At 45.0% G+C, this 113,378-nt stretch overlaps 3 protein-coding genes across 4 annotated transcripts in view; 1 reads left to right on the top strand and 2 right to left on the bottom strand.

The window, feature by feature from the left end:
- LOC121271330 (dnaJ homolog subfamily B member 1-like) overlaps positions 1-4,301 on the bottom strand; it is a 25,872-nt gene extending 21,571 nt beyond the window's left edge. The window contains exon 1 of one of the 2 annotated variants that reach the window (XM_041177269.1): positions 4,193-4,301. The gene's annotated coding sequence lies outside the window, so the exon portion shown is untranslated. The remainder of the gene's footprint in view (positions 1-4,192) is intronic. The other variant, XM_041177268.1, reaches the window with a different exon arrangement.
- Positions 4,302-18,032: 13,731 nt separating this feature from the next.
- On the top strand, positions 18,033-25,356 carry c30h19orf67 (chromosome 30 C19orf67 homolog). Its single transcript, XM_041176923.1, has 6 exons — positions 18,033-18,463; positions 19,407-19,551; positions 20,884-20,984; positions 22,000-22,188; positions 23,411-23,566; positions 25,125-25,356. Exons 1-6 carry the CDS (start codon positions 18,033-18,035, stop codon positions 25,354-25,356), a joined length of 1,254 nt encoding a protein of 417 aa, XP_041032857.1.
- Positions 25,357-30,597: 5,241 nt separating this feature from the next.
- On the bottom strand, positions 30,598-56,220 carry LOC121271162 (AP2-interacting clathrin-endocytosis protein-like). Its single transcript, XM_041176922.1, has 5 exons — positions 55,734-56,220; positions 46,319-46,397; positions 39,663-39,835; positions 33,013-35,283; positions 30,598-31,037 (listed from the first exon to the last, which is right to left on the bottom strand). The coding sequence occupies exons 1-5, from the start codon at positions 56,218-56,220 to the stop codon at positions 30,598-30,600; spliced, it is 3,450 nt and encodes a 1,149-aa protein (XP_041032856.1).
- Positions 56,221-113,378: the final 57,158 nt, after the last annotated feature.

Raw genomic sequence — 113,378 nt, 5'->3', positions numbered from 1 at the left:
ACCCCCCTCCTTTCCCCAGGATACACTGTATACCACCCCCCCTCCTTTCCCCAGGATACACTGTATACCATCCCCCTCCTTTCCCCAGGATACACTGTATTATGACCCCCCCATCCCCCCAGGATACACTGTATTATACCCCACTCCCCCCAGGATACTACTGTATTATACCCCCCTCCCCCCAGGATACACTGTATTTATACCCCCCCTCCCCCCCAGGATACACTGTATTATACCCCCCTCCCCCCAGGATACACTGTATTATACCCCCCTCCTCCCCCAGGATACACTGTATTATACCCCCCCTCCCCCCAGGATACACTGTATTATACCCCCCCTCCCCCCAGGATACACTGTATTATACCCCCCTCCCCCCAGGATACACTGTATTATACCCCCCCTCCCCCCAGGATACACTGTATTATACCCCCCTCCTCCCCCCAGATACACTGTATTATACCCCCCCTCCCCCCAGGATACACTGTATTATACCCCCCCTCCTCCCCCCAGGATACACTGTATTTACCCCCCCTCCCCCCAGGATACACTGTATTATACCCCCCTCCCCCCAGGATACACTGTATTATACCCCCCTCCTCCCCCCAGGATACACTGTATTATACCACCCTCCCCCCAGGATACACTGTATTATACCCCCCCCTCCCCCCAGGATACACTGTATTATACCCCCCACCCCCCAGGATACACTGTATTATACCACCCTCCCCCCAGGATACACTGTATTATACCACCCCTCCTCCCCCAGGATACACTGTATTATACCCCCCCTCCTCCCCCAGGATACACTGTATTATACCCCCCCTCCTCCCCCAGGATACACTGTATTATACCACCCCCTCCCCCCAGGATACACTGTATTATACCCCCCCTCCTCCCCCAGGATACACTGTATTATACCCCCCCTCCTCCCCCAGGATACACTGTATTATACCCCCCCTCCTCCCCCCAGGATACACTGTATTATACCCCCCCTCCCCCCAGGATACACTGTTATTATACCCCCCCTCCTCCCCCAGGATACACTGTATTATACCCCCCTCCCCCCCAGGATACACTGTATTAATACCCCCCCCTCCCCCCAGGATACACTGATTATACCCCCCCCCTCCCCCCCAGGATACACTGTATTATACCCCCCCTCCCCCCAGGATACACTGTATATACCCCCCCCTCCCCCCAGGATACACTGTATTATACCCCCCCTCCCCCCAGGGATACACTGTATTATAATACCCCCCTCCCCCCAGGATACACTGTATTATATACCACCCCTCCTCCCCCAGGATACCACTGGTATTATACCACCCCCATCTCCCCCCAGGATACACTGTATTATACCCCCCCTCCCCCCAGGATACACTGTATTATACCCCCCTCCCCCCAGGATACACTGTATTATACCCCCCCTCCCCCCAGGATACACTGTATTATACCCCCCTCCTCCCCCAGGATACACTGTATTATACCCCCCTCCTCCCCCCAGGATACACTGTATTATACCCCCCTCCCCCCAGGATACACTGTATTATACCCCCCTCTCCCCCAGGATACACTGTATTATACCCCCCTCCTCCCCAGGATACACTGTATTATACCCCCCCTCCCCCCAGGATACACTGTATTATACCCCCCCTCCTCCCCCAGGATACACTGTATTATACCCCCCTCCTCCCCCAGGATACACTGTATTATACCCCCCTCCTCCCCCAGGATACACTGTATTATACCCCCCCCCCCGCCCAGGATACACTGTATTATTCCCCCCACTCCCCCCCAGGACACACTGTATTATTCCCCCCCCTCTCCCGCCCCAGGATACACTGTATTATTCCCCCCACTCCCCCCCAGGATACACTGTATTATACCCCCCCTCCTCCCCCCAGGATACACTGTATTATACCCCCCTCCTCCCCCCAGGATACACTGTATTATACCCCCCCTCCCCCCAGGATACACTGTATTATACCCCCCCTCCTCCCCCAGGATACACTGTATTATACCCCCCCTCCCCCCAGGATACACTGTATTATACCCCCCTCCCCCCAGGATACACTGTATTATACCCCCCCCTCCCCCAGGATACACTGTATTATACCCCCCCTCCTCCCCCAGGATACACTGTATTATACCCCCCTCCTCCCCCAGGATACACTGTATTATACCCCCCTCCCCCCAGGATACACTGTATTATACCCCCCTCCCCCCAGGATACACTGTATTATAACCCCCCTCCCCCCAGGATACACTGTATTATACCCCCCTCCCCCCCAGGATACACTGTATTATACACCCCCCCTCCCCCCAGGATACACTGTATTATACCCCCCCTCCCCCCCAGGATACACTGTATTATACCACCCCCTCCTCCCCCCAGGATACACTGTATTATACCCCCCCTCCCCCCAGGATACACTGTATTATACCCCCCTCCTCCCCCCAGGATACACTGTATTATACCCCCCCTCCCCCCAGGATACACTGTATTATACCCCCCTCCCCCCAGGATACACTGTATTATACCCCCCCTCCTCCCCCAGGATACACTGTATTATACCCCCCTCCTCCCCAGGATACACTGTATTATACCCCCCTCCTCCCCCCAGGATACACTGTATTATACCCCCCTCCCCCCAGGATACACTGTATTATACCCCCCCTCCTCCCCCCAGGATACACTGTATTATACCCCCCTCCTCCCCTAGGATACACTGTATTATACCCCCCCTCCCCCCAGGATACACTGTATTATTTCCCCCCCTCCCCCCAGGATACACTGTATTATACCACCCCCCCTCCCCCCAGGATACACTGTATTATACCCCCCTCCCCCCAGGATACACTGTATTATACCCCCCCTCCCCCCAGGATACACTGTATTATACCCCCCCTCCTCCCCCCAGGATACACTGTATTATACCCCCCCTCCTCCCCCAGGATACACTGTATTATACCCCCCTCCCCCCAGGATACACTGTATTATACCCCCCCTCCTCCCCCCAGGATACACTGTATTATACCCCCCCTCCTCCCCCCAGGATACACTGTATTATACCCCCCTCCCCCCAGGATACACTGTATTATACCCCCCCTCCTCCCCCCAGGATACACTGTATTATACCCCCCCTCCTCCCCCAGGATACACTGTATTATACCCCCCTCCCCCCAGGATACACTGTATTATACGCCCCCTCCTCCCCCCAGGATACACTGTATTATACCCCCCCTCCTCCCCCAGGATACACTGTATTATACCCCCCTCCCCCCAGGATACACTGTATTATACCCCCCCTCCTCCCCCCAGGATACACTGTATTATACCACCCCTCCTACCCCAGGATACACTGTATTATACCCCCCCCTCCTCCCCCAGGATACACTGTATTATACCCCCCCTCCCCCCAGGATACACTGTATTATACCCCCCCTCCTCCCCCCAGGATACACTGTATTATACCACCCCTCCTCCCCCAGGATACACTGTATTATACCCCCCCCTCCTCCCCCAGGATACACTGTATTATACCCCCCTCCTCCCCCCAGGATACACTGTATTATACCACCCCTCCTCCCCCCAGGATACACTGTATTATACCCCCCCTCCTCCCCCCAGGATACACTGTATTATACCCCCCCTCCCCCCAGGATACACTGTATTATACCACCCCTCCTCCCCCCAGGATACACTGTATTATACCCCCCTCCTCCCCCAGGATACACTGTATTATACCCCCCCCTCCTCCCCCAGGATACACTGTATTATACCCCCCCTCCTCCCCCCAGGATACACTGTATTATACCACCCCTCCTCCCCCAGGATACACTGTATTATACCCCCCTCCCCCCAGGATACACTGTATTATACCCCCCCCCCTCCCCCCAGGATACACTGTATTATACCCCCCCTCCCCCCAGGATACACTGTATTATACCCCCCCTCCTCCCCCAGGATACACTGTATTATACCCCCCCTCCTCCCCCCAGGATACACTGTATTATACCCCCCTCCCCCCAGGATACACTGTATTATACCCCCCCCCCTCCCCCAGGATACACTGTATTATACCCCCCTCCCCCCAGGATACACTGTATTATACCCCCCCCTCCGCGGATACCCTGTATCCACCTCCCCCCCCCCCCCAATCTGCCCAGAAGCGGCTGCAGGATCACTCACCAGGCCCACCGCCCTCACCGTCTCTCCGCAACACTTTCAACAAATTGCTCGAACTTTCAGGAACATTCCATCCCTCGTCACTTCCCCTTCTCGCCAAACCCCTCCCCCTCCACCTCCTCCCCACCCCCCCCCCCCCCCCCCCGGAGGGGGCGGGACTTCAATGTCACATCCCAGTCACCTAGCAACGCATCCAGCCGCCTTGGGGATGTCCGGAATGAGGAACCGGAGCACAAGGTGTAGCAAGAGCCAAGTGTCCCAGTCTTGGTCAGGTCACACAGCTCGAGTACTGTGTGCAGGTCCTGGGCACCACACCCTGGGATGTGGGGTCTGTGGAGGGAGTGTACGAGAGAGAGGAGAGAGGCTGCCTTGTATAGGATTTATCCAAGTGCTTTGCAGCCTATGAATTCTTTTTTGCACTGCAGTCATTGCTGGAGTGCAGATTTGCCTGAGTGCAGATTTACCCAAATGCAGATTTACCTGAATGCAGATTTACCTGAATGCAGATTTACCTGAGTGCAGATTTACCTGAGTGCAGATTTACCTGAGTGCAGATTTGCCTGAGTGCAGATTTACCCAAATGCAGATTTACCTGAATGCAGATTTACCTGAGTGCAGATTTGCCTGAGTGCAGATTTACCCAAATGCAGATTTACCTGAATGCAGATTTACCTGAGTGCAGATTTACCTGAGTGCAGATTTACCTGAGTGCAGATTTACCTGAGTGCAGATTTACCCAAATGCAGATTTACCTGAATGCAGATTTACCTGAATGCAGATTTACCTGAGTGCAGATTTACCTGAATGCAGATTTACCTGAGTGCAGATTTACCTGAATGCAGATTTACCTGAGTGCAGATTTACCCAAATGCAGATTTACCTGAGTGCAGATTTACCTGAGTGCAGATTTGCCTGAATGCAGATTTACCTGAGTGCAGATTTACCTGAATGCAGATTTACCCAAATGCAGATTTACCTGAGTGCAGATTTACCCAAATGCAGATTTACCTGAGTGCAGATTTACCCAAATGCAGATTTACCTGAGTGCGGATTTACCTGAGTGCAGATTTACCTGAGTGCAGATTTACCCAAATGCAGATTTACCTGAGTGCAGATTTACCCAAATGCAGATTTACCTGAGTGCAGATTTACCTGAGTGCAGATTTGCCTGAATGCAGATTTACCTGAGTGCAGATTTACCTGAATGCAGATTTACCCAAATGCAGATTTACCTGAGTGCAGATTTACCCAAATGCAGATTTACCTGAGTGCAGATTTACCCAAATGCAGATTTACCTGAGTGCGGATTTACCTGAGTGCAGATTTACCTGAGTGCAGATTTACCTGAGTGCAGATTTACCTGAGTGCAGATTTACCCAAATGCAGATTTACCTGAGTGCAGATTTACCTGAGTGCAGATTTACCTGAATGCAGATTTACCCAAATGCGGATTTACCTGAGTGCGGATTTATCTGAGTGCAGATTTACCTGAGTGCAGATTTACCTGAGTGCAGATTTACCTGAATGCAGATTTACCTGCGTGCAGATTTACCCAAATGCAGATTTACCTGAATGCAGATTTACCTGAGTGCAGATTTACCCAAATGCAGATTTACCTGAGTGCAGATTTACCCAAATGCAGATTTACCTGAGTGCAGATTTACCTGAATGCAGATTTACCTGAGTGCAGATTTACCCGAATGCAGATTTACCTAAATGCAGATTTACCTGAATGCAGATTTACCTGAGTGCAGATTTACCCGAATGCTGATTTACCCGAATGCAGATTTACCTGAGTGCAGATTTTCCTGAATGCAGATTTACCCGAATGCAGATTTACCTGAATAATATTCCAAGCATTAAATTACACAGAGAGATCACACAAGCTGGGGTTGTATTCCCTGGAATTTAGAAGGGTGGGGTGGGGTGGTGGTGGGGGTGGGGGTGTTGGTGATGTGATCAAAGCTTTCATGACATTAAGAGCAATGGATAGGGTATTACAGATAAAAACAAAAAAACTGCGGATGCTGGAAATCCGAAACAAAAACAGAATTGCCTGGAAAAACTCAGCGGGTCCAGCAGCATCGGCGGAGGAGAAAAGAGTTGACGTTTCGAGTCCTCATGACCCTTCAACAGGTTCTGTTGAAGGGTCATGAGGACTCGAAATGTCAACTCTATTACAGATGAACTGTTCCTACTGGGTGAAAGGTTCAGAAGGCATAGTTTTTTTTTAAAACGATGAAAAGCTGACCTTTTTGAATTAATAGTTAATTAACAAAGCAGGGTAGAAAGTTTGGAACTCAATTCCGCAGTTGGTAATTGATGCTAGGTCAATTGTTAATTTTAAATCTGAAATGGATAGGATTTTGTTAACCAAATATATTAAGGAATACGGGGCAAAGGTGGGTGTGTAGACTTAGGTCGCAGATCAGCCATGATCTCATTGAATGCAGAACAGGCTCAACGGGCTGAATGGCCTCTTCCTGTTCCTAAGTATTGTTGCTGGTGTCCTTCATGCACTTCAGCTGCTGCGGTACTCACTAGTCATACAAGGCAACAGGGCTTTACCAGTGGATACTCCATGCTCCCTCTCCACACAGGGTCATATGGGCACGGACATAGCCAGAGAGGAGGGCTGGCAGTCGGGACCAGTGACCCCCCTGGTCTGCATGATACCTGAATCCGTTGGTGGCCACCTTGGTCAGGCACTCATCTGAAGAGGGGCATTTTCATAAGCGTGTTCAAAATTACCAAGGAATTTTCTGGAGTAAATCAGTTTGTTTATATATTCATTCACGGGATGTGCGTGTCGCTGGCTGGGCCAGCATTTACTCCACATCCCGAATTGCCCTTGAGAAGGTGGTGGGTGAGCTGCCTTCTTGAGCCGCTGCAGTCCATGTGGTGTAGGTACACCCACAGTGCTGTTAGGAAAAGAGTTCCAGGATTTTAACCCAGTGACAGTGAAGGAACGGCAATATATTTCCAAGTCAGGATGGTGAGTGGCTTGGAGGGGATGGTGTTTCCATGCATCTGTTGCCTTTGTCCTTGTAGATGGTAGAGGTGGCGGGTTGGGGAGGTGCTGTCAAAGGAGCCTTGGTGAGTTGCTGCAGTGCATCTTGTAGATGGTACACACACTGCTGCTACTGTGTGTCGGTGGTAGAGGGAGTGAATCATGATTGGCAAAATTAGGTGAAACTGTTTCCACTGGCAGGAGGGTTGGTAACCAGAGGACAAGATTTAAGGTAATTGGCAAAAGAACTAAAGGACAGATGAGTAGATTTTTTAGCACAGCAGTTGTTGTGATCTGGAATGCACTGCCCGAAAGGGTGGTGAAAACAGTTTCAACAGTAACTTACAAAAGATAATTTGATAAATACTTTAAAAAAGAGCAAGTTGCAGAGATATGAGCAAAAGGTAGGGATGTGGGAATAATTAGATTGTTACTGTGCCGGCTCTTTGAAAACACTATGGGCTGAATGGCCTCCAGTTCTGTACAATTGCATGATTTCATTACCAATAACTTAGAGCTGGTTTCAACTGGATGGGGAAATGCTGGAGATACTGCAGCAGGTCTATCAATAAGATGAAATATAAAGACAGAACTTTCTGGAAATACAAAATGGTCAGCATCTAAAAGGACAACCTTTTGGGTAGCGTCCTTTCAAATCTGCTTCTCCCACCAGCTGCACCCACCACGCCCCCACCCGCCCCCCACCGCTCCCCCCCAACTCCTATTGTCAGTTTGTATTTTTATTTCATCATCCCCATCAAGCCCATAATCTGCACCCTTTTCTCATGTAGCATAAATTGTTGCTCCCTTTGAAATTGGGTATTCTTGTGTTTGTCCTGATGAGTACAAGGCGAAAAGCTTTGACAGCATGTCTCTTTTTTCAGTAATACTCAAACTCTGTACTACAAGTGACTCTTTGTTTATTTATTTTTAAATACTTGACTATAGGGTGTCCCTCTATACTGCATGGGAGACTGATACCGAAGGCAAGAGCCCATGGGATCCAAGGCAATTTGGCAAATTGGATCCAGAATTGGCTGAGTGGCAGGAAGCAGAGGGTGATAGCCAAGGGTGTTTTTGTGACTGGATGCCTGTTTCCAGTGGGGTCCCACAGGGATCGGTGTTGGGTCCCTTGCTGTTTGTGGTATATATAAACGATTTAGTCTTGAATGTAGGAGGGTTGATCAGTAAGTTTGTGGATGACACGAAAATTGGTGGGGTGGTAAATAGTGAGGAGGATGGCCTTAGATTACAGGAGGATATAGACGGGCTGTTCAGATGGGCTGATCAATGGCAAATGGAATTTAATCTGGATAAGTGTGAGGTGATGCACTTGGGCAGGACAAACAAGGCACAGGAATACATGATGAATGGTAGGACCCTGGGAAGTACTAAGGATCAGAGAGACCTTGGTGTGCATGTCCACCGGTCCCTTAAGGTAGCAGGATAAGGTGGTTAAGAAGGCATATGGAATACTTGCCTTTATTAGCTGAGACATAGAATATAAGAGCAGGGAGGTTATGCTGGAACTGTATAAAACGCTGGTTAGGCCACAGCTAGAGTGTTGTGTGCAGTTCTGGAATCCACATTATAGGAAGGATGTGATTGCACTAGAGAGAGTGCAGAGGAGATTTACCAGGATGTTTCCTGGGCTGGAGAGTTTTAGTTATGAGGAGAGATTGGATAGACTGGGGTTATTTTCCTTGGAGCAGAGGAGATTGAAAGGGGACATGATTGAGATGTATAAAATTATGAGGGGCATAGATAGGGTAGACAGGAAGAAACTTTTCCCCTTGGTGGAGGGATCAATAACCAGGGGGCATTGATTTAAGGTAAGGGGCAGGAGGTTTAGAGGGGGTGTGAGGTAGAATTTTTTCAGCCAGAGGGTGGTGGAATCTGGAACTCACTGCCTGAAAGGATGGTAGAGGCAGAAACCCTCATAACATTTAAGAAGTATTTGGATGTGCACTTGTGATGCCATGGCATACAAGGTTATGGGCTTAGTGCTGGAAAATGGGATTAGAATAGTTAGGTACTTGTTTGACTGGTGTAGACTTGATGGGCTGAGAGGCCTTTTTCTGTGCTGTAGACCTCTATGACTCTATGCTCACAGGTAGTTTGTGATCTGGAATGCACACGAGATATAGAGCCACATTGTAGTTTGACCCATTAGGCTCATCCCTATTAATAAGCAAATTCAGATAATTGTGCCTACTGAGGTTAGTCTTCAGACATTTATAAAACTTATAAATATCAGGGTCAAGTCAATAATTGACTTCCTTTATTTCAAAGATTTCCCTTCCTCTGTAGCACAAGGTGAAACTTGGAAGTGTGATATTTGCTGGGCGATGTCTGGAATCTAATGGATGCTTCACACACCCATGTGCACATACCATCCACACACAGCTAAAATCTTATTGTCAGGTTGAAATGCTAAAAGTTAGCTAAAAGCAACCAGACAGACAATTGCAGAGCATTGGGTTATGGAGCGTATACCATGAGACATATTTTATGAGCATTTTAAGTGAGGTTACATTTTATTCCGAGGAAGAGAAAAAACTACCAAAGATTGATGGTGAAATCAGAAGTTAAGTTGCATGGGCATGTAAGGACTATACTAAGCAGCAAAGAACTTGAACAGGGAACCTGTTATTCAAGAAACACTGCAGCAATCTGGTCGAGGTTTAGACTTGTATCATGCTGATTTAGAAAAAAAGTCCTCTTAAAAAGATACTCTAGAATCGTTTTCTACTGTAGTACATTTGACATTCTTAGAAAATGAATGTTTCACATGGGGATTGCACCTAGTGTCCTGGCAAATATTCAGCACCACCAAAACACTTTAACTGGTCATCTAAAACAAAAACAGAAAATGCTGGAAAAAATCAGCAGGTCTGACAGCATCTGTGGAGAGAGAAAAACAAAGTTGATGTCTCTGAAGAAGGGTCACGTGGACTCAAAACATTTACTTTGTTTTTCTCTCTCCACAGACGCTGTCAGACCTGCTGAGTTTCTCCTTTACTGTTTTTGTTTCAGATTTCCAGCATCCGCAGTGCTTTGCTTTTAACTGGCCATTTATCCCTGTGCTGTTTTTGGGATCTTGCTGCCTAATTTTGACTGTCATGTGACAAAAGTGGTTCACTGCCTGTGAAGCCCTTTGGGATGTTCTGAGGGCAGGAGTGGTGCTATTAAAATGTAAGTCTTTTTTCTGTCTCCCTCCATTTAAGGTGAACGGCAAAAGAACGAATGGTGACATGAGGAAAAACTATTTTTACCGGCAGCAAATGGTCAAGATCTGGAATGCACTGCCTGAAATTGCAGTGGAGGCTGGGTCAATCCTGGCTTTCAAAAGGGAATTGGATAACTACCTGAAGAGAGAGGAATTCTGAGGGCTACCGCGGGAGAAGGCAGGGGAGCGGGACTAGCTGAACTGATATCTTACAGAGAACCAGCATGGACCTGTTGGGCTGCATAGCCTCCCCTATGCTGTAACCATCCTATAATTCTGTGTTCCTATTCATACTAATCTCAAATAGAGAACTCTCACTTTGAAATTTAAAGGCGACATTCATCAAAATAAGAACTACCTTAATGTCACTGCTAAAGTTGCCTTACAGTGTCAGAAAACTACAACTATAGACCAAGGAACTAAACTTATGATGAGGAGAAACTTTTTCACTCAGGGTGGTGAACCTGTGGAATTCTTCACCACACAGGGCTGTAGAGGCCAAGTCACTGAATATATTTAAGAAGGAAATAGATAGATTTCTAGACTCTAAAGGTGTCAAGGAGTATAGGGAGAGAGCAGGATTACGGCATTGAGATAGACAATCAGCCATGCTCATAGAGTGGTAGAGCAGGATCGAAGGGCCAAAAGACCTACTCCAGCTCCTATTTCCTATGTTTCTATAAGTGAGAATGTGGCTGGAACAAGACAGGCCTGGTGTTACCAACATTCCAACACATAATTTCTCAGAGTGTGGATCTTTCGAAGAAGACTAGATGACATTAATGAAACTAAATTCGCACAGCAATGTACAAGTACAAGGTTTAATATTCCATTCACAGCTTCATTTTGAACTGTAAGGGACGTACCCAGATTGCCATAGTTTTTAGCTCGACAGTAAAGCAGGAAAGGGTGTTCACAGGACAGGTCACATGGAATTTACCGGCCCAATTGGTCTATACCAGTATTAATTGTCATGTGTGTTATAATGATATAAAGGCACCAATCACACATTGTGTGTTCATTTATTGAGAATAGGCACCTGGGAACGTGACAGAGGCATAAAGCATGAAGACACGTGAGCAGCAGAGCTGTCTGTGCTGCGCTCTGCTTAAGAGCAAAAGTGAAACTAAAACTGGATCATATGACACACTTCCTTTCTAGTGATGCCATGCTCCTATACATTAAAGGCATATTACAACATTAATATTCCACAAGAGCCTCCTCCCATCCCTCTTCATCTCAAACCGTCTTTAGATCAATCTTTAAGAATTTAAAACTTCCTTTTTTCACATTTATTATGCAATCCAATAAATTTCAAGGGCTGAGGGAAGGGACTTTGACTTGAAAAGTTAATTCTATATTTCTCTCCTCAGCTGCTTCCAGACCTGCTGAGTATAAGCATTTTCTGCTTTTATTTCAAACTTAAAGGCTATCTGTTATGGTATTTGTATGTGGGTCAAGCGAGTGTACTCATATTCAGACAGTGCAGGGAATACCCTGTGGATGCAATAAATAGCAATTCACAATGTGGGAATATACCCAAGTGCCCAGATTTGGGACAGGGGCACATCCGTGAGGCAAGTTTGGCATATTGCACATCCATCCCACAAACAAGACAAATTGAATTCTGCGCTGGATGCTAAAATTGAGTCATCTATAAGTACAATTATGCATTTATTTTATAAATCACTACCCTCCTACTAATATAGAGAGTTCTGCAATAGTTGCTGCCAGGAAGATTAACACCACCCAATTTTATTAATCACAGTCAGCATTTTTCTGCATCCTCTGTCCTGCAGTGATCCAATATACAGCCTGTCTTCTTTAAACTTCATGTGGCTCTGGGAGAGTTTGCTTCCATCTTTTCTGTATTTCTGGAAATGTTGTTGAAAACTTGATGTTGTCCCATTTACTCAGTTCTTGTTCAACAACTGAAAGTGATGGTCTTGATCTTTGTGTTCAAATCTCTCCATGGCCTCACCCCTACCTACCTCTCTAACCTCCCCCAGCCCCACAACTCTCCAAGATCTCTGCGCTCCTCCAAGTCTGACCTCTTGCACATTCCAACGTTGTTCCAATATTTCTGTCAACTGGCTAAGCATTAAATACTGGAATTCCCAACTCCCTCCCTAAACACCTCAGTCTCTACCTCTAAGATTCTCCTTAAAAGCTACTTCACTGACAAAGATTTTTGTCACCTGTCCGAACATCTTTTTAAATGGCTCGGTGCCAAATTGTGTTTGATAATGGTACTGTGAAGTGTTTTGGGGTGTTTTATTACATTAAGGTGCTCTATAAATAAAAGTTGACCTGGCAGTGCATGCTACGTCTATTTGCACACATGCTCTGGTGCCTGTTGGTGTCCCCATCAAGCCACCTTGAATGTACCACTTCAACCATGAAATTCTGGTTTTGAGGAATTTTAAAAATAAATATTGTCCAATCTCATCACATCCTAACCTAATCCAAACAAAATTCCCATCCAATTATCACTGTCCCATATCAAAACCTTGGACACAATCCCAACTCAGCCTAATTCACAAATCCCAATCCTAAATCCAATCTCATTCCCAATGTAATATATAATCCCAATCATAAATCCAATCCCTTTTCCAAAGTAATATAAAATCTCGATCCTAAACTCAATCACATTCCCAATCTAGTGATACAAAATCCTAACCCTAAACCCAATCTCATTCCCAATTTAATATAAAATCCCAATCCTAAATCCAATATCATTTCCAATTTAATATATTATCCCAATCCTAATCCCAATCTCATTCTCAATTTAAAATGAAATCCCAATCCTAAACCCAATCTCATTCCCAATGTATTGGTATAAAATCCACTCCTAAACCCAATCTCATTCCCAATGTATTGGTATAAAATCCACTCCTAAAACCAATCTCATTCCCAATGTATTGGTATAAAATCCACTCCTAAAACCAATCTCATTCCCAAAGTATTGGTATAAAATCCACTCCTAAAACCAATCTCATTCCCAATGTATTGGTATAAAATCCACTCCTAAAACCAATCTCATTCCCAATGTATTGGTATAAAATCCACTCCTAAAACCAATCTCATTCCCAAAGTATCGGTATAAAATCCACTCCTAAAACCAAACTCATTCCCAATGTATTGGTATAAAATCCACTCCTAAAACCAAACTCATTCCCAATGTATTGGTATAAAATCCACTCCTAAAACCAATCTCATTCCCAAAGTATTGGTATAAAATCCACTCCTAAAACCAATCTCATTCCCAATGTATTGGTATAAAATCCACTCCTAAAACCAATCTCATTCCCAAAGTATTGGTATAAAATCCACTCCTAAAACCAATCTCATTCCCAATGTATTGGTATAAAATCCACTCCCAAAACCAATCTCATTCCCAAAGTATCGGTATAAAATCCACTCCTAAACCCAATCTCATTCCCAAAGTATCGGTATAAAATCCACTCCTAAACCCAATCTCATTCCCAAAGTATTGGTATAAAATCCACTCCTAAACCCAATCTCATTCCCAAAGAATTGGTATAAAATCCACTCCTAAACCCAATCTCATTCCCAAAGTATTGGTATAAAATCCACTCCTAAACCCAATCTCATTCCCAAAGTATTGGTATAAAATCCACTCCTAAACCCAATCTCATTCCCAAAGTATTGGTATAAAATCCACTCCTAAACCCAATCTCATTCCCAAAGTATTGGTATAAAATCCCAATCTTAAAGCCAAGCACATTCCTAATGTAACAATTCAAAATTCCAGGCTCTGCTGTCTCTTCCTGTCTTTGAGGGGGAGGGGGACAGTTCTGCTGCGAGCGCGTGCACCGTTCCCCTGGTAACGCGCGCCTTTTCTGAATTGAAACCTCTTTGAGGCGCGTGTCCGCCATGCTGCGCGGGAGCGCGGCCGGTGTTGATATTTGAACAGAAGCCGCAAGGAGGAGCCTGGAGTCCACACTGCAGCAGGTTAGAACCATACTGAGCAAAATAAACTTTAGATAGACTTGAAGATTGAAGAAAAAGATTGCTTTTGCAGAAATTCAAAATATTAATCTTTCCTCTATCTAATAAAAGTTACAATCATCTAGACGTTTCTGTTATAAATTGTTGCTATTTAAGATGTTTTCTGCTTTTTTAACTTCTGGACGCCACAATAGAAAGGTTACCTTTTTTTTGTTAGTTGTTTCCTCATGTAATGTTTTCTAAGTACTGATGCTTTTTCAATGATATTTTTAATGGAAATAAAGAGCTTTTTGCTGCAAAGAAGATAAATTACAGAGTAATTTGCTAATCTGCTCATTTGAAATTTAGAAAAAACGTACATAGAAAATGTTGAAAATTGGATGAATCTTTCACACGGGTTCTGAGTTCTGCTTAAGGTTCTGTGTCTAAAATAACCATTTATGTTTTCCCTTTCAGATTCTGTTTGGCGTTTGGTTTATTTCTGTTTTTTACTTTGCAAGTAACTTTTTTAATTTCAGAGAACAGATTTTCCCCTAAAATTTAGGCTGCTCCTAAATTTACTTCCTTTTTTTTAACTATTTGTCCGGTAAATTGATGCTATGTTTCTCTAAATGATCCCCTCGCCTCATTTGGAATTAAGATGCCAGACACTGTTACCTGGTAAGTGCTTCGAGCTGATTTGTTGAAAACACATTACACTCCAAATTATTCAAATACAGTATCCTAAATAACTGGCTTCATATCCCTTCAAATCAGCTGGAGTGACTGGCAGGCTGACAGGGAAACTGGGCCAAATGGATGTGTACAGGTGTAAGTAAGTAGGTAATTAGCTATAGTCCACAATGAAGGGACCCATAGGCATCTCTCACCATTCAAGAGAGACAATTGGTTTTATAGAGATAAAAACAAAAAAAACTGCGGATGCTGGAAATCCAAAACAAAAACAGAATTACCTGGAAAAACTCAACAGGTCTGGCAGCATCGGCGGAGAAGAAAAGAGTTGACATTTCGAGTCCTCATGACCCTTCGACCGAACTGACTTGAGTGGCATCACTCCACAAGTGTGGAGGAAGGTGAGGAAGCTGGCTTCCATGAACAATCACAGCTGGCACAGAGATTGAACCTCTGTCATTTGCATCATTCTGCACCACACTGTAGTCAAGTAGGCTAACCAACTAGTTCTGTGGAAGGGTCATGAGGACTCGAAACGTCAATTCTTCTCCGCCGATGCTGCCAGATCTGCTGAGTTTTTTCAGGTAATTCTGTTCTTGTTTAGGCTAACCAATCCCTAGTCTATTGCGTGCTAAACCCCACCCGCACCCCCTACTTTGCCTTGGAATATTCCAGCTTGTCTTCCTAACATGGAATTATTGCTGACGGTTTGTGAATTAAATCCCTGTCCATTTATTCAAGAATCTTAGGCATACTTTGTTCTTGCTCCTTCTTACCTTTAGCCCGCGCTGGGTAATTAACTTTGAACATATTGGAGCAGATTTTAGGTGTTGCATATTTTCCCCCGTGTTCTAGTACAAAGCCATAGAGATCAAATTCCAGTCTGCTTTGAGTTAGCCAATCTCTGTTAAAGGTCTACAATGGTTTGGGTTCTGCCAGGGCCACTCAGCTCCTGACCTCATTACAGCCCTGGTTCAAACAAAGACAGAGCTGAGCTCCCGAGGTGAGGTGAGAGTGACTGCTCTTGACATCAAGGCTACGTTTGACCGAGTGTGACATCAAGGATCCCTAGCAAAACTGGAGTCAATGGGAATCAGGGGGAAAACTCTCCACTGGTTGGAGTCATACCTAGCACAAAGGAAGATGGTTGTGGTTGTTGGAGGTCTGTCATCTCAGCTCCTGGACATCACCGCAGGAGTTCCTCAGGGTAGTGTCCTCGGCCCAACCATCTTCAGCTGCTTCATAAATGACCTTCCTTCCATCATAAGGTCAGAAGTGGGGATGTTCGCTGATGATTGCACGATGTTCAGCACCATTCACGACCCAGATACCGAAGCAGTCCATGTCCAAATGCAGCAAGACCTGGATAATATCCAGGCTTAGGCTGAGAAGTGGCAAGTAACATTCACACCACACAAGTGTCAGACAATAACCATCTCCAACAAGACAGAATCCAACCATCACCCCTTGATGTTCAATGGCATTCCCATCCATGAATCCCCTACTATCAGCATCCTGGGGGTTACCATTGACCAGAAATTGAATTGGACTAGCCATATAAATACTGTGACTACAAGAGCAGGTCAGAGGCTAGGAATTGTGTGACAAGTAACCCACCTCCTGACTCCCCAAAGTCTATCCGCCATCTACAAGGCACAGGTCAGGACTGTGATGGAATACTCTCCACTTACCTGGATGAGTGCAGCTCCCACAACACTCTTGAAGCTTGACACCATCCAGGACAAAGCAGCCCACTTGATTGGCACCATATCCACAAACATTCACTCCCTCCACCACCGACACACAGTATCAGCAGTGTGTACCATCTACAAGATGCACTGCAGGAATTCACCAAGGCTCCTTTGACAGCACCTTCCAAACCCATGACCACTACCATCTAGAAGGACAAGGGCAGCAGATAGATGGGAACACCACCACCTGGAAGTTCCCCTCCAAGTCACTCACCATCCTTACTTGGAAATATAGTGCCGTTCCTTCACTGTCGCTTGGTCAGAATCCTGGAACTCCCTTCCTAACAGCACTGTGGGTGTACCTACACCATATGGACTGCAGCGGTTCAAGAAGGAAGCTCACCACCAGCTTCTCAAGGGCAATTAGAGATCAGCAACAAACGCTGGCCCAGCCAGCGAAGCCCAAATCCCATTAATGAATTTTTAAAAATTGACATTGGTTCGGTAGGCTAGGGAAAGATAACATTGGTCAGCTTTCCCTGTGTTGAGTTGTATTGAGTGACTGGTTGCTTAAGCGTGTTTGAACCCAGAATGATGTCCCACATAGCCCACTGAATTGTACATCACAGAAAGAAGCAATTCGGCCAATTATGCCTGTGTTGGCTCCTTGAAAGAGCTTTCCAATTAGTCCCACTCCTCCTGCTCTTTCCCCATAACACTGCCAATTTTTCACTTTCCAGTCTTTATCCAATTTAGTTTTGAACTTTATAACCATTCTTTCAGTTGCATCACAACATTCTGGATCACACAATCCCCTGGGTAAAAAAAAAACTCCCTTCTGGTTCTTTTGCCAATTATCTTTTGACCCAATACTCAAATACCCTGCTCACATTCACTAACTCCATGTTAGAAATAGTCACTAAGGTAAAGTATTCGAGGACTGCAGACACTGAGAATCTCTGTATGTGCCTTTGTAATAGTAAAGGGAAATATAATGGTTGGGAGATACTTCCAAAATTCGTATTTATAACATTTATTAATGTCAACTTGTTCCTACCACCCCCACTTCCTGATGCCTTTATAGAATTCCGTAGCAGAGGGAGTAAGCAGGAGAACCAGTTTCCATTCCTATACTCTATTTGTCTGCTCGAATGTCTGGTAAGGCAGCTTGGCTGACAATACTATGCGAACCTGGGTAGGATTTGTTGCACAGGAACACAGGCCAACCAAGGAATCATTGGCGTTAATCGTTTCTTCATTACTTACAGAATGGAGGAAAATGTTGCCAATGGACATGATGTCGTGATATATAAGAGGAGAGATAAGCCAAAATGCTCCTGCTCAATGGAGGTGGTCAATACAGAACCTAAAGGGTCCCACTGGACAGAGACTGAACTGCACCAGTTAATGGGGCAGCCCACTCAAGAAAAACAGAGGAAGGACAACCAGGTCTTCATCCCTGCCTCGGCCTATCCCAGCTCTTCAACAATGCAGGCTTCACAGGCCTCTGCTGCCCTAGTCCCTAACAATAATACATTCCTGCCACTGCATCATGGGAAGGAGGAACAGCCACATAGGCCAGAGGATGAGGTGCCTCAGTACGATGTCACGCTAATGGAAGAGAAGCTTCAACCAATAGAACAGCAGCTTCAATACCTTCTGAAGAAAGCAGAGGAGTTCCAGACACACCTTGTCTACAGGTATTGGCTTAGCTCACTTCTATTCTTACTCTTTCTCACGGAGATGAAGTTTCATTCTATTCTTTTTTCCTTGTCATGTTTTGTCCAATTCTTCAGCTAGCTGGCGTTATCTTTCTGAACCTGAGGCCTTGACCAATGGATTTTTTTTTGCCTCTTGAAAATTTACATGGCTGTGGAGGCAGGTGTAGTTTATGGCCGGAACCATGATAGCCTAAATTTCATGCCAAAATCATGGCCATTTTGGAGGTGCTCATAGTTATTAATGAGTAAACCATGCAGCAACCTTTGGTGAGGGAGAGAGGCATCGGCTGAATTGTGAATCACCACACATTGCTGGGCGATTTGTGTCAGTTCACCATTACCCTTGCAAAAATGACAGCTCACCCTCAACCTCCCCATGAGCTTCCCAAAGTTGCTGCATTTGCACATTAATTACCCATTAAACTCAACAGAGGAAGTTAGGACAGGAACTTAACAGCCTAAGTAACTTTCTAGAAAGATTTGCCATTCAACCTCTCCTGCCCAGAAAAGGAACAGTTTAAAATGTGAAGCTTCATTCTTAGATGTGGTAAATTGTTGTTAAGGATTTTTAAAATACTTTCTTACTTTTCCTTCTGTCTGTTTACCCCTTCCCTCTCAATCAATCTCCCTTTCCGTCTCTTTATTTCTCTCTCTGTACCTGAGTTGTGTCTAATTGACTCGATTTTCTCCTCCCTCATTCCCCTCTTTCTTGCTCTCTCCTTAAATCTCATAGGTTAAGGAAATGGACTCTTGGGCCCATTATTCAGAGCCAATGGGTTTGATAGTGAAGAGCCAGGCTTAAAGGCTAACTAATAGGGCACACTGTGAGATGCCCCTCTCCAGCAAAATGATTGTAATGGCAATAAGCAAATTCTTTGGTGTCTGTTACTTGACAGTCTTCAGTCTGCTTCCTTCCCTGCAGTAGAGACCGAATCCACAATGAAGAGTTTGCCAGGGCCGTGCCAATCTTTGTGAAAACGTGCCAGCCGTACTTTGCCTACCTGGAATCCACAGCACGCAGCATCCATTCTGACCGGAAACCTCTCCCTGAGTATATCCAGAAACGGGTAATGCTTTAGGAATAAGATTGAAGCACATTTGACAAAGGTTCCAGAGCTGGTCCTGCCCACTTGGGGAAGTTTGAACAGCACAACCGAATCCAGGCCAACACTCCCAGTGCCAGTGCTGAGGGAGTGCTGTACTGCCGGAGGTGCCATCTCTCGGATGAATCGTTAAACCGTTATGCCCTCTTAGATTGGCATAAAAGTTCCCATGGCACTATTTTGAAGAATAGCAGGGAAGTTCTTCACAGTGTCCTGGTCAATATTTATCCCTCAACCAACATCAGATTATCTGGTCACTATCATTTGGTGCTTGTGGGAGCTTGCTGTGCGCGAATTGGCTGCTGCATTTCCTGCAGTACAACAGTAACGGCACTTTAAAAGTACTTCACTGGCTGTACTGCACTTTGGGAAGTCCTGAGGTCATGAAAGATGCTATATAAATGCATGGTCTTTCTCTTGGTACTTCCAGGATTCAGTTTCCAGTCGGCTCTCTGGGGCAGCATTAAGGTGCTATATTGTACCTGCAAACTAGAGAGATCCTCATTACTATACAGTGGCTCCTGCCAGAAGCCTGTTTGTGTATGCTCATGTTGGGTGAAGAGAACAATTGTATTTATATAGCTGTTGTAACGCGTTAAAATGTCTGAGACATTTCACAGGAACATTATTAAAACAAAGTTTGACATCAGGCCAAAGATTAGGGCAGATAGCCAAAAGCTTGGTCAAAGGGATAGGTTTTAAGAAGGAGAGAGAGGTGGAGAGGTTTTAGTGGTGGGGGGGAGGAATTCCAGAGCAGAGGATCCAGGCAGCTGAAGGCACAGCCACCAATAATGGAGTAATGAAGATTGGGGATGTTCAAGAGGCCAGAATTGGAGGAGGGGAGATTTCTCGGAGGGTTATGGGGCCAGAGGAGGTTACAGAGATAAGGAGTGGTGAATCCATGGGGTGGGAATTCACAAACAAGAATTTTAAAAATAAGTATTTTTAAAAACAAAGTTCAGGTAAAATGAAAACCTGTTGAAGTCCTGCATCAGGGGTTGGCCGACTGATGGGGACCTGTGGATGATTCCGTGACACCTTTCCCTTCTCCATTTGCGCTTTTACCTGTGAGGTTGCAGGGGAAGCCATTCCTTCACTGACCTGTGCCCTATTTTGTCAGTATTTCTGCTCATCAAGCAGATTGACATAGACTTTGACACAAACCAGGCAAAGACGAATCCTGATGTAGGTTTATTTCTGGTGCTTTTTGTGCTGTTGGCTGTCTCCCCCCCTCCCTATATGTATTGTTGTTTTTGTTTTCTCTCTGTCCACCTGATCTGTACTATTATTTCCCAGCTTTTGCAGTTCTCCCAGCATCTGGCCTCGAACCTGGAACAGCTGGTACTCATGTACGCATCCTTCGGTTTCATCTCCCTGGAGGAGACAGACCCCTGCAGGTAATGGGGACCCTGGCCCATTGCCATCACTGTCTTACTGGGAAACCAAATCACAATCCAGCAAAATATCCGGCTGTGTCAAATCAATCATTTCAAACTGCCGACTATCTCAAGGAGACCAGATTGTCCGGTTTGATCCTGATCTAATCCCCTACTGATCTGGACTGCCTAGTCTGGTAGTGAGCCACTCATATTGAGATGGTCCCAGGCTCTTAGCCTGTGTGGAGCTGGTTGATCTCAGCTGGGGAAGCCATGTGTTTGGCTTCAGTACTTCCTAAGGCTGCAAAGAGAAAACAATCAAATTCTACGGGAAATAAATATCTAATGAGGGTAATGATCGGGCCCCTGGAGCAACCTGTAGTCTCGACTCAAAGATACAGCAAAACCATTTGAACCAGGCCACACAGCAGCTGCCTGGATGTCCGTGGAAGTATTTATCCAAGTTCCTTTCGAGCTTTACAATTGAATCCACTTCCACTCCCCTTTCAGGCAGCTCATTCCAGATCACAAGTCACTGCATTAAAAAAAATCCTCATCTCCCCTCTGGTAATTTTGCCAATTTACCTTAAACCTTTGTCGTCCAGTTAGCAATTTCTCCTGTCACAGGAACCGTTTCTCCTTAATTACCCTATCAAACCCCTTTGTGATTTTGGAATACCTCGACTAAATTTCTCTTTTGAGCTGCTCTGCTCTGAGTAGAACCACCTCAACCTCTGTGGTCTCTCCCAGTAACTGAAGTTCCTCGTCCCTGCTACCATTCCAACCAATTGCGCCACCGCCCCCCCACCCCCACCAACACCCAGGCTTGGACACCCTTCCTGATGTGTAGGGTCCAGAATTGGACTCAACCTTTGACAATATGGATTGGGTAGGGACTATATGAGCTGCAGTTTCTTTCTGGAGGGGAAGCGGGAGAGATGTAAAACTATAAATCAAAGGGTTCTAATCATTTCCCACAACCTCCCTGTACTCCTACCTTTCTCCTTTTTTTAAAAAAACAACTCGGGCGTTCCAGTATCTGCTACTTCTACAGAGGAGAATTCCGCCTCGGACACTGGTTTCGCGTTTCCACCTTCCGATACTGTATGCCTGTACCTTACACAGCAGCAAAGGAACCAGCCCTGCTGTTCAAGAAAATCCGGTGGAATGTGGATATCAGTGAAGGAACATCGTTTGGGGATGCAACAGAGCCATGTACAGAATAGTAAGTACAGATATACAGGGTAAAACGGCAATACGAGAATGGTTCCAGGGGTGAAGGACTTCAGTTAATGTGGATGGATAGGAGAAGCTGGGATTGTTCTCTTTAGGGAAGACTGAGAGGAGATTTGCTAGAGGTTCAAAACTAATGAGGGGTCTACACAGAGCAGATAGAGAAACTGTTCCCATTGGTGAAAGGGACACATTGGCAAAAGAACCAAGGGCAACATGAGGAAAATCTTGCTTTTTAAACACAGAGAAGGTTCACTAAATTAATCCCTGGGATGGAGGGATTGTCCAATGATTAAATAGACTGGGCCTTTATTCTCCAGTTTAGATGAATGAGAGGTGATCTCATTCAAACCTACAATATTCTTACAGAGCTCAACAGGGTGGACGCAGGAAAATGTTTCCCTTGGCTGGGGGGGTGGGGGCTGTGTGGGAGGGGTGTGGGGGGGGTGGTTCTAGAATCAGGGGACACAGAATAAGGGGCAGACCATTTAGGACTGAGATGAGGAGGACTTTCTTCACTCAGAGGGTGATGAATCTTTGGAATTCTCTGCCCCAGAGCACTGTGGATGTTCAGTCATTGAGAATGTTCAAGCCAGAGATTTATAGATTTCTCCATATTAAAAACATCAAGGGATAGCAGTGTTAAAGTAGATCAGCCATGATCTCATTGAATGTCTGAGTGGGCTCAGAGGGCTGAAAGGCCTACTCCTGCTCCTATTTATGTCCTTATGAATGGTCAGGATCTGGAATGCACTGCCTGGGTGCGGTGGGGACAGATTCAACCATGGCTTTCAAAAAGGTAGTGGAAAAACACCTGAAGAGAAAAAAATTGCAGCATTGAACCGATCTTACAGGGGCATGGACACAATGGGCTGAATGGCCCCCTTCTGTGCTGTAACCATTGTATAATTGTGGGGAAAGTGCAGGGGAGTGGGATTAGGTGAGTTGGTTTTGCAGAGAGGCAGCAGAGACACAATGGGCTGAATGATCCGCTTCTGTGAATCTATTCTACGGTAGCCAAAATACCTCCCCATGCTATAAGATTATAACCATGCTATTTTATATGATGATGTATAGATTTATGTAGTTTACCTGTTCTGTGTATTGCTGGTTGACTTATATCAGGTGTATTGCCAATGTCAGTTGCATTTTCTACATGGATTCCTCTATCACTCAGACTTGCTTTTTCACTGTCCTGTTATGTTATCATGCAGTTACTTCCTGTGCTTCAAGGAGGCGAATCAAGTAATGGACAACAGTCAGCCTGGCCCCAAAAGTACACCTTCTGCTGCCAAAAGCAGACGCCTCTGGTCAATCGGTCGCTGGATTCAAGTAGAACCATCTCCAGGGGAGCCAGATCTTCTTTGCTGGTAATTGCTGCCTTTAAGCTCTATACTCTATAGGATTATATAGAATGTACAGCACAGACACAGGCCATTTGGTTCATCAGATCCAGTGTTTATGCTCCACCCATCCCCTCCCACTCTACTTCATCTCAGCCAATCAATGTGTCCTTTCTCCTCCCTTGTGAAATTGCTCTTTTCAGCAGGGCTGCAGTGGACAGCGATCAGGAATAGGAATATCAGCCTCTTCATCTCCCTTACTTAGATCAGTTGCAGAATTCCTGCTTCTAGCCTGCTCTTAACCTGCCAACCTTACCCGGGAGCTTCTGAATTTTTAGGTATATAACCACTGCTGTGATTGGGACACTTAACCATGTCAAAGGTGGTTATTATTATATTATATAAGTTGTTGCTGCTTCAGGGCAGGAAGAGATTTTCTCTACACTCTTTGCCACAACATAGTAGAGCTACAACCAGAACACGTTGGATTGTGCTGCACTTGTACTCAACCATCAGTTAGGTTGGTGAAATGAGAGTTCCAACAACAAAATATTTATAACTGTCATTGTCCAGTCCCCTTTCTGCAAAAGAAAAACTCTTCAATAGTTTCTGAGGATAGGATATCAGCTCCCAGTGGGAGGATAAGGCACTTTGCATATGCTGTCATACCAATGGAAATATGATCGTACTCTGTGGAGTAATGGATCCCTATTGGATGAGGATGAGAGAGAAGTAGAGGGCCTGGAAACAACTCCAAAACAAACCCATATAATCTCAGCTGTGTGCACCTTCCCATCATTAAAACCATAAATCATTTCTACAGACACTGCATGGCTTTTATTCCACTTGAATGGCACTAATGCACGAGATAAATCAGCAGAACGAAAGAGATATAATAGGGCAAGTGAAGGAAATAATAAGTGTTGCACCACACCACTGCAGTTTAGCACAGGACATCCACAGCCCTGTTCTCCCAAAAAAAGTTAAGCCCAGCCAGGTATTTAATGTGAACTGCCATGTAGAACTGGATTGTCTTTTAGGGCTGCTGTTTGTGCTGAGGGTGTGAGGAGATAAAGAAAGAATTCAGAACAGGAGCAGTGGCAGGCAAGCATTGCTCAGAATTACAAACGGTGACTTAATTCACTAATCTCACAAAGCGGGAACTGTTCAACTTCCGACTACACTTCAGTTCCACGCTGGCTGCCCAAGAGGTGCGGGGAAGAGCAGGTCGGAAGACCTCGTGGGTTTGCTTCTGGACCTGAACATCTGTTCTGAACACCCTCTTTCTCCTGATTCTCACCGGTACCCAGGTAGTCCTGGAGAGGGTGCATGCAGTGGCTGCTGAGACTATCCATGACCAGTAGGCAATGAAGGGACTGGAGCATGTATGCCAGATACAGAAAACGATTTTAAGTTAGAAAAAAAAAAACACATTGTCTCTGAACAGGTTTATTGGTTTCTTTTTATTTTAATTAAAAACACTGGCTCTGGTGCAGTAACTGTAAAAAACATGGGATAGTTCACAGGAAATGGTTTCTGACAGAACCCCTGCATGTTCTCTACATCACCCATGTGTGTGTTTTAGGTTTCTATACAAGCAGCCTCGTGGTGATTATGAGCTCCTCATCACCATTGGGTTCGAGGAGCCCTCTCAGATTGCTGCTACAGATCTCCTGGTGGACATTCTCCTGCGTCAGAGATCAGCTGACCTCTCAGGGACGTTCCAGTCCAAATCAAAACCCTTCTCTTACCTGGACGTCCAGAGTCACCCAGACCTCCCAGTGTCATCCTGCCAGGTGGTTTCAGCTGGGCTTTAATTCAGAGGCCTTTACAATTTGACCCGTTCTTGTATAACTAATTTTCTTAGCACCAGCCATCAACTCATTTGGGGAAGAAAAAGAAATGCAGAATACGCTTTCAGCTTGATACACTCTTCTACCAGCTTCCCAAGATGGAGCAGAAAGTTGAACTGTTACACTTTTGTCACAAGAATTAAAATTATTATGACTAGTTTATAAAGTAGAGAAATTTATTCTACTTGGGAGGGAGGGGTATGTATTGGGCTTTTAAACATATACCTATTATAGTCCAGGGCAGAGTAGCTCTTTCAGATGCTAATGACTGACTAAGCAAAGGGTATTGCTAGTGATGTGTGTATTGTAGTGATAGTGAAGAATCTCAAAAACTCAATTTATTAGATATGCTGCTGCATCATAATGCTTTCAGCTGTGGCAAGTCTTCAGTTTGTTGAGGTGTAAATATTCTCCAATAATAGCTTATCCTTTCTGACAATTTTTCAAAAATGTTAAGTATTTAACAGACTTTTCCCAGGTCTGGTCTGTTCATGGAAGTAGCCCAGGCCATAGTATAAAAGACACACTTGCATATACATCACAAGTTAACAAATTTCCATAGAGAAATGGATGCTACACGTATTAAATGGGTTGATCTTTACCTCCTGTTTTGAAAATATAAAGTGTAAATTCACTGCCATGGGAATAATTTGACTCAACACATTCTCTTTGACTTTTTATTGTCAGTACACCTTCACAAAAATCATGCAAAGGAATGCCCATGGTCATTTGTAGAGGAGGATAAAAACATGAACAGTGTGACTGTACAAGTCAATCAGGTTGTTACAACTAAACAGCTTAAAATTTCTTTTAAAAACCTACTCACTTTCTGGGCTTCAGCTTTAACTGCTAACCCACTATCTTTCAATGTATTTCATCCTAATCAACCTTTTGACAAGTGTACATATGGATTCTGGATTTAAAAAAAAATCAAACTTTTGTCTCTACTCAAAACACTTTCCACAATGCTGAAAAAGGTATGCTGGTTAGAAAAAAAATAGCATTACACTTCTAGCGCCAACATGCTTAAAAAAAAGGAATGACAGAAGTAACTGGTTCATCTACCAACTTGTAGTGAAGATTAGTATCTCACTATGACAACTCCTCGAGTAGAGAACCAAAACTACTGGCCTCTAGGTTGTTCAGCTCCGAGACATTAACCTAGATTATAGAAGGGGCTCCCAATCCAGGCGGTTGATTAATCCCCAGAATATGGGAGGAGCAATTGTTGCTTTCAAGGCAGAGATGCACTTTCTGGACTCTCAGCAGGAGATGTGGCAAGGGCATTCTTACTAATTTGTTAATGCAGGGTAATTGGAATGAGGGGGAGAGAGAGAGAGAGAGAGAGAGAGAGAGGAAAGCAGGAAGTTGAACTGGGTTGCAAGTTACGGGCTGGTGCAAGTTTAATGGTAGACACAGACAGGCACTTCATAGTGCAAAACTTGATGATTTTTTGTTTTAAAAAAAAATCAAAGGCCAATTGAGAGATTTGGGCATCAATTGCTTGGCAGCACTTACTGCCTACCTGCCACGATGAATAAAAAAAAAACTGTCTTGCACTATGCGACAAATACAAGAATGCCAAATTTCAAACCATCACTACAAATTGGTGGAGGCATTGTTCTTCCCATGGTAGAGTCAACTTGTCAATCAGCACCCTTTTCTTCTGTAGTAGGAATTATTTGAAATTCGTGTGTTTGTCCTCGAGTGCAAGACAAAAAGCTTCAGCAACATCCTTTCAGCAATATTTAATGGTTGAACAGATATAAAAGGGAATCTTGGTATTTGATTTCAGCCATTATTGGTACCTGCTGCAGGAAAAATATACTTATTAAAGGGCAGGTGTCCAGGACTCTGTTAACAGCTTTTCTCCATGGAGAGAATTATAACCCTCATATTTAAGCATGCAATACCCAAGCTCTCCTGTGTTTGACAGGCAAGGCACAGAATAACATACAGAAACAAATGCAATTCTCACTTCAATTCTCATCCACCTGATTATTATGGAAGCATACTAAAAGTTTGGATTCTTCTACGTTATCCAAGAGTTTGATAGTGCACTAGCAGGCCAGCTTAGCCTAAAAGTGAAAAAAAGGCTATGAAATCCAGCATTCATTTGCAAACATATTTGAAAATGTTTTCTAAATCACTCATGCAAACACATTATTTCAGATTTAAAACTTGATAAGCTGGCACATCGAGTTTGACATTTTCAATGACCCCAAAGTCTGCTTGGCAACAATGTTGTAGCTTGCAACAATTCCATTAGATGCATCTAGCTACTTCGGTTCTCAAATAGGCAACTGGACTCTAGGTGTTTTAAAAAAAGCGTTTGAAATTGTTCAAATGAAAAAGAGAAAAATTCAGCAGTCAGAGCAAGTTAAATTCAGAACTAACCAACTGTATCTACTGTAAACAAATCTATTTCCAGAATCAAGTTAAAAAAAAGTTAAACATTTGGACACAGCCTTAATCTTAAGATAAAAGCAAAAAACTGCGGATGCTGGAAATCCAAAACAAAAATAAAAATACCTGGAAAAACTCAGCATGTCCAACAGCATCTGTGGAGAGGACAGTTAATGTTTCGAGTCCGTATGACTCTTCAACAGAACTAAGGAAAAATAGAAAAGAGGTGAAATATAAGCTGCTTTAAGGGGTTGGGCGGGGGGGGGGGGGGGGGGGGGGGGGGTGAGGTGGGGGAGGTAGCGCTTGATAGAGGGCCAGTGATAGGCGGAGATAGCCAAAAGACAGAGGTGTTGAAGGTGGTGATATTATCTAAGGAATGTGCTAATAGGTGACATTAAGGGTAGAAAGCAGGACAAGCAAGATACAGATAGCCCTAGTGGGGGTGGGGGGGGGGGGGGGGGGGGGGGGGGGGGGAGATCGAAATAGGCTAAAAGGCAGAGATAAAACAATGGATGGAAATAGGTGGGAAAAGAAAAATCTATATAAATTATTGGGAAAAGGTGGGGGATCGGAAAGGGAGTAGGAATGGAGAGAGTTCATGATCTAAAATTGTTGAATCAATATTCAGTCCAGAAGGCTGTAAACTAGGCACTTTCCTTAGATAATATCACCACCTTCAACATCTGTCTTTTTGTCTATGACATCTTTTGGTTATCTCCACCTATCACTGACCCTCTATCCAGCTATACCTGTCCCAACCCCCTTAAACCAGCTTATATTTCACCTCTTTTCTATTTTTCCTTAGTTCTGTTGAAGAGTCATACGGACTCGAAATATTAACTGTGTTCCTCTCCACAGATACTGCCAGACCTGCAGAGATTTTCCAGGTATTTTTATTACAGCCTTAAATCTTGATGTGCTTTACAGCAAAATCCAAAGATTTCTGTACAACCTTTCCACACGTCTGGTGAAGTTTACATTTCAGATGTGATCTTTTACACTACTTCACAGAACATTGAAACATACACCAAAAAAACTGTGCAGTTTAAGATGTCACAGCGATACTTGGTCAAGAATAGTGTGCCATCTTTCAGGCAACCATAAAATCATGTAACCAGCGTACACCAGTCCAGTACTGAGTGCTGTATGAAAATTGAGATTACCTAAGTGTATACTGAAATCCACTGCCATATTAAAAAGCATTCCACTTCATGAGCATGTCTTACCAGTAAACAATGTAAAAGCATTTGGCAAATCATTCTCTGGATATGGACATTGGTATGGGCTAACATTCACTTGCCCATCCCTAGTTACCTTCAATGGTGAAGCAGTGGACCGCCTTGAAATTTAGTTAAGTTGGGAATGTGCACTTACATAACTCAAGTTTTAAAAGAATGTTAATCTGCTGATAAAAACTTTACAGATGGAGGACTTTAAGAATGCACTCTGCACTCCAAATCGAGTGTTAAAAGTAGACTAATACTGGTTAGATTGGAGTCCCAGCTTGGGTTTAGTTTGAATACAGTAATAGTCACCAATGGACTTGCATGATGCATTTGAGTCCATGTCCAGTCTACAGTTGCCTGTTCAGTATGGACCATCCAACACTTTGCAATCTTCAGCTTTAAATTGTAATAGTTGCCAAATGCAGGTGAGACACATTCTGCTGCAGTTTACTGTGTCCAGATGATCCTATAACTAAGCAGCTGGAGATTAAATCAAAGGATAGCAGCAATTTGAACAGTCTAGGGAAAAAAAGGAATTATCCTGAAATATTCATTTACTTGCAAATAAAAGGCTGCTTTGTAAAAAGCATTCCCTGCATATATTTGTATAACTCACTACAAAAAGGACACTTCAGCTTAACTTGTACCTCCAGTGGTATCCTCAAAAAAGTGTACACTGACTTATACCTCTAGACAAATATCCTTCATTTGAGGAAGCCTCATTTAGAGTCTGTCAAGTCTTCCAAAACGTTCCAGTGTAAAAGACTAAGACTTTGAAGCTTGGAGCTAAAGTAGATGCAATTCCATCACTGCTCCCCTTTAAAACACCTTCTAGTTTTCAGTTAGTAACAATTCCACTGAGAATAGGATACATTTATATTCAAGCAACCTGGGCAAGCTAAGTTGTACAGCCAAAAGCCCAAGACAATAGCTAGATGATCCTAAATATTGAAAACCATGTACGTACGTAGGATTTGATGCCCATTGGTCAACTTAAACCTTGTTCAAATCACCTGTCCAGAGTTCTCTGTAAAAACATTAATGGCATTCAAAATGATTCACACCCCCTACTCAATGTAGGACCAACAGCTCAGAGTTGGGACATTGAAGTTATAGGGGGACCCCCTTTAAAATCTGTTCCTAGGTGACCTCTGGCCAGCTAGACTGGTACAAGTGTAGATCATTTCAAATTTCAGGGAATGTACAGAGTTCTTGTCAGATTATAGCCAAGCTACTCGAATGTATTGAATACAAACTGATTAAAATCAGACTTTAAATGCAATACTGCATTAAGGCTAGCTCCAGCTCCCATCAGAATAGTGACACATTTGCTGCTTATCTAGTCATCTTGGGTTCTGGAAGGTGAACTTAGGACAACATATGGGAGGGGAACAGGGTATCTTCACAGCTCAGTCTCTGAAGGCTCATTGACCAGTTTGCAGGTCTGTGCAACAAACCCACCAGGAAGTATGCAATCACATCTGGGACTTCAATATTAAAATTGGCCAGCTGGTGTCCTTTGAGGCAAGAGTGCACAAGCCAGGGAGAGAGTGTGTGCATGCACATGTGTGCATTAATGGTGAGTCTCTAACTCCACCACTGTCCACTCCCCTGGGGAAGAGGAGACATCTTCAGGAGAAAAGCTGGTTACAGATGTGACACTGGCTGTGGAGTCATCAAGTGGCGATATAAGATCTGTCCATTTGCTCAGCTCTGCTTTGTCAACCATTACCTTGCTTTGTAATTTGACTCCATCTCCAGAAAGCAGCAACGTCTGGTTGATCAACTGCTGTACAACTTCCACTGGCTCAATCTGCAGTGTCAAGACCTTCTCGCTGGGATCTTCAATGAGTTCAAGACATTTGTGAAGCTCCTCTTTTTCAACATCTTCCAACCTAGTCTCCTCTGCTGTTTCAACTTCATAGATGGTTGAAAGGATAGGAGGTAGCAGCGGAGTCATCCATGGCACACAAGCATGAGTCTGTAGTGTTTTATCACCCTCACTCAGGAGGCCTGCAACAGTTGACAGCACTTGAAGATTTGGAAAAAAAAGTTTAAGCAGCAAAACCCTTTTTTGCATGCAAATCTACAACTTAAGACAAGAGATAGAATTGTTTGCACAGAGTAAAAAAGTGAACATGGAGATTGAGCACAAGCATGTCTCTAACAAACTAGATGATTTGCATTTCCTGCACAACAGACTATTGGCTGATTAATTGATCCCAGTGTGAATACACCTAAATTATACAAGGACAAAAGGGGCAGTGATTGAAGCTTTGGATAAGAGTTTTATCCAGTCTCTCTTCCTGTGCAATTGTTAAATTGGCAGACAAACAGCAAACATAATTAAAATAGGAAGACCAAAGTATTCACATGTCTTCACAGGTCAGTCATGTGCAAATTCTTTGCAGGCCACACTTAAAGCTTCAAAGGTTCCATTAATTCACATAACATATTATCTTTGTTTAGTACGTATGCAGCCAACAAGACAAGTGATTATAGTCCCAGGCAGACAACATTGAAATGGGACAAGCTACAAACACAAATAGAAGAGAGCTGCCTGGTTTGAATAGCCAGAGCTGATATTTGGACATCCCCTGCATGTTAACTTCATAACTCTTTAGCCCAGTGACAGTGGCTGTGCTCACTAGCAGTTTCCAATCTAGCAGCATCATGATGTTCAGCAGCTGAAGGTCACTGTTCCAACACATTGAGAACAAATGATTTATTTGAAAAAAAATTCAGGTCATTACAGCGTGATGTGACATTTAGACAAATCTATCCCAGAGGAAATGTTAAACATGGAAACAGGACCACCACTGTACAATAGTAATTTGCAGACAAAACAGCACAAGTGCTTATTCCATTCAACCACTACTTTTCTGCAGTTTTACACAAGTGCACTACTGTCCCATTAACCACAGAGGCTAAATGTGTCAAAGTCCTCAGCTGGTCAATGGTACAACATAGTAACTCCAGTGTTGAAGGAAAACACTTAGTTGTTGCACGACATGGTTCCAGATTGGAAATTCAGCATGTAGACAAGTACAAGTCACACACTACCACTCCTCAGTACCTCCAGGGAGTATTCCCGGAGAGCATTGCTGTGCTCCAATTGCAATCCCATGTACCAGATCAACTATGTGCAGTTTTTAATTTAAAAAAGGGGAAGTCAGGATTAAGAGTGTCAAATCCTATCTAGTATCGCTTTAAAAATTTGAAAGCACTATTAAGCATGCTGAAACAGTGGCTTCCTTGGAGGAATCATGTGGCCATATTTTCTGGGGTGGGGGGGGGAGGGGGAGGGGAAAAGAGAAAAAAAAAGAGCAATATTTATTAAAAGGGTAATGTTTGAAATGTATCGTCTGCTACTTTACGAAAGGCTGCATTCACTGACACTGCATTCACAAAAAGAAATGGCCTGATTGCAAGTCTTCAGTTCAAAGCCAAAATTTATTACGTGACAGTTCATTTCAGTGGCTAGTGTTACACATTTAGAAAGACATTCTAACTGACATTTCAGCCACTTGTTTCAGTTTCATTACAAGTACATGGGGGTTGATTTGGGGAGGTGGAGGGTGAGAAAAAAAAAGGGACGGCGAAGACACTAAATTGCACCTATCCAGCCCCCCACTACAAGGTATTATTAGTGATCTAGAGAAAATCTTCATGAAAATGGCCAGTTCCAAAACATTACACAAAAAGCTTTATTAGTCAAATGTCAAAAATAAAAGGTTTACATTTTCTAGTTGATTTTTTTTTTGCAATTTTATTACTAAGGGTCCTAGTGGTACAATTCCAAAAAAAAACATTGAACTGGGTAAAAAAAATTCAGTCATGCAATCCAAGTCAGTGCAGAGTAGTTTTGCTACATAGTCCAAGCCATAGGTTCATATCCAATATTAATATCTATTGCACGGCTTCACCCTCATGACTTGGTGGGCTTACCTTTTAAACAATTAGCATTCAGCCAAGTTCTATACATTACCTGTCAACACGCTATCATTCTTTTTACAAGCAGAGTCGTACTGCTGCTGCCTGTGACCTCCATTTGCTTCAGTGGTAGGATCATTCAGTTTCTGGACATTAGTCAAGTCCCCATCAAGGCAGTCTATTGGATTTTCTGCAACAGATTCCTCTACAATGCAAGACTTTGATTGATCAGATTCAGTTTCATCTTCTGCCAGGTTACCCTCATGGTGTAGGGTGAGAGTCACTTCAGGAACATCTTGCAAGCATTCATTTTGAGGAAGGCAGTGGTTCTGAAGGCTTCCTTCAGGTCCACAGGACTGAAGGCCAATCACAGCAGGAATCCGGTCACAAGGGGGATCCTCTAAAGATCCAGCATCCGACAGCATGCAGTTTTGAGGAGCAAGGGAATCAGAAGTAGTGTAGCCGTGAGCAAGGGAGTGAGGAGGTGCAGCTGTTGCAAGTTCTTCACTCTCGTCCAAGGCATGCAGAGTTACGGGTTTGAAATGGGGAGCAGCAGCAAGGGACAGCACTTCTGAACTCAAGTCACTTGAGGTTTTGTCCTCAAATACTGGGTTGTCAATCCCTTCCAGTCCACATTGGATGGGCTCTCCTGTCACTCTTTCACCATCATCCTCAGAGTGGTCTTCATCCTCTGAAGACAGCATGGGTTCTGTTGGAGGATCACCATGTAGATCATCTGCTGCAAGTGTCTCTGGTTCTTCATCACCCCTTTCCAAGTGAATCCCCAAATCCTGATCCATGAGATCATCCAGAGGGCTCAGTTCAGTCTGAGGAATAAAAAGGTCTGCAGATTCTAGTTTCTCATCAGACTTTGACTCTACTCCTGAGCTACTATCATAGTCCTTTAGTTCTTCAGGAGTACTAGTGGTACTGCTGCTTTTCCCTGCCAAGTCAGGCCCACTTAGTGTACTGGACTTGGAAACACCCTGATCTTCATGCGAATCCTCAGGTGAAATGCCAAGCTTCTCCTCAGAGCCCCAGTTTCTGACAGGACCCTCCATCTTACAGGACATCTGCATGGTCTCCAGTAAGTTCTCAGGTTCAGAGATAAGGTCTTGGTCTTCTTGACTTTGAAGTGTTTCTGGGCAAAGCTCATTAGGAGAGTCTTCAGTATCTGCTTCTTCAGAATACTCATACATTGTGAGCTTAACTTTCTCTACATTCGACATGTTACAATCTGTCTCAGGGGAGCTCTCATCAAGAGAGCTTCCCAACGCAGGCTCTTTGAGATCTACCAGATCCTCCAACATTGTTCCTGTGCCAACACTGCCATCTTTGATTGCAGGTACATATTCCATGGGTGAAACATCCATGGCACAACTCTGAGACCCTCTCTCTGCCGAGCTTGGTGAGCTAGATTCAGGGAGTAGCTGTTGTCCCTGCAAGTCTTTTGTTTCCCGATTGTCATTGTTCAAGTCCATCTTTCCAATACTAGCAACTTTTTCATCCACATTAATCTGTTCAGCTTTCATTTTGCTTAAATCCACTTCATTTACCTTTCCTCCAGAAGGATCATTTCCATTAACAACTCCTGCATCTTTTTGCACTTCATTTGAACACAAATCAGCTTCTATCATTTGGCCAGGACTCAGCTCTCCCTTATTTTCTTCATCCAATTGAAGGGGTGATTCATCAGAACCCACCTTTGCTTCATTTTCAGCTGTTTCAAGTTCTCCCATGCAGGAGCTCACTTCAACCCTTTCATCCTCCACCTGTTCCTCGTCAAATGAAGCAGAAATCTCCGTGTTGCCATGGTCAAGAGTGGTTTGCACTCCCTGGGGAGGAGATGGAACTTTTTCCATCGTTAGATAACCCTGGAGATTCATGGCCACATCATCTTCATTGGATGATGCTGTAGTCAAAGTTGGACCTTCCTCTTTTACCACCAGGCCCTGTGCTTCAACAGACTTCACTGGAGAAGCTTTAATCCCAGTCTGTCTTGCAGCACTGGTTTTCCCAATCTCGTTTTCCACAAGAGATTTCCTAGAAGATGACGACAACCTCCGCTTCTCAATGTTGCTTTTTGGGGCTTTAGTTGATTGCTGGGGAAGGCTGCTGACTGAAGCCTTAGAAGCAGAGGTACCTGGCTGTGCCCTTGGTATGCATTTGACTGCCACTTTGGCTGGTTTCCCCTTTAGCCTTGCATTGAAATTCTTCTGCTCTACAGGAGCTTCAGAAGCTTTCACTGGCTTTGGTCTAGTTGACCTCACGGTATTGGTGGCCCTGTTCAGTTCAGAACTAGAATGCTTTGGTTGTGAAGTTGAGTCTGGAAAAGATGGACAACAATAAGCCAGAAATCAACACCAATCCTTCCATTCTTATGCAGAATATAGTCAGAGCAAATAGCTGTCCTTAGAACATTGTGTATTTAGAAATGATGGAAAGAATTCCAGACTTCCACAACTCCTGTAAGAAGAAATGCTTCTAATGCCATTCCTGAACATTATGCCCTCTTGTTCTTGAGAAACCAAATCGATGCCTTTAACCAGAGTGAGTCATTAACAGCACAGGAAGTGGCTATTTAACCAGAGTGAGTCATTAACAGCACAGGAAGTGGCTATTCAGCCTATCAAGCCCATGGTAGCTCCCCAGAGCGACCCAGTCAGCCCCATTCCCCCACTATCCCTGTAGCCCAGCAAGTTTTACTTCCTTCAAGTGCCTGTCTAATTTCCTTTTGAAAATCACAGATTGTCCATCACCCTCATAAGCAGCAAGCTCCAGGCCATTACTGCTGTCCACTTCCTCCTCCCTGCCTTTCTTACCCAAAATCTTAAATCCATCTCTCCTAGTTGTTCAACCATCAGCTAATGAGAAGAGCTTTTCCTCAACCTCATCTAAGCCAGTCAATCTTGTACACCTCAACCAGACCTCTCCTCAATCTCCTTCGCTCCAAGTAAACCAACCCCCAGCCTATCCAAACCTTGTAATTAAAACCTTTAATCCTGGAGCCATTCTGGTACATCTCCTCTGCACCCTCACCTTTCTTAAAGTGTGACCACCCAAACTGGATGCAGAACTCTAGTTGGGGGTCTAACTGCAGCTTCATAAACAAAGGTTCAGCTAACTTCTCTGCTTTTGTACTCAATGCCTCCATTTATAAAGTCCTGGATCCCAACGAGACTAGTCAGCCAAGCTTATGTCCTACCACCTTCAAACAGGTCAATGCAGATGCACCCAAGGGTCCCTCAGTCCCTGCACACACTAGAATTGTTCTATTAAATCTATATTGCCTCTCCCTGTCCCCTCTGCCAAAATGCATCACCTCTCTTCTCTATTCAATTCCATCTGCCACTTGTCTGCCCATTCTATGGCAGAAATGCAAACTCCAGCATGATGCCAAACAATCATCATCCCCCTTCCCCGTCAGCATTCCATAGGGACAGTTCCCTCCAGGACACCCTGGTCCACTCCATAACCCACCGACATCTCATCCTCCCCCCACAGCACCTTCCCATGCAATCACAAAAGGCACAACCATCTTCTCTTACCTCCTCACCATCCAAGGGGCCTCAAACACTCCTTGCAGGTGAAGCAATGTTTCACTTGCACCTCCTTCAATTTGGTCTGCTGCATTGGCTGCTCCACTGCATTGGCTGCTCCCAATGCAGACTCCAAATTGGCAACACCAAACACTGGCTGGGTGACCGCTTTGTGGAATATCTTTGGTCTGTCCGCAAGCATGACACAGACCTCCCTGTCACTTGCTATTTCAACACTCCACCCTGTTCTCTTGCCCACATGTCCGTCCTTGGCTTGCTGCATTGTTCCAGTGAAGCTCAACGCAAACTGGAGGAACAGCACCTCATCTTCCCACTAGGCACTTTACAGCCTTCCGGGCTGAATATTGAATTCAACAACTTCAGATCATAACCTCTCTCCTCCATCCTCACCCCTTTTTTACCCCCTTTCTCAATATTCATTTTAAGTTTGTTATCCACTTTTTAAATTTTTCATATTTATTCATTTAACCCCCACCTTTTATCCTATGTTTGATCTTTTCTCCCCCACCACCGTCCCCTCCCCCCACCCCCACAAGGGCCATCTATCACTTGCTCATGTTGTTCTTTCCAGAGTGCTTACCCTTGTCCTGCTATTACTACAATCTTTACCTTAATGCCACCATCAGCACCTCCTTTAGCCCTTACCACTACCATTAACACCCCCTTTGACAACAATGTCATGAACAAAAAAGGACAAGGTCTCCTTTGCCCCCACCTATCGCTGGCCTTCTATCCAGCTTCACCTGCTCCAACCCCCCTCCTTAAAAACAGTATTAATTTCACATTTTTACTTCTCTTTAGCTCCGAAGAGTCAAACGTACTCAAACATTAACTCAGCTTTTTCTCTGCAGATGCTGTCAGACCTGCTGAGTTTTTCCAGGTATTTTTGCTTTTGTTCTGCCATTAACAAATCTGTGCTGGCTCCCCTTAAAATTACAACCTCTCCATGCCTGTTGGTTTCTAACCCCCACAAATTATGGATTCCAAAGCCTCACCCACCATTGATATTAAACTGACCGGCCTGTAGTTGCTAGGACTGTCCTTGCACCCCCTACTCTCCAATCCTCTGGTACTTCAAGTATTTCCTTCCACTATTTCCACACCCCTTCCCTTAGCAACCTGAGATGCAGACCATCTGGACCAGCTGACATCTCCCCTCAGCACAGGCAGCTTTTCCAGTACCGTCTGCTTCTTAAAATTTGCACGCCATTCTTTGTATTCACCATCTCCACTTGCTCAGTGAACACTAACCTTGCCCTGCACCTCAAAAGCATTTCGTGAGATGTGGGCGTCACTGGCAAGGCCAGCATTTGTTACCCATCCTGAATTGCCCTCAAGTGCCTTACTAGGCCACTTCAGAGGGCAGCTAGAGTCAACCACATCTGCTCCACACCTGGAGTCACCCACCTGTCAGCCTGACCAAGGTAAGGATGGCAGATATCACCCCCTTTATTCCCAATAGAACCCATTCCACCTTACAACCTACTCACTATTCGCACGTCAGAAGATTGTGTTCCTTTCATGTTAACTGCCATTCGCCAGTCTTATTCTCCTCTTCACTACCCCTCAGCCTATTGTATTTGTCCTGGTTCTCACTTCAATTCACTGACCTGCATCATACACCCGTTTTTTGTTTCATCCCCATCATCATCATCTAAAGAGCCCCATTTTTTTGACTCCCTTCATTCCTTTGTTGGAATGAGATAGCGTGTACCAGAAGCACCTTTTCCTTAAAAAATAAATGACCTTTACAGTTCTTCCCATCAGTCTTTGGATCCAGTTTACCCTAGCTAGATCCCTTATATTGAACTTAGTCCTCTTCCAATCTAGAAGTTTTTATTAGTAATGAAAAAGAGCAAGGAACAATCTAACGTAAACCTTATTGGTCCTTACCCAAATGTTCCCCTACAAACACTTGACCCACCCAATTTCCCAGCACCAGCCTTTCTAGTCGGCTGGTTAAAGTAGTTCTCCTGTACACTTAATTTCTTCCTCCTCCCCACCCCTTCCTTGAACTTTAACATTATTATACCCAAATATTGATTTTGGGTATAGAAGTTCCCCAGTATCACCACTCCAGTTCTTGCCCATCTGTGATTCTCGCAGACTTGTTCCTCAATCTCACTATTTGGAGACCTATAGATTACCCAAAGTAGTGTGATCTTACCTTTTCCCTTCTCAACTCTAAATGCCTTCCCTCAAGGACATCCAACACTACAAAGTCTTTCCTAATCAATACTGCTACCCTACCTCCCTTTTATCTCCCTCATCCGTCTTTTCTGAACACTATATTCTTGAACAGAATATTAAGTGCCCATTCCTTGAGACTTTTAAGCCACATTTCCATTATTGCCACTAAGTTATTACCACACTGCTGTTTGTGCTTGTAGCTCAACATTATTCACATACATGCATTGTACTTAGAAACCTTACGTCTGCTCCAATATGAAACCACTTCCTTCGAGCACCTGCCCAATCTCACTATGCATCTTATTCCTCTTTACTTCTGATGCTCATCACCCCCTGATACTTTAGTTTAAACCATCGCCAGCCAAACTGGTGAACTTTCACAAGGACGTATGCTCCCTTAAAATTTTTCCACATTAAAGCTTAGCCTATGAATCCCATCCTCATTTAATCCAAGTATCATTCCAGGGAACGTGCACCGCACCTCCTCAAGTCTGTACACAAACGGTTGCTGCATCCAGAGAGACAAGGTTGGTAGAAACAGTTCCAGTCTCAGGATATTCCCAATATATTCTGACCACTAAACTGTTACATGCAGGTGTGCATGTACGACAGGAAAAAAAAACCTTACATCGCAAATAAAAACACTGTGGGCGAGGTGGATTTAAAGAGACATTTCTGCTCCTGTCACATAGCTGGAGGGATGTCAGGGGTGCAGGGGAACTCAGCTCTCAATTTCTGACCTGTCTCCCAGGAAGGTTATGAGAGCCGGAGATAGCCTTTTTGAAGTTTGGTCAGACCCCTAAGTCAAAACCGCCTTTTCCTACATGTCTACCAATGGCATGTGAACTGGCCCAGAGAACAAAGGCAGTTGGTATAAAGACTTCAACTCGAGAGCCCACAACGCAAACAAAAATCGTTCAAAAGCGCAGCTGTGATGAAACAAGAAGTAGACCACCTTCCCCAGCTTTCTTGGTGGAGGCTGCAGAGTGTTTCCCTGGCTGGGCTCCTGTTGGAAGGCTGCCAAGCTGAGCTGGAGTTTGTCGTTCATTAGTAACTCTAGGTGCCGACCATTTCCTCACCGCTCCTGTGCTCTGAGTCAGGTGGCTTGATGAAGCAGCGGTATCTGGTCTGAGAAAAAAAAATTAAAAAATCATGGGGGTGGGGAAGTTGCTAGAAATCTCATGCACCCTTCAATAGTTTTGCTTTGCATAGGGAAGCCACTTTGCAAAAACATTTAACCAGGACAAAAAAAGTGGTGGAATGTGTACTGGAAGCTACATGAATACACAGGGCCCAGTTCTTTGCAGACAGAAAGAACATGTACACGTATTACACCTGTTTCAGTTAAATCCCACCCCGGCATTGGTATTCTTGTGATTGTCCTGATGTGTGCAAGACAAAGCTTTGCCATAACGTCTTTCAGCAATATTCAAAGTTCCGTACTACCAAACAGCAAAATACTAAAAAAGGTGAACATTAGCACCTGTTGTAGTTCTAGCAACATGAAGGCCATTCAAGAGTGATAGCTAGCCTAGTTACCAATTTCAGCTTAATCTGAAAGCCAACAGGAAAGAAATTGAGAATGCTGGCCCACATGCAAATGAATCAAACAGCACATAATGCAACCTATCCCCTAATCAACAGTTCAAAGGTGACACTTAAGGGAAGGTTAAACGTCCAACATAACCTGGTTAAAAACAAAAAAACTGCGGATGCTGGAAATCCAAAACAAAAACAGAATTACCTGGAAAAACTCTGGTTGTCCATTGTCATCCACTAAAGACTAAACCAAGAGTTGAGACTCAAATCCCAGGAGCAAGTGTTGCTCTGACTCACTATGAATAAAATGGGGAGCTAAACAAATGCAGGATGTCTCAGGTGGTACCTAGTACAACTGAACTGTCATTAGGTAAATCTTGCTTGGCAGGTAACACTATGGGTAACATGCAAACTGGCTTAGCTATTGATTATTGGTTTCCCAGGCTATTGGTCAACTCTAATGCACCAACTACCCTGGGATGCTGATTCATTGAATGACTTGTGGAAATCTCAGCCAAATTCCTCTAATCTTTTGGTGAACTCAAAAAACACCTATCACAGTAATTTGTTAGTCCACAGCATCACAACCCACCTTTCTTTAGGAGAGACTCATTCTGAATAAGAGTTTGAAACCTTCCTGGAGTTTCTTAAGTTGCCTTTGTCTTCCCCCAACCCCACCCCCAGGGAAATCAGATCAGAAAGCCTGCTTCATCCCCAAGTGGCCCATTCTCAATAGCATTTACAGAGCCAGAGGGGAGCTGGCCAACCGCACCTCATGTCCCATGTACACAGCTTTAAACCAGAACAGGATTTCCTGCTGTCATTTCACATCAGGCCTGCAGATGGTGCCATTTCCCTGCTCAGCTCACAATCACACCTACAAGGAACCCATAATGCAGAATCGAGGGGCTACACTTTCAGACTGGTCTGTCTTGGAACATAATAAAACTGTCATTATGATCCTTGGCCAGATCCTCAAACTGTTGGTAAGATCTGGTTAGGGGCCAACGGTAATGTTTGGTTTAAGATTAAGACACTTGCTCAGGTGAAGAAAGCCATGGGTAAAAACAAAAAAACTGCGGATGCTGGAAATCCAAAACAAAAACAGAATTACCTGGAAAAACTCAGCAGGTCTGGCAGCATCGGCGGAGAAGAAAAGAGTTGACGTTTCGAGTCCTCATGACCCTTCGACAGAACTGTACCAGTTCTGTCGAAGGGTCATGAGGACTCGAAACGTCAACTCTTTTCTTCTCCGCCGATGCTGCCAGACCTGCTGAGTTTTTCCAGGTAATTCTGAAGAAAGCCATGGGTTTGGAACAAAATAAAAGTTTACTACACAGGGTCAGAAAGACAAAAATTTACCATATCTGTGTCTTATATCCTAAGATTCAGGTTAAGGAGGTGTGTGAATTAACAAGCTAACTAGTCAAACCCACCACGCTACACAATAAACGGCAGGTGTGACCCAGACAACCTCGAGATTTCTCAGCAACCCACCCCAACCAGACATCAGTCAACCAAATCTCTCAAAACGCGAGGATTCCATCCTTCACCTCCGAAGATCTAATCTGAGAATTCTCCAAGTCACCTCGACTCAAGACAGCATCCACGACGGCCCCCACCTCGCAGGGTTTCAACCTCCTCCGAGATTCCATTCCCCTGGGTTCCTTCCTCCCCCCCACCCCCAGTGGCACTCGGGCACCAACCCACCAGCTCTTCAGCAGTGCCGAGCGGAACACTACTGCCCCAGAGGAGTAGCTTTGCCCAGCATGAGTCACCAATCTTTGGCTGCTTTCTCGGATCTACAGAGAATCTTCTGACCCCCTCCCTCCGATTACCAGGGCTTCCCACAAGCCCTCTTCACTCCAGTCTGCTCCGTGCAGCCCTTTTCCTATTCAGAGCCCATTTCTCTGCCCCTCTCTATATGACCTGGGACCCTTTCCAGTCCCCCTCCTCTTTTGAGACCTCTCCCTGCCGCAGTGCCTAAGACACTGCTTCACCATGGCCCTCTGCCCCCCCTTTGCATGGTTCTCTTAGGCACCAGTGCACTGGACCCCAAAGAAGGTGGAAACACCAATCTGTGCCTGGGCAGCACACTCCCGGTCTCTGCAAGTACAAAAGGCTCAGAGGTCCTTTGGAGTTGAAGTTCCTGACCTCTGCACTCAACATGAAAGTATAGTTCCAGTGTTACAAAATGGCTGGAGCATTTCAGCCAAGTCCCTCCAAATGAGGATCACCAATTCCAGGAATTAAAGATTCTTCTGGGTGTAAAACCAAGGGAAAAAAAATCATCTTCAGGATTCAAGTATTTTCTTTGATCACAAAATATTGGAATTAGTAAAGAGGCAGTTTAACTGGGAGAGGTTGGAGCCAGGTGACTGATGAAACCTACAGGAATACAAACCCACCCCAGTAGGAACATAGAGTAGGCCATTCAGCCCCTCAAACCTGCTACACCATTCAATAAAATCGCAGCTGATCTGACTGTGACCTCTACTCCATTTTCCTGTCTGCTTCTCCTCCCCCCCCAAAATAACCCTCCATCCCTTGTGGATTAAAAATCTGTCTTCAGCCTTGATCCAGCCTCCACCGCTCTCTGCAGAAAAGAATCCCAAAAGTTCACAGCCTTCAGGAGAAATTCCTCATCTCTACCTCAACTCAGTACTCAACCTCCAGGGGCATTTACTTCAATTCCAAATATTCCTCCCTGCAGTTGCGTCAATGGAAGGTCTTGTTAGTCAAGGCTGTGCCCAGCCTTCAGTTAAAACTGCTGGACTAGAAGATGCAGCTCTATTCCCATTTCCCCTCACCAGAAAACAATACTGACAGCCAAGACTGGGTGTTCAGGTGCTCCAGCAACATGACTCACCTCTGTAACACTCTGTCAGGATGGGCGCGTTGGCACCATGATGCACTGGCACATTTCTCAAGGCTTCTTTCTGTGCCGAACATTTGATGCGATGAGGCTATTCAGCCCATTGGATAGCACTTCCAGAACCCCACTCCTCCTCTTCCCTCAGCCTGGCAGTTGTGTCCCCCTTAAGAATGTAGGAGGAGGCCAATCAGCCCACTCCATCATTCAATCAGACATGGCTGATCACCTACCTCTGCCGTTTGTCCCTCTTGAAGTATATCCAATTGTTTTGAAAAGGGTACAAATCACATTTGGATCCAAGTATCCAATCCAACCGGATATAAAAAAGCCAGCATGCCCAATTCAAGAGGGCATTTGAAATGTCTTGGCATTTCCCACAACCCTAAAGGGTTAACATTCCCTCCCCTCCATGGTTGGCACAGGGAGTGAATCCCCACAAGTGCAGTAGACCGGTGTGGTCCATGGTGAGAACACTGCTGTGAAATGGGAACAGGTGGCACACAGACAGCGCAGGAGGAGAGCGTGGAGTTTTTTTTAAAAAATACATTCGTAGGATGTGGGCATCACTGGCTAGGCCAGCATTTATTGCCCATCCCTAACTGCCCTCATTCGGGCAGTTAAGAGTCAACCACATTGCCGTGGGTCTGGAGTCACATGTAGGCCAGACCAGGTAAGGACAGATTTCTTTCCCTAAAAAAGTGAACCAGTTGGGTTTTTAAATGACAAATCGGCAATGGTTTTGTGGTCATTAGACTTTTAATTCCAGATTTTTTTTTTTATTGAATTCAAATTTTACCCTCTGCTGTGGTGGGATTCGAACCCAGGTCCCCAGAGAATTACCCTGGGTCTCTGGATTACTAGTCCACTACACCATCACCTTGCTGAGCCTCCCAAAATCATGGGGAAGAGGTGGTAGAGGGGGACTGCTAGCCTTGTTGCTTTAACGAAGTGTGCAGTCAGCAGGAGTGCTGGGTTACCACACACAACAATTTAGAGAAAAATCTCAATCTGCAGACAGGATGAATTTGTGGGGATTTTCACAGCCACCAGGATGGGTTGATTCAAAATGCTGTCAGAGCAATTGACAGCGAGAAGGAACAAGACAGCCCAGGAGGACAGCACAGTGAGTAACTGTGCGTACACAGCTGATTAGTTATTTGTTTAGTACACATGGGAGAATTCCAAGTGTTACGTGCTCTTATTCCAGTCACCAGACTGTCCAACATCCCCAGGGTGTGTGGGGGGTGGGGGTGGGAAAGAAGAACAATCATTTACTGTTACTTCAATTAAAGTATGCAGGTCTCACACAAGCCATGCATGTAGCAAACAGCAGCCTACACTGCCCTTTGTTCCTCATTATATTAGATCACAGACTGAAGAACATTTAAGAGCCTGGTTTAGAATATGAAGGGTTTATCCCTCCTTACACCCGTTATCTCAACTCGAAGCATCCAAAACAGTAAAGAAGAATCGGTTGGGAGTCCCACCCAAACATTTAACCGGTCTTCTCTTTCAGGAGAGACCCATCTGTCCATTTTCCGATTTCTAACTACGTTTTTGACCTGCAACAAAAAAGAGAACACGAAACAAAAGGGCCACTCAACCATCAACATCCAATAGATGGCCATGGATCATCTCCCATTGTCTGTGGCTCGCTCGGTTATTAGGTTTGAGTTATTGAACTTGTCAGATAGCACAATACTGGAATGTGAGCCTGGCAACCAATGACTATTCAAAATTTCTGTATCAACCCAGGGGAGGAAAAAAAAAAAAGTTCATTTGTAAACAGGGATTTTTTCTGCTTCATAGAATAATGCCTCGAGGAAGCTCATCCTGAACAGCTCAAAAGGGAAAAAAGCTAGAATTTTAAAAAATTCTCTTCAGCTCTTGGGTTTCATTTATAAAAACATTGGGCAAGGGGAGAAAACCTGTTTCTTCACTGTCAATAAGATCATAAAAAGGAGGCCCCTCCCTTACCAATGAGATAGTGGTTGATCTGATGGTCACTCAACCATCTGTCTGCACCCCAACCCCTCAACTCCCTCATCTATCAAAAATCGAACTCAGCCTCGAATCTATTCAATGACCCAGCCTCTTCTCTGAGGAAGAGAATTCCCAAGATTAACAATCCTCAAAGAAAATCCTTACACCTCTATCTTAAGTGGGAGACCCCTCATTTTTAAACTGTGCGTCCTGGTTCTAGATTCCTCCCCCTCCCACCAAAGGGGAGGGGACACCCTAACAGCATCCACCCTGTCAAGCCCCCTCAGAATCTTATGTTTCAATAAGATCACCTCTCATTCCTCTAAACCTCTACAGGGGCAGCTTGCCTTCCAATTGGCCGAGAGAGCAGCTGTTTAGGTGACCAATAGCAGGTTGATTGATGTCACTGATCCACCCCCAACTCCCAGAATGTGTCTGGATTTGGCCAACCCTACTCCAAGGCACTGTTAATGTTGAGTTCTGGAGGTCTGCAAATGCCCAATATTACAGGACACCACAATTAATAACACCAGCTACAGCCAAACTCACGTGTGCCATTTTTGGTGGATTTTGCCTATACCCAATCAGATTGAACGCAGACTGTTCCCCAAGCTACCAGAGTCCATTATTCACCCATTCGCAGTGGAGCGTGACTAGAAGCTGGGGTGCAACACATCAATGCACACTGTTCAAAGAGCAAAGTTTGTGGGTTCTAACACACCACTGAACTTCTTCCTGGCAATTACTCAAAAGTTAAACAATTAGCTCCTTAATTGAAGGCAATGCCAGCTAAATTAGTCTCAAGTTGTACCCAGGTCAAAGCATCACAAATTGAAATTTCAGTATCCGAGGAGCTACAGGCCAAGATATCCTCCTAGCGAGAGGAGGGAAGAGAGATTGGTGGCTCAGGTACTCCATGTTCGGGACTGTGTAAAGCACATTTGCCCAGTATCTCAAGGATTGAATGTTCATTATCCAGGAGGGAGCAGTGTCAGAGAGAAAAAAAGGATAATGCTGTAGTTGGGTAATGACAGAAGGTAAAACGGAACCAAAAAAGGTACAGATTTACTTTCATAGAAATGTACAGAACAAGCTCCATTTCCTATACTCTCAACATTGCAAGACGAGTTGACTGGAGAGAGAGAAAAGACACCTATTTGAAGTGGCAAATGCTCATGGGCACATTATCCAGGGCACATTAGAGTATTCGTTACCTGCTGGATTTGCTCTGCAGGGTCTTCTCTGGTCTTGCAGGGGACAACTTAGTCATTGCAACAGCTGGCGTCTTGGAAACTGCGGAGAGAATTAAAATGGTGCATTAACCAACTCATTGGAAGATTATCCTTTATTAGAGCTACTGCTGTTCCAAAATTTAGTCAGACAAAAATGACCACTCTAGATTCTCAGAAAACAGTAGACGACAAATTCATCCCCAGGCAAACAATTACTGGTGCCGAGAATCAAGATCTGCACTAATTTTCATCGCTCAGCCACTATTTACTGACTACAAAGTCAATGAGTTTCTTAGCTTGTAAATTTACACTAGAAATGAAACATTTGGATTGGATGTTCCAACAAAACTAAACACATGCAAAAAGGGATTGACCCAATTTAGATACATAAAATAAGTTTGGGAGGGGGGAAAGCCAAGTTATGAAAAGGAATAACTAACATAACCAAATCTGTATTCGCAAAAGTAAAAAAAAAACAATATTCACAATCTTATTCCCTTCAAGGTTAAATCAGATGGAAAATACATTAAATCAATAGCACCAAATTAAAACAGAACATTCAGGTGGGAAAGGTCACAGATTTTAACAAACCAATATCCATCTCAAATCAGAGAAAAGGTTCATGTAGAATGAAAAATCTTCCCACTGAAGCATATTATTCCTCAATCTTCATTCCAGGATATGGTTATATCATTTGGATAATTAAGTAATTGGTGTAGAGAAGCTTAACTGTGCACGGATCAGTAATGATTCAATATAAGCTCATTGTTGGTTTCCAGTTTCTGCAAAGCATTTACTGTTAGATAATCGGACAGTATTCAATACCAAATTGGAAAGGTCAAGAATGGGGACTAACCAAACAACTAACTAACAGTAAATTTCAACTCTAATCACCAAGTATCAAGGAGAAGTCACTACAAACTCCATTATTGCAAGATTCAAGTGGTGACCTGGAAAAAAGTGATGGGAATTATATGAAGGTTGGTGCCATTTGTACCAGTGATAGCCCCAACATACTGATTTATATTGTTCTAAAATGGCAAAGGTACACTGGAGAATCAGCAGCTCGAGGGATAGAGTGGTTAAACCAGGACAGAATTTGGACATGCATACCAACTGGAACTTCTCGACAGCCATGTCTGGTGCCAAGTATATGTAATTAAATTGTTAAATTACAACGGTCACATACGGTGTCACAAAATGAAGATATTACAGATTAAGGATAACTGTTTTAAATAGGTAGATTAGTTTTCAAACCTTTACACGAGGGTTTAAAAGCCTTTTTTCAACATAGCACCTTTGTAGTTATTCAAACCTCATCAGAATCGTATCTCTAGAGCTGGCCACAAAGAGTCATTAAAAGTGCAAAGATTCCTCAGGAACGTCCATTGAATCTTCTTAAAAAAAAGGTGCAAAAGAAAAGACAGACCACCCTTTTACTTCCGAGGGAACAGGAAGGGACTTCAAAAAGGACCACAATGTAATTAACTTCTTTGCCTGGTCAAAGAAGGACCTCTTGAAAATTACACCATCTCCTGCAACGCAAGACAGTGATCGACACCCACGCAGAGAAGCAGTGAAGTCATTTGCTGCCCGGTTAAAAATCTTGGAAAGTAAAACCACTTTTCCGCGGTTATAGTTAACAAAGCTGCTACATTACAGAGTGTAAGAGAAAAACAGTGGATTGTATTTGACTTTTTAAAAATATAAGAGACAGCACAGAGTAGCAAAAGGTTCCAGGTATTGATGAGTGAGCTGAGCTGCCAGGGTTTAAATATAATATTGAAAATATGTCACAGAAAAAAAGTTGAAGCTAAAGGTGAATTATTGAGGTGAAAAAAAATGGGCATTGTATTTTGTTCTGAGTAAAATACCCCTTCCTGGTTCCAAAATCCACGCCAGGATTGTTAATTGAATTTAGTCTGGTCGTTTGATGGAACATTCGCATGTTGTGTGCAATCACATTTGGGGATCAGCCATTGGTGTCTCCAAGCTCTTTCATAAGATGTAGGCCACCTCTTTTTGAGGGAACTTTGGACAGCTTCATGGTTAACTTTCTTTCCAACTGACACCAGTGATTCCCCAGGTTAAGAACTTAAAAAGGTTGTGTCCAGAACAGATTCTAGAACCCCAAATTTAAAACCATAAAACAGAGGGCAGCCTAGAGATTCTAAAACCCATACAAATAGAAAATAATGCCCATCTAAAGCCACACCACAGGGGTAGGATAATGTTGGTGGCTCCAGAATAAACTCAGATTCTAGAGTCACTCCACACTGGCCCCCACAGCTCTTGGCAACATGGCCTCTAATAGAACTTTCACCTTGTCCCCACACAAGAATGGCAGCAAACTTGGGAGTGAATCCTTAAATCAATTGATGTGTGCGTGAGAACGAACTCTTAGAACAGAACACAAGGTATCGCCAGCCCTCCATTAGGTCAATATTCAAGAAAATGAGCAACGCGTTGTGTTTAACCCACCACCTTGGTCTATGGCATCCCTTTGAGCCAGATTAAAGTAGAACCTGAAGAGTCATACAGACTCAAAATGTTAACTCGCTCTCTCTCTCCACATGCTGAGGAGACCTGCTGAGTTTTTCAGCATTTTCTGTTTGTTTGATTAAAGTTTGATCGTTAAGAGTTGTACAATTATATCCCAGGATTACACTGGAGTCTCTGGGAACTGAAGCTTCACCACCAGGGTCACTGCCATGAGCAGCACCTTGGAGAGAGAAAAATAAATCAAAGTAGTTATGAATTCTTGACACTAGGTTATACAAATATTGGACATGGAAAGACAGCTTATTTGGCCAGTCAAGAATTACTCAATTAGGAAGTATTCACTTGATTGGCTTACTGACAAACATTGTCACAGCCAATAGGAGGGCTGTGGGGGCAGGCGGCCATGAGATGAGTCTCCAGGACCACGTCCAACTTGAATTGGTAACCCTTAATCCAGAGCTAGTGTCTGGGGGGTACAGTCCATTTGTCTGGAGCAAGGATTTAATCATTGGCTTAAAAATGGAAAATGCTCGAAAAACTCATCTGTTGAGAGAGAAACAGAGCTGTCAAGTCCATTTCACTGAACTAAATAAAGTAGAAAGTGATGGAATTTATACTGTCCCACTAATCCCCTGGAATTTATATTATCCCACCTACATCCACAAATCCTGATACCCTATGCCATATCAATTATCAACAATTTCCAGTTCCCTGGCCCTAACTGCTACCTCTTCACAGACATCCAAACCCTCTACACCTCCATCCCCCATCAGGATGGGCCGAGGGCTCTTCGCTTCTTCCTTGAACAGGGACCCAAACAATCCCCATCCATCACCACTCTCCATCGGGCTGAACTTGTTCTCTCAATGAACAATTTCTTCTTAAACTTATCTCACTTCCTCCAAAAGGGTGTAGCTATGGGTACCGGCATGGGCCCCAGTTATGCCTGCCCCTGTGGGGTCATGTGGAACATTCCTTGTTCCAGTCCTACTCAGGCCCCCATCCCACAACTTTCTCCGGTACATCGATGACTGATTTTTCCAGGTCTTGATGAGAGCATGAAGCGGCACCAAAACAATCAATTCTGCTTCCAATTTCCACCCCTCCATCACCTTCACATGATCCATCTCCAACACTTCCCTTTCCTGACCAGTCTCCATTTCTGGTGATACTGTCTACCAACATTCATTACAAACCTACCAACTCCCGCAGCTACCTAGACTGCAGCTCCTCTTACCCTGCTTCCTGTAAGGACTCCATCCATTCTACCAGTTTCTGCCTCCATCACATCTGTTCCGATGATGTCACCTTCCAAAACTACACTTCTGACATCTTCCTTCGAGAGGCTCCCCCCACCACCCACCGCAAACACCACCCCCCACAAAAACACCCCCCACCCCCCCCATCCATTTTTCTATCCTTCCCTCCACCAACCACCATTCCCTTCTCCACCCCACCCCCATCTGTTACTTGTTCCTGCACAGAGTGCTGACCCTTGTTCTACAATTCACGCACTGCTTTCTTACCTTTATGCCACTATCAGCACCTTCAACCCTCTCCATCACCATTAACACTCCCTTTGATAAAGATGTCAAGGACAATCTCTCCTTAGCCCCCACCTATCACTGTCCTTCTATCCTGCTTTACCAGCTCCACCCCCACTTACACAGTATAAATTCCATCAATTTTTACTTCTCTTTAGCTCTGAAGAGTCATATGGACCGGAAAGTAGCTTTCTCAATCTACAGATGCTGCCAGTCCGGAGTTTTTCTAGCATCTGTTTTTATTTTAGATTTTCAGTATTTTTGCTCATTAGAAGCTAATCCTGGAGGAAAACCAGGACTACCAATTATATTTTAGAAAGCTCATCTTGCACAATGCATGAAAGTAAAATGACTCAAACCTAACTGCTGATCCGTTACATGACACTCACAGCAGGTACAGTCAGCTCTTGCTAACCTAATTGTGCTGCAGTCTCTGCTGCTGTTGTCCAGTCACAAAGGCTTACGGACTACTTGAATGGCAACCCTCCCCCCTTCCCCACAGAGTAGTTTTGTAAATGAAATCAGATCAGAACGTCACTCATCCATTCTACATACCTCCAGAATTCTGAAAGGACTCCAATGATCATACATAACCATTCCAAATCCAACTTCAGGTTTCCAAACAGTAGAAAATTTTCCACTCCAGATCCTTTTAACACACTTAGTCCTCTTATTGGGGATCCCCTCACTGCATTTGCAGTGCACATCGTTTCCATCGAGGGAAAGCCATTTTCTGACATGGTGCTTTGACCAGTTACTAGTGCCCTGTCAGTGATGGCCACAACCAGAGAACAAATGGTTAAAAGCCTAACAGTCCACAAGCTTGGAAGTGAATCGAATGTGAAAAGCTCACATAGAAAGCTGAGTAGTTACAAGTGACTGCTACAAGCTCCAGGTTCCACTAATAGCAGCTGGATAGTGTGAAGAATGGAGAATAGATGTTACCACACGGTTATGCAGCAGATTCTTTTAAAAATAGAGTGGCCTTTCTGTCTGTCATTCCCAGCATTTGCAATTTAAAAGAAAATAGAAGCAAAATTCAGAAGGTACATCAGGGAGCCTAATCCAGAGAATTATCCTCCCCTAGGCCCCGAGTAATAGCAAATCACTATTCACTGTGGGTGTGCCTACATCACAGACTGTAGAGGTAAGGCAGCAGCTCACCACCACCTTCGAGGACAATTAAATGTTGGCCTAGTGAGTGACACCCACATCCCATGAAATAAGAAATTTCTTTCACCATCTCTCAGAAAAGAACTTCAGCCATAACAGAAGCTACCTCCATTTGCCACATTCGTCCCCATTCCTTCCTGTGAAATATTCCTCTAATCAGAGAGCCAGGTTGGTGAAGACCATTCAAATGGAGATGCAAGTTGAAGTACATCAATGGGTATCATTCAAATCTGAAGCTGCTGGATTCAATCAGCTATTCAAGGTTAATCAGCAAGTCTGTACAACCCCCAGTGATGCAAGTAGCCAAAAGCTAATGGAAGGACCCCCAAGCTAATATCCTGTAACCTGATACTCCATCAACACCCTATATTAGCATGAGAGAAAGGAACACAATGGAATACAATCTATACTTAAATGGAGTGGGGATAATGAAAGGGTAAGTATGGATAGTCTAGTGCTGGACATTTAAATAGCACTTGAAGTTTGAACCAATGTCCCAAGCTCTAGTGTGTAAATGTTAGAATACAGTTCAGAGATAAGATAATTTGACATTTAAAGGGGAGCTAGGTCATGGATTGGAAGTGGTTGATTGCTGGTTTTAGATACGTAGAACAAGCTTTTGAGGTGGGAGTGCAAGTGGGACTTGAGGCTGGAGCCCAAATCTGACCAATACCAGAACAGCACCGAGGGGGGTGCTGCATTGTCAGAGTGTCCGTTTAAACTGAAGCCCCCACACCCACCCCGAGAGTCTGCCGTGTGCAAATTAGCCACTGTCTCTTAAATCACTGTGGCTACCACACTCATTTCCTCCAAAGTGCTTTGGGATGTCAAGATTGTGAAAGGGACTGGAAATGCTAGTTCTCCAGACATACCCTGGGGATGGTGAAAACAGCACTGCTTGATGTCTTTCTTGCTCAACAATGTTTACCAAATTTTAGGTCAAAGGTTACATAAAAATGTCCACCAATGTTTTAGAATATAATTTTTAGTTTTAGCAATTGAAGTTTAACTGTAGAAATTGCAGGTATGTAGTTTAAAAACAGGTTAAAAGCAACAAGTAAATGCAATTCAAACAAGCTTGGAGTCTAATACACTTAAAACACTGGAGCCACACTGGAAGCTGGAAAGGCAAGATCATATACAGCACGTGGGCATATTTAGCTAACTGGAGACATTCTTTGCTGGAATAACTTGATGTTTGCAGTTATTCATGTGGTTTCCCAGAATTAACAGGGAACTTTAGAATTATAAAGGCAGTTAATTTGCATTTCTACCTGAGAACAAGCAATGTCCCCATTGCCATGGGAATTGGTAGAGCTCAGATTCTGTCATGAGGTTATGAATTAAGCTTGGGCATAACCAGAAGCCAAGCTGGTTGAAAGAAGCAACTAAGAGACTTAGTTTGGGTCTATGGAGCTGGTAGCTCCTTGGAAGTCAAGAGATAAAGCCAGACCTACACCAGGAGTAAATGCTAGATCTATTGCTCATGCCTGAGATTAGTATTCAGTACAAGACAAGTTGGAAAGGGGAAAAATGATTGGAAGGTTGAAGGAAGAAACTTAATCCTCAATAGAAGAGGAGGAGTTCTGGAAGTGATTAGCTCGGTTGCAGGAGGCCATTGGAAACCAAGGGTGTCCTCAGGTGTTTTAAGTCACTAAGCAGGAGTCACAGGGAGGCCCTGTGCTGGAGTGGAGGAGTCCAAGATTCATGAGGTTGGTAACAAAATTAGCGATTCCATTAGCCAAAAGCTAATGGAAGGACTCCCAAGAAATCTAGTACCTTGGCAAATAGCTGGAACACTGAAATCAGTGAATCCCAGAGTGCAGCGATAAACCTTTTGAGTTGGCCCCAGGAAGAGAGAATGATTTCACAAGATCGGGAAACTCTTGGGGAGGAAGCTTAAGCTAGTGTTGTTGACGGTGCTTCATATAATTCTTTGATATAAAGTTTTTGTTTAAAAATTGAAAGCTATGGCAGTTCTGGTTGTTCAAATTCTTTAAGTTAATGCTTATAAACTTGTCAACCGTTAATAGTACAACTCCCACCATTTTGTAAAGGACATTTTTCTCACAAAGAGTTTAATTTTAGGCACTGCTCCTGGTATTAGCATTACTTTAGCAATTCCATTGGTTGCAGCTGTCAGTCCGACAGTCTCAATGTGAAGCCATATGTTACCTCCACCCTGTCACATGCTGTGTCATGAGCTGCTCCAAGGCAGCCTCTAGCCATGAAATCACAAGTGGCATCTCTGCTTAAAAAGAATTCAACCAACATTTCATATAGTGGCTAAAAGGTAAATGCACCTTTGAAAGGGACCACAATCAACCAGCATCACAAAGGCTTATTTCAGAAAACTAATGTTAACCAAGATTTGGGTTAGAAAAACTAAATTATTCATGTTGCTTGAGGACTGGATCATTTAGAATCTCATTCAGATGGGAACTTTACCTGAACCATTACGTATCATAATCAGATGAAAGGGGAATTAGACAGTTAAAGATTCAGGGACATTTGTGTGAAAATGTGCTCATCCCAATTAAAAACTCACTAAATTAGACACATGGATAACAGAAGGATGCGGACTGACAGACACATTTGGGACAATCTAAAACACTGGTTAAGAAGTCCCATCTGAAATGAAGCGTGCAGTATCACCAACACAAGGAGGCTAATACCCGGAATCCTGCTATTTAGGAGCACGAGTGTTGAGTTTAACACACAAGAAATAGACGTGGTAGTCACTTTGTACAAGTCACTTGACCCTGGGTACAAGATCATGGTTTATCTGATCACGGCCCTAACTCCGCTTACCTGCCTGCTTCCACACAGCCCTCGATTCTGTCTAACTCATGCCTTGAATTATTCAAATTGCCCAGAGCAGCATCAGTAACAGGCTGGCTGAAACAGGATTTCAGACAGAAGGCAACTGAGCTACAGAAACAGTTCATTTGCAAGTTATATATTAAACAAAGGCTCCTCATACAAGTCACCTTGTACTCCTCCCAAAGCCACATGTTAAATTATTTACGGGCAGGTCTAAGGATCAGACCCAATGATAAGGACACTGGCTCAATCTTAAACCTTACCTATAGTCACTGAGCATTGTTAAAATTAAACCAAGAGTTTTAAGAAGCTGGGTTTGATTTAACTGAAGCTTGTTGAGATATTAAAAGGTTGAAGTGGATACAAGGCAAAAGGCGGCTTCTCATGAATTGGCAAAGCTGGGACAAAGTTGGAGAAATATAATAAATTGTGATAGAAGAAAACTGTTGGAGAGCAAAGATAAACAGACTACTCTGTCCATCTCCCAAAGTTTGGTGCCTCCTCCACCCCCAACTGTGAGCTGGTCAAGGTGGAATCTGTGCAAGCTTCTCTGTCACACCTTGTATAAAACCTACAGGCATAAAATATATTCCTGCAGGAATACAAGACATTATAGGAAGGTGGGGTATGAGAATGGCTAACAAGTGTTCAGCAAATTAATTTGTTCTCAAGAGTGAGGATGGTAAAAAGTGAAGAAACCCACTGACCTGAATAGCTAAAACTTTAACATTTCTACAATTCAAGCCAATAAGAAAAGGGATTACAAATTAACCCTTTCCTGTTTTGCAAACTCCCTCAGCAGACTGCTCAAGAAACAGCACTAAATCAGGTAAAAAAGTGACAGAAGCACATAGCCCTCATCTTTTACCATGGCAACATTTCAAATTCAGCTAGAGAGATGAGACTGTAAACAGATACTCAACACAAATCACAATACAGACAGAGTCTAATAAGGTCAAAACTCTTTCAAATTGGCATTGCTCCAGGTTCAACTCGAATATGGTTGCATGGCGCTAGTCAGAGATGAGCCCTCTGGAAGACGTGCTGATGTGAAACCAAGGCTGTGTTCCAATCTATTGGAAAATTGATTAATTCCATTTCAATTTGAGAGGATTGAGTTAATAGGTTAAGTGTGTATAGAATATTTTGTTGTATAACTCCAAAATCTCCTCAGCTAGATAAATAGAAAGATGTAGACTGCATCTTTAGACCAATAATATTTCAGGTCAATATTCAGAGTGCCCCCAGCTGGAGGTACTGGACCTTGGAGAAAACATGATCAGTGAGACACAAGGAGCTTACTAGCATCTCATTCAATAGCACAAAGTTCAAACAAAAAGTGGCAGTGGACAAACCTGTGGAGTTGGGCCTGAGCAGAGGTGGATTTTTCCCTTTAGGAACAGTTTTGCTGGTGGGCAGCACTTTGCCTGGTCCTCCACTCTTCTCTGGTGTGACCAAGTTACCATTCTCGCTTACACCACGTGCCCCACTCGCATTTTCCTTAGAGGCCTTATCCCTGGCAGCCATCTTCTTCTCCATGATTTTGGCGTGAGATGATGCGCCGGACCCTGGTATAGTTTTGGACGTGGAGGCTTTTTGTTCTTGCTCATTCTTCTTTTTACCACCACCGGCCACTCTGCTTTGCAGCACAGGGGCTGCGCGATTGGAAATTGGTTGCCTGCTACCCATGGTCCCCACCTTAGCCTGGTTTCCAGTGGTGGGTTTGGCCTTGGGAGGCCCATCATTCTTTTGTTTGCTCGTTGACCCTTTAACAGCTGCTGCAGGACCCTCCTTCGCCATCTTGTTGGCGACTGCTGGCAATCCCAACCCCTCGGTGTCCATGGCGTCCAGCAGGTTGAGAGCAGGGGCAGTGTTGCGATCAGATGGACTTCAGGGCCGGAAAGCAATTCTGTTTAAGAAAGAACACCACAATTGAACAGCAAGGCAGCCTTCAGGGGCAAAAAAAAAAATGAAATTCAAAAGCCATCATTATAGTTTCCTTTATATATAGAGCAGGGCCCAACCGTGGGTCACGAGGCCAGATTTTGGGACTCGTGAGCTGAGGCAGCAATGGATACCACGGTGCTTGGACCGAGTGCCAAGAGCACCTAGGCCCCTTTTAATCCTCTAATGGCAGGCATAGCCTTTCAGACAAATCTTGGAGACCAGACTCTTGCTGCAAAGCTTTAAATTCCTGCAATTTAAACACTTCCCACTACACCACCTCACTCCCCCTACCTACCCCGCTCAGCAGTTGAAGGCCTCCCCTGCTCAACTCTTTTGTGTCTACCAAATTCTCTCTGGGATCACAGGAAAACTCTTGGGAATCACTGAACTAGAGGTTGAATTCTAACCAGAGGGTTGGTGTGACCACTTTATAAAAAATAAAAATCAGAAGCAATTCTGATAATTTACTGGAATAGTTATACATCGAATCAGTTTAGCTTTGGACTGTTACACCTTTGCATCGAATCATGTTGCTTGGTTGAAACCTTCCAGACAGCAGAGGGATAAACAAATTCTACATTGTCAGATGAAGCAATGAATCGGCTGTATACATTGTCACCAAATCTCTCAGGCCAGGTTTCCTGGGTTACACTCAAGGGGCTGCCAACTCTGGTTGGATATATTCCTGCAGGTTATCACGTGACTGCTTCCAACTCTGCCATTGGTTACCTGATGCAATCATCAGTGTCTTAAATTCTCAAGCTAATTGGAAAAGGCTTCAATTACCCAATTGGATGATCCTTAAATCATCTTCGGCTCTCCTTCAATAAATCTTATAAACCGGGAGTTAAGGTAAAAAAACAAATTGTTTTCTCCTCTCCCAGGCTGCTCACAGCAGTGTCCAAGTGTGACCAGGTCACTCAGTCAGTGTCACCCTCTCAGTCCTGATGATCAACAAACATGTTCTTCCAGTCAGAAAGAGAAATGTTTTTTATCGCTAGATAATCCCAAAAGAGATAAAGTAATGCAAATGACATCGTACATTAAAATCCTCCAACCCCATCTCTCAGGAATATCTGTACCCAACCATCACCCTCAGGATTAGATCTACCACCGGGTCAGGGAGGAGAACCAACTCGGCCTGAAAAACCAATAGCGAGAGGACCTCACACCACAACTTCACCCAATACCAGGCACCCGGTAAAATGCCCTTCAAGATAGTGATACCCAGGGAGGTATCAAAATGTTAATTAAGCAGGATAGGCCAACTCCATTTCTCTCCACAGATGCTCACCAGGCCTGCAGAGCATTTTCTGATTTTATTTCCGTTCAGTCTACCTGGTTCTGATCAAGAGCTGCACAGGTTGTAATATTGCTCACCAAGTAGATGTTCAGCTCAAAGCCAGGAAATGAAGTGGTAGTCTGTACAGATTTTACCTTGTTCAAACCAGAGTCACTAGGAGTTGAAAATTAAGCTGAAGGCTAGTAACAATCAAATTTTCACACTCTCCTATGAAGGGAGGGTAAGTGCCAAATCCAAGTTATAAATCCGGTTTCAGAGTGGCTGTAAAACCGAGAGGATTTAAAAGTTGCAAAAAACTGATTTTAGGTTCAATCCACCCATTCCCAACAGAAAATACAGATCCTGCTCTAGACACCTGCTCCCATTTCATTATTGCTGCACATCAAAACAGCTTTGATTCTTGACGCTGCACCTGACTCACACCAATTCCCAGGACTGGTGCTGCCTTAAACTCTAAATCCTACTTGCACATTAAAGCACTGTAGAGGAGAACTACCCACAAAGCAGGCACCGGTTAGTACAGTCTTATGGTCCAGTTTTCAAAAACAAAGTCTTCCATTTGCCCTTGGGCATAGAGACAGCAACACTTTGCTCATAAATCATGCTAGCTCTTCAATAGTCTGACTAAAAGCCATTTTAGATCTTGGCATTTTGATGCAAGAATTAGGGCTTGTGGAATCTTTTAAGCCATGAACTCCAGAAGTGAGGAGAGAGTGACTGCCCTTGACATCAAGGCTGCATTTGATGAAATGTGGCATCAAGGAGCCCCAGCAAAACTGGAGTCTCTGCTGGTTGGTATCATACTGATCACAAAGGGAGATGGTTGTGGTTGTTGGAGGTCAATCATCTCAGCTCCAGGACATCACCGCAGGAGTTCCTCAGGGTAGTGTCCTCAATCCAACCATCTTCAGCTCTTCATCAATGACCTTCCTTCCATCATAAGGTCAGAACTGGGGATGTTCACTGACGATTGCACAATGTTCAGCATCATTCACAACTCAGATATTGAAGCAGTCCATGTCCAAATGCAGCAAGACCTGGACAATATACAAGCTTGGGCTGACAAATGGCAAGTGACTTGTGCCACACATGTGCCAGGCAATGACAATCTTCATTGAGAACACCAAACCATTACCCCCTTGACAGTCAATGGCATTACCATTACTAAATCCCCCCAGTAACATCCTGGGGGTTGCCATTGACCAGAAACTGAACTAGCCGTATAAGAGGTCAAGAGGGTAGAGTAACCCACCTCCTGACTCCAAAGCCTGTCCACCATCTACAAGGTAGAAGTCAGGAATGTGATGGAATACTCCCCACTTGCCTGGATGTATCCAGCTCCCACATGACAGGTTTGACACTATCCAGGACAAAGCAGCCCCTGCTTGATTGTTTGTGGATAGGGTGCCATTTATTCCCTCCACCACCGATGCACAGTAGCAGCAGTGTGTTATCATCTACAAGATGCACTGCAGGAACTTACCAAGGCTCCTGAGACAACACCTTCCAAACCCAAGACCACTAGAAGGACAAGGGCAGCAGATAGATGGGAACACCACCACCTGGAAGTTCCCCTCCAAGCCACACACTATCCTGACTCGGAAATATATCGGCCATCCCTTCACTGTCGTTGGGTCATAATCCTGGGACTCCCTCCCTAACAGCACCGTGGGTGCACCTACACCACACGGACTGCAGTAGCTCAGCCTTCAAGGGTAAATTAGGAAAGGGCAACAAACACAGGCCAAACCAGTGACATCCACATCTTGGAGAAAGAAAAAGAGCAATTTAAACAGATGGAAACTAAGGAGAGCGAGACAAAGAATTTGGGCACGTGTTAAATCATGGTGCAAGAGTTAGTAGATAAACTCGAACTGGAGCTGGTGCTAAAGAAAAGCTGAAGAAGGATCTCCAACAATTAAACGAAGGCAGCTGAAAACACTTCCAAAAGCTTGAGGGTGAAAAAAGATCAAAGGAAAAAGAATTAGTCAGGAGGGCATGTGATACAGGTGGGGGTGTAAAGATGAAGGAGCTTGCAGGGTTGTGCACTCTGCTCTGCCCTAAATTCATCGTCAGAGAAGAAAAGCCCAGTGAGGTTATACAATACCACACCACAGGTGAGTTTATACCCGCAATGCCCCAGTTCAGAGGTCCCTTGCAGCAGCTGACACCAAAATAATGACACCTTTAATTACAATTATACTGGAGCCATTGTACCCATAACAAAAAAAGGTGGAAATCTACAAAACTTGAAGGGATTTCAAATCACAACAAAGTTTCTTTTATTCAACCCCCACCACACAATTAAGGAATTTGATTGGAACAAAAATTGATGCCAAATCAATTCCATGCTAACATCTTCTGCAGTGTAAACACACTTCCACATGCCAGTATGCTCCTTCATTCATAACCAGGTTACCACTACCTCCCCCTGGTGGTCACCGTTCAAAGTGCTGCCTCCAAATATCAAGTTCGTGGAGTTCCCCATGGGTCCGTATTGGGACCCTTGCTTTTCCTGATATATATTGATGATCCAGACCTTGGTGTACAGGGGACAATTTCAAAGTTTGCGGATGAGACGAAGCTTGGAGTGTTGTGAACTGTGAGGACGACAGTGTGGAACTTCAAGAGGACATGGTGGAGTGGGCAGATAGGTGGCAGATGAAGTTCAATGCAGAGATGTGGGAGGTGATACTGTCTCTCCATAATCTTCCTACCAAAATGTATAAAATAAGGGGTGATGGGGATGCAGGAGCAGAGGGACCTGTGTGTATATGTGCATAGATCATTGAAGGTGGTAGGACAGGTGGAGAGAGCAGTTAAAGCAGCATGTAATATCTTGGGCTTTATTAATAGGGACATAGAATACAAGAACATGGAGTTTATGCTGAATTTATATAAGACAGTGAAACCTCAGCTGGTGTAGTGTACACAGTTCTGGGTGCCACACTGTAGGAAGGAGGTGAACATATTGGAGAGAGTGCAGAAGAGGTTTACAAGAATGGTTCCAGGGAGGAAAAACTTCAGCTTTGAGGATAGATTGGAGAAGTTGGGACTGTTCTCCTTGGAGAGGAGAAAGCTAAGAGGAGATTTGATAGAGATGTTCAAAATGACGAGGGGGCTGGACAGAATAGATAGGTAGAAGCTGTTCCCGCTTGTAAAAGCATCGAGAACGAGGGGGCACAGATTTAAAGTGATTTGCAAAAGCAGCAGATGTGACGCAAGAAAAATCTTTTTCACATAAGTAGAACGCACTGCCTGGAAGTGTGGTGGAGGCAGGTTCAATTGAGGCATTCAGGAGGACATTAGATGATTATCTGAATAGAAACAATGTGCAGGGGTACAGGGAAAAGGCAGGGCAATGGCACTAGGTCATAATGCTCATTTGGAGAGCCGGTGCACACACAATGGGCTGAATGGCCTCCTGTGCTGTTATAATTCTGAGATCTTGTGAATTCATTCATTGCCCCATCAGCCCTAATGCTTAGCCTATTGAAGCAAGGCAGTAATGCTTCTGCACTGTGTCCTGTGCATTGGGGAGGGAGGGGGTCAGGGGAGCACAACCAGATGAGCTCGTGTGGAGGGTGGGAGATGCAATGCCAACCAAAGGAGCATTGGAATGGAGTCCGCAGGTACTAAAGGCATGGAAATCAGATGGTCTAAAGCAGGGGGTAGCGACAGAGATTGGGGGATGGAGGTAAGTGGTCTTACTAAGGTCACAAACACAGCTCAAGGCCATAGAACACTGAAGTTAGAGTCTTGTTTAATCTCGGAGTGATCAGCAAGACAAATTGCATCTCTTCCCAGTGAATCTCCAGGATTGCTTTGTTATCATGTCTTCCTCCTTAAAAGGAAAGTTGGAGATGGTTAGGGGAGATCCTAGTTCTAAAAAGAAATTACATTTGACAAAGTCAAACTCCTGGGCTTTGCTGCTTTGCAGCAACAGCAACTAACATTCCAATTTCACTGGATCCAAGATGCAGTTAGAGATACGGGTGGAGCACTATTAGCTGGGCTGAATGGCCTGTTGCTGTACATTCTGTATGTTCTGTGTCAAAGCAGTGCCATGGATAACCACTTTCCAAAAACACACGCAAAATAACCCCATGTCTCAAACTAGGCTTTTGGACACATTGTACACTGGAAGGTTGTTTGGAGGTGGAAAGCATTTTAAATTCAATCCAGGTTAGAGCCAAGTGGATTCATCTTCCACACAACGCCTCAATACCTGAAGCTAAACAATCCTAGAGTCTCATTGAGAATGCCACCCGTGTCCTAACTCACATCAAGTCCAATCACTTCTCGTGCCTGCTGACCTACATTGGTGGCTCCTGGTTATGCCATGACAACTTTTTAAAAAAAACGCTCAGCCTAGTTTTCAAGTCCCAGTATGGCTTCAACACCTCCCCATCTCCCTCCTCTCATTCTCATTCTCACTTCAGCCATTGCCTCCAGCTTTGGATTTTCAAATCACTCCAGAGACGGCTGTACCTTCAACTGACAAGCTTTGAATTCTATCCCTAAAGCTCCCTGACTCACTCAATCCTTTAAGATGCTCCGCAAGCCCTGTCAGTGTTAAAAAGGTGCCATATAATTGAAAGCTGTAATAAAGATTTGTTTAGGAAGTTTGTTGTAAGGGTGACCGAGTTACTACTATTGTCGATCAGAGTTGTTCTGCAGACATCTTGGGTGGAAGCGAAGTTTACTCAACATACTCAGCAGCAACTACACGTGTGCTTCCAACTCCAACTCTATCTCTACACTGACCACTGGGGTAGCCTGTGCTACTCTCCTATTTGTCACAACAGATAATGTGATCTTCCCTAACAAGTATTATTCTTAAATGTACATTACACACTAAATAAAACCATAATGACTACAGAGTTCATGAGCCTGACGAGACAACAGGTACCATTAGAGCAGTCAGGTGGATCACCGCAGCACAGGAGCAGAATGCTCAAACCCAACATCAAGGACCAAGCGTGAGGATGGGGGCAAGTGGTTCATTTCAGATTCTGGAGGCAGCGTTAGGAGGAATCCTACTCCACACTGGCACAACCTGCTGCTACCGCCATCCATCTGTTTCTACCCGCTTACTGACCATCGAGATCAAGGCAAGGTTTAAGAAAAAACAGCCACCTGCTACACGTAATATTTGAAACATTGGGAACAACGTTACCTCTGGAGGAAGTTCAGACGAAGAGATCCTGAAGTGTAAACGTTGTGAATCTTTTTTTAGCTGCAACTGATGTAGAAATTCACTGGCACTCAAACCCCGTGCTTACGTAGAATTGAACGAAAGAACACGCACATAATTCAGTCAGATTCTTACAGCATCAGACCTGCAATCACCAGTATTTCACCTCTGGATTTTCCTTCCAGACAGCTTTGGAGCTGGGTAATGCTAACTGAGCTACTGGGTGTTATAACGGGTTTTTTTTTTTGCAGGGTGGTGGGGGGGAAAAACCAGATATTTCATTCGCCAAAAACATTGTTTCAAATGTTCTCATGACATTGTAACTACCCTGTAACCACATTAACTGCAGAAATATAGCATTTGGAAAGAGACCACTGGATATTTTCACTAACAGGCAAATTCCTGGCTTGTGTAAGGAGCAGCAATTTCAAAAAGAATGGACAAAGTCATTTCATGAAATACAGCACAGCACTGATCAGCACTCAGTGTCAAACCTGGTACCGACAGGGCACGAGGGAATGGGAGAGAGCACGTGGGGGTAGGGGTAAGAGAAATTGTACACCAGCCTCTTCTTTCTTCCTCCCTGCCCCCCATATTACAAAGGTAAAATCCTACAATGTGCTGTGTTGGCGAGGGGGTGAAGAGAAACCTCCAATTGGCATTCTGCCAGGTGGCAATGGTCCAGATCCCACTCTTATCTCAATCTGCCCTTCAGAACAAGCCTATTGAGGACAGATAAGCCTCTAGCAAAATGGGTCACAGATGGAGTCCAAATAAGTGGCATCATAACAGTTTTAAATCCGAATAGGGAGTCCTTAGTTTTGGTTTCTATCCGCTAATGTTTTAAACTGCAGACCCTGGATTGCCACGCTCCGAGTGCATCTTGATCAGGTGCTTGGATAGATCAGTTTAATAGCTCAAAACACCTTCCCGATCATACAGCAATTCAGGGGGAAAAAAAATAACTTTGGAACAGAGTAAAATTCGGTGACATAACTTGTTAAAACAAAACCCCACAAACTGAGTGAATATTTGTGCCATATTAGTAAGAACATTAATTTGCGAAATATATCACCGAATCTTTAGGATTCACGGATAAGAGTATTTAGGCAGAAAACCTTTGCCCGACTTTAAGCAGGATTTAATTTTTCAAACTTGAAGACCACAAATCCATCACGAATCTAGAAACAGGAGGCCGTTCAGCCCCTCAGACCTGTTCTGTTCATTCGGTTAGATCTCTTAAAAGGCATCTCTTCACTCCACCGTCATCTCATTTTTGGTTATAATTCACAGAACCACAAATCTAATTGTTCATTTGGAGCGATTTCCACTACCCTTGTGTGTGAATAAGTGTTTGATAAACCCCCTTGTTCTGGATTGGAGGAGATAAAGTATCTTAAAAGCACTTCAATTTGATCCTCCCAACCCCCACAAGGCCTAGTTTATGCAATCCATATTTGCTTTCCTTATCCCCCTGGTTTTTGATGGTACTTGCAAGGGTCAGGATTCCCAAACTGTTCTGACAAATTTATAGGCCATCTCAACCCAATAGACTAATGCTATCTCACCTGGTGACTGAAGAAGTGGCTTGGAATCATAGAGGATGGGCTCACGTTGGGTTTGAACCCACAACTTTCTAAATCATATCCAAGATTGCTACCATCTGGTTAGAACCAGGACAAGAGTAAAGCTCCACTGTACTTTTGTAGGAACCATCATTTCACAAATGAATTAACAATTCCACAAATCACTTGCATTATTTCATAGTCAAGAGACATGAATGGGTTCCTCCCTGAAGTAGGGTGACTGAAAGATCATGGTATCTCTCATGGTCAATTTCCTTCCCTCAATACCCTTGGATGCAACAAGTACAGCCAGCAAACGCTGTCCTCTGGTAGAGATCGCCGAACTGGAATATCCTCTCAAACCTGTGCTGCCATCAAAAGTGAAACACTAGTGCGCTAGAACCTCTGTAACGGGAAAACTTTTGGAATCAATTTCAAGAGACAGTATAAACTGGTCACTTAGAAAGGCAGAGAATAATCAAGGATAGTCAGAATGGATTTAGGGGAAGATCGTGTCTAACTAATTTGATTGAATGTGTGGTGGTAACAATAATGATTGATGAGGTTAGCAGATGTGGCCTATGTGGATTTAGCAAGGCTTTTGACAAGGTCCCATTTGGCAGCCTGATTTCCATGCTCGGTGGGCACCGCGGGGACTGGGGTGTTTTGTTGACCCCTTTAATCACATTTTGATTTAAAGTTTGTAAGGTTCCTTTAAACTTTGTTCTTGGTTTTACAGCTGACCTGAATTAGGGGCTGTGCCTGATTTATCCCAATTTTGTTGATTTGGTTTAATTGGTTTAACCTGAAAGATTATGGCAGGCTGATTGAAGCCCTCCAAGACTACAGACCAGACCAAGTGCTGGAATAGGCTGGGTGGCTGATTTTTTGAGCAGTGCAGACATGGGCAGAGTGGCCTCCTTCTGTGCTGCAAGTGTTTCCACATTTGCTGAAGGTTCTAAATATCTGAAGAGGGATAGGCAGGGATATGGCAGTGGTGTGGCTGTACCTGAATTGCTCCTTAGGAGAGCCAGCATGGACAGGATGGGCTGAATGGCTGCCTTCTGTGCTGTAATGATTCTGCTCATTTCTTGAATCATACACACTCAGGTCAGGCAGCATCCAGAGAGAAACCCAACACTTCATCAGGACTGGAGGAGATTGGGAGATGCATGGTTAAGGAGATTCAGAGGCAGGGAGAGACGAACAAGGAAAGGTCCAAGATAGGCAGGACTATTAAATGAACAAAATGCATTATTAGCACCTGCTGCCTGGAAAATGGGAACAGTGGTTGTGATCTGAAATTGGTTAAGTCTGTTGAACATAGAAGGTTGTGATAAAAACAAAAAAACTGCGGATGCTGGAAATCCAAAACAAAAACAGAATTACCTGGAAAAACTCAGCAGGTCTGGCAGCATCGGCGGAGAAGAAAAGAGTTGACGTTTCGAGTCCTCATGACCCTTCGACAGAACTTGAGTTCGAGTCCAGGAAAGAGCTGAAATATAAGCTGGTTTAAGGTGTGTGTGTGGGGGGCGGAGAGATAGAGAGACAGAGAGGTGGAGGGGGTTGGTGTGGTTGTAGCGACAAACAAGCAGTGATAGAAGCAGAATATCAAAAGATGTCAACAACAATAGTACAATAGAACACATAGGTGTTAAAGATAAAGTTGGTGATATTATCTAAACGAATGTGCTAATTAAGAATGGATGGTAGGGCACTCAAGGTATAGCTCTAGTGGGTTTTTTTTTTTATTTTTTATTTTATATAATGGAAATAGGTGGGAAAAGGAAAATCTTTATAATTTATTGGGAAAAAAAAAAAAAAGAGAAGGGGGAAACAGAAAGGGGGTGAGGATGGGGGAGGGGACTCACGACCTAAAGTTGTTGAATTCAATATTCAGTCCGGAAGGCTGTAAAGTCCCTAGTCGGAAGATGAGGTGTTGTTCCTCCAGTTTGCGTTGGGCTTCACTGGAACAATGCAGCAAGCCAAGGACAGACATGTGGGCAAGAGAGCAGGGTGGAGTGTTAAAATGGCAAGCGACAGGGAGGTTTGGGTCATTCTTGCGGACAGACCGCAGGTGTTCTGCAAAGCGGTCGCCCAGTTTACGTTTGGTCTCTCCAATGTAGAGGAGACCACATTGGGAGCAACGAATGCAGTAGACTAAGTTGGGGGAAATGCAAGTGAAATGCTGCTTCACTTGAAAGGAGTGTTTGGGTCCTTGGACGGTGAGGAGAGAGGAAGTGAAGGGGCAGGTGTTGCATCTTTTGCGTGGGCAAGGGGTTGTGCCATAGGAGGGGGTTGAGGAGTAGGGGGTGATGGAGGAGTGGACCAGGGTGTCCCGGAGGGAGCGATCCCTACGGAATGCCGATAAGGGGGGTGAAGGGAAGATGTGTTTGGTAGTGGCATCATGCTGGAGTTGGCGGAAATGGCGGAGGATGATCCTTTGAATGCGGAGGCTGGTGGGGTGATAAGTGAGGACAAGGGGGACCCTATCATGTTTCTGGGAGGGAGGAGAAGGAGTGAGGGCGGATGCGCGGGAGATGGGCCGGACACGGTTGAGGGCCCTGTCAACGACCGTGGGTGGAAAACCTCCCCTCCCCCATCCTCACCCCCTTTCTGTTTCCCCCTTCTCTTTTTTTTTCCCAATAAATTATAAAGATTTTCCTTTTCCCACCTATTTCCATTATATAAAATAAAAAATAAAAAAAAAAAACCCACTAGAGCTATACCTTGAGTGCCCTACCATCCATTCTTAATTAGCACATTCGTTTAGATAATATCACCAACTTTATCTTTAACACCTATGTGTTCTATTGTACTATTGTTGTTGACATCTTTTGATATTCTGCTTCTATCACTGCTTGTTTGTCGCTACAACCACACCAACCCCCTCCACCTCTCTGTCTCTCTATCTCTCCGCCCCCCACACACACACCTTAAACCAGCTTATATTTCAGCTCTTTCCTGGACTCGAACTCAAGTTCTGTCGAAGGGTCATGAGGACTCGAAACGTCAACTCTTTTCTTCTCCGCCGATGCTGCCAGACCTGCTGAGTTTTTCCAGGTAATTCTGTTTTTGTTTTGGATTTCCAGCATCCGCAGTTTTTTTGTTTTTATCTCTGTGTTTAATTGACTGCCACTGCTCTTCAAGAAATGCCTACCTCCTTGAAGAAGTTCTGTTCCTCTCTGCGACAAGATTTCCGGATTTCTCTGTTGCCTTGTTCACCTTCATTGCTTTCCATTTCTCTCCTAGTGTTTGACAAGGTGTTTACTAAAACCCGCTTTCACAGCCATATCTCCTTTCTCAGTGACTGTCTCCGTCTCCGACTTACCCCACATGGATTTCAACTGAAATTCCACCCCTCATGTTTCGAACCCACCCAGGATTACAGGTATCTCCGGGACATAAAACGTTTCTCGGACTGCTGTTCCCGTCACATTCTGAAATCCACACTCAGTGCCATGCGCCGCCATATGAACACACTCGACCTCTCCCTCCAGCAGCACCGCAGTACCCTTTTTCAAAGCTGCGCGTGCCCCCAGTTTCATTTTATCCTTCGGCTCATCCGACGCCTCAACAAGAAACTTTTTCTCTTTCTCTCAAGTGCTAAGGAACGCATGCTCCAACAACTCATCGACACCAACACCCATCTAGGACCCTCCACCCCTGCCTGTCCCTCTGTCCCCACCCCATCTTCCAATCCCAACCCCAGCCGTGTATTCACTATACCCCCTGACCTTCCCCTCTCCGATGCTGAACGTTCAGTGCTCAGCAAAGGACTTAGTTTCATACCCTTACGCCCTCACCTCAATGAATTTCGGGCTCGGCATGATACTGAACTCTTGTTCCGCCGTCTTCGTCTCCGGGCTCACTTCTTTGGGCAGGAGTCCTCTCCCAGTTCAACGGATCCTTTTACCCATCTTCAATATTCTCCCTCCACCTGGACCCCTCCCTCTGGATTCTTACCTTCTCTCGATCTTTTCATTGAGAACTGTCGGCGCGACATTAGTCGTCTCAATTTCTCTGCTCCTCTCACCCATTCTAACCTGTCTCTCTCTGAACTTACTGCACTCCATTCTCTCAGGTCCAACCCTGACATTGTCATCAAACCCGCTGACAAGGGTGGTGCTGTTGTTGTCTGGCGCACTGACCTCTACCACGCGGAGGCTGAGCGTCAACTCGCAGACACTTCCTCCTACCTCTCCCTGGACCATGACCCCACCACTGAACATCAAGCCATTGTTTCCAGGACTGTCACTGACCTCATCTCCTCTGGGGATCTCCCTCCCACAGCTTCCAACCTGATAGTTGCCCAACCTCGGACGGCCCGCTTCTATCTCCTACCCAAAATCCACAAACAGAACTGCCCCGGTAGACCGATCGTCTCAGCTTGCTCCTGCCCCACAGAACTCATTTCTCGTTATCTTGACTCCCTTCTCTCTCCCCTTGTCCAGTCCCTTCCCACCTACATCCGTGATTCCTCTGACACCTTACGTCACATCAACAATTTCCAGTTCCCTGGCCCCTACCGCTTCCTCTTCACCATGGACGTCCAATCCCTCTACACCTCCATCCCCCACCAGGATGGTCTGAGGGCCCTTAGCTTCTTCCTCGAACAGAGGCCCGAACAATCCCCATCCACCACTACTCTCCTCCGTCTGGCTGAACTTGTTCTCACGCTGAACAATTTCTCCTTCAACTCCTCTCACTTCCTCCAAATAAAAGGTGTGGCTATGGGTACCCGCATGGGCCCCAGCTATGCCTGTCTCTTTATGGGGTATGTGGAACATTCCTTGTTGCAGTCCTACTCCGGCCCCCTTCCACAACTCTTTCTCCGGTACATCGATGATTATTTCGGTGCTGCTTCATGCTCTCGTCAGGACTTGGAAAAATTTATTAATTTTGCTTCCAATCTCCACCCCTCCATCATTTTCACATGGTCCATCTCTGACACTTCCCTTCCCTTCCTTGACCTCTCTGTCTCAATCTCTGGTGATAGACTATCCACCAATATCCATTACAAACCCACCGACACCCACAGCTATCTCGACTACAGCTCCTCACACCCCACTTCCTGTAAGGACTCCATCCCATTCTCTCAGTTCCTTCGCCTCCGTCGCATCTGTTCCGATGATGCTACATTCAAAAACAGTTCCTCTGACATGTCCTCCTTCTTCCTTAACCGAGGTTTTCCACCCACGGTCGTTGACAGGGCCCTCAACCGTGTCCGGCCCATCTCCCGCGCATCCGCCCTCACTCCTTCTCCTCCCTCCCAGAAACATGATAGGGTCCCCCTTGTCCTCACTTATCACCCCACCAGCCTCCGCATTCAAAGGATCATCCTCCGCCATTTCCGCCAACTCCAGCATGATGCCACTACCAAACACATCTTCCCTTCACCCCCCTTATCGGCATTCCGTAGGGATCGCTCCCTCCGGGACACCCTGGTCCACTCCTCCATCACCCCCTACTCCTCAACCCCCTCCTATGGCACAACCCCTTGCCCACGCAAAAGATGCAACACCTGCCCCTTCACTTCCTCTCTCCTCACCGTCCAAGGACCCAAACACTCCTTTCAAGTGAAGCAGCATTTCACTTGCATTTCCCCCAACTTAGTCTACTGCATTCGTTGCTCCCAATGTGGTCTCCTCTACATTGGAGAGACCAAACGTAAACTGGGCGACCGCTTTGCAGAACACCTGCGGTCTGTCCGCAAGAATGACCCAAACCTCCCTGTCGCTTGCCATTTTAACACTCCACCCTGCTCTCTTGCCCACATGTCTGTCCTTGGCTTGCTGCATTGTTCCAGTGAAGCCCAACGCAAACTGGAGGAACAACACCTCATCTTCCGACTAGGGACTTTACAGCCTTCCGGACTGAATATTGAATTCAACAACTTTAGGTCGTGAGTCCCCTCCCCCATCCTCACCCCCTTTCTGTTTCCCCCTTCTCTTTTTTTTTTCCCAATAAATTATAAAGATTTTCCTTTTCCCACCTATTTCCATTATATAAAATAAAAAATAAAAAAAAAAAAACCCACTAGAGCTATACCTTGAGTGCCCTACCATCCATTCTTAATTAGCACATTCGTTTAGATAATATCACCAACTTTATCTTTAACACCTATGTGTTCTATTGTACTATTGTTGTTGACATCTTTTGATATTCTGCTTCTATCACTGCTTGTTTGTCGCTACAACCACACCAACCCCCTCCACCTCTCTGTCTCTCTATCTCTCCGCCCCCCACACACACACCTTAAACCAGCTTATATTTCAGCTCTTTCCTGGACTCGAACTTAAGTTCTGTCGAAGGGTCATGAGGACTCGAAACGTCAACTCTTTTCTTCTCCGCCGATGCTGCCAGACCTGCTGAGTTTTTCCATAGAAGGTTGTGAACTGCCTGACTGAAAGAGGTGCTGTTCCAAGTTTCAGGAGGACAATGTAGGGGGCAGAGGTCAGGGGAGATTAAAGTGTCAGTTGAGCGGAATGCAGTGTCGTGCTTGTAGATGAGGTGTTCAGAGTAATCACCCAAAATAAAGGTTGGCTGGAGTCCTTTATGACAAAGGCCTTGACAAAGGAGGCATGAGAAAAGCTGGCTGAACTCATCCAGGACCAGAGGAGACATATCCAAGGATAAAGGGAAGCAGATACACTGCCCATAATCTGCCAACCCTCCTCAGATACAGGACTGGTGCCAGAGGATGGAGAGGTGCAAGGATAAGCCCAGCAGCTACAGTCTAACCTCAGTGGCAGGAAGGCTTTTAGAAAACGCTCCAAGTTCTAAAGGGTAAGGCAGCCCAAGGGCAAATAGTCAAAAACTAAAATCTGTCACGTATGAAGTAACAAAGTAAGGGGTAAGGGCAGGGTAAATAGTGTGAAACTGTTCCCACTCAAGAGAACATCAAGGATTAGAGGGCACAGATTCAAAATAATTGGCAAAAGGAGTAAATATAAAGGGGAAAAATTTTCACCCAGAGGGTGGTTGGAGTCTGGAACAAACTTCCTGAAAAAAAGAGTGGTGGAGGCAGGTTCAATCAAGGTATTCAGAAGGGAATTGGGTTGCTACCTGAAAAGACAACATGCAGGGGAGTGGGACTAGGTAGAATGCTCTTTCCGAGAGCCACTGCAGACTTGCTAGGGCTGCACTGTAAAGATACAGTGAAACAGAGGGAGTAACGTGGTTGATGTCATGAATGCCTTTTTGGAAGTTCAATACAAGTGTCACTCAGACTCATCAGCAAAGTTGAAGCCCATGGAATAAGAAAGTGTAGGGATATGAAGTTGACCGTGACAGGGAGCAGCAGTTGACTGGAGGAAGGTAGACATGGGGTTCCCCAGGGGCCAGTATGAGGACCATGGCTTTTCTTGATCTAGATTAATAGCCTAAGCTTGGGTGCATACTGGGAGGAAGATAGTGATACGACTGCAAGAGAACAGACCAGGGAGAACCTGTGGCCCAGCAGAGAGCACCCTTGAACCCAAGCTTCCATTTTGGAGGCAAGTCCCACTCTAGGACTGTCGATCACAGAGCATTCATGATGTGGTTAAAAAAACCTGATAAATCAGCCTATGAAACAAACAAGCAGATGACAGACAATTGCTGTGGGGGTCCAGAGTCACATTTAGGCCAAACTAGGTAAGGATTTTCATAACAATTGACAAATAGTTGTGGTCACCAACTAGTTTTCAATTCCAGATTTATTAATGAAATTCAAATTCTATCAGCTGCCTTAGTCAGATTTGAATTAATGATCATAAAAGGGGCATAGAGGACCAGAACTAGTTATGAAGAGCCTCAAAAACTGATTAGAAGAGAGACTGTCCAATTCTAGGCACTCACCCCCCTCACTGTAGAAAAGATGAAAGTGTAAGGGCGTAGAATAGTTTTAAGAATACCTTCATAGAGGAGCCCAGTTACAAGGATAGACTGGAGAAGCTGGAGTTGCTCTTCTCTGTTTCAGGACAACGCAATCAACTCGAGGGATCTGGACAGATACAAGAGAAAAAGTTAAGGACAGATATGTAGAATGCTCAAGTGCTTGCTTGCAAGTATTTGCGTAAAAGGAATGAGGCAGCACACCCAAAGGTCTTCCATCAAAGCCAGTCAACACCCAGACCACAGGAGTCTGCGGAATCCTGCTTTTAAATTCAAGCCCCATTACCACGAGCAGGACTGACAGATATAGCACTTACACAATAGCTTTCAAAACCTCTGTCTCAAAGCACTTCACAGCCAATGAAATACTTTGTGAAATGCAATCACTGTTTGAGAAACGTAGCAGCCAGTAGGATCCCAGTGAAATTCTAACTGGATTATCTTAGTGCGATGCTGACTAGGGAATAAACATTGGCCAGGACATTGGAGAGAACTCTTCAGCTATGGTCATTCATTCCTTATCCATGCCTTCATTACTTCCAGACTCCATCGACTACAATTCACTCCTGACTGGTCTCCCATATCCTATCTTTAGGTTATCCAAAACTGCAGCAAGTTAAGACAGAGGCAGCAAGCCCATCCCCTATCACCCAAGTTCACTGGCCAATTGGCTCCTAGTCAAGCAGGACACAGATTTCAAAATTCTCATCCTGGTTGCTAAGTCCCTTCATGGCCTCACCCCTCCCAGTCTCCAATCACCCCCGGCACCACAAAGCTGGTCTTCACTCCCAATTCTACACTGAGCATTCCTGATCACTACCATTAGTAGTGTGTCTTAAGTTGCCAAGGCCCCAGGCACTGGAATTCCCTACCTACACTTCTCCACCTCACTTTCCTCCCAAGTCATATCTTAAAACCTACCTCTTGACCGAGCTTTTGGGTCACCTGCCCTAATACCTCCTTATGCAGCCCTCTGATACCTTGTTTTATAATGCTCCTGTAAAGCACCTTGTTTTATAATGCTCCTGTAAAGCACCTTGTTTTATAATGCTCCTGTAAAGCACCTTGGGAGGTTTCATTATCTGAAAGATGCCAGACAAGTTCTGGCTGTGGGACTTTTTACTTGATCCACCTTAGAGTGGGTCACTCCTTACAAAAATTAGCAGCAACATTTATTTAAGAGGGTGGGGGAGAAGCAGAGGGCAAGAAACAAAACTAGGAAGACAACAGACCTTAGGTAGAGCTACAACTTGTTTATCATCAGGAATGATTCAACACGCTAGGACTCTACAGAGAGAAGGATTTTCCAAATGCAGGAAGAACCTCTATCCAGGAAAGCGGAACTTACTAACACAGAGTCAAATAGCACAGATGTACTTAAAAGGGAAGCTAGCCAAGTAGGGGTAGAGAAAGGTTTGGATGTTGATGGGCTTAGATGAAGCAAGGTAGAAAGATTCCAACCAGTTGGACTGATTAACTGTTGTGTTTTAAAGTTCTATATAATGTAATACAAAAGAGAGCAGATTAATTTCAGTCCCAAGCCATTTTAAATATTCATCATTGCAAGATTGATCTCGGCAAGAGGGTTTTCAAAATATGGCTCACCAAACCTATATTGAATTGGAGCCAGTTATATTTTGACAAATGGAAATATGATCTTGTGTACATTATTGATGTATCAAAACTAAATTCTGCTGCCATACTTAACTCTTTTAAAACAAAAACCAAGAGCAAATTGTGGGATTATAATCAGCTCCCAATTCCTGTGTGAGGCTCACTACTGCTTTCAGGAGTGTTAGCAAAATGGAGCACTGAGCCACGAGGAATTTGTTCTTCCATTGGATGTGGGTGTCACTGGCAAGGCCTCACCCATCCTAATTACTCTTGAACCAAGCGGTTTGCTAGACCATTTCAGAGGGCAGTCACATGTAGGGTAGGCCAGGCTTGGCAGGGGGTGGGACGCAGGGGTGAAATTTTCCTCTTCCAAAAAAAGTGAACCAAATGGGTTTTCCATGACAGATCAATAATAGTTTCATGACATCGTTACAGAGGCTAGCTTTGAATTCCACACATGAGTTAACAGAACTTAAATTCCACCAGCTGCCGTGGTGGGATTTGAACCCATGTCCCCAGAGCTTTAGCCCGAGCCTCGGGATTACTGGTCCCGGTGATATTACCCATGTCATGCCACCTTGACCAAGGGGTTGTGTATTGCAAGGGAGAGAATTCCATTTTTCAGGCCAAGACAATTAAAGGCACAGGCACCAATGAAAACTGGGAAGTATCGGTGGTAAAAACAAACAGAGGCAATTTCTTGAACTCGCAGGTAATTCGAAAGCAGTTCACAAATCAATGCAAGATGATTTTCTTCCTTTCATGGAAAGTTGTTGACCATCCCTAAATGGCCTTGAGAGCAGCTAAGAGTCAGCCAGATTGCTGTGGGTCTGGAGTCATGTGTAGGCCAGACTGGGTAAGGATGGCAGATTTCCTTCCCTAAAACAGGCATTAGTGAACCAGATGGATTTTTATGACGATGACACCATTACTGAGAAGAGCTTTCAATTCAATTATTATTTTTTAAAAATTAATTGAACTTACATGATGGGATTTGAACCTGTACCCAAGGCGTTAACCCGGGCCACTGGACTAGTAATTGTGACAATACCAATGCACCATCTTTCCCCACATCTGTCATATGGCAGAATTTTCCTGGCATTCAATGATATTTGGAAGTATAACTAGGGCAGAATTTTCCTGGCAGTGATATTTGGAAGTATAACTAGACTTCAGTGTCAGACAGTTAATGTCAGTGTTCATTGATTTTATGAACAAACCATAGGCCTGGGAAGATATGAAAGGCCAGAATTATTTGGGACATCCACTAATTGAAACGATTACTAATTTGAGAACTCCAATCTCTAGACATGGAACACAACCACACAGCTGCAGAAATTGGAATGGAGTGATACTGCAAAGAACCTAATATACATTGAGCTGAGGCTCCAATTAACAGTTAGTTAATTAAAGAGTTTTATATTTCTATAAAAATCAGGTCAGTACCAGAGCTGGTTCAAAGCAACTAGTATAATTTCACTGCACTACAACCACCACCACCACCATCCTCCCCACTCTAATCTGCTCTTTATACTCCTAGCTCACAGCACATGCACTAACACTCAAGTATGTAGCAAACCACAAACTTCTACATTTAAACATTCACTGATTTCCCCATTCTTTCAAGACCAGTGTACTGTTAGTTTGAATCTCTCAAACCAAGCACCTGCCACATAAAATGGGCACAGTCACTTCAGCCTGCACTCCCAGCCCTCATTCTAGGTCAGAGCAACAGCCTGGCAATAATCCAAAGCACACTGTCAAGAAATGCCAACTTTTTGTACAAATTCAGGTTCTCATTATTGAGAAACCGGCACTGCACACAAGTGACAATTCCTCAAGAAACAGTTGCCAACTCTTGCTGGACATAATCCTGGATGGATCGCCACATGACTTGCCACTGGTTGCTTAATGTGACCAACCTCATGGCCTTTTTGCCAATTGGAAAGCAAATGGACTCATTTTACCCGATTGGATGGATGATCTTTGTTTGTCAAGCAGCCTCTCCTCATCCCATTTCTATTCATCAAAAAATTAGATTACGCATTTTTAAAATTCTGGGTTGCTCCCAGCTATATCCTGGAAATAAATCTCGTTTACTGGAGGATTTGTAAAGCTGCAAGGAATTTCTCTTTAATTCGAAGGTGCTGACCCTGTCTGGGGTTTGATTTATTTTAAATTATTTGTTTCTGGGATGCGGGCGTTGCTGGCTAGGCCAGTATTTATTGCCCAACGCTAACTGCCCTTGTTCAGAGGGCAGTTAAGAGTCAACTACATTGCTGTGGGTTTGGAGTCACCAGGTAAGGACAGCAGATTTCCCTCCCTAAGGGGAATTCATGATTCCATGATTGTTGCCTCATTCTCATGGACAGGCCCAGCGGGGAGGTAAGAGAGGGAGAGGCAGGAAGGAGTGGTGTGGGGGGGGTGGGGTGGAAAGAGAGAAAGAGGGAAAAAAAATCTACAGGTGTTGGGAAGACAGAATCACAGCCAAGTCCTGTCTGAACTTTCAAAGAACATCTGTCACATCTGATTTGGTCACCTTTCTTGGGTCTGTGTTCTCCATTTTGTTTGGGGTCGAGTAGAGTATAAAACACTCATACCGAGGGAAAAACAGTTTCTAAATTGTGCCATTACTTGAAGGTTTGAAGCTGTCGAGCTTAGGCTATGACAACAAAAGCAAATACTGGAAGCATCAGCCAGAACCTGTTCGGTCCCCTCAGATACAGTAAAATGCTTACAAACTCTAACCTTTCAACTTTCAGTAACCAAAGGTCATCCACCCAAAACCGTTTCTCTCCCCACAGAAGCTGCCTGACCTGCTGAGTATTTGCAACATTCTCTCTTGTCACTCCAAACCCTAGGGGGTTCAGTTGAGAAGTTGCGATCTTTCACAACCAGGACCATCGGCTGGTGGAGTAAAAAAAAAAGTTAAGAATATTCCAGCATTCCTCTTTCATCCTTCTCTCTCAAATTTGGAAACGGTCCAAAAATCAGGATATAGAGTCAAAAATCAGGATAGACTCATTCATTTTAGTCAAATTAGAGTTAAACTTTAATCTCACTGCAAAAAAAAATAAACAACCTCAATGCATCAAAGAACAGAAGCTTCAGCCTGGGGTCAGTTATTAGATTGTACACAAGGTATTAATCAGGATGATGTTATTATTCAGATGTATTCATAGAAATGAAATTATGTCATGTCTTACAGACTATTCATTCATTTAAAGGCAAAACAAGAGCATTTACAGTGCAAAATGGGAACGAAGTGTTTTAGCTCCCAGGACTGTTTTGCCAGTTCATTAAACCATCAGCGAACACCAGGACAGACTGGTCCTTGCTTCAGGCTTGAAAGATAGTTGAATATTTACATTAGCTAAAGACTTACATAGCTCAAAAAACAACCATTCCCATGTGTTTACAATGTAAGCTTTGGTGGGTTTGTTTTTGGGAGAGGAGGGATGGGGAAACCCTCCATCCCGGGTTTGGGCCGGTTACGTGATATTCACAAATAGAAAAGAAAGTATGCAAATGAGAGGGACACCAACTTGCAAGCTTTATACAGAAAAGCAGCTTATTTCTCTGCAGCCTGCCCCAAAACACTTCACTAGGCAGGGGCAAGGGAAAAACTGTGTACATATACCTCTTTGTGCTTTCTGGATCCAGGATCTGATTTAGTCAGTGTTGACCAGGCGTGGACAATTATAAACAGAGACCCCATTAAACAGCAGCTCCAGATGGAGATTAAATGCCAACTCAGGCTCCTTCAGAACATCCATCACACTCATTAATTTATTCAAATTAGAGACCAAAGCTCAAACAGTCCCCCATCTAAAAAAAGCACTATAACTGAATGCTGCAGAATTCTATAGCTAGATTCCCTCATTAGGATCGATGACTGGCTCTATACAGCTGCAAACATATTTGACACCGCACAATGCACCACGATCCAGACAGGAAGCTGTTGCCGAATTCTTTATATCTGAAGCTGTGCACAAGGGGCATAGCGACTTTAGATACGCAGCTCAGCAGAGCTGTTGTATCCCACCCAGACCTATCATCTAAAGCAAAACTCAGAATGGATGCAGAGCCTCTCCCCAGCCCCACACAAACACTGCTGCCTCCTCCTCTGCTGAACTGGATCTACGAAGGTCGTCAACTCCTGCCTCTGACCAATTTTCTAGTCTAGAGTCCCAAACCAAAGCTAAGGGGCAGCCAGAATACAGCCTGCAGCCATTCTGATCAATGAATTAGGGTGCGAGTGAGGCCCTGGTACCCCTCAGGCTCATTTACACAGCCCATTTAACATAGCAAGTGTCCCAAAGCATTTTGGACATGTTAATGAAACTGGACACCAAGCCAGCAATATTCAGGACTGGTGACCAAAAGCTTAGTCAGGAATCAAATTTCAAAGGGGTAACTTAAAAAGGCAAAGGAGGAACTGCAGAGCTTGTGGCCTGGGTACCTGAAGGCACAGCCATGGTAGAGCTGGTGAAATAGGGAAGCACAAGAGACTGGAATTGGAGTGGGGACACCTCGGAGGGTTGTAGGGATACAGCAATAGAAAGGGTAAGGCTTGTGGGGAGATGGTAATATCACTGGACTAGAAATCCAGAGGGCCAGGCGAATGGCCTTGGGACATGGGTTCAAACCAGCTGCTGTGGTGGGATTTAATGTCAAAAGAAAAAATTTGGGAATACATATCCAGTCTCAGTATGGTGCTCACAAAACGATCAACTGTTGTAAAAACCCATCTGGTTCACTAATGTCCTTTGGGGAAGGAAATTTGCCATCATTATCTGGTCTGGCCTACATGTGACTCCAGACCCACAACAATGTGGTTAGAGGAAGGTTTGCAGTGGAGGTCCCCAGGGGTCAGCGTTGGGACCCTTGCTCTTCCTGATATATAATAATGGCCTAGACCACAGGGCATGATTTCAAAGGAAGTGCAGGAACAGAGGGACCTCAGTGTATTATATGTACACAAGTCGTTGAAGATGGCAGGGCATGTTGAGAAATCAGTTAATAAAACAATATCTTAGCCCTTATTAGGGGCATTGAGTACAGGAGTGAGGAGGTCATGTTGACCTTGTATAAGACACTAGCGAGGCTTCATCTGGAGTATGCGTCCAGTTCTGGGCAGCATAGTTGAGGAAGGATGCAACATTGGAGACAGTACAGAAGATATTCACAAGAATGATTCAAAGGTCAAAGAACTGTAGCTATGAGGATAGATTGGAGAGGTTGGGTCAGTTTTCCTTGGAGAAAAGGTGGCTGAGAGGAGACTTGACAGTTATTCAAGATCCTGATGGGGTATGGACAGGGTAAATGGTGACAAACTGTTCCCACTCAGAACATCAAGAACTAGAGGGCACAGATTCAAACTAATTGGCAAAAGGGGCCAAAGCGACTCGAGAACATTTTCATCCAGAGGGTGGCTGGGTTCTGGAACGTGCTTTCTGAAAGGGTGGTGGAGGCAGGTTTGATTGACATATTCCAAAGGGAATTGGGTTGCTACCTGAAAAGAAAGAATGTGCAAGGTTACGGGGATAAGGCAGGGGAATAGGATTAGGTAGAATGTTCTTTCTGAGAGCAGGTGGACATTCGATGGGCTGAATGGCCTCCTTCTGCACTGTAATGATTCTGTGACCCTGAACTTCCCTCTGAAATGGTTTAGTCAGCCACTCAGTTACAAGAGTGATCGGGGGTGCCCACATCCCATGAAGATGGAAGTAAAAGGCCAGAGAATTTGGAAACCATCAGGAGAATTTTTAGTGAAGTGTTGTCTGACCATTAACTGATGTGAGTGACAATTTTGGAAAGAGGACAATGACCAAGGCTCTTCCTTTCATTAGGCTGAGGGGGACAATTGGAACTAAGCAGCATTGCCCAACAAAGGATCTCAGCTGGTAGAATTTCAAAACCATGATTAGAAACTGAAGAAAATAACCAATAACTGGCCCTCCATCCAGCTCTACCTGTCTCTCCAACACCGCCCCCGCACCCCCCCACCCCCACCCCGCTTAAATATTTCACCTCTTCTATTTTTCCTTAGTTCTGTTGAAGAGTCATACGGACTCAAAACGTTAACTGTGTCCCTCTCCACAGATGCTGCCAGACCTGGAGTTTTTCCAGGTGTTTTTGTTTTGGATTTCCAGCATCTGCAGATTTTTGCTTTGAATCAATAATTCAATTCAGCCAAAATAAAATGATTTGCGTGGAGCCTGTTCCACCATTTGTTTAGCTGTAAATGTCAATCCAAGAGGTTGAAATCCGCAAACCCTCCCATGGCAGGAAAAGAGTACATGAAGGGATAACGCACAGGAAATTTTTAGCTCAATTCTTTTTGCACCTACACCATGAGTTTAAACAGATGGGTTGTTGTTTCATTAACTCTTTATATTTGAAGGATGTTGTTCCTGTTTTGCTTGGGACTCGCACAATTCTATTTGACTATTCCCTCTGTTTTCCCATTCCCTCTTTCCCTCCCAGGTGGATTGAAATAATGCCGTGGGATTTTGTTTGTAAAAATGAGGACATTTTTACCTGCAGTATCTGGGAGGAAAATTTCTCTCTCGACCAACATCATAAAAAAAAATAGATTCAGTCATCACATTGCTGTTTATCTGAAGCTAACTTTCTCCACAGACGCTGCCTGATTTGTGGAGTATTTCCTGTCACCTTGCTCTGTTTTCTGAAGAGAGTGTTTCTTTCTCTGCAGCTATTGCCAGGCTCGAGGATTTCCAGCATTTCTGTTCTCCACCCAACCCCTCCCCACCACAACTAGAGAGTACACTTCAAAATAGTACTCTGGCCGCAAAACACTTTGGGACAAAAGGTGTTAAGAGAAAGTCTTTTTCCATTCCAGTTATCTTCATTATATTGAAGTTTATAAACCCCAGCAAAAACAAGAATAAAATTAGTAAAGGAGCACAAAGTCACAGCCTTTAACTAGGACAATTAAATTGCTGATATTAGTTTCAGCATCACAAGGGGATCTCACCTGGATCAGACTAATAGAGCAGGAACTCTTTTAACTGGGGTGTAGCCCCTGTTTGATCATTAACCCTTTCCTTTGAACATTTTAAGCATGAACTTGGATCACTTAACCCCGTATGATGAGAGGTTACAGCACAGGGTCACATCTTCCTATTTGTGCAGAATTCCTTCTGCAGGCCTGGCGGGGAGGGGGGAGAAAAAACCATTAAGTCCACACTTGATAATATTAACTCAGAACTGAGACAAGGCTGTTCCCAGAGGCAGCTATTGTACCCTGGGGAGGGGCTAATAGATTCAGTCAGTTCAAGGAGAGGATGAAATATAATTAGTGAAGTCAGGGGAAAGAAATCACTGCTTCCACTTTGAAGACAGATCGTCATCAACATGAAGAGATTTACTGATCAGTGGTAAGAAAAGGCATCAGTCAGGGCATTTGCAAGAGTAAAATCATAGGGGCAATAAAAAGTCTCATTTTCCTCTGTTCAATTCCCTTAAATATCAGCTAAAAGATTCAGGGCGGGGCAGGGTAAGGCTGTTTGACTGGGGGAGGCAGTGCACAGTCAGGTGATGCAATTCTAGGACTATAGCTGGGAGCCCTACAAACATCCTACACCTTCATTTGGAGCATCAGCTCAGCTTCAAAACAAGCAGCAGCAGCAATTCTTTCCCCCCCCCTCCAGTTTCGCCCCTAGTGACCCTCACCACCTTGCCTTCAAACATCAGCATTGTTTGTTTGGCAAGATTGCACAAAACATTTCCCCACAGGAAAGGGTTTTTTAAAAAAAAACTAGAAACACACCTAATGGTATCAATACTGAACTCAGCACAAACTCCTAAATTCTGCTCCCCATCACAGCACCAGACAGTCTCTATTGTTAACTCAGCAACCAGACGCTAAAGTACAGCCTCTTAGAAAGCTTCTATTCACCGCCGATTAGAAATCAATATGAAAAGACATCTAATTTCACAGACCAGACACTACCATTCCAGCCGAGACAACCTCCAGGCTTAACTGTTCGAGGTCCAAGTATTCACTGGTCACTGAACCAAAACAGCAAGGAAAAATTCAACAGCAGGTTATTTAACTGCACATTCCACCCACTGCAGTGCCAGATCATGGAACTGAAAGACTCTCACCCAACACTGGGCTCCCTCTCACTGAAAGGGAGGCTCAATTTAACAAGTGGATCAGGGTTTTTGGGGGGCAGGAGTGTGCGGTGACAAATGCAAGGAGTTCTCTATAAGTCACAAGAAATTAAGAGCTTTCCCCAACACGGCTGGGAAGTTGTTTGAATTACAAAGAGAGAGTTACAACTGCTTAACTGAAACTCCTAATAATTTTTACATAAAGGCTTGAAAGGCAAATCCAGTTCCTTCTGAACAGTTGTACAGGTTAGCTATTTCTTTCTCTCTCTCTTGCTCCAGACCTGCAGAGTTTTCCCAGCATTTTCTGTTCTATTGCAGATTCCCCAGAACATCCAAATTAAAAAAATACTCCAAATATTAAAAGCCCTCCATTATAATACAACTAGACACAAAAAGCATCCAATCCCACAATCCTATTTAGACATACAACCTTTTCTGTAAAAGGAGTGATAAAAGCTGAGTAACAGTTACAAAATGGGTTTGTATAGAGGCTAGCACAGAAACCTTTTAGCACCTCCCCAAGTCATGCACTAAAGAAAAAGGTACTGCAGTTTAATGAGGCCCTTTATAAAAACACACACATAACACTTGGAATGTTTTCACTGCATTGAAAAAAAACACTCCAATTTCTAAGGTGCACTAAATACATAACTGCACGGCTTTAAAAACTAGAAACGAAATCCTATTTTACAATTCAGTGCCTGTACACTTTGCAGAAGCTCCCAGTCAGTATCACTCCCACTCAAAGATTACTCATTCACTACTGCTGCTCCCCCCAACACTACCACCACCTCCACCTCCTCAAAATTATCAATCCCTGGAATGATAAAAGCAGTTTTAACACCACAGCAAGCCAAACAGGAGCAAACTTACCTACCTCTACCCCTGTGTCACAAAAGCAGGGCTGTCTGGTTAAAAACAGCAGCACAAAAAGGGGAGGGAACACAACATTGAAAAAAACACCACACACACCAGAATACCAAGCACAGCTTCTGGTAGACAGGGTTATAATATGCGAGCAGCACTAAACAAATCAGCAGCCTCGCAAAACCTACTGCCACAACGGCCAATCAGATTGTGCCTCAAATCTTAACCAATGAGGTAATCCTTTTGATGTGGACAATACTCTGGATTAGAGTTGGCCAATGGGATTGGATCCAAACAGGCAGGAATATCTTCCCCTCCCCCGACACTCACACACATACCACCCCATCTGCTGTTTCCCACCGATTCATTCTCAGTCATTTAAAAGCAGCTGTTCCACACATCACATCCAGCTCGCTCTGCAGAAGCTCTTCTCTGACCAACTAGGCAGACTCACCCGGAGCTTGGCCGATAGCGCTCTCACCTCTGAGTCAGAAGTTTGTAGGTTCCAGTCTCTTTCCAGAGTCTTTGAGGCTGTAATCCGGACTGGTGCTCCTGGGTGCCCTGCTGAGGGGGTGTAGGACCGTCAGAAGTGTCACTTCTTTGAAGTGACATTGATTTGAGGCTCCTGTATGTTTGAGTGGATAATGAAAGATCCCATGGCACAATTTTGAGCAGAGGAGTTCTTCCCAGTGCCCTCGTCAATATTCCTCCACCAACATTGTTCAAACAGATTACCTAGTTGTTATCAGACAGCTGTTTGTGGGAGCTTGCTGTACAGAAATTGGCTGCTGCCTTCCTACATTATAACAGTGACTAACTGCACCTCCAAAAGTTGCTGTAAAGCACTTTGGGATGTCCTGAGGTCAAGAAACACACTTTATGAATGCAAGTCTTTTCCTTTGAGCTCAGCTTCCACCTGTTAAAGGGCCGGACTGTTAACATATTTAGCTCCAAGCACATTTGCTAACTCTCAGTCACACTGTAGCTCTGTCTCTTTATTTAGGACCGTACAGTTTTGAATGAGAGTCAGAACTAGTTCCTCAACCATCACTTCAACACCTGTTTTCAATATCCTACCCGAGGCATAAAGAAAAGACTGGCTTTCCTACAACACCTTTCATGACATCAGTGTGTCCCGAAGTGCTTTCCAGCCAATGAAATATTTTGAAAGTGTAGTCACTGTTGCAAAGGAGAATATTGCTAAACATAAGCTGCAGTCGAGAACTTCACTTTGATGACATGAGCCACCATGTTTAGTAGCTGCCTGGTTGATGAGCGCTCTCCCTCTGGAGAGGAACAAAATGCCGATTTCTCATTGGTGCTCGTGTTAACATTTTGCAGTTTCCTTTTCCCTTTTGTTTTGACACCAGAATTTTTTAGGTTTCTATGTTTCATACATCAGTGTTTTGAGATAATTAAAGAATTCAATAGGGTAACAGAGGACAGGGGGGGAGTCTTGTGGTGCAGTGGGTAGCATCTCAATCTCTGGGCCTGAGGGTCCAGGTTCAAGACCCACTTCAGGACTCGATGGTCAAGGAAGGTGCGTTCATAACACGGCTAAACAGGTTGATTATCAGCGTGTAAACCTTTCCAATAAGCCTGATGGCAGGTGGTAAGAGTGGGAGAGTTTCCTGCTCAGCCAGACTGTGGAAGACAATGGCAAACCACTGCAGTACTTTACCCAGCAGAATCATGGACCAATCCAATGGACGTCCATGGTCACCAACACCCTCATAGGACATGGCACCTGGAGGAGGAGATAGAGGGGAAACTACATCCCCTGGCAGGGGGGGGTGGAGAATGCTCAGAACAAGGGGGCAGAAACTTAAAATTAGAAGGCCATTCAGGGGTGATGTGAGGAAGCATTTCTTCACACAAGGGGGAGTGGAAGTTTGGAATTCTCTCTCTCTCCCAAAAAGCTGTTGAGGCTTTTGAGACAATTGAAAATATTAAACTATGTCGTTTATATAAACGACATAGATGACTATGTGGGGGGGAGGATTAGTAAGTTTGCGGATGACACAAAGATTGGCCGGGTGGTTAACAGTGAGGTTCAGTGTCTTGGGCTACAGGAAGATATAGATGGGATGGTCAAATGGGCAGATAAGTGGCAGATGGAATTTAACCCTGAAAAGTGTGAGGTGATACACTTTGGAAGGAGTAATTTGACAAGGAAGTATTCAATGAACGGCATGACAACAGGAAGTTCTGAGGAACAAAGGGACCTTGGTAGTGTGTCCATAGATCTCTGAAGGTGGAGGGGCATGTTATTGGGATGGTGTAAAAGGCAAATGGGACACTTGTCTTTATCAAACAAGGCATAGATTACAAAAGTGGGAAGGTCATGTTGGAGTTGTATAGAACCTTGGTGAGGCCACAGCTGGAGTATTTGTGCAGTTCTGGTCGCCACATTATAGAAAGGATGTGATAACACTGGAAGAGGTGCAGAAGAGATTCACCAGGATGTCCACAAGCATTTATATAGATTTTTCTTTTCCCACCTATTTCCATTATTTTTTAATGTATTTCCATCCATTGTTTTATCTCTACCTTTTAGCCTATTTCGAATCCTTCCCCCCACCCCACCCCCACTAGGGCAATCTATACCTTGCTTGTCCTGCTTTCTACCCTTAATGTCACCTATTCGCACATTCCTTAGATAATATCACCACCTTCAACACCTCTTTGTCCTTTTGTCTATGACATCTTTTGGTTATCTCCACCTATCACTGACCCTCTATCCAGCTCCACCTGTCCCACCCTCCCTTAAACCAGCTTATATTTCACCTCTTTTCTATTTTTCCTTAGTTCTGATGAAGAGTCATACGGACTCGAAACATTAACTGTGTTCCTCTCCGCAGATGCTGTCAGACCTGCTGAGTTTTTCCAGGTATTCTTATTTTTGTTTCACCAGGATGTTGCTTGGGATGAAACATTTAAGTTATGAAGAGAGGTTGGATAGACTTGGGTTGTTTTCGTTGGAGCAGGGAAGACTGAGGGGTGACCTGATCGAGGAGTACAAGATTATGAGGGGCATGGACAGGGTGGATAGGGAGCAGCTGTTCCCCTTAGTTGAAGGGTCAGACACGAGGGGGCATAAGTTCAAGGTGAGGGGCAGGAAGTTTAGGGGGGATGTGAGGAAAAACATTTTTATCCAGAGGGTCTGGAATGCACTGCCTGGGAGAATGGTGGAGGCGGTTGCCTCACATCCTTTAAAAAGTACCTGGATGAGCACTTGGCACATCATAACATTCAAGGCTATGGGCCAAGTGCTGGTAAATGGGGTTAGGTAGGTAGGTCAGGTGTTTCTCACGTGTCAGTGCAGACTCGATGGGCCAAAGGGCCTCTTCTGCACTGTGATTCTGTGATTCCGATATTGATATATTGTTGTTGGGTCAGGGGATTTAGGGTTACGAAACAAGAGCAGGTCATTGGAGTTGAGATGCAGGTCAATCATGTTCTCATTGAATGGGAGAACAGAATCGAGTGGCTGAATGGCCTCCTCCTGGTCTTATTCTTTTGGGATGAAGCAGATTCAGTCAGTGAGATTCTCCCTCTGCTACACATAACTCTTAACCTATCAGCAACCCTAACCTTCCGATTAGACACTTGGGTCCCTCAGAGAGGACTGAAGCATATGATGTGTTAACCATTCCCCCACACTGAGATTTCTCCTCTTGTTTTGCTGGAGGAACTGTTTACACAGGAATGTTCCCTGATAATAAGATGCTGTCTATGCAATGGTTTCCAAAATGATTGTTTTCTGAATATCACTGAGCAGATAACTATAGGGTCTAAATGCAAGTTGTTGTTAATGACTTCTTCTGCCTCGACTGCTTAGAGTGATAATACCAACCTGTTAGATTTATATAGTATCCTTCACTGGATAAAACATCCCAAGGTGCTTCACAGGAGCATTATCAAACCAAAAATTTACTATATAAGGAGATATTAGGGTAAGTGACCAAAAGCTTTGGTCAAAGAGATAGGTTTTAGGGACCATCTTAAATGAGGGGAGAGAGATAGAGAGAGACACAGGGAGACAGGTTTAGAGAAGGAGCTCCAGAGTTCAGGGCCCAGGCAGACGAAGGAGATGAGAGTTGCAGCCCAATCACTTCCCCAGCCGAGATTAGCTCAGTGAGCACGGGCCAGGAATCAAACTCTGTGCCTGTGAGGGGGGGCTGCTGCCTTGTCCCAGACCAGAGCCCAGGGTCAGTGTTACTGAGAGCCCAGGTTATTAAGCAGCTGGCTACACAACAACCTTCCCACTGCTCCCCACCCCCCCCACCCCCACCCCCACCCCCACCCACCCACTCGATCGACCGGTGGGACCTGCACTCGTCATGCACAGTGTGAAAACAGCTCAAATCTCCACAGCTCATTTACGTGCTGCCCGATACCATTAATCCAATCCCGTGGTCCGAGAGTCAGACACAAAGCATCTGAGTTTTGTTACATGACATCAGCTGAAGGTCCAGTTCCATTCCAGCCTGAGAATTCACTCTCAGGCCTCTGTTAACCCCACACATGCCAGATTCTGCAATAACCAACCTGTGTACCACTGTATCCATTAAGGCCTACATGTCCCACAATATTCACCATGTACAGCCATCATTCAGCCCTTCCCTCCCCCTCCATTAATACTGCACATCTCACAGTCCCTATTAACACCTTACACCTCCCACACCTTCCATCTACCCCCGCATTAACCTTACCGCCAACCTTCAGCACAGAAACAGATCATCTGCTCATTATTATGGTACTGTTGTGGGAGCTTGCTGTGCACAAATTAGCTGCCACGTTTCTTACACTGCAATAGCAGTAACACTTTTATAAAGCACTGCATTGGCTGTAAATCACTTCAGGACATCCTGTGATCATGGAAGGGTTTTTATAAATGCAAATGTTTTTCTTTCAACATCTTAAATTGCTGTTTACAACCTGGATTTGTATTAACTCATCCAGAGAGAGGGCTGAGTGTGTTAATGCTTGTATACAATATTTACATATTAGAAAAATATATACATGCGCATGTCAATATTTGAAAAGGAAGCTGATTATACAATTCTCAGGAGACCTCTTGCACTCTGGCTGGGCACTCAGATCCTGAGGTACTTCCGATCTCAAGTCGTTGGCAGCTATCCCTCTGGATAAATCCAACATCCCTGTATCCTTGTCAGCTGGATTACACCAACAAAGCTAACCCATCTCAAATCAGGAGAGTGTGGCCGTTTATAACAGATCACTGATCCCACCCTCCCCGATTCAAGGAACATAGGGGTCACCGAGATTTGATTGCAAACTCATTCTTTGTCTTGTTTTAAAATGAAATCATATTTTCATGTGGAATCCAAGGTAGAAATCCCATCAGAACGTTTTGGGGTGGAGGCTATTTTGTTTCAGGCAGTTCATTCTTTATTACTAACTCAGTCAACCTCCATCAGGATGAAGCAGTCAGCTGGGAGCAGAGGTCTGGAGCTGAACACTGAGAAAGATTTGTACAGCACCTCTTATAACCTCCGAGCATCCTGAAACACTCCACAGCTGATGAAATACTTCATCTTGAATTGTAGTAAAGTAGGAAAAGGGGCAGCCAATTTGTTCACAGCAAGTTCCCACTACAGCCAGATAATCCATTTTTTAATTGTTGGCTGAAGAATAAATATTGGCCAGGGTACTGGGGAGAACTCCCCTGCTCTTCTTCAAAATAGTGCCATGCGATCGTTCACTCCAGCTCAGAGGGTGGGTGGGGTCTGGGTTTAAGGTCTCTCCTGAAAGACGCTACCTCTGACAGTGCAACACTCCCTCAGCCCTGCAATGGACACTCAGCCCAGATTATGTGCTCAAATCTCTGGAGTGGGGCTTGAACCCACAACCTTCTGGCCTCAGGAGCAAGAATGCTACCGACCGAGACACAGCTGATACTCTGGGTAGCTAAAGTACAAGTAAAAAAGAGTGAAGCCTGGAAGAGATTGGAAAAGAATGTTATGCCCATAAAATGCTTGTATCAAACTGAACTTTAACCAACCACAAAAAACAACAACTTGCATTTATATAACACCTTTAATGTAGTAAAACATCCGAAGGTGCTTCATGGGAGTGACTGTCAAACAAAATTTGATAGTGAGCAACGGAGGAGATATTAGAAACAGAAACAGAAAATGCTGGAAGAACTCAGCAGGTCTAACAGCATCTGTGAAGAGAAAAAACAGAGTTAACGTTTTGAGTCTGTACGACTCTTCAGAACTCGGAGAAGACATTAGAATAGGTGACCAAAAGCTTGGTCAAGGAGAAAGGTTTTAAGAGCAAATTTAAAGGAGGAGAGAGAGAAAGAGAGATGTGGAGAGATTTAGAGAGGAAATTCCAGAACTTAGGCACTAACCAGAAGCATTAATCAACCGAGAATTTAACTGTAGCACGTTTAAGAGTTGTGCAATGTTGCTCAGATCTATAAGTGCGATGCTGAATTTTTCATGAGAAATATGACTTTAGCTCATAAATATTTTTTGTTCCAAATGAGGGGAATTATGAGGAAAATACAGTCCCATAGACACGGCCATCAGCCCAAGGACAGCAAACATTCATTAAAATGTTAATGGCTTCTGATGTTTTCCATTCAAGATGAGCAGCTTGAGCCTGCAATTCAGGATGAGATAAGAAAGGACAAGGATAAAGGGAATACTGGATGGGATTTGTACGCTACGGACAGCAGGGGCAAGGTTTGATTAGACAATAGGTGAGATACAGACTGGGGCAAGTGACAATGGCAATTGTCCCAGTTACCACAATGAAAGACCTCACCACTTATACCCACTGGATTTGGAGCAGAAGGAAAGGGGGGAGATGGGGATGGGGTGGCGGGGTGGGGGTGAGGACCAACACTGTGAAAAGTGGGCAGAGCCATTGTTTTATTCTTCCACTCCCTAATAATTCCTTCTGCACACGATACCCGACCTCCCACAACTGACAATCTCCACTGCCTCACTGAAATACAGATAGTACCTCACCCGAATGGCCAGCTATTGGTAGGCTATTGCACCATGATAGGCATCACACCTGAACCCACCCAATCATCTCCGCACAGCAATTTAAGTGGAACCTCAAAATGTCCCAAAGCATTTCAGAGGAACAAGTATTGAACAAGATTTGAAACCAAGTCACACGAGGCAATATAAGGACAGGTGACCGGAAAACTTGATGGTAGAGTTTTAAGGAGTATCTTAAAGGAAAGAGAAAAAAAGAAAGATTTACGTTTATATAGCGCCTTTCATGACCACCAGACTTCTCAAATTGGTTTCCAGCCGATGAAGTATTTTTTGAAGTGCAGTCGCTAGAAAACAGGGCATTGTGCACAGCAAGGTCCCACAAACAACAGTATGATTAAGGCCAGATAATCTGCTTTATGTGATGTTGATGGAGGAATGAATATTGGCCAGGGTACCTAAGTTAACTCCCCTGATCTTCTTCGAGAAAGTGCCATGTGATGTTTTATATCCACCCAAACTGGCAAATGGAGCATCGGTTTAATCGTTCATCCAAAAGACGACACATCTGACAGTGTAGCACTCCCTCAGTACTGACCCTCTGACAGTGCGGCACTCCCTCAGTACTGACCCTCTGACAGTGCAGAACTCCCTCTGTACTGACCCTCTGACAGTGCAGCACCCCCTCAGTTGTGCACGGGAGTGTCAGCCTAGATTTTTGAGCTCAAGTCCTGGAAAGGGACTTGAACACAGAAACTTGTGACTCGGAGAGGTGAGAGTGTGGCCAACCGTAAAGAGGGAAGTAGAGAGGTGGAGAGGTTTAAGGAGGAAATTCCAGAATTTTGGGCATCTGAAGATACAACCATCAATGGTGGAACAACTAAAATCAGGACCATGGGGAAAGGTCGCTGTGTAAGACCTTTCTGTCATAGGGCACCGAGGGGCTGGGAAAGGTATAGACCCCTCGGGCTGTACGATGAATGTCTGCATTGAATACGAGCTGTATTGTAATTGTTTTGAAGCACCTCAGAGTGCAACATGATGCATGTCGATAACTCCAATCCCATTGTCTGTAATGACCACATTGAAATGACTGTAATATTCATCGATTGTATCGATGCACCTCGTGATCCATGTGTAACAGTCGAATCTGATTGCACGTTTCGTGATGGCCATTTAGAAATGTTTTGGAACGTTCTTCCAGATATTTTGTGAATTAAGTATATTTTTCAGAAAAAAACCCACTAAAACCAGGGGCAGGATTTTTAAGTCGGGGGAGGGGGGGGGCGGGTGGGGGCGGGTATCGGGCCTGACCATGCCGATGTGAAAAATGCCGCTCGGTGACCTTGGGCGTGCATCCCAACATCAGCGCCCTGTCTCCCGATGTTACGTTTGGTGGGCGCAGACCAGAGTCGGCTGCGTGCCCACCGATATTGTAAACGGCCTATTAAGGCCATTAAGGAGCTAATTCATGGAATTGTTGACGCTTCCCGTCCAGCCTTAAGGTGGGCGAGGCAGGCGAAAAGGCCAAGCGGCCTTCACCTGAGGGGACATGTTTAAATAAATTTTTAATCCATGTATTTAATCATTTCAATATCGATTCAATCTCCCTGAGGCAGCTCCGTGCGGAAGAGCGCTGGGCCAGACTCTGCCTCCTCCTCTCCCCGCCCATACAGGTAGTGCTGAGCGCTACAGCTCGCATCTTACACTGGGCGGGCTTTAACTGGCGTTAAACGCCAGTGTGGAGCTGATTGCGGGCTGGGTGATTTTTAATTGGACGGTGTATTTGAATGCAATGGTGTTTTTTTAACAGAATGGTGTTCTCTGAAATTGAAACAGAGGCTAAATGTTTCCATGACGGTGAATTATTTAACTCCTGCACACTGCTATCTGATCTTAGTGGAACTGGCAAGCGGGTTTATTCATCTTATTTTGGCGTAGGGCAATGATTTATTCATTGACAGCATCTTCAACCCTCTGTAAATTGGAGCCCATCAAAACCCCTGCAGCCGTAACCTAACTCGACTCGGTGCTCACTAACCTACTTTGGCTCCTCAGCTTTCTCATCAATGTTCAAATCACTCCATGGTCTCACTCCTCCGATCTCTGCAACCTCCTCCAGCCCCCACAACCCTTTGAGACCTCTGCGCTCCTCCATTTCGGGACTCATGAGGATCCCCGATTTTTATCACTCCACCACTGACGGCTGTGTCTTCAGCTACCTGGGTCCTAAACTCTGCAATTCACTCCCTAAGCCTCTCCACTTTTCTCTCCTCCTTTAAGTTGCTTCATAAAACTTGCCTCTTTGACCAAGTTTTCGGTCAACTGTCCAAATGTCTCCTAATGCTTCTTGGTGTCAAACCTTGTCTGATTATCTTCCTGTGAAGTGCCTTGGGACATTTTACTAAATTGAAGGTGCTATATGAATGCAATTTGTTGTAAGATCTAGATTTTAACCAGCCATCATCTTTAGCTAAAAACTTGGCTTCACTCCCAAGGTCTCAGTCAGTAAATGCCTGGCCGATGGAGCACTGAGTCATATAGACCCTGAATATTTCAGGTTCAGTCTCTTCTTGCTGCTGTATAACTCATCCCAGCCACCAGTGGGTGCCACAGTGCTATAATTGGCCTCAGTGACCCCCAAGTGGGGGGTAGAGGGCCAAGAAACTCATGCTCCTTCATCGCCATTCAGTGACCCCTGCTGGAATACTGCTGGAACAGCATCTCAACCAGAGTCAGAAGAGCAAGGGGATTAGTGTCCACTAATCCTTTTGCTGTTTGCAAGCAAGTGGTTAAAATGGCAGGATGCACAAAATGGTGAAATAGGAAAGAGCCTCGGATGTCTGTCACCATCCCACATACTGCCAATGGTGATTCTATTTTAAGACCCATTCCAGAGGTTTGTCAGGATCATCCTAGCTGACACTCCCAGCGTACTAAGGGAGTGCTGCTCTGTTGCTCGTGTCATCCTATAGAAGAGACACTAAACAGAGGCCCCTGTCTGCCCTCTCAAAAGATCTCGTAGAAGTACTTTGATGAGGAGCAGGGGAGTTCTCCCTGATACCCTGGCCAATATTTATCCCCAAACCAACAACATTATTTTTTTTAAAATTCATTCTAGGGATGTGGGCATTGCTGGCTGGGCCAGCATTTATTGGCCCATATCTAGTTGCCCTTGAGCAGGTGGTGGTGAGCTGCCTTCTTGAATCGCTACAGTCCATGTGGTATTAGAATATAAGAAATAGAAGTTGTAGGAGGCCATTCAGCCCGTCAAGCCTGCTCCACCATTCAATAGGATCATGGCTGATCTTCTACCATGACTCCACCATCCCCATGTCCCTCGATTCCCTTCATATCCAAAGCCCAAAGTATATATCGACCTATATTGAATACACTCAAAAACTGAGCATCGACAGCCCTCTGGGCTACAGAACTATTAATTACAGAATGCTGTAGGTACACCCATGGTGCTGTTAGGGAGGGAGTTCCAGGATTTGATCCACCGACAGTGAAGGAATGGGGATATATTTCCAAGTTAGGACGGTAAGTGGTTTGGAAGGGAACTTCCAGGTGGGGGTGTTCCCATCTATCTGCTGCCCTTGTCCTTCTAGATGGTAGTGGTCGTGGGTTTGGAAGGTGCTGTCTAAGGAGCCTCAGTAAATTGCTGAGTAATCCTATACAGGGATTTTACCAAGTCCTAGTGCAAATTCAAGCTTTAATAATGTTGGGTTTGTACATGATAGAGGCAAACTGTAAAAAGCGTATAGAAACATAACCACAAAGCTCCACCACAATACAGTTCAAACTCCAGACCTCAACATAACCATCATCATCTGTGTTACATCCTTCCATCTAATTTCTCAACTCGTTGAAAATATTCTCTTGTTGCTGCTGAGTGATTTCATTAGTATGTCTAGCCTTAGAAATCTGAGCTATATTGTGTTAAAGCTTTGCAAATGCCATTGAGAGTTTGTTTCCAACATGTGCACATCCAAAGCTATTAATATTTAAAAGTGCACAAGGACTTTACAAACATCCTGTATGCTTTTTCTGTACATATATATGTTACATATACACCAAACAATGGTAGATCAGGCTTGCAATGCCTCCCTAACAAGCATCAGTCATTGCGTATTGAGCTAATTCTAACCTCAGTACAGGGTTTTTTTATTATTCATTCATGGGATGTGGGTGTCGCTGACGAGGCCAGCATTTGTTACCCATCCCTAATTGCCCTTGAATTGAGTGGCTCGCTCAGCCATTTCAGAGGGCAGTTAAGGGTCAACCACATTGCTGTGGGTCTGGAGTCACATGTAGGCCCAGACCAGGTAAGGATGGCAGAGTTCCTTCCCTAAAGGGCATTAGTGAACCAAGTGGGTTTTTACAATAATCGATGATAGTTTCATGGTCACGATTACTGAGACTAGCTTTCAATTCCAGATTTTATTATTTGAGTTTAAATTCCACCAGCTGCCGTGGTGGGATTTGAACCTGTGTCCCTGGAGCATTAGCCCGGGCCTCTGGATTCAACACATGGGGCTGAATTTTATGCCAGCGGGATTTGACCTCCCGCTGTCATCAGTAGAGTTTAGAAAGGCTCACTGCATTTTAACAGCCCTGTTGCTGCCACAAAATTCTCGCCATCGTGTAAGACCCAAACAATTTATCTCTTTATTGTTTTCAGGCAAACACCTCTCACCGATTCATAGAATGATACAGCACAGAAGGAGTCCATTCGGCCCATCGTGCCAGTGCCAGCTTTTTGGAAGGTCTATCCAATTATCCCCCTCCAAGTATCTGTCCAGTCCCCTTTTGAAAGTTATTATTAAGTCTGTTTCCATAACGCTCCTTTCCACTAGAACATCACAACAACTCATTGCATAAAGCAAATTCTCTTCATCTCCTGCTCTTCTTTTGTCAATTAGTTTAAATCCATGCCCTATCCTGCCAGTGGAAATGGTCCGTCCTCATTTCCTCCATCGAAACTCTGTATGATTTTATGAAATCCCCCCTTAACCTTCTCTATTCACAGGAGAACAACTCCCTGCCATGACACATGGGTACCCGCTCACCCAAGAGTGGGGCTGCAAATAGTGATGGGAAGTTTGCATAAATTGTCCTGTATTTTCATCCCCCCCTTGGCTGAAGTGTGAGGCACAAAAGAAACAGCTGGGGAGTAGGGAAAGAGAGAATATTCTGCCTGTATTCAGCAGAGAAAAGATCCTTTCCCAGCAGTGCGTCTGTGAGAATTTGTTTTCTTTCCGTTCTGTTCTCCTTTGTCGAAGAGGTTTAATCGTGATGACAGATGGTAGATAATTAACAAGATAAAGTTTGAGGCCTTCTCAGAGGCTCTCACTGGGCCTACACTTTAATGAACAGCGTCCTTGGCTCCAGTGGATAGCAGGGAGACTAGCGTTCAGGTCCCGAAGCCATTAAGCACTGTCGCCCTGTGTGTCTGATGGTGCTATTGGGGAGGGTTAATGCTATTGATTGTCCTGAGCTCCTGCTGGGTCCCATTGTCATGGCAACAGCAACTTCTGCCCAAATGTTGCAAAAAAATTCTGGTCGGGTAGACTGCTGTCTGGGTGGAAGGACGAAGAGCACTTTCCAGTAATTACACCGAAGAAAAAGCATCATTAAATCTGTGGGAAGCATTTCAGGTTCCTCAGTCTGCGCTGCACACACCCCGGTTACCCTTCTCCTGTTCTGTGTCCCCCGGTTTGTCCTCCTTTCTGCGGGAGCTCGGACTGAGTTCCAAAGCCACCTAACAGCCCCTTCCAGTATGAATGCAGCCTAGACAGTGACTGCTGCAGCCTATTCGCCATGGGAAGCCTCACAGACAAGATCGATCCTGTGTTCCCACACAGTGACAAGGTATCCGTGTTTTAGCAGAGGTCGCTAGATGAGCAGCAAGGAGCCCGAGGTCCAGATTGGCTTTCCCCTTCCTTGTCCAGGAATGCTGAGGGCAATTCTCAGGGCCCTGCCTCAACTGAAAAATAAATAAAGAGCTTGCATTTATGTAGCACCTTTCACAGCCTCAGGAAGTCCCCAAGTCCCTTAAGCCAATGAAGTTCTTTTGAAGTGTGGTCACTGTTTGTAATGTCGGAAAAACGGCAGCCAACCTGTACACAGCAAGAGCCCACAAACAGCTATGAGGTAATGACCAGAGAATCTATTTTAGTCTGAAACAAAACCAAAACTAGCTGGAAAACTCAGCAGGTCTGACAGCATCTGTGGAGAGGAACACAGTGAACGTTTCGAGTCTGTATGACTCTTCATCAGAACTAAGTAAAAATAGAAGAGAGGTGAAATATAAGCTGGTTTGAGGGGAGGGTGGGACAGGTGGAGCTGGATAGAGGTCCAGTGATAGGTGGAGATAGACAAAAGATGTCACAGACAAAAGGACAAAGAGGTGTTGAAGGTGGTGATATTAGCTAAGGTATGTGCTAATTAAGGGTAGAAAGCAGGACAAGCAAGGTACAGATAGCCCTATTGGGGGTGGGGTACGGGGAAGGAATCGAAATAGGCTAAAAGGTGGAGATAAAACAATGGATGGAAATACATTTAAAAATAATGGAAATAGGTGGGAAAAGAAAAATATATATTTTTTAAATGATAAATTATTGGAAAAAGGGGGATCAGAAAGGGGGTGGGGATGGAGGAGAGAGTTCATGGTCTGAAGTTGTTGAACTCAATATTCAGTCCGGAAGGCTGTAAAGTGCCTAGTTGGAAGATGAGGTGCTGTTCCTCCAGTTTGCGTTGGGCTTCACTGGAACAATGCAGCAGGCCAAGGACAGACATGTGGGCATGAGAGCAGGGTGGAGTGTTGAAATGGCAAGCGACAGGGAGGTCTGGGTCATTCTTGCGGATAGACCGAAGGTGTTCTGCAAAGCGGTCGCCCAGTCTGCGTTTGGTCTCTCCAATGTAGAGGAGACCACATTGGGAGCAGCGAATGCAGTAGACTAAATTGAGGGAAGTGCAAGTGAAATGCTGCTTCACTTGAAAGGAGTATTTGGGCCCTTGGACAGTGAGGACAGGGGAAGTAAAGGGGCAGGTGTTGCACCTTCTGCGGTTGCATGTGAAGGTGCTGTGGGAGGGGGTTGAGGAGTAGGGGGTGATGGAGGAGTGGACCAGAGTGTCCCGGAGGGAACGATCCCTGCGGAATGCTGCCAGGGGTGAAGGGAAGATGTGTTTGGTGGTGGCATCATGCTGGAGTTGGCGGAAATGACGGAGGATGATCCTTTGAAAGTGGAGGCTGGTGGGGTGATAAGTGAGGACAAGGGGGACCCTAACATGGTTCTGGGAGGGAGGAGAAGGTGTGAGGGTGGATGCGCGGGAGATGGGCCGGACACGGCCCATCTATCTGAGTGTTTTGATTGAGGGATAAACAATGACCAGGATACCCAGGAGAACTCCCCTGCCCTTCTTCAAAATAATATGATGGCATTCTTTTACATTCCACCAGATAAGACCTCGGTTTAACATCTTATCCAAAAGGTAGCCCTGTGACAGTGCAGCACTCCTTCAGTACTGCACTGGGAGTGTCAGCCTAGATTTTGAGCTTGAGTCTCTGGTGTGGGAGCTCAAACCCATAACGTCATGACTCAGAAGTGAGAGTGCTACCCACTGAGCCACAGTTAACAGAAGGTGCAAGGTGTTATAATACACGGGGACTCAGGGCCAGGTTTCTGGCTGTCTTTCCTTCCTTTCTTTGGCGTAATTCTTCGAATTAGAGCATTGCAGCTTGCTCTCCAGTCTCTACGGTCTCCGGTGTGGTGGAGTGAGGACAGGACTGCAGTGACAAGCAGTGAGCTGGAGCTTGGTCACCTTGGTACCGCCTCACATGCTCTCCTCCCCCTCCATCTCCAACCTCAATCTCAGACATGGTCTGGGATAGTCTGAGCCAGGGTGACTCCCCCAGTGAGAGAATTCCTGAACGCTACTTATAGAAGCAGAATTGGGAAAGGACAATAATGTTTTACAATCCGCCTGGAATATCGCAAGGGACAGCGCCACATCAGGAGAACAAGCTGGGAAAAGAAAACTAATTAAATGGAAACATGGCCAGACATTTTTGAAGGTCTATTTTAACTGCAGAAGAACTGGGACAGATGTACAAAATTCCACCATTTCCGAGTTAGAAGGTTCCGGGTTCAAGTTGCCACTCCAGAGACCTGAGCACAAGATCCAGGCTGACACGCCTGCGTAGCGCTGAGGGAGTGCTGCACTGTCGTAGGTGCGTTTTTTTTTTCAGATGAGGTGTTAAAATGAGACCCTATTCCCCCCTCTCAGGTGGATGGCGCTATTTAGAAAGGATGCAGGTGAGTTGTCCTGGTGACCTGACAATATTTAACTCTTGGCAACAACTACCTTCATTTATATAGCACCTTTAATGTAAGGAAACATCCCAAGGTTCTTCAGAGTATTGTTATCAGAAAAAAATTGACACTGAACCACATCAGGAGATATTAGGACAGGTTAAGCCAAAAGGTCGGCCAAAGAGGTAGGTTTTAAGGATTCTCTTAAAGGAGGAGAGAAAGAGACAGAGAGGTGTTGGGAGGGAATTCTTAAGATCTAAGCAGCTGAAGGCACAGCCACCAATGGTGCAGAGATTAAAATCGGAGGTGCACAAGAGGCCAGAACTGGAGCAGGGCAGAGATTGCAGATGGTTGTAGGACTGGAGAAGGGTAGAGCCAACCTCGCTAAAACAGATGACCTGGTCATTATCACATTGCTGTTTGTGGGATCTTGCTATGTGCAAATTGATTGTAATGGTTTCCTACATTACAACAGTGCCTACACTTCAATAGTATTTAATTGGCTGTAAAAGTGCTTCGGGATTACCAGAGGTCATGAAAGGCGCTATAGAAATGTAAGTCTTTCTTTCTTTACCACGTTGAGGTAAAATAGGGCTATGTGACACCCAGGTCTAAAACTGCCTTTTCTCTCTATATCCCATCATGTTATCACTCTGTGTACAAAGTTTAAACCTAGTTTCTCCCATGGGATTCTGTGCATCTGAGAGCGTGGGCCACCTCTCCCGCTTGCAGTAGTCAGATCAGAGAACAATGTTTTTATCTTCACTGATATCCAGTCCAAAGCTTTGCTACATTTTCCAGGGTGATGATTTTAGGCAAATAATACTGCTCGGCCTCAGAGTCTCTCTGCACATAATGTGGAATTTTTAATTGCCTTGTGGCAGAACCATTGATGCTCGCACAATCACACTGTCGCTGTTTCCATGGATGCCGAGGTCTTACGCAGCTGAACAGAATGAAAGAAGTTGGAGGGGAACTAAGTTCATTTCAGAGGCTTCCTCATTAACCCTGTCCTGTCTAGATGGCTGAAAGAAACCAGCAGTTGGCGAGCGACGTCTGGCGCTTTGAGACTCCCAGCAACCTCGCATTTCCCCAGCAACCTCGCATTTCCCCAGCAACCTCGCATTTCCCAGCAACCTCGCATTCTCCAGCAACCTCGCATTCTCTAGCAACCTCACATTTCCCAGCAACCTCGCATTCCCCAGCAACCTCGCACTCCCCAGCAATCTCACATTCTCCAGCAACCTCGCATTTCCCAGCAACCTCACATTCTCCAGCAACCTCGCATTTCCCAGCAACCTCATATTCTCCAGCAACCTCGCATTTCCCAGCAACCTCACATTCTCCAGCAACCTCGCATTTCCCAGCAACCTCATATTCTCCAGCAACCTCGCATTTCCCAGCAACCTCACATTCTCCAGCAACTTCGCATTCTCTAGCAACCTCGTATTTCCCCAGCAATCTCACATTCCCCAGCAACTTTGCATTCTCCAGCAACCTTGCATTTCCCCAGCAATTTTGCATTTCCCCAGCAACCTCGCATTCCCCAGTAACCTTGCACTCCCCAGCAACCTCGCATTCCCCAGCAACCTCACACTCCCCAGCAACTTTGCATTCTCCAGCAACCTTGCATTTCCCCAGCAACCTCGCATTTCCCAGCAACCTCGCATTTCCCAGCAACCTCGCATTCCCCAGCAACATCGCATTCCCCAGCAGCTTTGCATTCCCCAGCAACCTCGCATTTCCCCAGCAATCTCACATTCTCCGGCAACCTCGCATTTCCCAGCAACCTCACATTCTCCAGCAACCTCGCATTTCCCAGCAACCTCACATTCTCCAGCAACCTCGCATTTCCCAGCAACCTCACATTCCCCAGCAACTTTGCATTCTCCAGCAACCTCGCACTCCCCAGCAACCTCGCATTCTCCAGCAACCTCACATTCTCTAGCAACCTCATATTTCCCAGCAACCTCACATTCCCCAGCAACCTCGCACTCCCCAGCAATCTCACATTCTCCAGCAACCTCGCATTTCCCAGCAACCTCACATTCTCCAGCAACCTCGCATTTCCCAGCAACCTCATATTCTCCAGCAACCTCGCATTTCCCAGCAACCTCACATTCTCCAGCAACCTCGCATTTCCCAGCAACCTCATATTCTCCAGCAACCTCGCATTTCCCAGCAACCTCACATTCTCCAGCAACCTCGCATTCTCTAGCAACCTCGTATTTCCCCAGCAATCTCACATTCCCCAGCAACTTTGCATTCTCCAGCAACCTTGCATTTCCCCAGCAATCGCGCATTCCCCAGCAACCTTGCACTCCCCAGCAACCTCGCATTCCCCAGCAACCTCACACTCCCCAGCAACCTCGCATTCCCCAGCAACCTCGCACTCCCCAGCAACCTCGCATTCCCCAGCAACCTCGCATTTCCAGCAACTTTGCATTCCCCAGCAACCTCGCACTCCCCAGCAACCTCGCATTCCCCAGCAACCTCGCATTTCCCAGCAACCTCACATTCCCCAGCAACTTTGCATTCTCCAGCAACCTCGCACTCCCCAGCAACCTCGCATTTCCCAGCAACCTCGCATTTCCCAGCAACCTCGCATTCCCCAGCAACCTCGCATTCCCCAGCAACTTTGCATTCTCCAGCAACCTTGCATTTCCCCAGCAATCTCGCATTTCCCAGCAACCTCACATTCTCCAGCAACCTCGCATTTCCCAGCAACCTCACATTTCCCAGCAACCTCGCATTCCCCAGCAACATCGCATTCCCCAGCAGCTTTGCATTCCCCAGCAACCTCGCATTTCCCCAGCAATCTCACATTCTCCGGCAACCTCGCATTTCCCAGCAACCTCACATTCTCCAGCAACCTCGCATTTCCCAGCAACCTCACATTCTCCAGCAACCTCGCATTTCCCAGCAACCTCACATTCCCCAGCAACTTTGCATTCTCCAGCAACCTTGCATTTCCCCAGCAATCTCACATTTCCCCAGCAACCTCGCATTCCCCAGCAACCTTGCACTCCCCAGCAACCTCGCATTTCCCAGCAACCTCACATTCCCCAGCAACTTTGCATTCTCCAGCAACCTCGCATTTCCCCAGCAATCTCGCATTTCCCCAGCAACCTCGCACTCCCCAGCAACCTCGTATTCCCCAGCAACCTCACATTCCCCAGCAATCTCGCATTTCCCAGAAACCTCGCATTTCCCAGCAACCTTGCATTTCCCAGCAACCTCGCATTTCCCAGCAACCTCGCATTCCCCAGCAACCTCGCATTCCCCAGCAACCTCGCATTTCCCCAGCAATTTCACATTCTCCAGCAACCTCGCATTTCCCAGCAACCTCACATTCTCCAGCAACCTCGCATTTCCCAGCAACCTCATATTCTCCAGCAACCTCGCATTTCCCAGCAACCTCACATTCTCCAGCAACCTCGCATTCTCTAGCAACCTCGTATTTCCCCAGCAATCTCACATTCCCCAGCAACTTTGCATTCTCCAGCAACCTTGCATTTCCCCAGCAATCTCGCATTTCCCCAGCAACCTCGCATTCCCCAGCAACCTCGCACTCCCCAGCAACCTCACATTTCCCAGCAACCTCACATTCCCCAGCAACTTTGCATTCTCCAGCAACCTTGCATTTCCCCAGCAATCTCGCATTTCCCCAGCAACCTCGCACTCCCCAGCAACCTCGCATTCCCCAGCAACCTCGCATTCCCCAGCAATCTCGCATTTCCCAGAAACCTCGCATTTCCCAGCAACCTTGCATTTCCCAGCAACCTCGCATTTCCCAACAACCTCGCATTTCCCAGCAACCTCGCATTCCCCAGCAATCTCGCATTTCCCCAGCAATCTCACATTTCCCAGCAGCGTTGCGTTTCTCAGCAACCTCGCATTTCCCAGCAATCTCGCATTTCCCCAGCAATCTTGCATTTCCCAGCAACCTCGCATTTCCCCAGCACCTTGCATTTCCCAGCAATCTGGCATTTCCCCAGCAATCTGGCATTTCCCAGCAGCATTGCATTTCCCAGCAACCTCGCATTTCCCAGCAATCTCGCATTTCCCCAGCAATCTTGCATTTCCCAGCAACCTCGCACTTCCCCAGCACCTTGCATTTCCCAGCAACATTGCAATTCCCAGAAGCATTGCATTTCCAAGCAGCATTGCATTTCCAAGCAGCATTGCATTTCCCAGCAATCTTGCATTGCCCAGCAGCATTGCATTTCCCAGCAACATTGCAGTTCCCAGCAACGTCGCATTTCCCAGCAATCTTGCATTTCCCAGTAGCATTGCATTTCCCAGCAGCATCGCATTCCCCAGCAACCTCACATTTCCCAGCAACCTTGCATTTCCCAGAGGCATCGCATTTCCCAGCAGCATTTCACAGCAACATCGCATTTCCCATCAACCTTGCATTTCCCAGCAGCATCGCGTTTCCCAGCAATCTTGCATTTCTCAGCAGCATTGCATTTCCCAGCAGCATCACATTCCCCAGCAACCTCACATTTCCCAGCAACCTCGCATTTCCCAGAGGCATCGCATTTCCCAGCAGCATCGCATTTCGCAGCAACATCGCATTTCCCATCAACCTTGCAGTTCCCAGCAGCATCGCATTTCCCAGCAGACTTCAACTGTCCCAGCAGCTTTTGTAGCTGAATGTACTTGTGAAAAGCTTGAAATAGTCCATTTGTACATCAAGCATATCCTCTGAAGGTTCAAGCTAACTGCCTTGCTGTACATGTTACAATGTTGGGAGATCTTGCTGTGCAGGTGGTTTGAGCTTATCCGGAGTATAACACCTCAGGAAGGAGATATTAGCCATGGAGTGGAGCGTAGATTCACCAGAATGACTCCAGAGCTACAAGGGTCAATTTAGGAGGATGGGTTCAACAGTCTGGTTTGTATTCTCTTCAGTCAATTCATTCAAATTGAAGGGATGATTGTTTAAAATGATTAAAGCATTTTATAGATAGAGAGAAACCATTTTCTCAGTTTGGGGTAGTCCAGAAAGGCAGAACATTAAAATTCGAGCCAGGCCTCAGGGGTGATGTCAGGAGGTGCTTCTTCACACGAAGGGGAGTGGAAATCTGGAACTCTCTCCCCCCAAAAAACACAGTTGAGGCTGGGGGATCAATTGAAAATGTCAAACCAGGAATTGATAGATTTTGTTGGGTAAGGATATTGTAGTGATTGTAAGTAAAACCTTTCCTACTGTCACAGGGGTCACATGATTGTATTGACGAATCAGCCCTAAGCGCAGGTAATTGTAAGAGCGGAGCTATCTAGCCGTGGACCTGGTTCAAGCATGTAGCTTCGACAAGAGCTCTGTAAATAAAGATAACTGTTTCAAGTAAGAAACTTATCTGGTGGACCAAGTTTATTACACATATTAAGGGTTAAAGAACCAAGGTGGATAATTGGAGTAAACATACAGTTCAGCCAAGATCTAACAGAATAGTGAAACAGGCTTGACAGGGTGAATGGCCTGGTTTGTTTCAATAATGCCACTAGCTGATAGCAACCTGGGAGCCACATGACAAGATATGAGCAAGAATACAGAGAGTTTATTAACATGAAAAATGGTTTAAAAACTGGGGCCTTTTAAATTAGGGTGGAATCCCCAACAGATACTTCCAAAATTTGGAAAAAAAATGGATTTGAAAGATTGAATAGTAGAGGTTGTGTTGGTGAATCAGTAATGAGGGGACATAATCCCAGAATTAGCACTGTCAGAGAGAAGTTGTAAGTTTTTCAGAGAATAACCAGAATATGAAATGTTTTACCACAGAGTTTGTAAGGGATTTAAAGGAGAATAAAGCCTTGGAAATGGGATGTTAGGAGATAACAGCAACTGAAGTGCTAACCTTGGCACTGTGGCTCAACTGATAGCCGTTTGCACTTTCTGACATCACCCCTGAGGCCTGGCTCGAATTTTAACGTTCTGCCTTTCTGGACTACCCCGAACTGAGAAAATGGTTTCTCTCTACCTATAAAACGCTTTAATCATTTTAAACAATCATCCCTTCAATTTGAGTGAATTGATTGAAGAGAATACAAACCAGGCTGTTGAACCCATCCTGCTAAATTGACCCTTGTAGCCCTGGAATCATTCTGGTGAATCTACGCTCCACTCCATGGCTGATATCTGCCAATTCTGTCGTATGACAATGCAATTCTTACTTTTTAAAAGGAATTCCATGGGCAAAGCTGCTTTTTAAAAGATGATCCTCATTACTAATCTCCCTGATTGGAGAGAGTCCTTTATCTGAAACGCAGGGGGGTGGTGGTGTGGTGGTAATATCACTGGGCTAGTAATCCAGACACCCAGGCTAATGCACCCAACTAACTAATGGTGGGTTCAAATCTCATCACAGCAGCTGGTGGAACTTAAATTCAATTAACAAAGTCTGGAACTGAAAGCTAGTATCAGTAATCGTGGCCATGAAACTCCTATCAATTGCTGTAAAACCCCATCTAGTTCACCAATGCCCTTCAGGGAAGGAAATCTGCCATCCTTACTTGGTGTGGCCTACACGTGACTCCAGACCCACAGTAATGTGGGGTAGACTCTTAACTGCCCTCAAGGGCAATTAGGGATGGGCAACAAATGCTGGCCTTGCCAATGATGCCTACATCCCATGAAAGATTTGAAAAAACTCCATTGTATTTGTGTCCCTCCAATTCTGCATGCACATCCAAATTGTAATCAGCCCAACATTGGCAGCCTGGCCTTCAGCAGTGTGTACCATCGAAAAGATGCACTGCAGGAATTCACCAAGGCTCCTTAGACAGCACCTTCCAAACCCATGACTGCCACCATCTAGAAGGACAAGGGCAGCAGACACATGGGAACATCACCACATGGACACTAGACTCTGGAATTCCCTCCCTAAACCTCTCTGCCTCCTTCTTCTCCTTTAAGGAACTCCCTTAACATCTACCTCATTGCTCAAATTTTTGGTCACCTATCCTATTATCCACCCTCACTCCATGTGGCTCAGGTTTCTTTATTCATTCACGGGATGCGGGCATCACTGGCTGGGCCAGCATTCATTGCCCATCCATAATTGCCCTTGAGAAGGTGGTGGTGAGCTGCCTTCTTGAACCGCTGCAGTCCATGTGGTGTAGGTACACCCACAGTGCTGTTAGGGAGGGAGTTCCAGGATTTTGACCCAGCGACAGTGAAGGAACGGCGATATATTTCCAAGTCAGGATGGTGAGTGGCTTGGAGGGGAACTTCCAGGATGTGGTGTTCCCATGTATCTGCTGCCCTTGTCCTTCTAGATGGTAGAGGTCGTGGGTTTGGAAGGTGCTGTCTAAGGAGTCATGGTGAGTTCCTGCAGTGCATCTTGTAGATGGTACACACTGCTGCTACTGTGCGTCAGTGGTGGAGGGAGTGAATGTTTGTGGAATTGGTGCCAACTAAGTGGGTTGCTTTGTCCTGGATAGTGTAAAGCTTCTTGAGTGTTGTTGGAGCTGCACTCATTCAGGCAAGTGGGGAGTATTCCATCACACTCCTGACTTGTGCCTTGTGGATGGTGGACAGGCTTTGGGGAGTCAGGAGGTGAGTTACTTGCCACAGGATTCCCAGCCTCTGACCTGTCCTTGCAGCCACATGTTGATAGTGGGGGAGGTTTCAGCAATAGTAATGCCAGTGAAGGTCAAGGGGCGATGGCTAGATTCTATCTTGTTAGAGATGGTCATTACTTGGAATCTGTGTGGCGTGAATGTTACTTGCCACTTGTCAGCCCAAGCCTGGATATTGTCCAAGTCTTGCTGCATTTGGACATGGACTGCTTCAGTATCTGAGGAGTTGTGAATGGTGCTGAACATTGTGCAATCATCAGCGAACATCCCCACTTCTGACCTTATGATGGAAGGAAGGTCATTGATGAAACAGCTGAAGATGGTTGGGCCGAGGACACTACCCTGAGGAACTCCTGCAGTGATGTCCTGGAGCCAAGATGATTGATCCCCAACAACCACAATCATCTTCCTTTGTGCTAGGTATGACTCCAACCAGTGGAGAGTTTTCCCCCTGATTCCCATTGACTCCAGTTTTGCTAGAGCTCCTTGATGCCACACCTGGTCAAATGCTGCCTTGATGTCAAGGGCAGTCACTCTCACCTCACCTCAGGAGTTCAGCTCTTTTGTCCATGTTTGAACCAAGGCTGTAATGAGGTCTGGAGCTGAGTGGCCCTGACAGAGCTCAAACTGGGCATCAGTGAGCAGGTTATTGCTAAGCAAGAGTCACTTGATAGCACTGTTGATGACCCCTTCCATCACTTTACTGATGATGGAGAGTAGACTGATGGGGCAGTAATTGGCCGTGTTAGAATTGCCCTGATTTTTGTGTAGAGAATGTACCTGGGCAATTTTCCACATAGCCGGGTAGATGCCAGTGTTGTAGCTGTACTGGAACCGCTTGGCTAGGGGCGCGGCAAGTTCTGGAGCACAAGTCTTCAGTACTATTGCCGGAATATTGTCAGGGCCCATAGCCTTTGCAGTATCCAGTGCCTTCAGCCGTTTCTTGATATCACATGGAGTGAATCAAATTGGCTGAAGACTGGCATCTGTGATGCTGGGGACCTCCGGATGAGGTTGAGATGGATTATCCACTCGACACTTCTGGCTGAAGAATGTCGTGAATGCTTCAGCCTTATCTTTTGCACTGATGTGCTGGGCTCCCCCATCATTGAGGATAAGGATATTTGTGGAGCCTCCTCCTCCAGTGAGTTGTTTAATTGTCCACCACCATTCACAACTGGATGGTCCAGCTTAGATCTGATCTGTTGATTGTGGGATCGCTTAGCCCTGTCTATCACTTGCTGCTTATGCTGTTTGGCATGCAGGTAGTCCTGTGTTCACCAGGTTGACACCTCATTTTTAGGTATGCCTGGTGCTGCTCCTGGCACTCCCTCCTGCACTCTTCATTGAACCAGGGTTGATCCCCTGGTTTGATGGTAATGGTAGAGTGGGGGATATGCCGGACCATGAGGTTACAGATTGTGTTTGAGTACAATTCTGCTGCTGCTGATGGCCCACAGCGCCTCATGGTGCCCAGTCTTGAGTTACTGGAGCTGTTTGAAATCTATCCCATTTAGCACGGTGGTAGTGCCACACAACACGATGGAGAGTATGCTCAATGTGAAGGTGGGACTTTGTCTCCACAATGACTGTGAGGCGGTCACTCCTACCAATACCGTCATGGACAGATGCATCTGCGACAGGCAGGTTGGTGAGGATGAGGTCAAGTATGTTTTTCCCTCTTGTTGGTTCCCTCACCGCCTGCCACAGACCCAGTCTAGCAGCTATGTTATTTAGGACTCGGTTAGCTCGGTCTGTGGTGGTGCTACCGAGCCACTCTTGGTGATGGACATTGAAATCCCCCACCCAGAGTATGGTGTCAAATTTCTCTCTGATAATTGCCCCGTGAAGCACCTTAGAAGGTTTGATCATGTTAAAGGTGCTGTACAAATGCAGGTTGTTGCTGTTGTTATTGACAGAAGAGTTCTTGTAGGTGAGAGTCTTTAAAAGGGAGAAAAAAAAAACAAAAATACCTGGAAAAACTCAGCAGGTCTGGCAGCATCAGCAGAGAGAAACACAGTTAACGTTTCGAGTCCGTATGACTCTTCAGCAGAGCTGTTCTGATGAAGAGTCATACGGACTCGAAACATTAACTGTGTTTCTCTCTGCTGATAAGAACAAAAAAACTGCGGATGCTGGAAATCCAAAACAAAAACAGAATTACCTGGAAAAACTCAGCAGGTCTGGCAGCATCGGCGGAGAAGAAAAGAGTTGACGTTTCGAGTCCTCATGACCCTTCGACAGAACTTGCGTTCGAGTCCAAGAAAGAGTTGAAATATAAGCTGGTTTAAGGTGTGTGTGTGGGGGGCGGAGAGATAGAGAGACAAAGAGGTGGAGGGGGGGTGGGGGTGTGTGGTTGTAGGGACAAACAAGCAGTGATAGAAGCAGATCATCAAAAGATGTCAACGACAATAGTACAATAGAACACATAGGTGTTAAAATTAAAGTTGGTGATATTATCTAAACGAATGTGCTAATTAAGAATGGATGGTAGGGCACTCAAGGTATAGCTCTAGTGGTTTTTTTTTTTTTATTTTATATATAATGGAAATAAGTGGGAAAAGGAAAATCTTTACAATTTATTGGAAAAAAAAGGGAAGGGGGAAACAGAAAGGGGGTGGGGATGGGGGAGGGAGCTTACGACCTAAAGTTGTTGAATTCAATATTCAGTCCAGAAGGCTGTAAAGTCCCTAGTCGGAAGATGAGGTGTTGTTCCTCCAGTTTGCGTTGGGCTTCACTGGAACAATGCAGCAAGCCAAGGACAGACATGTGGGCAAGAGAGCAGGGTGGAGTGTTGAAATGGCAAGCGACAGGGAGGTTTGGGTCATTCTTGCGGACAGACCGCAGGTGTTCTGCAAAGCGGTCGCCCAGTTTACGTTTGGTCTCTCCAATGTAGAGGAGACCACATTGGGAGCAACGGATGCAGTAGACTAAGTTGAGGGAAATGCAAGTGAAATGCTGCTTCACTTGAAAGGAGTGTTTGGGTCCTTGGACGGTGAGGAGAGAGGAAGTGAAGGGGCAGGTATTGCATTTTTTGCGTGGGCATGGGGTGGTGCCATAGGAGGGGGTTGAGGAGTAGGGGGTGATGGAGGAATGGACCAGGGTGTCCCGGAGGGAGCGATCCCTACGGAATGCCGATAAGGGGGGTGAAGGGAAGATGTGTTTGGTGGTGGCATCATGCTGGAGTTGGCGGAAATGGCGGAGGATGATCCTTTGAATGCGGAGGCTGGTGGGGTGATAAGTGAGGACAAGGGGGACCCTATCATGTTTCTGGGAGGGAGGAGAAGGCGTGAGGGCGGATGCGCGGGAGATGGGCCGGACACGGTTGAGGGCCCGGTCGTTGACAGGGCCCTCAACCGTGTCCGGCCCATCTCCCGCGCATCCGCCCTCACGCCTTCTCCTCCCTCCCAGAAACATGATAGGGTCCCCCTTGTCCTCACTTATCACCACACCAGCCTCCGCATTCAAAGGATCATCCTCCGCCATTTCCGCCAACTCCAGCATGATGCCACCACCAAACACATCTTCCCTTCACCCCCCTTATTGGCATTCCGTAGGGATCGCTCCCTCCGGGACACCCTGGTCCACTCCTCCATCACCCCCTACTCCTCAACCCCCTCCTATGGCACCACCCCATGCCCACGCAAAAAATGCAATACCTGCCCCTTCACTTCCTCTCTCCTCACCGTCCAAGGACCCAAACACTCCTTTCAAGTGAAGCAGCATTTCACTTGCATTTCCCCCAACTTAGTCTACTGCATCCGTTGCTCCCAATGTGGTCTCCTCTACATTGGAGAGACCAAACGTAAACTGGGCGACCGCTTTGCAGAACACCTGCGGTCTGTCCGCAAGAATGACCCAAACCTCCCTGTCGCTTGCCATTTCAACACTCCACCCTGCTCTCTTGCCCACATGTCTGTCCTTGGCTTGCTGCATTGTTCCAGTGAAGCCCAACGCAAACTGGAGGAACAACACCTCATCTTCCGACTAGGGACTTTACAGCCTTCTGGACTGAATATTGAATTCAACAACTTTAGGTTGTAAGCTCCCTCCCCCATCCCCACCCCCTTTCTGTTTCCCCCTTCCCTTTTTTTTCCAATAAATTATAAAGATTTTCCTTTTCCCACTTATTTCCATTATATATAAAAAAAACCCCACTAGAGCTATACCTTGAGTGCCCTACCATCCATTCTTAATTAGCACATTCGTTTAGATAATATCACCAACTTTAATTTTAACACCTATGTGTTCTATTGTACTATTGTCGTTGACATCTTTTGATGATCTGCTTCTATCACTGCTTGTTTGTCCCCACAACCACACACCCCCACCCCCCCTCCACCTCTTTGTCTCTCTATCTCTCCGCCCCCCACACACACACCTTAAACCAGCTTATATTTCAACTCTTTCTTGGACTCGAACGCAAGTTCTGTCGAAGGGTCATGAGGACTCGAAACGTCAACTCTTTTCTTCTCCGCCGATGCTGCCAGACCTGCTGAGTTTTTCCAGGTAATTCCGTTTTTGTTTCTCTGCTGATGCTGCCAGACCTGCTGAGTTGTTCCAGGTATTTTTGTTTTTGTTTTGGATTTCCAGCATCCGCAGTTTTTTGCTTTTATCTTTAAAATGGAGGTTCTGTTTGCCAGCCTTCTTGTTCAGGAAGGGCTTGTGTAGGCGTTAGCCCCTCATGCAGTTTGAGTTCATAATAGCTGGTGACTTAACAGGAACAAGCTGCAGCAGACAGTACGTGTGAGCTATTATAAGGTGTGAATGTGTTCTTCAATCTGTCGGGACTTCATGTTAATGGCACACTGTCATAGCAGCAGTGATCTGGAGGTGGAGACGAAAACAAGGTAGCGGTAGAAGCATTTAGTTTTGTGCTCAGATTGATTAGACAGTGCTGCAGGAAAGTCCAAAGGATTCGATTGTCCTACCAACAGCAGCACTTGAAGATTTACAGAAATGTCTAAATTAAGCATGAGGACAAAACACGTGGAAACACACAGCAGGTCTCTCAGCGTCTGGAAAACACGCGTGAACATTTCACAAGGAGACCATCCACCCACCTCCAATGGAATTCTGGAAGCTGGTGGCTTGGTGACAGAACTAAAGCATGGCAAAGGCAGGAGAGTCAATCAGCAGAGGAGACAGATTTAAGGTAAATGGTAGATGAGGAAAATCTCATTACAGAGTGACTTGTTACGGTGGAATCAGGTTTAATAGTTAATTTCAAAAGGGAATTGGATAAATACTTGAAGAGAAAAATTTGCAGGGCCATGGGGGAGTGGAATTAATTGGGTAATTCTTTCAAAGAACTGACCCCAACATGATGGGCTGAATTCTTCTGTACAATATATATGATATGATATCAAGAAGGATGAAGAGCAGCACAATTGAAATCACTAAAACGAAGGTGTTGGTTAACACAACGCCCTGTGTTGTACTGAGCCCTAGAGAACAGGAATAAAATCAGATGCTACGGAAAGGAACCTGCAGCATCTGTAGAGAGAGAAAAAAACAGCTAATGTTTCAGCGAGATGGCCTTTCATAAGAACCGGACCACACGATTCATGGGCAATTGCAGAATCTGGGTGTGAGGAAAGAACAAATAGGGCTAAGGTGGAGGGCAGGAGCGATTAACAAAAGGGATCATAGTGCAAGGCAAAAGTGGGTGGTAGTGGCACATGTAAAGAAACGAAAGACAGGCTTGGAGGAGGTGTGGCTGGACAGAGCAGAAACATCACCAAAATCTACTGTCCGATCAAAATGGAAGCAGTGGTTAATAATGGAAAGTTGTTGAATCACTGTTGAGGTTGGAAAGTGCCTTATTGGCAGGTGAAGTGCTATTCCTCGAGCTTGCATTGAGCTTCATTGCTCAGTGTGGGAAGTTAATGAGCTTTCTGGCGTGGTACTGATGGGAGTTGTGTTGACTGGTGTTCAGGTAGCTGAGCCGGGTTCAGGGCTCTGCTCAGAATGTTGGAATTAGTGACTTTAGTCTGTAGATGGGGTTCTATCAGTCAATACTCTACTCCAGGTCCAAATGATTCCTCACAAAAGGGTGCACATTTTCAAATGTTGGGTTAGATTTCACTGTGACGGTCTGTCATCTAAAGGGTTGCCAACCCTCCAGGATTGCCCTGGAGTCTCTAGGAATTGAAGATTAACCTCCAGGAAACTGCTGCAAGCAAAACCTGGGAGAAAAACCATGGCGGGGGGGGGGGGGGGGGGGAGGGGGTGGGGGACAGGAGGTTGGGGGGAGGGGATGGGGGACGGGGTTGGGGGGGGGAAGGTTGGGGGGGGGGGTTTGGGGGGGAGGGTTGATTTTTTTTTAGATTTTCTTGTAACGCTTTTGTTCATAGCTAGTTCTAAAAAAGACATTGGAGATGGGAATTAAAGGCTGTTTGACTGGGAGATGGATAAGACCTCCAGGGTTACATCCAGCCAGAGTTGGCAAGACTATTGTCATGACCAAATAGGCTGCTGACACATTGTGAATTTCCAAATGATTGTGGGGGGCGGTGGGGTGGGGTTGGGGGAAGGAAGGGGTCTTCCCTTTTGGAAATCTGCCATTACCTGTGGAACCCAGTGAGAGGCAATAACTCCAACAGAGAAAGGCAGAAAATTAAACGGACCCTCTCCCCCTCTCAGCAACATTAGTACTATATCCAAAATGATACTCTCAGGAGAACAAGGGAGCCTTAAAAGTGAAATCTAGTGCGCAGTGGGATGAGAATCCAGTGCAGTAATGGAGAGGGACTGGCTGACTACATTCATGATTGGGACTGCTGACATTTGCTTTGTACCCATGGACAAGCAGCCAGAGAGGGAAAAGAATTGAGAAGAGTCTGCCATGCTGGATGATTACCAAATAGTAGCCCAACAGTCTCTCTGTGACCTGCTGAATACAACCTGAATCTTCTCTCCATGACTTGACCAGCGTCTGCTCTGAATCACAGATACAGAATTCTATAAGGAGGCAGGGAAAATAGGTGTTATTGTTAGTTCGACACAGCAATCTCCTGTAGCACAGAAAATGTGAGTGAATTGATCAAACTCCTTGAGTCCACTCCAGAGATTTGAGCACAAAAACCCAGGCTGACCCTCCAGTGCAGTACTGAGGGAACGCTGCACTGTTGGAGGTGCTGCCTTTCAGATGAGATGTTAAACTGAGGCCCTGTCTGCCCTCTAAGGTGGATGTAAAAGATCCCATGGCACTATTTTGAAGAAGAGCAAGTGAGTTCTCCCCCGATGTCTTGGCCAATATTTATCCCTCAATCACCATAACAGATGATCTGGTCATTATCGCATTGCTGTTTGTGGGAGCTTGCTGTGTGCTCTAGAGCTACCTAATTTCTTACAGTGACTGCACATGATTGATTGTAAAGCAACACCTGGGGGTTACCATTGACCAGAAACTGAACTGGACTAGCCATATAAATACAAGATCAGGCTACAAGATCAGATCAGAGACTAGGAATCCTGCGGTGAGTAACTCACTCCCCGACTCCCCAAAGCCTGCCCACCGTCTACAAGGCACAAATCAGGAGTGTAATGGAATACTCTCCACTTGCCTGGATGAGTGCAGCTCCAACAACACAA

Source organism: Carcharodon carcharias, chromosome 30, assembly GCF_017639515.1.
Source record: "Carcharodon carcharias isolate sCarCar2 chromosome 30, sCarCar2.pri, whole genome shotgun sequence".
NCBI lineage: Eukaryota > Metazoa > Chordata > Chondrichthyes > Lamniformes > Lamnidae > Carcharodon > Carcharodon carcharias.
The sequence above is the reverse complement of the archived record's forward strand: the minus strand, read 5'-3'. Positions and strand labels throughout refer to the sequence as shown.

Bases quoted from the DNA above. Each gene is read 5' to 3' on its own strand.
- c30h19orf67 (XM_041176923.1), top strand. From the start codon at position 18,033: ATGGAGGAAAATGTTGCCAATGGACATGATGTCGTGATATATAAGAGG. The intron at 18,464-19,406 runs GTATTGGCTTAG...CCTTCCCTGCAG, and splicing joins CAGACACACCTTGTCTACAG to TAGAGACCGAATCCACAATG. The intron at 20,985-21,999 runs GTAATGGGGACC...CGGGCGTTCCAG, and splicing joins GAGGAGACAGACCCCTGCAG to TATCTGCTACTTCTACAGAG.
- LOC121271162 (XM_041176922.1), bottom strand. From the start codon at position 56,220: ATGGACACCGAGGGGTTGGGATTGCCAGCAGTCGCCAACAAGATGGCG. The intron at 35,284-39,662 runs GTGGTCTACTTC...CATCTTTTCCAG, and splicing joins CACCAAGAAAGCTGGGGAAG to ACTCAACTTCACAACCAAAG. The intron at 31,038-33,012 runs GTAATGTATAGA...CAACTGTTGCAG, and splicing joins GAATGATAGCGTGTTGACAG to GCCTCCTGAGTGAGGGTGAT.